Source organism: Coffea arabica, chromosome 6c (genome assembly GCF_036785885.1).
Source record: "Coffea arabica cultivar ET-39 chromosome 6c, Coffea Arabica ET-39 HiFi, whole genome shotgun sequence".
NCBI classification, from domain to species: domain Eukaryota; kingdom Viridiplantae; phylum Streptophyta; class Magnoliopsida; order Gentianales; family Rubiaceae; genus Coffea; species Coffea arabica.
Window position 1 is genome coordinate 2,819,871 of NC_092320.1, and position 122,204 is coordinate 2,942,074.

Consider the following 122,204-nt stretch of genomic DNA (forward strand, 5'->3'; position numbering starts at 1 on the left):
TTTTTTTGCTATTTCTCTCAAGCGTCAACATTTATGTCTTGGACGATTCCAACTTTTTCACCACAAAATTACAGCATAATCCCGATTTGAACAGCCCAAGGACATGTAATGCAATAAGACACAAAATCTGCCAAAAAAAAAAACCCAAAACACAAAAAACGAACCTACCCACTAGTAGTAATCTCTTAATGTCAACCTTCTGAACATCTTATTTCAAAGTAACGAAAAAACTCCACAGATCACAACTCATAATTAATAGTAGTATTATTTTTCGTGATCAAAATTGATGGTACTACAATATGTTACCATATTAAGAGTTTGGGGTAAAGACTACGTAAGTCACATCATGGGCACAACTCGTGATATGATCAGGTTTTCAATATTAAAAGAATATCAATATTAAAAGAATAAATAGTACCGAAACTTCTAATTTGATTGGCGCGGTGTTTGAGTCGGTGTAGTCGAGATTTTATCCATCGTAGTTGATGTGAGATTTCTCTTTCGTCGACGCAAAGTTGTTGGAACTGTTCCAATTCTTGTGTGGGACCGTGGTGGCGTCCTTTTCGTTTCATTAACAGATGTTTCCTCCTTTGCAATCTTGCGAGTTTGAAATTCAGGCGTTAATGACATGCATGTAAACGGCCATGTTCCATTGTGAAGCTAATTTGAGAGGTTCGAGAAGGAAATTGATTGGAAGGGTTTTAATTGAAGTGGAAATGTGGGTGTGGAGTGAAATTGTAAGAGTAATTTCCAAAAGTAGTAATTCCCAAAAGTAGTACCAAGTATATTCTGTGGCAGTTGGGAAGAGATCAGGTGCAATCCTCAATTCCGTTGGATCAGGGGCCAAGTACCAACTATATTGTAAGTGGGAAGAGTTTTAATGTAAATGGAAGTTATTTTTTTGTTTGAGGGAACGTGGGAGTGTTAGAGTTTTAATGTAAGTGGAAGTTACATTTTTGTTTGATAGAACGTGGGAGTTTTAGTTAGAATTAACTTCTTATTTGAGGGAAACGTAGAGATGTAATGGGCCCATGATATTTTTTACGAAATAAGATAAATGTAAAATGCTAGGAAAATAGAGTTGAGAGTGGGAAGGGTTGTGGAGGCTTGTTCCTGAAAATCCCTTCTCAAATTTATATAGATATAGATTTTATAAATTTTCTTTTTTACTCTTATAAAAATTATTTTTATTTTAACTACCCATGATTGTTTTTACTTTTAATTATTTAAGTATATATTTTCAACACACCTATCCCTAAATATTGTAACTATCAATATAAAATTATTTTATGAAAAATATCTAAAAGATTAAGGATTGCTTCAGTAACAAAATTTTTATTTAAAATATATGACCATAAATTTTATGTATTTTTTTATTGCATACACATTGGGAGTGTATTAAGCACTAGTACATCATTATTTATAAGGAATCGATGTTTCTTCAACGAGTCATAGTTTACAAGTAGTTTACAGCTTCCATGTTCGAACAAAAAAACTGTGGGCTATTCAACATACACGAATTCACCGTTTTTAACATAACTCAAATTGTGTAAGTAAATATTCATCTGTTGTAATTGGACTAGTTTGTTAGTGCATTAAGCTTAGGTATCCGTAAGTTTGAAGTTATCAAAAAAGATCCAAGCATAACACTAAGAAATTCTAAAACTTTACGTCTAGGGAGAGGAAGAGGTTCTAAATTCAAGACTTTTCATTTACACTAAAAAAAATGACATAAATTTTAATCATATAATGTGTAAGATAACCAGTTCATATCATCTTAAGGAGCGAGTATTTTGAGTTTGAAGCTTTGAAAATAATATATTGGTCTCGTTTTAGGTTGAGATTCTTTTGTTAAAAAGCATTTTTAGGAAATAAATAGATATGATTATGACCCACTTAAATTTCTATTTACTTTTCTTTTTATGTTATTTGACAAGAAATAATGACATTAAGAAATTCAAGTTTATTAGCTTAACAACCACAAAAAAATTGAATTTGAATGTGTAATTATTTTTAAATGAATATAAAGGAATAATACAAATTGACCCATTATCCACTAATTAAATATATTTAATTAAATCATCTAGGTAAACCCATTCAAAGCTTATTGCACACCTAAATCTACTTATTAGTGAGTGTGTTTGAATGAGTTGACATAATTGAATCACGGTTGACACCTATATTCATACATTTTGTCCATGAATGCTAGAGAACCTATTTTCGTCCACGAATGCCGAATGCCCTATTCCATCGGCTAATTAGATTAGATTTTAATTACAAAAAAAAAGAGATTAAAAATTACGACATGTCTATATGATAGATACAAATATGAAAGTAAAAATATGTCATCTTTACTTTGTTTTCATAGCATAAAGTAGTGTTTTGAATATAATATAAATTTTCAGTAGATTATCTTAGATTTCACAAAAAAAGGATAGGATGAAATCACCATAACATACCCATGTTTCTGATATACAAGTGAAAAAATAACGCCGTGGACAGCATAAATCGTCTTAAAGGTTTATAATTTTTTTTTTAAAAATAATACATCATACGTTATTCAAAAAGTCCAATAAAATGTGTACAAGGCAAGTTTTTTTTTTTTTTAAATGTGTGGGAAAGAAATTTAGTTATTTATAATAGCATGCTTTGTAATTGGATACAAGTTACTACATAAAAAGGGTAGAAGAACGTAAAAGAAAATTTTCACAAAATGTTTTCTCAAATATTACCTTTCCAAGCGAAGCTGTAAGTTGGAATATCTCTAAAACTGAACAATAATAATGTATCAAGGTTTCGAAAGAATATCATTTTCATATTCACTATCTGTAAATTCCCTAGTCCGGGTCTGCTCTCTCATGCCCTTCAGTGATGCCCAAGTTGAAACCAACTAGAAATTTTTTTTATTATAAAATAAAAAGAAGGGAAAAGAAAAGAAAAGGAAAAAAAAAAAAAAAAGAGTTCCCGCGGGCTACTAATTGCAGCCTGCCGATTTTCTCCTACTTGGACTGGATTAGTTATTTAGTTATTACAGGGGCCGGGTGGCAACTGGCAACTGACGGTTCGAGCAGTTCGATCTTCCACACGTGATTTAGCTGCGTCACACGAGACGCGTGGGCCAACCTTAATTCATTGGTTTTTACTTTTAAGATAGCTAACCACAACAGTCCATGCCCTCGAAAGGGTTGACTTTTGGGGAAACCTCCACAAAGATTTGGTCGCAGTCAGTCACAGGCGTCGTCCATAACTTGTGCGGCATCTCTCGGCCTCCTCCCCCACAACATCACTAGCTGACACCTTTAGCAGCTAAACCAAAGCCCACTCACTCGGTCAACCATTTGTGCTTTCCTTTGAGGTCGCAATTCCCCAGTTCACCGGACCCTCATTCTCTGGCAAAAGTCAACCCGCGTGCAAACAAACCTCCTTGAAGCCACGCTAATATACAGGAAGGTCTCTTATGCTACAACAATTAATAGTAGTATTATTCTTGTTTCATCTTATCTAGGAGCAAAACGAATTTAGTTCCTAAACTACTTTGTTAGAGTTGAAATAATAGTTTCTAAACTTTATTTTGAGCTAATTTAGTCCCCTAACTATTTTAACAAAATAAAAAAAATAGTCCTTAAATTTCATTACGAGCCAATTTAGCTCATAGACTATTTTACTTGAATAAAAATAATCCAATTTTTTACACTAACACTTAGGGGTAGAATAGAATTCAGTCATTACCCTTATCAATGTGTTTTTTTGGGTATAAAAAAGTTGGATCAGATTGAATTCGATCACTGTCACGAATATGTTTACGGGATCATAAATCACTTACACAAGTTTTTTTTATAGATCGATTATTAATACAACACTTACATCGACAGCGCTTTCTTTGTCCTAAAAGAGTACGATGATGGTCCCATGGTTTGACTTTCTGAGGCTCATTTTCTAGGGATAAAATTAGTCTACCCTTGAGCTTTCAAAACATGGGCCTAACAGGGATTCCCAATCCTTTCACTCCTCTGGATTTTTGGCTTGATACAATTGTACCTCACAAATATGGTAGAAATGGATGGGACTGCACACGTACTCAATCCTCCACTTGTTGGAGTATATGCATATTTTCTTCCTCGCCTCTCCTGTTGGCGATAAAAAGTAATTTGAATCTGTGTGTTTCTAACGAGATCCTCCACGAAATACGTGAACCCATGCCCTCTTTTTGTTCGCATTTGTTGCATTTAAAGACTAGAATCCTTGGAAAGTCCTTTTCTCCTTCTGCTTCCTCCTCGTGGTTGGTTGCTTTCCATACACACATTTGTAGTTCTCATCCACCTGATAAAATTTCTTCGTCATCTTTCCAGTTATACTACGCTAAATTACTAGCTTTTAAGTTTTCTGTTGCTGAGAAGAAGATGAGGTTCTCGATTTTCACCATTTTAAGACCTTTTAAGTTGGTGGCATCACCCATTCACCACACCAACATATTACTTGCGGTAAAGGAGAAGTTCTACATGTAATTTGCTTGCTAGTCATGATTGAACAACGTTTACACCCTCCTTAATTAGTTAGTTGCCCGAGCCCATGCCCACCTGCCTAAGGGAAAAACCGCTGAACAAGACACTCACTCTGCTTTTCTTCCTTTTGAAATCTGTCATCACTAATCAGGGATGTTTCCTTTTCTTCTCCTTTTCAGAAAGAGACAGAGAGTTCTGCGCTGATCAAAATGTGCCACAGAATGCATGAGCGTTGTTGTGTTCACGAACAAAATTTCTAAAAATTAACTTTGATTAGTGAAAGTGAATTTATGGCTTTGCTGAGCTCAATCAAACTCTCTCAGTTTGGTATCCCTGTACTTATTCAACTTCAAATGCGATCCCTGTACTTATTCTTTAGTGGTTGACCATCGCACAATTATTATACAGTAGTAATAATACAGAGGTCATGGATCAGGTAAGCAGTTCGGTCCACACCTCATGCATCTATCCCATCAAAAACATCCCAACAAAGACAAAGTATACACAATAATACTAACACGGGAGAAAAAAAAATGTGGCGGATATTGTACCATGGCCTCTCTTTGTATTTTCTCTTGGGATATTTGGATCGCATTTTTCTGAACTTTTTGTAAAAAAATTCATGAAAATGTATATGAAGTCAAAATGTAATTGAAAAATGTAGCAAATTTTCTTTGAAAATCTGCAATTCAAACACAGCCTTGGTCTGCTTTGTATGTATAACGCAGATAATTAATCCAAATCACAAGTCACCATAACGGCACACTGGACATTCCTACGCTACTAGTACCATAATTTGCTATCTACCTTAATTGCCTAAACTAAAATTCTCAAGCAATAGTTAGATGTAACGAAGAAAAAGTGTCTTCAAGTAGTGTGAGTTCTTGGTTGTGCATACTAATGGATGAAGAACCATCATAGTTCATGTGGTGCTATTACCTCTATTGAATGTGTTTAGACTTCATTTCTTGGCAACCATGGCATTTTTCCTAAAGTCAAACTTGTACAAGAGTACGTATTAGATATAGACTATCAGCTCACGAGGGGAAAAGAATAAAAAATGGAAGAAGAAAAGAACGTAAAAGTATTTGCATTATTATATCACGAAATGTATACGATAACTCTAGCCAGTGTAGCAACCACCAAACGTAGGTGTTAACCTTTGAAGTATAACCAAGAGATGCAAAAGACACGAAACATCAAAACTTCCCCCTCATCTGCTCCACTCTCCCCGACCTTTTAAACATTTCGATAAGCCTTATTCTTACCCACTTCATCTCAATTTTTAACACCTAAGAAGCAAGCTTCCTCTTATAATAATGCAGATCTAAGTTTACTAAGAGATATCCCATCCAAATGGCGGATCTTCAGCCTACTCCTTGGTCTGCAGATGAACTAGTAGGAGAGCTACTTGACAATGAATCGCCATTCTTCATAATTCCTGATCAAGTGGCCGAGGCATCAAACTTGGACGTTGCATCGAATCATTCACCTGTGTATAACAGGCTAATGTCCGCTGTTTACTCGGGGCCAACCATGCAAGATATAGAAAGTGCTTTGTCTGTGACCAAGTATAGAAATCAAACCGAGCATGTCTCACAAGCCAGGTTCGATCGCGTCATCTGCTTAAATTTATGTATTGATCGATAATAGCCAGCGTTGTACATGAAGCCTTGATTATAATTGCCTCTAAAGCTGTCCGGCCACATCAATGCAGAGTTTCCATGTTGGACAGAGACTTGAGTAGGACTCATGAGAACAATTACAGGTACACGCTGAGAATTAAGAGTTGCGACAATGCATTGGCTGATGATGGTTATAAATGGAGGAAGTATGGCCAGAAATCTATAAAGAATAGCCCAAACCCCCGGTATTAATCTCGGTTGTTGTGTACTAGTCAGTATAGTACTCGAAAGTGACTGAATTTTATTTATAGTTGCCGTATTTTTATTTTTACTTTCCGGAATAACGCGATGTCTTGTGAATTTGCAACCGGTGTTATGACACAGGAGCTATTACAGGTGCACAAACCCAAGGTGTGGTGCAAAGAAACAGGTGGAGCGGTGCAGTGGTGACCCGGAAACTCTCATCATCACCTACGAAGGCCTTCACCTCCACTTTGCTTACCCATTTTTCCCATGCAACCGACCACAACAGCAGCATGTGAATTCCCCCGCTAAGAAGAAGCAGAGGAAGCCCACGAGTAGTAGCAATTCACAAGGCAGAAATGATCAGGAGGCGCAACGCAGCGTTACTAGTAGTATAAACGATGCAGAAGAAAGCCCGGACAATGTTACCCACTGTAGCCCTGTAATACCACCACCACCGGCAACAGTCGGCGACGTCAATACAGGATGGGAGCAGAAAGGAACAGAGGGCGACTACTCGCCACAAGGCTTGCTTGAAGATGTGGTGCCATTACCAATTCGTAATCCCTTGATTAATCCGACGTCCGTGAATTCTTCGTCCTCTTCCTCTTTTCCATCTACTCCAACTTCACCTTCCTCCATTTCGTGGCCCCCGGGCTATTCAACCTTAGGCTTCGTCGGATTTTAGGTTTGTACGTAGCTCTGGTATTTACTAGTACTAGCTAGGAGACCATAACTCGTTGCGTATGATATATGAATAATCTAATTAATTTCAATACGAAATTTTCTTGGTTGAAAATTGAAATGTATATGTATACATCCCCAAATATTACAACGAAGTAATATCAACATTTATCTTGAATTCTGAGAGTTGCAAAATGCTGTAAAACGCCCGGAGCTCGACAAAGCAGAAAGTATCACTGTGCGTTGTCCTTCCTGGAAGGGAACTTTCATGATGGAGCAACTAGTATGAAAGTCGATCTTTGATGGTGGGCGCAAAATATACAAGGCTTCAATTTCTCTTGAACTCATGCATGAGCAGTGATACCAAAGAAAAATCGCTACGTTTTTTATGAATATATTTTTCAATCACCTTTTTACCTGATGTATATCAAATTGTTATAGTAATTTTTCTATTAAAAAAATTCAAAAAATGCAATCCAAACTAAAAAAATATTCCTTTTTTTTTTGGAAAAATATTCTTTTGAAATCACCAGGAGCCTGTCCTGATCCTAGCAGTTGGGGAAGAGGGAGGGTTAAAAATATATACATATATATATATATATATACCCAAAAAATATATATATATATATGTATGTTTGGTTCAAGGGGAGACCCTGAAAAAAAAAAAGTATTAAGTTGGGCGTTGGTGACAAATTCGGATATCTTACAGTGAAACCAGGGCCGTCGTACACAAGGCGGTTAGCCCAAACAGCCACGAGCCCAGCCCCATTCTCACTCGTTGTTAAAAAGGACACTTAATTGGGCCACCATACTAGTCAGTCCAATTTCTTTGGCGATGGGTCCCAGTATCTAACCAAGCTTGCAGCTTCGGACACGGACTTGTTCGATTGCAGATACTGTGGGGGAAGCTCCCCCGGCATTCCCCCACGACTAGAGCCAGGGGCCGACGGACGAGGGTAAATGCGTCATAGAACTTAACCCCGTGGCGGCATGTATATGTATATTCGGTTAATTCCCTTCGTCGTTCAAAAATCATGCAAGCTTCTACGATGTCGTGAGTGATTAATCCAGTTTCGGTTAACTCTGATTATCACCACCTTCTTTTACGCTCCCCTGAAACGCAGCGAATGAGACCACTTAAAAGCCCTAATTTAAACGCTGAAACGCAACGACGACGTAAGAAAAAAATCGTCCCACTCCTGGGCCTAATTTACTGTAGTTGGACGCGAATACATGTACAACCATCGGAAAAATGATTTTTTCACGAATCGGTCGTTCTCTTCTCAGCTCTTCTCGATCCGCATACAGTAATGTAATCTCATTAAAATGACTACTGTAATTTTCCTTCCTTTTTGTTTACAAAAATTAGGATTTCGTGATTATCATATTGTATAATTGTTTTGCCCCTCTGGATTATTTTGTTTTGCAGAAGTTAATTTCTGGTTTTGGTGTCCGTGGGATGAGGTCGCCCTCGGTTACTTCGACTGATCTGAATGCGTGCATTCCACGCGTTGATGCTCCTACCCTAGGGCCTGTGAGAAGCTATTTGACATCGATCAGAGCTGGAGCTGGAGGTGGAACTAAGATCGCTGGAACCACGTTTCTGTCGGAATTTAACTCGGTTTTTGCCAACCCCAGGCTTCGGAGGCTCTTTTGCAGTGAAGCGCCCAAAAAAAGAAGTCAGTCACGCATACCTAATCAGCCCTTTTATTGCATTGTGATTTTCTTCTTCTTCCTTTTTCTGTTGAGTTTGATGGTTTTGACTGGTAGTTTTCTATTGCTTTTGCTTATTTCTTGCAAATATGGTTTGCTTTTGCAGACTATGAGAACTATTATCCAAAGGACAAGAAAGAAATTCCAAAAGGGGATAATAAGAGATCATCAGAAGCTAAAGGTACTTAACTTTCCAATATCTCTGCAGTGCGGTCGCTGCTGAGGTGGCTGTGAGCATTACTGTGCTTGTATCCTGGTCTTTTTATTACTGTTGATATTTCATCTCCTTCAGTGGTATTTCCTGTATTCTTTGTGTGATTTCATATGTATTGTGCTGTCTTTTCTATCAATTTTCCTACTTCCTTGTTCTTAATAGTCTTATAAGTCATCCATCATTTCATGTTCTTGCTAGATGAATCAAGTGCCGGTGATCAAGCGAATGGCCAGGATAGTTCTTCAAAGCAATTTCAGAATTTAATTATGCCATTATTGTTTATTGGGTATGTGCTTTCATCCATACTGCTGAGTCCTCGTGAGCAGAATCAGGTCAGCTCCCTGTTCTTTTATTCCAGTTTCTGAGCCTATTGGTAATGTTAGTATGGATATCTCTGTAACACACCAATTGACAGTATAGAGATACCTCAATTTCTTTAGTTGCTATTCTCCGTGCCTGAAGTAATGTAGTAAAACTCTTTAAAGAGGAACCATAACTAAGATGTCCACTGAGAGCATTTGTAAATAATTTGTGAACAACGATTAGTACTGATGCCATTCATACTTGGGGTTTAGATTCTTTATTTGGTAACTAGTTGAGTGTTTTAAGTATCAAGTGCCAACTGTAAAATTTCTGGAGAAATGGGCATAACGTGAACTATTTCAATTGAAATAGTGATTAGTGGATTCTCTCAGCAGCTGCTCTTTTTCTTATTGAGAAAGATCTTTTTTTTTTATTGTTTTTTCGCTTTATTTATTTGTGGAGTGAAAGTGGTCAGGAGTGGAAAATTTTTGTCTCCTGGTCTCCAAAAAATTGACAATTGGGCACCATTTGGAGTTTGCTGCCAGCAATTTGAATTACTAGGTTTATCACTGAACCTTGTTTGTTACTAAGATATCTGTGACACCTAACAAAGACACTTAATGTGGCGCTCCAACTCTTAACTTCTCTCTCATCCTTTAACCATTTTAACCTGATTTTCAGATTAGTTTCCAAGAGTTCAAGACCAAGCTACTTGAACCAGGTCTTGTTGATCGAATTGTTGTCTCCAACAAATCAGTTGCAAAAGTTTATGTGAAGGATTCATCTCCTGGTGCTAATGATGCTGTCCAAGGTCCTGTTCATGGTCCCAGTTCCAGAAGAAATGTGAGCAAGTACAAGTATTATTTCACCATTGGAAGCGTTGACTCCTTTGAGGAGAAACTGGAGGAAGCCCAGGAGGCACTAGGGATAGATCCTCACAATTATATCCCTGTGACCTACGCAGACGAGATGAATTGGCTTCAAGAGCTTTCGAAGTTTGGACCAACATTGTTGATTTTAGCTGCACTTTTCTACATGGGACGGAAAGTGCAGGGTGGTTTGGGTGTTGGAGGTCCTGGTGGGAAGGGGGCGCGTGGGATCTTTAACATTGGAAAGGCACATGTTACAAAATTGGATAAGAACTCCAAAAATAAGGTGAGTTTGTTTACTTGGTCCCATCAAGTGGAGTAATTTACTATTCATTTTCACAATCAGTTTCATTGTCAGAAGGTGGCTTGTTGTTAATCTGGCTGTACAGGTTTACTTTAAAGATGTAGCTGGTTGTGATGAGGCAAAGCAAGAAATCATGGAGTTTGTCCATTTCCTCAAGAACCCCAAAAAGTACGAGGAGTTAGGTGCTAAAATTCCTAAAGGTGCTCTACTTGTTGGTCCTCCTGGAACTGGGAAAACACTTCTTGCTAAAGCAACTGCTGGAGAATCTGATGTGCCATTCCTATCCATTTCTGGGTCAGATTTTATGGAAATGTTTGTTGGAGTAGGGCCAGCCAGGGTCAGGAGCTTATTTCAAGAGGCTAGACAGTGTGCACCCAGTATAATCTTTATTGATGAGATTGATGCAATTGGTCGAGCAAGGGGCCGTGGGGGTTTCTCTGGGGGCCATGATGAGCGTGAAAGTACGCTTAATCAGTTGCTTGTAGAATTGGATGGATTTGGAACCACTTCTGGTGTAGTGGTACTTGCGGGCACAAACAGGCCTGATATCTTAGACAAAGCTCTGTTAAGGCCTGGTAGATTTGATCGTCAAATTTCTATAGATAAGCCCGATATTAAGGGGCGGGACCAGATATTTAGGATCTACCTGAACAAGTTGAAACTTGATCAAGATGCCTCATACTACTCTCAAAGGCTTGCTGCTCTGACTCCTGGATTTGCTGGAGCTGACATTGCGAATGTCTGCAATGAAGCTGCTCTGATTGCCGCTAGGAATGAGAGTACAGTGATCACGATGCAACATTTCGAGGCAGCAATAGATAGGGTCATTGGGGGTCTGGAGAAGAAGAACAAGGTATTTCAAATATCACTTATCTTTTATTTCTTCCATCATTTGATTCTTTTATATGTTTTCTGGTTTAAAATAACAAGCAGTTTCGGCAAGAGAGATTCTGCACCTTGAATATTCTGATTAATTTCATGAAAATTTATTCATGGAAACTTAGAGCCCAACTTAATAATCCTTTCTATATACTCTACATCTCTTTTGCTTTGGGTGCCTCTTGGTTCTCTTTAATTCTGAAGCATAGGTACTGGATTTCACTCCTGAGATTATGTACCTTCGCTTGAAGCAAATTGATTACCTTTTTTTTCCCCACAAAAAGACTGCATTAAGCTTGTGTAAAGAAATATATGAAGAATTAAAAAAAATTGCAGATGCAAGGAGTGAGAAGAGTAAAGGGATCCACAGAAGTTAAATTGTCTAAACTAGACTTTCATCTAGTATGGATACTAGGCTGGGGGAATATTTAGTGTTTACTTGTCTTCTTCAGGTTATCAGCAAGTTAGAACGACAAACTGTGGCTTACCATGAATCTGGTCATGCTGTTGCTGGTTGGTTTCTGGAACATGCAGAACCGTTGCTTAAAGTAACAATTGTTCCTCGTGGTACTGCTGCTCTTGGTTTTGCTCAGTACGTTCCAAGTGAGAACCTTTTGATGACCAAAGAGCAGCTATTTGATATGACTTGCATGACACTTGGTGGTCGAGCAGCAGAACAGGTGAATTTACCTCTGTTTTTTCAATATAAATTGGATTTTCAGAATTGTTTTGCAGTGTTATGAGGTTTATGGAAACTAGAATATGTTTGTTCCAATATTGAAGTTTTTGCAATTATATCAAGGGTTGGGGCAGTAATAAAATCTTAAAAGTACCTAGTAATGGAAACATGGTCTTGAATATACTGCCATCACTTTTCCACTTTATGAAACCTAAGTAGCATTTGGATGATTCTTTGTCATTTTTAGTCTGGAATTTGACTTTAGCTAGAAATTAAAAATTTTTCCAGTACAATGATATGTTAATTGGATATGTTTGATGGTTTCTGTCACGACCTGGGTCCAAGGGCTGGCCCAAGTAACTTTTGGGCCAAAATCCACTGTCCCAAAATGGTTAACCCAAGTTACAAAGTAGCCCATGAGCCCAAGTTGTTAAACCATTCCTTTCCTTTGCATTCTTCCGATGTGGAATACTACAGTTTGTGCTTCTGATTATCTTTTGCCTGGATTTTTTGGAGCTTTTAAAGTGATAGATGGCACCATGATTTACCATATTGCTTCCTGATGCTTGGAGAACTGTGGTACACTAATTACACTACTTAGAAATCATTTTGATGAAAATAGGTTGTAGCATTAATTCTTTTTCTTTTTAAATTATTTGGGCAAATGTCACGAAAGCAATACGATATTATAGAATTACTCAGGAAGCATTTTCTTGTGAAGCAGGAGGTTGTCCATCAGATATAAACCTAAGCTTATTCATCATGGCTCATTTAATTTGCCTTTCTCATCATTAATTTCATTTTTGTACAGTCATATCGAGCATGACTGGTTTTTCAAGCACATTCTTCTCCTTTGAATCTGACCATATTATATCAACTTCCTTCAACTGACACTCTTTTTTTTTTTTTTTTTTTTTTTGGAGTAGGTCCTGCTGGGGAAGATTTCAACTGGAGCACAAAATGATTTGGAGAAAGTTACCAAAATGACTTACGCCCAAGTGGCAGTGTATGGTTTCAGTGACAAGGTTGGTCTCCTTTCCTTTCCTCAAAGGGATGATACCTTTGAAATGAGCAAGCCCTACAGCAGCAAGACGGCAGCTATTATTGACAATGAAGTTAGAGAGTGGGTGAGCAAGGCATATGAGCGCACTATACAGCTGATAGAGGAGCACAAGGATCATGTTGCTCAGATTGCTGAATTATTACTCGAAAAGGAGGTTTTACATCATGGGGATTTGGTCCGCGTGCTGGGTGAACGTCCATTCAAGAGCAGTGAGCCCACAAACTATGATAGGTTCAAGGAAGGGTTTATAGAAGATGATAAAGAAGTAGTAAAAGATTCTCCAGAAGGTAAGTCTGTACAGGATGATAGCTCGCCACCTTTGGACCCAGATGTTGTTCCAGCGTAGTTGGGGGTGAGAGACAGTGGCTTGAAAATGAGAGCAGGTTGAACACTTTATACGCCTGATCTGTTCGCTGCCTGCGCCCTCTATTTGCAGCACGGTGAATTTGTAAATTCAATGACTTGTGCAATTAAAAGTTTAGGGGATTTTATGTCTTCAACGAATAGCGTCCTTTATGCTATCCCGTTGTCAACATTGATAGGTAGTGGATGTAGTTTTGAGACAAGGTCTCGTGGTTAAACCGGAGAAAATCTAACTTTTCCAAAATTGATACGAATGGGTGGATCATCAGGTGAATCGACTTTCAGCATGTCAAACACTGCTTTTGCAGTTTAGCTCACATCTTGTTTTTACAATTAAATGCATGTATAAATAATTGTTTAAAAAAATGGTTCCACTGACTAACGTTCTGTTTAGTCTGGGTTTTTTTTTTGTCCATTTGGTATGGTGATGTATGACAAATATTAATGGTGGACCGCATGTTTTTTTCTTCTTTGTCCTCTTGGTTCTTAACCTATCAATTTTTCATTTCCTGTTTTCTTGTGTTGTCTATGGACAACATGCTAGAAGTAGCGTTGGTGGTAAAAAGAATTTGTTTCTTCATATTTAAATCTGCTGTGCATTTGAAGTTTTTCAGCCTTTTCACAGCGCCTTATCGTTATGCAATTGGGCATGCTTTTTCTTGTTTTGTGCAGAAAAGCTGTGAATTGAAATCTGATAATGTCAAATTTCAATTTATATATATATTTTTTTACCCTGAAAATCCTCCCGTTCTTTTGTGAAAAGTCTGTTTGTATTTTCGGACAGCTAACTAAGCAGTACTTGGTGTCAATATTGCCACGTAAGAATATGAGGATTGCAGTAGAGCGGGAGCGGGTCCTTCCTGATGTGGCAATGTCTTCGCCCAGTTATCATATGTTGCATATATTTGTTGTGGCGATAAAGATTAGTATTTTATGGAGTAATTCATACTTTGGGCTTGAGACTCAGACCATTCCACAACAATGAAAAGTAGCAGTATTACTATTATGGACAGAAACTAGAGATTGTTGAGATCTCCTATACTTGCTTTTGGCTGTTATGTTGTCCGACCATTAAGTTGTGTCCATTTAACCTTGTTATGTTTGGAACCTAGATCGAGGATTCTCACACTTAATGATGGATGGATTGTTCAATCACTAACATTTCTCGCAGCTGGATGGCTGGCTGGATGCCGAGATGGCTGGCTACAATTGTTTGGATTTGATCGCAACTATTTCTAAAAATTGGCAACCTATATGACTAAATGATTATTTAGTGGCCTTGTATCTGTGTTCTGAAAGGCACAAGACAAGGGGACTACAAATGTATGGCCCTTGTATCGTCTGGTTCTAATTGATTGCGTCAATTGACGGGGACTCCATCGAATGATGACCGTTGGATCATTGGAACTGCTCCTACGGCTCTGCTGGTGGTGGTATTTGAAATAGGATTGCGGTGCTGATCAATGACCAACTCCTAACCAAATCCAGCCATTGTTGTGTTTGGATGGCGTGACAAGTTAACCGACCCTTGCATGAGCATGAAACATTAAATCACTAAACAGCACCCCCCCCCCCCCCCCCCCCCCCCCCCAAATGGCTTCCGAGTAGGAAAGCAAATTAGGTATAAAAAGTAGATCTACTTTGCGGTACTTTCCAGCTCTCCGCTAGTAATTGGATGCCAATCATTTTTTGGCGTTTGCTTTTCCATCAATTAGCGCCGAAGACCTTTCACAGTAGCTATATATTTGCTGTTCGTGTGGTGGCGAGAGGCTTATGGGTCTAGGTTGGATTCAGTGCGGGTCTAAATAAGAACATCCATACTAGAACCTTCTCCCTAGGTTTGGATAATCAACGAGCATTTATGAGTATTTTTTTAATATTGTGAAGTAAAAATATATAGAATTCAAAAGTAATATAAATACGATCTAATTTTTGTTTTCAAATAATAAAATTAATATTTTTAAAATTTAAAATTTACCCTTTAATTTAACAATCATGAAGTCTTACTCTATTCAATTCAATACTTATAGAATAATATATATATATATATATGTATATATGTTTATGTGCGTGTATGTGTGTGTGTGTGGCCGAGGAGGTGGGAGGGAAGGGATGTGGGGGAAAGGGATGGATTAAGTAATATAGAAAAAGAAGTGTAAGTAAGAAATTTTGAATTTAAAATTTGTCACTTTAAGTCTTAGGTTCCGTTTGATAAAACTGAATCTGAGTTCTGAAGTCTGAATTCTGAAATCTGAATACTGAAACAATTAATTTGCTGAATTTTAAGCACTGAAAAAAATATATGAATGTCTGAATTTTAATGTTAAACCTTTTTATGCTGTTTGATAAATATTTATAGCTGAATGCTTAATGAGTTTAATTTGATAATTTTGCCCTTATATCCTTTCATTCAAAAAAAAAATAGAATCTATGATTTAATTAATTTAAAATTGTTAGGTATGAAAATGACAATATTTATTTTTAAATCAAATTAATATAAAATGTGAAATACATTATATGAGGAGTATGAAGAAGATGTGAAAGTCATTAGAAAGGGAGAAAAGAGAAACTAAAAATCGTTAGATAGAGAATATTATATTGTTTAATCAGATAAAAATTTTGAACATAATTAACAAACAATGGTAGATTTCGTAAATAAGATAAGGTAGCTGAAGTAATTCTATTGATTCTTATTAGAATTAAGCATTAAGTTAGGATTCTTATACTGAAAAAAAATACACACATGTCCAGCACTGCTTAACAAATTCAGCAAATAGATTTTCATTTATCAAATACTCAAAACATCTAAATATTTAAAAAAAATCCAGATTCAATACTTTTTCATATTATCAAAAAGACCCTTAGTTAAATTTGGATAAGACTAGACCGGTATACTTGGCTACACTCGACTTTGTAGACCACGCTCATTTGTAAGCTGAGGCAATGGTTCGCGAGTTGAGGTATTTCTTGTCCCTATATTTATTATGCTAAAATTTGTTGGTTTTTCTCAGATTTGCATTTTTCATTATATTATTATTTTTCCAGATAAGCTCAGATTTTCATTTTCAACGGATGTCGGACCTCCAAACCTAGAACTTCCGCAAAGACAAGTGGCCTCCACATTGGGCACAGATCCATCCAATAGCATTTTGTCTTTTTCTTTGTTTTTTTGTTTTTGGCATTAAGGCAATTTCGTGCACGAATCAATTTCGACTCACAAAAAGCCGTAAGAAAGAAAAGGGGAATGTATTATGTAGGAGAGGAGTGGAGGTTTGAAGGTCGAACCCACAACCAGCCTTATTATTTAGTGCCCTCCAGTTCCAGTGGCCTACACCTCCTTGGCTGATGATTATGGAACAATAATGATACTCCTCAGTTCACGCCCAGTAAGGATTGTTGGGCAAACTCCTTATTTGTGCATGTTAAAAATGCATACCTTAATTGACTTTCTTTTGCTTCCAATTCTTGTAACTTTTCAATAGTTTCTAAACTAAATTTTGAAGTTGTTACTTCCCACTTTCCAAAGAGAAAAACCATGTCGACATAATGTGCATTCGAGAGAAAATTGTTGCTTTCCCACTAATAGCTACAGAAGAGTGGACGTAATTTATGATGACTCTGTTTACCCAACGTGAATCAAAATGACAAAATCATGTTTGAAATTGGCTCATTATTTTTTGGATATAAGAAACTTAAAAGATTCATTCAAACATCAGCTTTTAGACACCCCTAATTGTCTTAATTGGATTTTTTCGATGGAGTTTCTGCTCACATCGAGCCCTCCTCTCCCGTCCCTCTCTCCCTAGATCAGACTAGATTAGATTATAAGAATCCTATCGTTTCGAAAACAAAAAAACAAAAAAAATCCCCAGTGTAGATGAGCTTTTGCGAATCATCAAATATCATCCAATGAAGATAAGCAACAGACACTAATTAAGAAGCTAATCCCATGAATTTCTTGATTGGATTGAAGTTGATATCAATTTGGATCAAGAGTTCTGCGGTACAAACAGATTACGCTTCATCCACCATTATAGCCTATTGTCAAGGGAGAAGTTAAATTCAGCTCATTCCGTCTTAAATTAAGTGTCAAATCGTACAGGTCATGAATGCATCAAATCAAATGTGTGGATTTAGTTCCCCTCTATTTATCTCTGTGTAAGAAAAGAAAAAGGATAAACGCGAATCCATCACGGAGCCCGCATGGCACCTTTTGTTTACCCCTTGATTAGCAGTTGATAATTGTTGGGAAGAACAAGGCACTTAGCATACGTTAGGTTTTGGAAGACCAATACAATGGGGACATCATTATTTTATCAGATGTCAAGTGCATTATTGGTCAAATGCTTCCAAAACTGCAACTCTTAAGTGGAAGAACGGATTCCAAGAACCCCCAAAAAAACCTAGAGCTACGTAGCTTGACCATACATGTGAATGTGTACATTCATCTCACGTCTTAGTTGTCAAAACAAAAGAAATACAGAGTCTGTGTCAGCGTTGTTGGCCTCGTTCGTTGATACAAAAAGAAGATTGAACTCATTTTTGGTATTGCTATAAGGCATTAATTGACTTTGATTTTGTCTGAGACTCCAATAATGACGGGTGGAGTCTATGCGCTTTCGGCTTGGTTTCAAGCCTATTTACCTATTGCTTGAAACCAAGCCAGACACAGGACACTAGGACACTAGGACACTAGGACAGGGCTATTATATATATATATATATATATGTATGTGTATGTATTGATGATGGGCGTATGAGATGCGTTGGAGCTCCATTGCCGTAGCTTTCACGGTGAGCCAGCCTCACCAGCTGGAGCACACAGAAATGAAATATCTAAAAGCGCCATATGATTGACAACCGGTTGCATTTTGATACTTATATAATCATTAATAATTGGAGATTGATGACCACACCGTTCAATATACGACGTGTTGCGATCGGGGCCAGCCAGGTGGCGCGTCGGAATAGTTGGAAGAGGAAGGAGATTATCAACTGAAAGAGTTAGGAGCGGCCCTTTCGAGTCCCAAAACCATAAAACCAGCTATTGTCAAATGCGTAGCCATCTCATCTCTAGAAATTAAAAATAAGCAGCCCTCCTACTCAACGTTTTCAAGTGGGGGAAAACGAAGATCGAAGAAGGGTCTTTGGTCTATCCTTTTCAGCAAACACCTGGTGGTGGGTGGATTCAACCAGCCACCGTATCCGTATGTATATAGAACATGTCATTCCCTTTCGTGCGAGCACGATAAATTTAGAGGAGAAAGAGAAATTAAAGAGACGGTCAGGCTTCTTCCCCATTTCACTGGATTAAGTTAGCAGATTGTCAAATTTCTGCTTTTAAGCAAAATTTTCAAGTAGAATACGCATCTAGCGTAATAATTGTAGATATAGGGATATGATTGATCGGCATCATCTTACTTTTACTTTTTATTGTATCTAATCCATATATATATATATGTAGACACACATGTTAGATATAGACACACATGTGGGTTTCAACTTGTACTATGAGTTTCAAATTCAATGGGGAATGATAGGCCTCCTTCATGAGTTTTCTGATTAACCTCCTCTCACTAGGGAATCGTCTAATCTTATTCTCCTTAAATGTAAAAATACCTGTATTATTCTCCTTAAATGTAAAGATGAGAAAGCCAAATGCCACCTTTTGTGGCGGTTTCAACAAATAGAAATAAAAAAAAAAGGGGGGGTGGGTGGGGGGGGGGGAAATGCCCATTATCATTGACCACTCGATGATGATACCGGTAATGATAGTGATTGTGGAATTTGAACCAAACGGCTCCTAATTGTAACCTTATCTTGAATAGGATGGTACTGATAATAATTGGTCACATAAATCCTGACCATGAAATGGGAGTACGGACTAGTTTTTGTGAGATATTTTGGGTAAAGAGGTAGGTGCGCTTGGGAGATTGAAGGAGACGAGAGGGTACATAAAACAACTGGACGAGGCTGCAAGCAGGCTGGCAACAGGCAGCAGATGGATAAATACTAAATAGTGGGGTGGGGGATGATTTGGTGGAGTGGCTTTAGGTTTTAACTGCTTCCCCAGCATATGGAGGCCAATAATAACGCCCAGCATCATTGACAAAAGTAATTAGCAAAGGGAGAGTGATCGACTTAAGTCAATGCCAATGAATATCCCTTTGCTCTTCTCTCATCTCATTCTTTTTCATTCTTGTGAATTGTGCGAATTGTGTGTGTGGTCGTAGTCCACACACACACACACACACCTGTTTGCTAGTGCATTGTTTTCTTCCCTTACTCTGAAAATTTTGCGGATTATGGAGGACCACAACATTAATAATGATTACGCGGTTTGTATATTCACGTTTTCTGCGTGGTGGTACAACTTACAATACAAGATTATTGGTTAACCCAACCCAACAAAAAAAAAAAAAAAAAAAAAAAAAAAGAAGCCCTACAGCTATTCATGAATTTTATTAATCATGAAATGTTATCAGCGCTTCTATTTTTATTAATCACACTTTTTGGTCTATCATTTTAATAATGTATAATTTTTATTTATTAGATTTTTTATATGAAAAACAAACAAATGACACACACACACACATATATATGTATATATATATATATAAAGTTGATGGGTCAGCCATCAATTTGCCGTAGGCATTTGTGCTAATTAATTTGCCAAGAAAATGGCGATTGATATATGTCCACCCGAAAGAATATGCCAGTGTATTTAGGATTATATGGTTAGGACAAAATGGACCGCGTGAGAACGTTTGGCATGAACTTAAAGAGTGCCCCAGAGACGAAGGCATTTCTGCATGAAATCAAAGCTTGGCATCTCTACTATTGAATGTCAATTGTCATGACTAATATAAGCCATTGTAGGGTTCTTTTGACTAATAAAGCTTGGCATATTTTGGTTTTGTCATTACTCGTGCTAATTTAATTGGAAATGAAACCTAGCTTAGCTTGGTGGTTTCGTGAAGTGGACTAGACTTTTTAAGAGCATCAGGGCAAAATGACTTGGCTCCCCAAGGCCTTAGCAGTTCCAATCATTCCACCGAAAAGCTTATTAAGCATTTTATTCAAATTAAGGAGACAAAACACAGGCAAGTCACTTTGCATGTTTTTTTTTTCCTTCATCTGCAACATAATTTAAGGCTTTCGTTCTTTTCTTTTCTTTTCTTTTTTTTTTTTTGGGTATTGAAAAGGGAAGGTTTAAAACCAAAAAAAAAAAAAAAAACTTCAAGCTTCTTGTCTGATAATTCATCCTATATAGCTTTGCTGGCTGTATTTTGTCGATGGATACATAATGCAAGCCCCGAAACGATAAGTGATTTTATAAATTAACAAACGCTTTACAATGTCGAGCAAGGGTTCGGTGGAACTATACAATCAGTGTACTTCGACGCTGAGAAAACCAAAATTATGATTATGATGAACTAATCCTATTACTGATATGATTATGATGCTTGCTAACTAAACAAAAGGAGCACGTATCAAACAACAACTTTAAATGTTGAATGTCTTCCAACAGAGTGGCCAATCTCTTTTTTTTTCCAACGAGGAAATCACAAACCGAATTCCACCGTGAAATCACAGACAGAGTGGCCAATCTCATATCCTGAGTTTTCCTCCGCCTCTGTCTCTCGAGTCCTGACTTGTTTACACACCACAAAGGTTATCTGATCAGCTTGAAATGACTTTTAGGATGCACAAAACTGTATAGTACAAATGTTAAGAATATTCCATTTACATTTTGGTTTGGGGATTAGTTTGATTTGTGGTTGTTGTGGATGTATTGACCCGTGCGAGGGATATTCCCACTGGAAATCAGGAGCCACCATTATTAGTTAGTACGACCAAGGCACAATTTCAAACTGACCACATATATACTCCCTCCGTCCCGTTTTGTTAGTCTTGATTTTTTTTTTCACACAGATTAAGAAAGTGTAATTAATTTGGTTGGAAACATAAATTTAGATTAATAATTTCTTAAAATACCCTTATGCTAATCACGAAGAGTGCCAATTAATATCAGTTACAGCTAATGGGTTAGTATTGGAAAAGCTCAATGTATTCAATGTAGTGGATTAGTATTTAATAACAATGTATTAATAACAAGATATTTAATAAAGGTATTTTAGACAATTTGAAAGATTACTACATTTCTTAATGGAAAAGTGGACTACAATTTGGGACAGACGAAAAAGAAAAACAAGACTATCAAAGTAGGACGGAGGAAGTATATATATTGATATATATAGAGAGATGCGTGCGTACAATTTGTGCATGCGCTCAAACATGACATTATATATATGCTGCTAGGAAATTTTCCAAATCCTCGTAAAAGCACCTGAAATGAAAATTTTCCCATTTTATGTAAGGTTTTTCTAATAATTATAATGTTCACTTGTATTTATATATATTTTTTTATTCAATTTTACCTATTCTCTCTTATATTTATTTAATTTTTTTAATTAATTTCACATGTCAAAAAATATGATACGTGAAATATATTTTAACGAGTGTCTATTAAGCATGATTAGATACCCTTTTGCGTATCACGTATGTTGTCGATCATAAATTGCGTGTGCTTAGTTCTCATTGTCTCTCAATAAAAAAAAAATAATGTGACTCTAATAATTGACTTAGTGCAACAAAATTGACTTCTGGGAATAAAACTTGATAATTGTCTTCTATGAAAGCCATAGCCATAGGTAAGAGAAGGCACAGCTGTCATGTACGTACTAGAGTTTCTCTGTTATTAGTTCTCAAAACCACGGGAATTTGTGCATTAATTAATAAACACTAGAAAGAAAAAAAAAAAAAATTATAGATGGGAATAGACCAAAAGGGGCAAAATCACGAGGGATGGACTGGCTATATAAACCGGACGTATGCCTTCCATTGTTCCTCCCCTTCTTCTTCTTTCTCCTCTCCCCTCATTTGCGTCTTTCACTTTCTCTCTGTAAAGACGCACTTGCTCTCTCTCCCTCTCCTTCTCCCTCGCCCTGTCTCTCTCTCCCTGCTATTTGGAGTTTTCCATTACAGTTCTGGTACTTTGCTATTTTCCCTCTTATTGGACTTTCACCATTAAAATCTCCTCCCTTTTACGTCTGCTCCTGCAACATTACCGCAATTAATTTAACTTTGTCTATCAAATGGCTACTGATTATTTTGTTAATGTGCATCTGTGTTGTGTTCGTATTACAGATTGTGGGAAGGGGAAAAAGAACCAACAAAAAACTAAAATGATGGTTTTTTTCTTTTCCCTTTTTTTTTTTTTTTTTTTTTTTTGGTTTTGGTTTTGAAGCACCCTTCTTATTTGTTTTAAACCTTTACCACAAGGTTTTTCTGTGGGATTTTCCTCCTTCCATGGGGTTTTGATTTCATGATTGTCTGGAGGAAAGAAATTTCCTTTTACTTAGTGACATTTCCAAATTGTTAGTTGATCCGCACGTCTAATTGTTAAAGAGTCCAAAATATGCTGCAGGCCCTATTCTATTGTTATATGATGCAACGTATAGCAATTATAAAAGCTCTGGTTCCGTCGATTTTGCACATGACGGCTAAGCTTGGCAAGCTGTCGAGGTTTTTTTGATTGTCGACCGCCATTTCTTGTTCTTGCTGGAAATGGTTGGTCGTGAGTTGTCCTGTAAAACTTGGCAAAAGCCCAGGAGAGGGTACCTTAGCTTTTAAAGCATATTCCGATTGTTTTCTCTCTCTCTCTCTTTTTTTTTTGTCTTGTGGGCTTGGTTGAAACAAAATTGTACACGGTAGTTTGGCGTTTATTTCACTCCTATCCCTGCGTAACGTGCTCTGACCCAAGACTTGTGCTAAACTAAGAGCTTAAAAATCAAAGTTTCTATACTTATACTTTGCTTGTGTCCTTGTCCTGGGTTTTGCTTATTCCAGTTGAAAGGAGTAAAAACAATAATAACAAAGATGAATGTGAAAATTTTCATCAATCAAGTTTGGTGTGCTTACCTTTTTTTACCTGCCGCACAATGCTTACGTGTTTAAGTTGTATACTCAAATGCAGTTGTTGGAGATCGATCGAGATGGAATTCGAGGGGCGTTACGGGCAGGTTCAGAGGCAAAAGTATGACTGCCTTTTATTTGGTAAGTTTTCACTTTAAATATATATATATATATATAAACAAAAATAAAAAGTGGTTAAACTAATACCAACCACTTTTAAAAGAGTTATTGGATGGATGGATGGTGCTTAAACATTACAAGTAGTTTAACATATATGCAATTATGCATTGCTTGAGAGGACGTGTGATGAGTTTTGTTTGGTTGCATCTCAAATATTTCAGACCTGGATGATACTCTTTATCCCTTAAGTTCGGGTCTGGCAGCTGGATGCCTCAAAAACATTCAAGGTCCGTATGCCTTTTTTTTTTTTTAAATTTTTTTCCCCTTCTTTTAAAGGTGTATCTGAATGGATTATTGTGGACAACGCAACGTTAAATGTTTCTCTGGACGTGATTTTCCAGATTATATGGTTGAAAAGCTTGGGATACACAAGACCAAAATCCCTGATTTGTGTAACCTTCTCTACAAAAATTACGGGACCACCATGGCGGGCCTTAGGGTGAGACTAGCGACGTCTACTCAACTCAACGCCCCTTCTTTTTTTTTTTTTTTGTTTCCCTTCTAATTTTTAAATTTTGTTTCTTTTGGGGATGGCCTTTTGTCTTGCAGGCGATCGGTTATGATTTTGACTATGATGATTATCATAGGTAAGCAACTTGTAGATGATTCTGCTGCTTATAGCCGTACATTATTAACATTATTGTAAGTGATGAGATTACTGCAGTATGGTTGAGGCGGTTGATTCAAGTTTTCACTGCTAATTTGCAGCTTTGTCCATGGGAGATTGCCTTACGACAATTTAAAGCCCGATCCCGTTTTGAAGAGTCTTTTGTTAGGCTTGCCTTTCCGCAAACTGGTGAGTGCCCCGATAACCTTTTTCTGGAGATTTCCTAACAGAAAGGTCATCTTCTTCTTATGGTTTTGCGCTTCTTCGTGAATTCTCTGCAAAACAGATCTTCACAAATGCTGATGAGGCCCACGCCACCAAAGTTCTAAGCAGATTGGGGTTGGAAGGTTGTTTCGAAGGCATTATATGCTTTGAGACCCTCAATCCCACTCATAAGACCGCAGTTTCTGATGACGAGGATGACATTGAATTTGTGGGCTCAGCAACACCTTCCTCCCCTGGCTCCCGTAGCTCCGACATATTTGATATAATCGCCCATTTTGCTCAACCTAATCCTAGCGCAGCATTGCCGAAGACCCCAATAGTTTGTAAGCCATCAGAAGCTGCCATTGAACGGGCTCTCGAGTTGGCCAACATCAATCCACACAGAACGGTACGGGTAGTAGCACAACAGTCTGATTATCGCACTTTCCTTTCCTTTCCTTTCTGGCATTCATGCTCTGAACCCATTTTCTGATCCTTCTTGACCGTTTGCAATCGCAGCTGTTCTTTGAGGATAGCGTAAGAAATATTCAAGCCGGGAAACGTGTAGGTCTGCATACTGTACTGGTAAGAGTCTTCGCGAAGCACCCACCGTTGATCAGTATGGTACATCAATATTGGTACTAGATATATATATACTTAAAAATCCAGAAGGCGTCCTGTTCTTTGATGCGCGTCCCAAACCGATTTTACTCATTCTCACTGAAACTGCCTATGCAGGTGGGCACCTCTCAAAGAGTTAGGGGTGCAGATTGTGTCTTAGAAAGCATCCATAACATTAGGGAAGCAATACCAGAGCTCTGGGAAGCCGACAAGATGGCTGAAGTCAATTACTCTGGAGTTGCGGTAGAAACCTCTGTGACAGCATAGCTGGCTCAAACAAAAGCGTTGGCGGTTCGAAGGAGAAATCAATCGAGTTCATGGGATCTCTGCGCCATCCCAGCTGCTGTCCAATTGGTTAAATAATCTATAATGATGTTCTTAGGTAGTATAGTAATATATTATTATTATTATTTAACGTTCTTTCGACGAGCGAGTGATCATAATTAATAAACCTTGTAAATAACCAACCTCCTTGGTCTTAATCAATGCAATCGTCAGCTTCTCGTCTCCATTTTAGGCTGCCATGGTCATTATGTATTCTTAAAATAATAATAATAATAGTAATAATATATTGGGAAGCAAATTATTGTTGCTCCCGAATGATTAAATAATAAATAGAGGGTGTTATGTAGATATGGAACGGATACCCTTCTCTTAGCATGCATTAGACAGATGATGATGATATCTAGGACACGGATCACTGGTGTCAAGATAAAGATGGAGAATTATACCTCCACTCCAATCTCATAATACCAGTTTTGAACATCACATCACATCAAAATGACTTGTACCAGGAAATGATTCCATCCAGTCATGCTTCCATAATTCCGGGAGTAGGCAATGTTCGTGACAATTGCTTCAGTGAGAAGATAGGCTTGGATCTTGAATCAATCCACACTCTTGCTTGTACACGTCACATCACCATGATTGGCACGCACAGCAGACTTGCCACAATGTTGGAAGAGGACAACGGAGCAGTACTGTGAACCAAACACAGTTGACAGGGCCCTGCCCCTTACCCCTCTCTCTCTCTCTCTCTCTCTCTCTATATAGTAATAGTAGTATAGTACTAGTACGTACATTAGATTTCATTTTCTTGCACTCCAATCGAGAGCCCTGGCTCCCACCACAATCATGCTCGTATCATCATTTCAGTGGGTTCAAAGAATTTGTTCGAGGTTGTCAACGTAATATACGGTCAGTAACAACAAGGCACCAAGAGCCCACCAAGGCATAAAACGTCGAGGTCAAAGCTTTAATCTTGATTCTCATTTTACCACTTAATTGTGATTTTTTTTGATGAAAAAATTTCCGTCGACCTTTTCTCTTTTTAGATAAACATTATCGTTGTGTAACAGGAAAACAACAACAACGAGGCACTAAGACTTCATTATTGCCTGCAACAAGAAGTGGATGTAACCCATATATGTCTGCCACGCAAACACAACACCAGTAGTATTTCTATTTGCAACGAGAAGCGGAACCCAAAACAAAACACGGGTCCGCCCGCAGAAGCATTTCTCAAAGAAAAGTGGGTGAGAACGCGAAGTTTGGCAGAGAGCGTTTATGCGGAATGGAGGGTCAGTCCAGTCACGAAAAAGTTTCTAGGCCAAGCCCAACAATGTGATATGGGCCGAGCGTTGACTATCTTTCCCTGGACTCGAGACGACAATTAATTATCTCATTCAAAAGCCGTCAAATGTCGAAACAGCTGGTGGTGCGTCCTTTTCGAGCCTGGACAAAGAAAGCAGCTGCTGGTGGTGGTGAGCCATTCCGTACTGCACTGGTGGTTGAGCTATATTTTTTCAGGAATGGTCCAAAGGCCGCCGCTAAGGGAATAGGAGGAATTAGTACCAGTTGAAATGCAATCGATGAAAAGACGTGAATCGGTCAAATGGTCTCAGATATATGATTTACTATCAACAAACAACAGCAGGCGAATCGATTTGGGAATTTGGCTGCAAAATGCAATCTCATATGGACAGATCAAAAGACGAAAAGTTTCATGATTTAACACGCGCTACGGGCTACTTAATTGACAGTTTTCAACAGGTGTGAGGTTAGTTCTGCGTCCGATTAAAACCTGTATGTATGAGTTGTTCATCTTACTTGCCAGTTACCACTGGGATTGGCATCCTTTTTTTTTTTTCACTGCGGGTATTCGGATCTACACCTGGCTAATCCTACAGCGCTCCAATAGAGCAGATCCAATCGATGCTAAAGAAGATAACAACTGGATTGCTGCTCGAGATCGAACCCAGATAGAACTCACCTAAAGAGGCTACTTTCACCTGCAGACCAACCCAGCGCGGCAGGCGGGATTGGCATCCAATGGGGACGATTTAGTGGTTGTAGACTGGTACTAGTGCTACTAGTATCATTTATTGCTGAAAGGCAGGGGGGTTGCTGGGTAGGTTTTGAGTTTTGATGACATAAAATAAAGTCATGCATGCTGCTGCTGCATATATACAAAACGCGTTACCGTCTCTTTTCAAGTCTTAAGGGTTGCGTCAGGACTTGTTATATTCATCAAAATTAAATACAACCAACAATAGCAGAACCACGTAGGAATGAGATAAGGTAATTGGGCCGGGACTGACAAAAAAAGGATAAGAATCTCGCACCATTAAGATAATTTAGTATCCGCTAGATATTACCGCGGTAATAACTGTAACGGTCGAAAAAAATTCGTCTGTCATATTCGTAAAACGTGTAAGTGATTTATTGTTGCATTGCACCACCGGCGAGAGGAAAATTGGGTGGTCGTAGAATCGAACGAGAACTCTCTAGGAATTTCCGAAAAAAAAAAAACAAAAAATTTGGTCCAAATGGCAACCATGTTGACACGTGTCCCCATCACTGCCCCATTCCAGTGCCATAATAAATTGAGTCTGGTGAAGACACTCGACAAAAACAGAGTGCTTGAAGAATTCTGTGCTATCTCACCAGTTGGGACGCGGGGAAGTTTCGGGAGGCGCCTTCGGATAGCTGCAATGGCCGATTTTAACAAAAGCACTGTTCTTGTCACCGGGGCTGGTGGTAGAACCGGTAACGTGGCATCTCCTCACCCTCTCTGACTTTTCCATTCTTATCTCTTCATCTTTTTTCCCTTTTCATATTTTTTCCTGGCAATTTCTTGTCTGTAGATGTGTTCTGCTGTGTGATTTTACTACTATGATATATCGTTGATATGTGATTTGTGGCATTTTCGTGTGGAAAGGTTTTAGAGGGTTGTCGTTCTAGTTCGATTTTCTTTCACCATTTCTTTTTATAATATGCCCGATGATTCAATGTATCCGCTATTTCAGGGCATAGTCAAATTGCTGATTTTTGTTTCTTGTTTTTTTTTTTCCCCACTTTGGTCTCACTAGAACTTGGAGAGTGTCCCCTTCGGGGCTTAGGGCTTTACCTCCCAAGAGTTTTGGGAATAACGTCGATGTTGAAATTTCAGTTTTCAAGATCAGCTTGTGGGTTTATGTCTGGACAATGTTTGGCGTGCACTTTCACAAAGCATTGGTTTTCCTACGCGGAGAGATCATGACTATTGAACACAGGGATTCATTTTCGTTAGGCTGAACGAGTGGAACTCATCTGACTCTGAATTTGTATCTTAGACAGTTGTTTGACGTTGATGTATCTGATTGATTGCAGGACAAATTGTTTATAAGAAATTGAAGGAGAGGTCAGACCAGTATATCGCCAGAGGTTTAGTTAGGACTCAGGAGAGCAAGGAGAAAATTGGGGGAGCGGATGATGTTTATGTTGGGGATATTAGGAATTTTGACGCCATTGTACCTCCTATACAGGGTATCGATGCACTTATTATTTTGACGAGTGCTGTGCCCAAAATGAAACCAGGTTTTGATCCAACCAAAGGTGGAAGACCCGAATTCTATTTTGAAGATGGAGCTTATCCTGAACAGGCAATGCCTTTGTAGCCTGTGATCCATACTCTTTATGATTCGGTTACCTTTTGTTTAACATCCCTGATCTCAATTACTACACATTCAGGTTGACTGGATCGGACAAAAGAATCAAATTGATGCAGGTAGAGTTTGTTCTGCCATTTGGTAGTCCAAATCATTTCCTAAAATCTGCTTTTACCAAAACATTTGCGTTCTACTTCCACAGCTAAAGCTGCCGGAGTGAAGCACATTGTACTCGTTGGGTCAATGGGAGGAACAAATCCTAATCACCCACTGAACAGCTTAGGGAATGGGAACATACTGGTTTGTACTATCTCATGCCTCAAAATTTTCCGTCACATTTGTGTATCCTTCACTTTCAAATCTGTGGCTCATTTCATTTTACAGGTGTTTCCTCTTGTTATGTAGATAAACAACATGAAGTTCCAAAGAGATGCCTTTCACTTTTGTCTATTGTTGGTCTACACAGCTTCTTAGCAAGCACATCCATGCCTGTTTTCTAATTTTTCTCAACTTAATCTTATCATCTGGCTCAAGTTTGAGCAATTTGGAAATCCTTGCTCCCGCTTTTGTTGAAATTTGTCATGTGAAATGAGGCATTGTTGGAGTCTAAGTGAAAACATGACTTGATTGGAATGCTTCTCTATGTCAGGCTGTGCTTCCTTTCTCAACCTTCTTTGCTGCTCGTATTTTTTTTGACCAAGTAAACTAAACCACAATAATGATTTCCACTGTAATAGATATGGAAGAGAACGGCTGAACAATACCTGGCAGATTCGGGGATCCCATACACCATTATAAGGTATGCCCATGTTCATCCTATTTTTTTTTTCTTATGAAAGATTTCATACAAGCATTCATAAGACAATATACTGACACCATTTGCTCAAAAAGAGCAAATTACTCGGTTACCCACTAAACATTTAAAATGGTGTAGGCTTGGCCGCTCAATTTTTAAAAGTATAAATTTACACGCTCAACTCCCAAACGTGTATAGTTTGTGTATAGTTTGCATCATTCTGCCTGTTCTCACCGTCAAGTTTGTCACATCTAATGACTCACACAAATCACGAGACATAATCAAGAGGCAAACTTGACTGTGAAAATAGACGGAATGTGCACATTTGGGAATTGAGTGGGTGACTTCATACTCTTAAAAGTTGAATGGCCAAAACTATACCATTTCAAAAGTTTTGTGGGCAACTAGATAATTTGCTCGCTCGAGTGAGTAGCATGAATCATTTTCTAGGATGGGCGTTGTTTTGCATGATCCAAATCTGACGAAGTCCTTCTAACTTGTCTCACCTTGTGCTTATTATTAGTCTCCCCGGGTACATCTACTGATAGTCATCATAAATGGACACTCAGTGTCTGTAGAAAGAAATTCTATGTGCTGCAAGCTTGATAGCAACTTCACCATGTGCCTACTTGCATACTTACTGCATTGCCTCTAAACCCGTGTGCATGTACATGGCTGGAACAGAGCTGGTGGCTTGCAAGACAAAGAAGGTGGTGTGAGGGAGCTACTTATTGGCAAGGATGATGAGCTACTTCAGTTGGAAACAAGAACCCTTCCCAGGGCTGACGTTGCTGAAGTCAGCATTCAGGTTATCACTTGTGCTTGTAAAAAGAAGTTTTTTTTTTTTCATCATAACATGTATACGCAACAAACTTCTCAGCCTATGTGGATTGTAAGTCCTGACGATCATAAATTTCTCCACAGGCTGTACAGTTTGAGGAGGCGAAAAATAAGGCATTTGATCTGGCCTCAAAGCCCGAGGGGACTGCCGCACCTACAAAGGATTTCAAGGCTTTATTCTCCCAAGTCACTACTCGCTTTTGATGCATTAGTGTGAAAATCTATATGACTCTGGTTGTATATTTGTGACGGATTAAAGTTCAGCAGTTAAGCGTGCGAGTTGCTATTCAAACTACAACTGACGCTCCCAACTGGGCTATCAATATAAGAAATGCAAGCTGGAATATCGATTGGCTTGTCATGTTAACGTGCGTTGATTTACTTCCAATTTTATATAAATTTATATAATATATCTGAAATATTGATTTACTTCCAATTTAATGAAGCAACAATGGGCAATGTAATCCCAAACAAGGAAAAGGAGAGTGGCCATCAAACCCAATATGCCATCCAATATCTCTGCTGTTTCATTTTTGGTTGAATGATTACATTTACTACCATGGACTCTCGTAGCAATTTCTTGCAACATCTTAGTGTTTGGATACCACAAACATCTTAAATAATATTTCGCTTGCATCATAAACACATTTTTCAACTCACCTATTTATATTCTCAATTATCTTTTTATCTCACATATATCACATCATAAAAAGTACTACAGTAATTATTTCAAATAATACTCTATTCAAATAATACCCAGTATTTAAATATCGTTTTTTTTGGGGATTTTTAATTAGTCCCTGCTGCACTCCATCCATCAAAATCCAATTGAAGTGATTTAACCAGAAAAGATATCGAACTCCAAGCAACAAAAAAGAAATAAATAAAGGTGAAAATGGCGCGCAGCTGATAAAGGAAAAGGCCGAGGGTTATTTTGTGAGCGGCCGTTGGAGTCCGAGAAATGGCGACAATCTTGATTCAGAACTCCAACTTCCACCACCATGTCCACAAGCAGCACCTGTGCCCTAGTAGATGTGGAAGAAACCCTACCACCGTATCTCTCAATTTCTCGTCTAACCTGATTCATCACTCTAATCTCCGGGCAAGCGTTCCTGCAAATAAACCAGTACTGCAACTTCCTTCCTCGACAAACTCATCTCTTTCAATTTATTCCTATTCCGTCGTGTGTATCCTCTGTAAACGTTTTCTGGTCATATTTTTCCTTCCTCTTGCAGAGACAACGGCGGGGTGCTAGGATTGTTAATTCTTCGGAGAAAGAGAAGGAATCCATCCAGAGCAGCTCAGAAGGCATGGTGATTCTCTCTATTATTTCGGTCCTCCTTTCAAATTTCAGGTTATGCTAGTATTCCCTTTTCTTTTTTTTTTAAGAGTCTGGAATTTCTTCTGTTCAGATGAAGAGGCGTATGATTTGGGGGTCAAAGCTGCATTGTCCGTGCTCAGATTCTACAAAAGTGAGCCTTACTAGTTGTTGTATATATATCTTTTAAGCGCCTTTTTTTTTTTTTTTTTTGGGGGCCGGGCATTCGGGTGGGGATGGAATGGAAGAAGAAAAGAAGTTCCTAATGCCGTCATATTTATTTTTTGTCATATTTATTTGGATAGGTGAAATCTCGCCGTTGTTGCCAAAGAGTTGCCGTTTCGTTCCAACATGCAGCGAGTATTCCATGATTGCTTACAAGAAATATGGGTTTGCTAAGGGAACCGCTTTGACTGCTTGGCGTCTATGCCGCTGCAATCCTCTCGGTACGTACTACTACTGTACCACAATCCTCTCTTCGTCTCGATACTTAACAACACATGAATAAGAGCACCCAGCCAGATCTGTTTTCTTCTCTCTATCTGCCTCATTTACCATCTTTGCGACCATTTCCTGCCTACGTCTTCTTCAATATTAGATCATATGCTGCTATATTCATCTCCAGGAGGCTCTGGCTTTGATCCCCCGAGATGGTTTGATGAGACGAGACCAACACGGCATTGATGCCAAAATAATTTCTTTGCCGGTATACTTACTTCTCATGTTCCCCTGACCGACCCAAATTATTAGTCCGTATGTTCCAAGTCAAATGAAAATGATGTATAACAAGAAGAAAAAGGACTGGTTACTACTAGTTGTATGTAAATCTTTTAATACTAGTTGTTGTAATTCACTGATTCCATCCATCTCATATTCGCACTAAAATAAAGAAATAATAGTGGTGAATTACAACCACAACAACATATCTGCGCATCTCACTGAAATAAATTGGCCAAAAGCCACAGACGGAAAGAAATGATGGATGGAATCCCTACTCGGAAGCTGCGGCGAGATCCTGGTATTGCCATGGATTGAACGCCGTGGATCCGATATCCACCCCGCCGACATTGTCGGAACCATCAATAGCAGCACGATGTTGAGCATACTTGCCATTGTAGTTGTAGACTTCCAAGTCACCCCAGGGCGTTGCTGATATTTCGGTTGATAAGTCGAACCATCTTGGTTTATGTTCATCACCCTTGGCTTCACGCATTTTCTTTTCGGCTCTTTGCCTCTCTTCCAAGCTGGGGGAGCAACGAGGACCAAAAATAATAAAATCAATTTATTTCAGAAGTTCAAGCTTTTATCCAACTCTTCTCCATTACTCTACTTTACCACGCAGAACAAAATGATGTATTCCTTCTATTTCCCCAATCCCCCCGTTATTTTGCGTGTGTGTGTGAGAGAGAGAGAGAGAGAGAGACCTGCTCTTTTCTGCCGCTGCCTTGGACAGGTCACCCTTCTCAAGTGCTTGCCGATCAGGACGTAAGCGAGAATCAGACTCCAACAGCTTGCTGGGTGCAGTTTCAAAGCTGTTTACCTTGTGCCCGAAATGCGTATACTGAAATTTGTCATTTTCAGGTGCACCGGCAACCCTCCATACCTGCCGCAACAACAAAAGAAGTTCATATTATTTCCTAGTAATTGGCAACAACAAACTAATTGACAGTTAGTCCATGAATACTACTGAATCCTAGTATTTTATTTTGTTAAAATATTCAGCCATTGCCACTAAGACTATGTTCAATAGTGGCTTCAGACTATGTTGCAGTTCCTTTTCCTCAAGTCACGGATCAACAACACACACACACACAGACTATGTTGCAGTTCACTAAGACCATACTTCTAATTGGCAATTGTCTTGTAAGCGACAGAAATAGAGTTGCAATATCTTATTGCTGGCACCAAGAAAAAGTAAAATTGGACTTGCTACATTAAAAGAACATCATGTCAGGTTCAAATTTGGCAAGCAAAATATGATCGCAAAAGTCCCCAAGGAATACCACACACAACTTAGCAAATTTAAACCAGACCAAGCATATGTCCAAATTGGCAAAATCTAACAAGTACGAGGGAATTCCATATTTATGTACAGAGCAATATAAATAAAAGCACTGAAGCTGACCTCCTCCAGCTTTGTGCCAGGAAGCGGTTCTCCTTCCAAATCGCATGGTTGAAAGCTCATGAACTCATTCCATTTTCCTGTCATTAGAATTTTGGGCTCTTCTTCACCATTGTATACATATCCGTCAACTTCATAGCGACCAGCCCTAATAAACAGAAGCAGCGATGTTTCACAATCTGAAGGCACGTTAAGCAAACTAAACCAATAAAAGAAAGCAAACATGGTGAAGCTCCTCACAAAAACACAAGATTCTTAGGTTGCTGCTGGAGTAACATATCTGATATATCAATTTAAAAAGCATTTCAACAGTAATCCAACGACAACCCAAGGTGTTGATAGGATGTCTAAAAACATATTGTTGTTACTTCAAAATTTAACATAAAAAAAATTGACAGCATAATGAATTTTTGGAAAGTATTCAGTACAAATTTCATACTTGGTATATTGTTTGTACAGAAGTGATAACTCTTGTCTCTTGCAGGAAGCTCAAAATGGAAAAAAGATATCTCATTACACAGAATGGGAGGATTTGGTTTTACATAAGCATGAGATTGTTACGTGAACTAGAATCCAGGAAAATGTCAATGTGGCTGATTCAACAGAATAGAAGAATTTGATTCTACATGGAGCAGGTCATATGTAAACTCGAGGTTAGAACTTCTAAACATCTTGAAGCAAAATATCTCTGATCAGCAGATAAGCCAAATTTACCAAAAACAATCTGTCAACAGTTGTAAACTTTACAGTGTGTATAACCACATACCCGAACCAACCACAAGGTTGAAAATACAGCACAACTTTGTCCCCAGTGGTCAAGTTTGTCAAGACCATCTCCCCAGGTGAATCAATCCAGGTTCGACCAAATATAAGATTGTTAATTTTTGTCAGTGGTGGAACCAAGTCAAGGACGACACCATCTCTTTTAAGTGTCAGCCGCGTCCTGGATATTCATATGAATAAAGCAAGATGTTACCATATAGCTTGACCAAAACACAATCTCATGTGTTTGACACATCAAGGAACTTAATTGACTAGTATATCCCGAAGCCCAGTATAAGTTCCTAAATCAGAATATGCAGATTTAAAAGCATCAAAATTTTGAAAATGACAAAATCCCATTTTAAAAAATAAAAAATTGAAGAAACAAGCAGGTACATTCACATAGTTTTCACATCAGACGTAGAATTTGGTCAGAAATACGTCTTGGATTTCTCTTGTGGCCTTGAATGGAGGAAAAGCCTCATAGTTCACATTTTCCTAAGTTCCAACAGATTAAGGAACGCAAATGAACATTTGATCGCAACAAAAACTGTAAAGCAGGCAATCCAATAAGGGAAAAAACCTAATATATGTTAGATAAGATCCACGGACATGTCTACAAGTAAATGCAATGATGTCTTCCATTATTTGATCATCAAGTTCACAGAATAAGTAGCACTTTGGACAACCTTTCAAATTGAATAAACAAGACAAAATGAGTGTCTAAAGACAGATTACCAAAACACAGCTCTTACCTTCCAAGGGGATAAACTTCAACTGAGTTGCCCAAGAATTTGGTCTTCACCTTTGAAGTTATATCATAAACAAAATGGTCATTTTCGGCATGAGCTGCACTCATGGGAGGGTGATGGCTTACCTGATACCAAAGAAGTCAGTTACGGACTAAACCACAACCGTGATGTATTTTGCACATCAGAGACACAAAACACCAATAGAACTGTACAACGATTGTGAAACAGCAGCTAGCCTTACTAACTAAACTAGTTCCTTCCCATTAGTGCTCCCCAGAGTTCACTGGTTCACCACACACACACACCCCCCCCCCCCCAAAAAAAAAAAACCTTTCAGTTGAGTTATTTAGATATCAAAAGAATAATTTATAATAGCAAGGTCTCTCCCCCTTTAACTTCCAAAATTGATTTCTTTAAATGATCAAGGACTTGGTGGCTAACTAACCAACAATTTTCCTCATGAAATGGGCATATAAGGAGCAAAATAAATTCTTTATTTATTGTACTCGTGTAAATTGTTAACTAAATTGACCCATCAAGAGTGCCCATATGACTTAATAAACATTAAGTGTTCCCTTGTCAAAGAGAGCAACCAAAGGAGCACAAAGAGAAGCAAACAGTAAAACAGGAGTGCTAGACAGCAATGATGCTTCATAGCTGACCTGCTCTGCTATAAATGTAATCCCACCATGGTTGATCATTTCATAAGTTTCACCAAGAATTGGATTGAAAGGTTTCCAAGCGCGCTGGTAAGCATAATACAAGGATATAAACCAGGAAGCTGCAAAATTTGGTTTAACATCAGCTGATGAGCTGCCATTATTTCAGCACATGTGTAAAGAAGGTGAATGAGAAAAGAAGTGCTGAATTTCAAAACAGAAACATTACCAACGTAAACCAGTCTCATATGTGGGTCATTACATTGATCCGCCAAGTCTAATAGGTAGGAATATTCCATTAACTGTGATGGAAGTTTTGCATAGCAACAAACTGATCAGTGAAACAGTACTGAGAATCATCTACGGATTATGAACTGCAATTTACACAAACCTCGGCCATCCTCTGAAGCATTGTCATAGGCTCAAAGATAAGAACCGGTAGTGTCACCATTGACGTGACATCGGACCCAATATACTTTTGCATCATCTTCCAATAATTGTCGCGATCCTGCAAGAGAAATACTCACGGGTGAGGATGAGCAAACCAAGCAGTAAACATTGCAAAATTGTGAAGTTACAGAATCATCCATTCATTTCGTTTGCGTTATCTAACCATAAGCATGATATGCCGGCTAACGTATTAATGAGCTTTTCCAGCACTAATAGTACTAGAACGAGATCTCTTGGTCTATGTGATAAAGTGTAAATATCTGTTTTCACAAACAATTGCACTGAAAAAAAAAACTGTGCCAATTTTTTTATATTAAAATGAACAAAAAGAATTATCCCAAAAATATGGTAATAAGCATCAAGGGCAGGGGGTCAAGAAGGAAAAGGCAAAAGGTACCTCCTCCTTCCATCTTCCTTTCTGAGCTTCCGACTCGGCATCTCCACTGCCCCCTTCGGGATTTATAACTTCCAGCCCTTCATATCCAAGCAACCTAGAGGACAGCAATATCTTTCGAATAAAAAGGACGCATATAAATCAAGAAAGCATGAAAATTGTTTAAGGCTTTAAGCAAAGTTCAAACGTGATAGCTTCGTCAAGATGTTTGGATAATTGAGGAGTAACAAGAAAAGAAAAATTTAATCATCTCTACGCCCACATAAATTCAAGTAAACGAACAAACTCCAAAAGGGAAGTGAAAGATTAAAAAACATTTGTTGATACGAGTTTACCCGTTAACTGATTTGGACACAACACTGCCGAAATTATACAAGCCCCACGCTATGGAGGTAAAGAACCCACCGCCTCCGTCACCGCCACTAGTTTGTTTCTGCGCCATCTGTGAGAAGTCCCCTTTTGCTCAAATCTAAACCCTCAGTCTCTCAATATTAAGTTGAGGTTTCAACAAAGAAAGAAGAAAGATTAGAACAACAATTCAACGCAGATATAATGTTGGATTTGGAAAAACTTAGTGGTTGACTGGATTTAAAGGAGAATGCAATGAGAACATGAGACGATGACTGGATATACATTTCAGTAGGATGGTCCCTGGCGGGTTCTTTTGTTTGGACTAGTCAAAAATGAACCATTCCGTTCTACTTTATTTGGGTTAATTACATTTACCTCCCCTGAGGTTTGATCATATTACCAATCAATCCCTATAATTTGTCCAAATAACGGTCTCACCCTTTGAATGATCAAACATTTAACAAAAACCCCCTTAATGCCGAAAATGCCCTTATTGAGACCATGTTGCATTAAAAAAAGAACATATTTTTATTTTATTAACCCTGAATCAATCCAAAAAAATAGAAAAATTTTTGCTTATTATTTTATAAAAATCATATCTTTGCTTCCATAAATAGTTTTGAATCAATAATTATTTTAAATCTTAAAAATGAATATTAAAGATTAGATAAATTAAAAGAAAAATTAAAAAAGAAGAAATTATTTTAATTCCTGAAGTATGGTTCAAATTGAGGAAAACATGCCTTGTGCTCTCCGCAACATGTTTTGAACCACAAATTCTAACCATACTTGAGGATTTAAAATAATTGCGTCTTTTTTATTTTTCTTTCAATTTATCTAATTTTTAATATTTATTTTTAAGATTTAAAATAATTATTAATTCAAAACTATTTATGGAAGCAAAGATATGATTTTTATAAAATAATAAGCAAAAAATTTTTTCTATTTTTTTGGATTACTTGAAGGTTAATAAATAAAAATATGTTCTTTTTTTAATGCAATATGGCCTCAAAAAGGGCATTTTCGGCATTAAGGGGGTTTTTGTTAAATGTTTGATCATTCAAAGGGTGAGATCGTTATTTGGACAAATTATAGGGATTGATTGGTAATATGGTCAAACCTCAGGGGAGGTAAATGTAATTAACCCACTTTATTTTGTGCTTTTCTTTCTTATTACGATTTACGGGTCAAATGAGTGGATATTTCTTTCAACTCTCGGTCGCGGATCAGGGCATTGAATGAATTGAACGCGTTTACGAAAAGTACAGTTGTTCTACGCCAGTCGTTGACAAAAAATGATACCCCTTTTGCATTATGAGATTCCCTTGAATCTTCGACTTCTCGAACCCTAAGTCCGACGCTACAACTTTTTCCCGAAGGGTAAATCATTCAAAAGTTTCTGACCAGTTTTTGACAACCACTTTTTTTTTTTTTTTTGCCTAATAAATTTCATCGTGTTTTACTTTCAAAATATTAACATTACGTCATTTATAAATTTAAATTAATAAAATTTAGTCGCACTTAATTTTTCATTCCGAAATCACTACGTGACTCACGTGTAATCATTTTATATGTCCAAAAAGGATGGATCCCACTTTTTTAGTTGCAAAATTAGATATAAATTATATTAGATCACACTTTTTAGAGAAAAATCAATACATTTTGGGTTAAATCCTATAGCAAAAATGAAAATCTGTCTAGTCATTTTGTTTAATTATGAATAAAATCTAACCTTTTTAGTTCTCAGAAAAATAATCACGTACAAGTCACGTGATGAATCCAGGGTAAAAAATGATCGAAAATTTAGATTGAAATCAAATTTTACTTAATTATATTTTCAAGAGACATAAAGTTATCATTTTTATAGTAAATGATGAAAAATTTCATTTAGTGAAATGTGGGTGATGTCTTGAATAATTTTATTTTTTTGAAGCATAAAATATAATATTTCTTTGGATTTTTCAAAGTTTCTTACTTTATTTAGAAAAAAAGAGTAAATCTTATATATATATAAACAACGTATATACTATCATCGTTAGATTCATAATATATATGCAAAAGTTAAATTTAAAATTTACATAGTTATTATTCATCCAACACTAATATTGTAGAAAAAAATTAATTCCATGTAACTAATAGTAAATCATAAAAAACAAAAACAAAAACAAAAACAAAAGGCCTAGCTCAATCATAAGAAGGCTGGCCCGTTGCATGTTGCATTGCCCTTTTGGGGCCGGTCGAGGCCCAAGCTTGTGGCTACAAGGTTTTAAGCGCTTCAGTTTATGTCTTGATACATGGATTTGGCCCTACAGATAAACCTAAAGCAACTTGGGTACGAGGCTGTCCAACATCCTCTTGCTTGTTTGATCCAACATCCTCAAGAGCATGAAACCGTTCCATACCGGGGAAATTAATAGCTTTCTATTCTTAAGGCAAAAGTTGTTAACAGCTTCTCATTGGACTGCCTGCTGGAATCACTGCATGATATGGTGCCTACATCAAGACTTCGTGTTATGACCTATAATGACGGGTGACAATTTGGACGATGAGATTAACCCTCCCTGTAAATGTTTGAGCTTTCGCTCTCAAGCATTTCCTTTTCGACATAATTATCAAGTTCCTGTTAAAGAAATTGAAAGAAACTGATGAGTATGGTTAAAAAAAGAAAATTAGAGAATATATATGGTAAAAAGTTCACATTTTTCTTATTAATCGCACTCAAATCAGATAGTGCATAAAACACTAGGAAAAAAATTTATTTTTTTTGTTCATATCTGGCTCCTGTGTTCTCGGTTCCGTAAAGATTGACCCAGACATCTCTTCCTGTGTTGAAAAAAAAAAAAAAAACTCATGCGTCCTCTAACTGGATACTTACAATAATAATAAATGTATTTTGTCTGTGAGGGAAAATTTTCTTGTAGGCGGCACACCAAGAAGAATTTGCCATGAAATGGCGGCGGACGCAAAAGAAAAACGAAGCAATGAGAGACAAACAAATTATTGTCGAAGCAAGTTCACAGACACGCAGCAATTTCTATATTAACTGTTGGATTCATGTTTTCAGTATCACAGAACAGTAGGGTTGGATTGATGTTTTTCATTATTGACTGATTTATACAACTTTTTATGTAAGTGAAAGGTAGCATGCAAACCACAGGCCTCAAGCCAAAGATTAAATTAAAAAAAAAAAAATGCAAACTACATATTGTTAGAAAAAAGAAATTGAAGACTTTTTATGTCAACACGCTTTCGTGAAGAATTTTCTCAATTTGTTGGCGTAGAAAATTACTAGTAGTTTATAAAGTGTGTGTGTGTGTATATATATATATATATATAGAGAGAGAGAGAGAGAGAGAGAGAGAGAGAGAGAGAGAAAATTTTAATAAATTCTTTAGGGTGTAGGTGACGGATTTGACAACCCAAAAACTCCTAATTTGACAACTCCTGATTTGAAGTGAGATGGTCCTAATGGGCTCTTAATGTTCGGATTCCGTTCTGACGTGAAAAAGTGGTCATTATGAAACCCCCCACGAACCGCTACCGTCCAAACCCTAAGTTCCTAACGCAGATGGCGGCCGTCTGAAGAAAAGAACAGAAGTTTGCCTGACTTCCTCAAATCTGTCCCAGAAAATTCCTCTCGCGGCGTTTGTTGGGTTACTTACCATACATACCGGATACCTCAATTAGTCAAGTGGTTGAGGTTTGCCCGACATCCTCCTCAAACATGTGTCCCAGAAAATTACTCTCACGGCGTTGGCGTTGGCGACGGTGACAAGGTGTTGGTGACGGTGACAAGGTGTTGGTGTTGGGTTACTTACCATACATACCTGATACCTCAGTCAGTCAAGTGGTTAAACGTTGACTAAACTGATCTTAATAATAATGTGTTTAACCACCCTTAACATCTACACCTAAACCGCCTCCACGTCTTCTTAAGAATCTTCGCTCTTTTTCGACCCACCCCTCGACTCGACCTACATCTTCTCTGTCCCTAAACTAACATTAGTAGATTTCTACTACATTTTACCGTTCTTTTCTTGGTGATGGCAGGAGCAGGAGAAGAAGGGGGTCCGCCACAGCAATCAGATGTCCGAATCAGCGTAAACTCGCGGCGGGTGAGCAACACCGTCCACCCACTCGATGGGCGAACGCCACCCCTCTCCTCCTCCACCCCCACCTCCTTGCCTGCCCCACCACCCCCTGGATACAGAGAAATTAAGCATTTCAAGAAGTGGTTCTCCTGGTTGATACCTCTTTTCGTCGTCGCCAATGTTGTCATGTTTGTGATCACCATGTATGTTAACAACTGCCCCAAAAATTCTGTTTCTTGCGTTGCTGGTTTTCTAGGGAGGTTTTCCTTTCAGCCCTTCAAGGAAAATCCTCTGCTTGGGCCTTCTTCCACCACGTAAGACTTCTCTTGTGCAGTCAATTAATTTATTTATTCGTTCCCCTTTTGGTCATCCCAACCCTTGCTCATGATGCGCAAAGCCCGCAATTTATCACTAGTATTTATGGGCGGTTCAAGCTTCGTTTTTAGGCGTTGGAACGTGCCCCTTTTCTGTTTGGATGGTTTTATACGGAATCTGTCATCTGTAAGGCCTCAGAAGCTGTAGGCATATAAGCCAATTGGTGAGTTCTGAAATGATCATGTGGCCTAATTTACTTAAAGCAAACCAACCTCGTTGATGGGAGGATAAGAAAGATCCAAAAGCGAGGAAGAGTGGTTCATGTATCAGTTTAAGGTTTAAGAAATTACAGTAGTAAAGGTGTCTACAGTCTATGTAGAGATCTGAGCTACTGAGGCGTTGGGACCATACAAGTTTTGTGTAAAGGGTGAAAGAAGAATTGGAACTTGAAACTGACTTTGCAATATGAAGCAGTAGTAACTAATCTTATCAGTTGCAGAATAAATGAGACAAGTGAAAAGAAATCAACTTGTAAAAGAACTGCAATCCAAAAATATATGAGAAGCCAGCTAATTAAGATGGATGTTCAGGAAATTAATGCATGGAGAATCCTGAGAATCAGATAAGCGGTAAGTACATGCATCAGGTGAAACTGTTTTACAAACATTGTAGTGGCAGCAGAATGTACTTAATAGAATTCCACCTGTGGATTATAATCCAGAATGCAAATTTTCCAGACTTTGCCTTGGTCCTTGTCCTTGATTCTTTGAGACGGCTGCACTTCGAGATTTTATTTGTTGCATGCATTTGTGTTGTTTGACTAGTGCCACATATGAGGTTAATGCTTTGTTCATGCTTTGGATTATGTTTTTGTAAAAAATCAAAACTGGGCTTCTTTGTATAATGAGAGTATTTCCAATTCCATGTAGCATGTAGTGGTGGTTGCATACATACATATATGCTGTGCAGCTTTTTGTTTGACGTGTGCTTTTCCTTTTCGCTTAGTAATTGAAGCCATTACTTACCTTTGGAAAAGCAACTAAGAAAGTGTATCTTCCATTTCCTTGTTCTTCTAGGTTACAGAAGCTGGGTGCTTTAGATGTGAGTAAAGTGGTCCATGAACATCAGGGTTGGCGGCTTATTACTTGTATGTGGCTGCACGGCGGAGTGTTTCATTTGCTTGCCAACATGTTGAGTCTTTTAGTGATCGGCATTCGAGTTGAGCAAGAATTTGGCTTTGGTAAAGTGCTGATACTGTTAGACGATGATATGTTGTCTATTACCCTTATCAGTTATTGCACTCAACAGGACTGGTACAAAATGACGACGCTGGTGCTTACTTGTGCAGTTGAAATGCCATGCAATTGTTGTTATTTCTCATTTAGGTTTAGCAGTTATACATACATGGTTTGTTAAATATGACCTTACCACTTGATCAAGATCCAGGTGCCAAAATCACAGCATTTAAGGGATAATTGAAGTTAAATTGGCTAAATGATCATATATTTGTAAACTTATTGCTATGATTATCTTGTATAAAAATTTTTTGGTATGGTTGCGTCGGGAAGAATAGTGAAAGGGCATTTTTTCTTGGAACTTGATTATTAGTTACCAAGTCCTTAATGTTACATATTAATTGAAAAACAGTAAGTTTGGCATGTATGTATTTATTGCTTTCCTGAATATGCATGCGAACATTAAACCCTGGCTCTCATTTAACTTGCTTGAAGTCCAATATTACCATCCAATGTATACAACTTACCTATTTTTTTGAATGGACGATCGAGTGGACTTCTCTTAACATATGGGTTGACTTCTACTTTTTGCTTGCTTTCTTGGAAAGCTTGGGTGAGGATCCTTCATTGTTAGTAAAATACTTGTTTGAGCACACATTAGTTATGGTCTAATCAAACTCATATAGCTTACCCGTGTAACTGTCTTTCATATTGGTATTTTGTAGTGCGTATTGGATTGCTGTACATCATCTCTGGTCTCGGGGGGAGTTTGTTTTCGGCACTTTTCTTACAGTCAAATATATCTGTTGGTGCTTCTGGTGCTCTGTTTGGATTACTTGGTGGCATGCTTTCTGAATTGATTACCAATTGGAGTATATATGCCAATAAGGTACTCACCAAACTAATGTTTTTAAGACCTGTCTGAAGAGACAAGATTGTGGTTTGTATACTTATAAACCCTAACTTTTCTTCAGGTAGTATCTTTAGTGACCCTTGTGGTCATAGTTGCTATTAATCTAGCTGTTGGACTTCTCCCTCATGTGGACAACTTTGCTCATATTGGAGGATTTTTATCTGGTTTTCTTCTGGGGTTTGTGTTTCTGATACGTCCCCAGTTTTCATGGGTCAGCCAGAGATATGCTCTTCAAACGTATCCTTCATCATCCCCCAAACATAAATTTAAGGCATACCAATGCATCCTTTGGGTCCTTTCTCTGATTCTTCTGATTGTTGGGTGAGCTTCTCGATACTCTACCTGGGCATGCATACTGATGCTTCTTTAACATGTTCTGGCCTTTACTCTTCTATTCTCTCTTGTTTTCTAATTCTTGGGAATCTAGCTGAATTTCTGCATTTGCATTTCCTATTTTTAAGTCACTTAAATGCAAAAGCAATAGGGTCCTTGTTTAACTGAGAGTTAAATTGGACTTCGTAGGTTCACCCTCGGCCTGGTTCTGCTGCTTCGAGGGGTAGATTTAAATGACCATTGTTCCTGGTGTCACTATATGAGCTGTGTTCCTACTTCAAGGTGGAGTTGCAACACACAGCCTGTGTCATGTATGGTGAGTAATGGTTAAAGTTTTCCTCCAACTGTGGTACATTAAAATTTGGGCAAAGTTCCATATTTTATGTGGAAGTTTTATCTTTTCATTGTGCAAGTGTTTGGACGGGATGAAAAATGGAAAACTGTGTGTATCTTAGGCTGTTTGGCCAAATTAAAAAAACCAAAAGAAGATATATAATCACAATTAACAGATTAGGAACAGTTGAAAAACGTCTACCTTCAGAACCAAGAGTAACCATTCTAGAATGTCCATTCAATCCATAAGGAGTTCAAAATACCCTTAACTTGTCCTCACAAAAAGTAGGCAACATATGTTTTTTACAAGCAGCAGCTGGAGCTATATGAATGAGCTGTTTCATCCAAACTCAGTTGCCTCACAGTGTTCAAGTCTCCTGCTGATAGTGCACAGATATTTCTTTAGTCTCACCTCACAACATCACAACATACTGCATTGCTACTACGTGAAAAATTTTATAAAAGTTATATGCATGTTGATAAAGCATATGGTCCAAGTTTTCTGGGTCTCGTTACCATCATTAAATCAAGACGAAGTTTAAGATAGCAAGGGTTTTTTGACCTTCTGTTGGACTTCTGACTTCTAGTGCACTGCTAAATGTGCGTCAATGTAATTCCTGCAGTCTGATCAAGTGGGGGGCCAGCTGACCTTAACATGCTCAAACAATGGTAAAACGAAGACATATTCCTTGCAAAGTCCCAGTCCATCTCAGATCCAGGGCCTCTGTAGCCAGCTCTGCAGGTGATAGATTGAAGTTCTATGGATGAAGGTTAGAAGGTGGAGCTTTGCTGTATACATTTACGCTGGTCATAGTTTCCAAATCGGTTTGTATATGCCATTTTTCTGTGAATTAGAGCTCCATGTGAAGGTAGAATGGATACAGGTTTTATCTAATACAGGTCATAGTTTCCAAATTTGTTTGTATATGCCATTTTTCTGTGAATTAGAGCTCCATGTGGAGATAGAATGAATACAGGTATGTTTTTTCCCCTCCTATAACGACAAGATTTTCTACTATGTCGGGTAATAGTTGTGTTTTTTTCCTCCTTGCATGAATGCCAATCCATCTAAGTGCATTAAGGTCTTTCTTGCAACGATAGTCAGATACTGGCAATCTTGCACGTATCTAAGTTAAGTCTTCCGAAGCTAGTAGTTTGAGTTGCATTCTGTTACCTCTGTAGAAGAACTAATGGATCTTCATATATCATTATAAGGAGTGCAAACTTACTTTCAAGTGCAGGTAACCCATACCGGCTGACGGAGACATAATTTACAACAATTGATTTAACTTTACTTGAGCAAATTGACATTAAAAAAAATCCTTGATGAAGCAATCCTAATCGCTTGAAAGAAAAATGCCAAGTATAGGTTAAAGATTTATCAATACTAATTGTTGGGATGAAAAATGCTCCTAAAAAATTGCCAAGGTACAGGTTAAAGAAAATGCATAGATTGTTGGATGGGTTAAGAGATGGCCCCGCTTTTGGTTAATTTTGTCATTATATTTTTCTTTTCTCATTGAAGGCCTGATCATAATTTATAATGAATGTCGCCACCACGGCACACGCTTGCCAATTGAGGTTTCATACAAGTGAAACAAAATGGTTAATCTTATTTTTATATTGGTAATGTATACGTTAACAAGTTTATATGCATAATAATTAATTTTAATTTTAATTTAAAATCCAAATTTTATAACATATGCAACCAAGCTTGGAGTGCACACAATCAATGTATAAAAAAAAAATATATTACTAGAGCTAAAGAAAATAATTAAAAATACAACTAAAAGAAACTTAGTAGTCAGTAAATAACTATATATATGTATTCTATGTATTAGAGGGTTTTTATTAGAAGCCTCCACAAACCTCCAAAATTCCAATCCATTATTCTTACAATTTTACATTTATTTTAATTCAATATAATATATGGGGTAACCCTTATTGCGTCTCTGCAACTTAAATTTACGTGACTCCACTAACTTCAACAACCAAAATCCAAATAGCTCGTAACCCTTATATGAATATGCAAATTACATCTGCAGATCCACCAACTTAAATGACCAAAATCCAAATGACTCATTTAAGCAACTGACCACCATGTAAATCACATTAGCAAAATTTTTAGGAGTTCATTTGAATCACAATTCTCACGATCTATAATTACTAACTAATAACACAAAATCATTCTCAAAAACTAACAATTCCTAGCCAAATTTATCTTCATTTGTTATCCACCCCAAACCAAATAGAGCGAGAAAAAACAATACTACATATCATAGTCTGAACATTGAAGAATTCCACCTATAAGAATTTCAACGATGACTCAATTCCAAGCTTGCAAGATTGCAAAGAAGAGAACAACTAATTATAAAATGAAACCTAGACCGTAGTGATATAACAAAAGTACTCCGAAAGGTTTAAGAAATTCACTTCCAAAAAAGACAAGTCTCACATAAAATGAGATGGATAAAATCCCAATTATACTATTTAAAGTGTCAAAACCATCAAATTACAATTCCTGCTATTCTTTTATTTCCCAAATATTATTTCCATTTGTATTCAATTGTTTTGCATTCAATTTTTGCAATCTTTTAATTCAACTTATTTATTACTCATGATATGTGTGCATTTATTTATTTCTAATGAATGGTATATCATAATGTACTTTTTTTTTTTGTTGAAAACAGTTTATGCGTACATTTATTTAGTTCTCATGGTATGCCAAAATATACTTCTTTTCCTCTCGGGGATACATATTCTATACTTTTATTAACATAAAAGTAGTTTATGTTGATAATTTTAACTTGAGTTTAGCAACTAGCTTACATGGTATGTTGGTACAGAAGAAACTAAAAATCTTTCCTATTAGCCCTTTTATGGCTGTTAAACTTTGCTGATTGGTCCATATAAAAAGAGGGAAAAAAAACACTTATTTTTCACTCTTATCATATTTTGTTTAGTTAGCAAATTTGATTTTGGGCAAGATGATCTCAAACTAATAAAATGTTGATATTAGACTATTATTCACAAAGGATTGTAATATGTATTTAAAAATTTGACCCTTTTTGTTTGTTAAACTTGGATAATTAGACCATATAAACGAGAAAAAAAAAACACTTACACATTTTTTCAATCTCATCACATTTTGCTTAGTTAGCAAGTTTGGTTTTTAGCAAGATGGTCTCAAAACTTATAAAACGTGTAATTAATTTCATATACCTTTAATTTTCATAAATATTATAGATCACATTTTCTTCACAAACAAGTATAGTGTTAACATGCAAATAAGATATTTCAGTAGTAACCTGTATCTTAAATTATAAGACAGACATGCACAATGCACAATTTGTATTTCGTTATGATACTTCTTATCTTAGAGAAATTGTAAAGAAAGGTTGAATTTCTTTATGCACATTTATTTTTATGTAATATTATTTATAAAATATATAAAAAAATACACTAATTTTGAACTCTGTTCTTAATTTTCGGGAAAATGGAAGTAGGCCGTTCAACCAACAGATCAATTCATGCAAAGATCATGCCTTTGAATTTATAATACAAACTTTGCAAAATTCAACAAAGTTAATTAATTAACTAATAATGACTTTTGTACCAAAGGTTGATTGGTGTGAAGAATGTTCGTACCTACGTATAAGATTATTAAATCAAATGTATAATGTTTATAAGTATTTCATTTTCAAATCAAATTAAACATGCTATGACATTTATTTCTATCTGTGTATCATTCATTTTATAATATACATTCCTAGTCTTATTTCAAGATCCAACTTCCATAGAAAGGTAGTTCATAAATGATAGGCATATTTTATTATAATTTGAACTAGAATTAATCTTTTATATAGGGACGGTGTATAAATTTTTACTATTAAATATATGATATATAATTTAAATTTAAAAATTAAATTTTACATTGTAACGTGCATCTAATACACTGTCAGGGTAAGATTTACTCTTAGAGCGATTGCTATAAAAATTTTGGAAGGTTTTTTTTTTTTTTTTGGGTGTTTAATTCAACCACCCTCTAGCGTAGTAGTAGTCGGCAATCTAAAAGCACAATATTATCAACAGGCGACAGCGGGCATCCAATCCTTCCTTTCCTTCCTGCTCTCGATTGAAAGAAGCCCGTCCCTCTTCCTCTTCCTTCCCATAAATATTTCTACATCAACTCTTGATGCAGAAATTTTGTGCTGTCGTTTACAGAAATTAGTTAACTACGATAACTAATGGCGGTTCGAGTATTGAACACCCGCGTAACGTTTCGCTCTGCCGCGTCGCCGCCGCTCGCCGTTTTTCGGAGCTGTGTCCGCCAAGTCAGGACCGTGCGGCATCCCAACCACTCCAAATTAGGGCTTCATCTCTCAATTATTGGGTCACGGTGGTGTTTTTGTAGCTATGGTGGAAGCATTCGAAGTTACTCAGTTCAAAGTCTTGTCGACACTGTCATGGAGGAGCTGGAGGTCTTGCGCAAACGCCGCCAACTCCGCGTTTCTAACAAGTATCTACACTCCCACGGATTGTCATAATTTCGTATTTTCCCCGCTGTTACGTAGATGTGGTTCTCAATTGCAATTTATGTTTTTACGAAGTCCTTATTATGTGCCAGTGCATATAAATGTTGAGTAAGTTCGCTGGAAAGCTTAGAGTGCCCCTATGTGCGTTTATATAGGCAATAATATGGTTTAACGCCTGAATTAATATGGGATGACATATCATGCCTGAGCTTTGGAGAATTGTAAATTGGACTTGACATAAGTTTAACTTTGATTGATTTGATGGGAAAATAAAATGGAAGACGATCAATATACGATTCTGGGCCGACCTGTTTTGCTTTTTCGCCTTGATTTCTTAAAGTGCTAACAGCAGGTATCGATTTTATTCATCTGTTGATTATTTGCATTGTATCTTCTGGGACCGGGAAGACTGATTTCAATGAAACTACCGTATATATATATATATATATATATATATATATATATATATATATTCTCTGGTAGTATGTATACCTCTACTTTTTCTTGACTTGGAGCTGGCCTGACGAGTGGAAACTCGTTTAAGATAGGTGGGCTTTCCTACTAACATAGGTTACCCATGACTTACCACTTTTTGGCCCTTTGTGATATATGTGTTCTGAATTGTTATCATGCCAGTATCTAGAACGTCTAGGTCCATTAAAATAGTCAACAGTGCCTCATATTAAGACTAAGGTTGGTCTGTTTCTTTATGGTTGCGGTGTTTGACAGAAAAATTCTGCAGGTTAGCAACTAGTGGGGAGCTTCTCCAAGATAAATTGGAAAAACGAACACTGCAGAAAGGGTTGCTGCTGGAGTTCAAGAAAGACACCGGAAGGGTATTGCTGGCTGTTGCTCAGAAACCTGACGGCAAGAAGAACTGGACGGTCTTTGATCAGGTTTTATTGAAACAATACGCTGCATGTCAGATATGTTGCTAGGTGTTAGAACTCATTCTTTTATTCCTTGTTTGTAGGTTTTTCAGGTTTTCAGGTGGTCTGATTGTTCTTTTGGTTCTTAATGATTCAGAATGGTGTCACAACCTCCATAAAACCACAACAAATAACATTTATTGTTCCGGGTATTGAGGACTTTGACCATACACAGATATCAGACTTCATTCAGAGAGCTCAGAGTAACTTGGTTGGTTCTTCTTACAGTTAAAGGAACATGTTTGCAGTTTTTAGCTTGTTGTAGTTGAGTTTGGAAATTGATTATTCATTGCAGGATCCAGCACTACTCGAGTTTGCATGGATTGAGCTGCTTGAAAAGGGCAAGTCAGTAACTATTGAGCAACTAGCTGAGGTATACCTATTAAAATTGTCATGGTTTCATCTTCTCGTTCTTCTAATGACCTTGGTTTATGCTAGCAGATGATTTTTGGTAGTACAGAGCCCCTTGAGAGCTATTGTGCCCATTTACTGCTGTCAAATGATGATGTTTACTTCACAGTTCTGGAGACAAAAGGTCCTTTCTCTCTATATGGTCCTCGACCTGCTGTTCAGGTATGTCTCATTGAATAGTACTGCTTTAAGTTGTAAGAAAATGTATTTGTGGTTCTTAGCCTTTCTCCATCTTGTGAATTATGCTTGGCCTTTTTGTTTGCATGATTTCCTTAGGCTAGTTTGCTTCCTTTAAAAAAAAAACGTTATGTTTGTTGGTCAAGGTCAATGTTTTCCCCTTTTGGGGATGGGGTATTTACTTGTGCCAATGACCTTCAAGTTATTACTTGTTTATTCATAGTAAACTAAGGTCCTCTTAACTTGAACAATTAGGTGGAAGAGCTTCTTCAAAAAAAGCATGCCAAAGAATTGGCTGAAAGGGAGTTTCATGAGTTTATGCAGTTAGTGAAATCTGCCAAAGGAATGCCTCCACATGCTAAACCCTCAAAGTCTTCGTGGAGAAGTGAAGAGAAAATTTGGCACAGAATTGGGTCTCTTGAAGCTTATGCTATTGATGATTTCAAGAATGATGACCAAAGGAAAACTGCTGGGATGGTAACTTCTTTTATAAGCTAATATCACTTGATAGTATTCCTGTTCAGTTGCAGATCCTGATAAATCTTATTTATAATTGAAGGATGGTTATTTTTTAATGCCTTTCGATATTGTGTAAAAGAGAAAGAGTTATATCATCTCTCCTATTGGTTTTGGCAGATTCTAAAAGAGATGGGGCTATCAAAAACTTCAGCAGCAGCCCTAAATCTACTCATAGACATTGGCTACTTCCCTGTACATGTCAATCTTGATTTATTGAAGTACAGCATTCACACTGATTACCCAGACAGGGTTTTAGCAGCTGCTGGAAGCCTGTTATCAGAATCGTATGACGACCTTGATGTGGTATACTGCTTTGCAATTCTTATATCCTCTTAACACTTTTAAATTTTGCATGAAATTGAGTCACACTAGCTAGACTATATTGCTCAAAGTAACTGGAAGATGACAGTTTTCTTCGGAATTAAGTTTAGAAAATGCAGTTATAGCTCCACATGAGATTGTATATTTTTTCATATTCTTTTTGTGACATAATTATTTGCTCATGGTTATATCTAGAATGTCAGATTAGATTTGACCCACTTGAAGGTTTATGCCATTGATGTTGATGAGGCTGATGAGGTAATTTTTGGTCTTATTACGATCTCCTGTTTGTCTTTATTGTGTTGTATTCCATAATGGATTTCCTCACAATCCATTTCAGCTTGATGATGCACTGAGTGCTACAAGGCTTCAAGATGGTCGAATTAAGGTTTGGATACATGTTGCAGACCCAACGAGCTTAGTTCGACCTGGAAGCATAATAGACAAGTAGTTCTTGTTTTTCATAGCAAGTCTTTTTCCAAATAAGCTGTAATAGGGCATTGCTTGATTTAATCTTGTTCTTAGAGAGGCAATGAAAAGAGGAACTTCCATATTTTTACCAACTGCAACCTATCCTATGTTTCCTGAGAAATTGGCGATGGAAGGCATGAGTCTGAAGCAAGGAAAACCCTGCAATGCTGTAACAGTATCTGTTATACTGCGACCTGATGGAAGGTGAGCTCCTGTTAGCTAGTCTTTTTAGCAAATTTCAGTTTATGAGGTCCCAGCTTTGCATCTGCACTTCTGTTGTTACTTATCATGACATCAAGCTTAGAGGAAAAGACTTCAGAGTTATCAGTTTAAAGAATGGGGAGGGCTTAGATCAAGAGAGAAGGGGCATTCCACTGCAAAGCATTGATTCTAAGTCCACTATTCTATAAGTCAGAAAGAAATCCGGGAGAACCTTCGACTTCCATTCTTTTCGCCTTGGGATTACTTTTGCCTTTAGAAGGCTGCACTCAGGGTGAGGATTACTTTGGTTATCTAGATAAATGGGTTTTCTGGGCTTTGACCTGAAAGCTCTGCAATGTGTTTTCGAGCCTTTACGACAGGAGAGAGTATTTTGGCCTCTATAGAGAAACTTTATAAAATTCATTCCCTGCTTGGTTGTGTCTCTTGTAGGTGAGTGGATGTAATTTCCAGAGTGAAGGTTTTGATACTTTCATTCTTAACCCTTTTTTGTGATGTCAGTATGCATTTTGGGGTTGAGGAATTCTGAAATTTAGAGAATCATTTAATTGTGCATTTTCATAGTTGGTGCATATGTGAGAGTGTCCATGAATCCTTCAGAATTTGCTTTTCAGTTGGAGCGAGTGATCTGAACGCATAATTCGAATTACTCTTACATGTTTGCTTAAAGATACTGTAAAAATTGATACTCTTGCATGTTTACCTAAATTATATTACCTTTTGATGTACCCAGCATCACTGCACGAGTTTTGCCTCATTTGAACGAATCATTTGTTGAATGATGAGCAACTATATAGATAGTAGACATTTCAACAAGGTTTGAGAAAAACTATTTTTAGCAGGAGTTTCACTTTTATGGCTTTATAGTATTGCAGAATATTCTGTGGACAATTCCATAATCAAACCAACTTACATGCTGACATATGAGAGTGCATCAGAGCTCCTTCTTTTGAATCTGGAAGAGGAGATTGAATTGAAAATTCTGTCAGAGGCAGGTGCGCTGCGATTCAGATGGCGGCAACAACAGGTCAATTTCTTTTCCCAAGGTTTTAACATATTCATCTCCATGGTTTAATTATATTCACAAAATTCTTGGTCTAGTTACCCCTTATGTTCATGAAAGATGTCACTGTTGTGGTATGGAGTATGCTATTTGCAAATTTACCAATCGTGTGCGCATGAAATTAACCAGGCTTCCTTCAAAACTTTCGAATATGCTATTTGCAAATTTACCAATAGTGTGTGCATGAAATTAACCAGGCGTCCTTCAAAACTTTCAGTTGTTCTTCACATATTTAAATTTTAAAATGGAAGAGGTGAAAGTTGACATGATTTTCTGGCCTTTAACAATGGCTACTTAATTTCCATGTAATAAAGTTTCAGTTAGCTGCACCAATTATTGAGTTTTCACTCATTCATCTTTACTGAATGGGGTGGCATCAAGCAACTCCTACAGAAAATGCGTGAAGTTCTTGCTTTGTATAATATATTCATGGCCTCTTTTTTGCTTCCCTTCGCATAAATCAAGCACGAGCCTTTAGCTAATTGAATCCATGAGAAGGCTGTGGCCAGCATTAAAATTTTGTGGTGGCACGTTTGATTTCTAGGATTTCCAAATTTGTTTGGAGCACTTATCATTTCATCATGCTTTAATTTTGTGAAAGGTTTTCTTCATGAGCTTCTTGTATATTTGGAGTGCAAACAGATTATCATCCACATTCTTCGGTGTTACTATTGTTTAAGGTTGTGATATTGCAAACCATCCATGTTGGCCAAGTGCCACGGTTTTTGGGTTCAAGTTGTAATTGAACTGAAAAAGCTTTGTGTAGGGTGCAATAGACACGGCCACATTAGAAACACGAATCAAGGTTGCAAATCCAGATGATCCAGAGCCTTTGATTAGACTATATGTTGAAGACCAGTCAGATCCTGCTATGCGACTTGTATCTGAGATGATGATCCTGTGTGGGGAAGTTATGGCCACTTATGGTTCTTGTAACCACATCCCATTACCATATAGGGGGCAGCCTCAATCAAATATTGATACATCAGCATTTGCCCATCTTCCTGAAGGACCTGTGAGGAGTTCAGCAATTGTTAGAATAATGCGGGCAGCTGAGATGGATTTCAGTAAGCCTATCCGTCATGGGGTTCTAGGACTTCCTGGCTATGTTCAGTTTACATCTCCCATCCGAAGATATATGGACCTCCTTGCTCATTACCAGGTAAGGTTTTTCGTTTAGTACATGGGGTGAGTATCATGCATATCATCTGTCTACTGGTGCATAGCTGCTTCAACGGTGGTTTTGACATTCGTAGCCTGTTTTCCTCCTGGAAAAGTAGGCTGTAACATTTCTTGAAGTGTCTCATAAACAAATTACGAAGTTTTTCCTGTCACAAACCAAAAAGTTACAAATTGGTTAATATTTATTCCTTGACATACTATTTTTAAACATAAGCTAACAACTGCAACTGAGAAGGGGGCATTTGTTGTGTTCCATGAATTTGTTAAATTTTTTGCCAATATGCAGGTAAAAGCATTTCTTAGAGGTGATTCTCCTCCTTTCTCAGCTGGTCAACTTGAAGGAATTGCATCTTTAGTAAACATGAGCACCCGAGTAGTCAGGAAGCTTTGCAACAGCAGTCTACGGTATTGGATATTGGAGTATTTAAGACGGCAACCAAAAGAGAAAAGGTTTTCTGCTTTGGTACTCAGATTTATTAAAGATAGGATGGCCGCAATACTCTTGGTGGAGGTAATGATGTGACAGTTAATATTTGAATTGAACTCATGTTTCTTCCTCCATTTGCTGTTGAGTTTTGTGTAATTGCCTTTCTTCTTTTTTTTTTAAGGTGAAAAAGTTCTCCTAGAATACATGCTTGTCTGCTAGCTACAACAAATGTCAGACTATGTATGATACTCGTACCGTTTACTTTGATTAAAGAGAATATAAAAGATTCTCCATAAAAACATGTTCCTGTTCTAGCTACGACAAATGTCAGATTATGTATGATATTGAGACCATCAACTTGGTTGAAGAGAAGATAATCAACTTACCTTCATTAATGAAGAGAAGCACCCTTCATGAATGAGAACCCCCCACAAAAAAAAAAGAAATTGAATAAAAAGAAAATTGTAAGTTGAAGAAAAGGAGTCGCAAATGGTAAAGTAGAGAAAAGGAGTCGTCTCAGGGCTTTGTCAAGACGTGCTACCTGTTGCATTGTTCGTTTTCTCAGTCAAAAAACTAATGATGATGTACTCTTTCTAGGTTGGACTTCAAGCTTCTGCCTCAATGTCCATAGGTGTAGAGGTTGGTGACGAAGTTAAAGTTCAAGTGGAAGAAGCTCATCCACGGGATGATATTCTCTCTCTCAAAGAGGTTTCAGTGGCAGAATGACCTTTTGATGTTAAAGTTTGTGGTAAAAACACTGACGCTAAGGTGGTAGAGAATGGTGAATCTATGATTTGAGGAGAAGCAATCTCTTTTAAGATGCTGACACATCAATTTTGTTGAATGACAGCCCTTCTCTCTATGTTAGCTGGTACCTTCAGTTGGGCACCAGACGGGAGTACATGGAACTGTCGTCGAAGTCTCGAGGAGCTCCAGTTATTTGTATTTCACTACTTCAGAAGCTTAGGAGCAAAGCATGTACAGGCACAGCTAGAGGCCACATCATCCTTCATTATGAATGCAAAACAGATGAAATCCTGAACTCTTTTGAGTTTTCCTCTTGACGTGTCGAATCCTCAAGGGCTGCGACGGAGTTTGATCCAAGATCACGTTTTTGGCTGGCATTAATGGGTGGGTGAGTTCAACACGGGAGCCTGTGGGTTCCCATCTGCTCGGAAATTCTGAGGTTGGGGAAAAAAAAAAAAAAAGGTTATACTGGAACTGTTTAGTCACAAGTATTCGCGTGCTGTATATAGAGGTTCCGAGACTTGAAATAATGTCATGGTTTTTATGTTTTGGCAAGTCAGTCCATCCCTCTGTCGACAACTTCTTACTTTAACTAAAATCTTAATTAAGGTCTTACGGCGTTATCAAATTGGCACGTTTTTTTTTTTTTTTTTTTTTGTCAGCAATGATATATTTGTATAACTTACCCTATCCTAATTTAGGGGGGAGGGGAAGCCTAAGGAGGCAGTGGTAAGGAACTAGTTGGTATACAGACCCAAGTAGATCAAGGGAGTGTTATGGTTCAATCCTTAAAATTTTTTTTGTTGCAGGTGAAGTTTGAACTCTCACCTACAGCCCAAGGAGAGACTTAAATCCCTCTCTAGTGGCGATCGAGTCATTGGCTCATTGGTTAAATTGGCACGTACTTGATTAAGATTTTAACATGCAGTCCGTTGGGAATGGTGTTTTGTAAACTTAGAAAGATCGTGGGCGGTAACAATGCCTTGCCTTGACGGACGCGCATCGTCAATTACCATGATCTCCTCCCTTTTCCTTTGCACGTCGACAAAAGTTGTTGGATGGCATGATCTTTGATGAGTGTTGGTGATTAACTTGATTTGCAAGCGGATGGATCTGGATTGAAAAATGGTCCTGCGTCTACACGATTACAGCGTCTTCAAAATCTGTTCCTGGTGGGCCGATCATTTTCAAGGCCCAAACTAGCCATCGAATGAGATTCCCATATTTCACTTAGAGTTACAGGACTGGGCTTATTCTCGTCCTTGATCTTCCGCCACTTGTTTGTTTTTTTTTTTTTAATAAAGTATACAGCCACATTAAGGAATGGTGCCCTAATATTAAGCTAGACTGTTAATATCAATTGTCTTTTATATTTACAGTTTAAGAAGGCCTCTGGATTAGTAGACCGAGGTGCAAGGTGAGTGTGCAAAAAAAAAAAGATATTCAAATTTGAAAAACATGATGTGTCTTCTAGCGTTAGAAAGAAACCAAAAAAAAAAAAAAAAAAAAAGATTATACATTTAGGAAATGTTAATCCTTGATATTATTACGACAAGTAAGGTCCTTAGTAGGCACCAAAGTTACGAGACGAAGGCAGCAGCAAGTACCATTGTCCAATTTCGAGGGTGCAACCAAATCTCCGCATTCGTACGGTTGATGGTGCGGTTGCTTTGGAAAATATTTTCCAGCAACAAAAAATCTTGGAACAGCTCTCGTTGGCCCATGACTAGCAAACCCAGAGATGGTTGTCATAAATACTCCTATTGCTCTGCAGCCGCTTTCGTGTTCCTGATGAATGATGATCACTTGGGTTAGAAAATGTACGAAATCGCAATTGACGGCCGAAGTTGGGAATCTTCAAAGACTAATAAAAGCGGTATGTAGGTCAGTTTGCATCTTTGACATGCCACTTTATGAAATTAATCGAGTTATTAAATATAGCAACAACGCACACGGGAATTTGACGTGCCACGTCGGCTGTAATTAGCATGCATGCACTCATGTTTTAATCAGTTCTGTGCCACTACTACTCCGTGCTAAATGTAGTGCTAATTTCACTTATCACGTGATGGTAGAAGAAATTTAAATAAATAGCGCATGACAAATTAAATAAATAGAACACTTGACATAAATATAGAAGTGATACTGAATTGTGACTGAAAAAGTGACAATAAGGATCCCGTGTATGTTTTAATTTGCTAGATGGAGATCGATATTAATGGATGGCGATCTCTCCGTAGCAAACTAATCCAATCTGAATGTCCTTCGTCCCCAGCCCCTCAAGGTTTGTTTGCTTCACTGGCATTATTATTATTATTTGCTATTATTTTGAGGGTGGCCTTTTTTTTTTGTGCCGCGGGGGGCGTGGCTGAAGCACGAGAGACGAGGGATTATTTAATATTTTATTATTATTCTGGCCGTTGGACATGGATGGGCTCTGGTGTCCATCTTCTCCCAGATGCTCAGGATCATCTTCCCTGTCACTTCCATGCATAATGTGTCTTCAATCGAACCATGATATCTCCCCCTCCCTCCCTCCCTCAAGAAGATGATTAGATGGCCTCTTGACCATAGTTATAAAACCCAACCCGGGAAGGAACCCGGCGAAGGAGGTGGGTCAACGAGTTATTGGTTGAACCGGTGGGTGAGTGGTTGAACCGGTAGGTCACTACATATATTTAAATATTATATTTCATAATTATTTATATAAGATATATGATATAAATTGTAATAAATAATGCCATAACAAAAGCTCATTTAATTTAATTTGTTATAAAATAATTAATTCATATAAGAATCAATCAAATATAAAGTTATTTATTAATATACCAAACTTCAAGTGTAAAATTTTATCTATATTTAGTGTAATTATCTAGCTTATTTATGAATTTTAAGTGTAAAAATTTATTAAAAATAATATTTGTCTTTAAATGAATTATGTAATATGTTATTTTTGGAATCCATTTTATAACTTATAGAGTTTGGAGGGTAATAAATTTTTATTAAAAGATTCCAAATAAATTTGTTTTAGAGAAAAAAAGATAGAATTGAAAAAACATTTATATATCATACTAAAGCTACTATATCAACATATTTGGAAGCAGTTTGGTGGTAAGCAAGCGGTAGTGTGGGGGCAGAGGTCCGAAGTTCGAGTTCCAACAATAGCAATATAATTTTTTCACAAAATCCGGTTAGTGACAAAATCGGCCAAAACCGGCCGGGTTTCCGATTTAACCCGGTTCGACCGCGCGGGTCGTTGACTAAGTCAACGATCTCTTTGCACAAACGATCTGATTCCAAATCCGGCCCGGTCCACCGGTCTGACCGGTTCGACCACGCGGGCCGGGTCGATTTTAATAACTATGCTCTTGACTATGGACCTGTTTGAAACCTGAGTTTTTTGGGAGTTTGTCTAAAATTTTATTGTAGTGTACTGTAGAAGTTTTTGGAAAAATTTTTTAAGATGAAAAATTTTTTTAAGTTTTTTTAAGAAGTTTTTTGGAAGTTTTTTTCCTTTTCTTTTTTTTTCTTTTCCTTTTTTTTTCTTTTTATTTTTTCTTTTTTTTCTTTTTTTTTCTTTTTTTTCTTTTTTTTCTTTTCTTTCCTCTCTTCTTCTTCTTCCTCTTCCTTCCCACTCCCCCTTCCCTCCCCCGTTACTTCTGCGTTGCCTCCCCAGCAGCAATGGTCACCATTTTTTGTCCTTTCTTTTTCTTTTTCTTTTTCTTTTTCTTTCTTTCTTTTTCTTTTCCTTCCTCCATTCCCCCTCAAAAACTCCTGTGCCCACAGCTTCTCCGGCCAGCCCTCATGCATCCCCGGTTCCTTCTCTATCTCCAAAGATTCCTCCAACAATACCTGCGGCTTCTCCCTGGTGAATGCTCCGGCAGTGTCACCGCCTGCATCATCTCCAATCGAAAGCTCAACGAGTTCTCCAGTTCCAGCCACTGCAGAGGTTCCATCCGCCGGTGCCAGTGTTCCTTCCACTTCTGCGACATCGGCAAAGTCGTCGGCGATGTTCCCTTCGAGCAGAAACCTGCCAAGTTGCTCACCGGCTGAGACGAGTTTGGCATTGGAAACTTCGCAAGGCCCAGTTGCTGATGAATCGGTGCTACCTCCATTTATGGGGGGCCTAATTGTTCTTGCTAGGCATTTGAAGAGGTGATGACAGAGGTGGTGGTGACGAAGAAAGAAGAAGAAAAAGGGGAGGTGGGGGAGGAGGAGGTGGTGGTGGGTTGGAGTGGGTGACGGAGGTAGAAGAAAAATGGGAGGGAATTTTTTTTTGTTGTTTTGGGTATTTTGAGGCATGTAGGTAAAAAAATTTTGTGAAATTTTTTGAGATTCCTGTAGCAAAAATTGTTAAAAAACTTGTAGGAAACAAACTTGCTAAAAGCTTGCACTTCTAAACAGGGCCTATATTCTTGATGCGGCAACAATCAGTTACTACTTAGTAGCACTGCTGACTGCTATCGCTATGCTGCTCGACAGATTTAGAGGCAAAGCATAATTGAAATGCGGGGTCAGGGTTAGGACTGCTTAACGAGACGACGGACTTTAATGTTTATCAGGATTCTTGATCACACAATTACATATATATGTGTGTGTGTGGAAGGCAAGCACGTGTGATCATCAAAAACATTTAATTCCCACGTCTTGGCCCGAATGCTTTTGTATCTCTGTAATCTTTACTCGTGATCTGCTTTATCATCACATCACTACTGTGTTGTACCAAGTCTTCATCTGAATATTGCACCAAGTCTTATCCATGCATCACCGACAAATTAAGCAACACTCGTTACGATCATTCAACATCATTTCCTACTACGAATGAGACGAGTTGTAGGAAGTAAAATCTTTTTTTTGGGGCCGGGGGGGGGGGGGACGAAGCATTCCCAAGGGAGAATCTAATTAACCAAGAAAAAGCATTCAATTGTGAAGTACATACTACATACAGCTCTTTGAATTTTCCTGCCTTTCTCCTCCTCTTGTCTAAAATAATTTTTCCGTACGCCATACAATTGTTGGTCATATAATATCACATGTACCGTACCTTTTTATTATTATTATTATTATTATTTTTCCACGAGAGCATTGCATTTTCTAAAGTAGCGCGCATGTGGTTGGATTAATTTTTTTGATTTGATGTGGTCTATAACTAACTCATGATCCGTGGCTACGGATCAGGCGGCGGGGAACCGTGATAGATATAAAGCACCAGCACTGTTACGATTGGACTACCGAGAAGTCATTTAGGGAGCGTGCGTGGTGGCTCGGCAGTAGATTATTCGGGATATTTTTTTAAAAAATAATTATAATATTTTTTTGACCTGTTATATATATATATATATATATATATATATAAGATTAAAAAAATAATTAACAATGTATTGGTAATACAAATAAGTAAAAATTTGCAAATAAACTAAACTACAATCCAAACAAAGTATTATGCAATTGTTTCCGGGATTATAATAAGCCAGTTGCCATGTCGTCGTGAATGCTTTTATACTACCTTCATTTGTGGTCGACTTGATGGCGTGCGCGCGGGAACTTTGCAATGGTGGGGTGGCGTTTGGGTTTTTCGTCCCTTCTTTCCCCACCGGCAAGGCGGCAGCCAGGACCTGACAATCATGAACCTAGCTTATCGATTCACCTTAAAACTCCGGATTGCAATCTGCAACTCAATTAGAATTAACTTTTTTTTGTCGTTGGGAGAAGGGATTTGTAAATTTCAATACTACTGCATTTCATTCTGGAATTAGTAGTGGCGATTGCTCAAGTACCCCTATCCTACTAGGGAGGGTTATGGTAAATCTCAATAATTAATGTGAATTACTAGCAGTTCAACGGTGCGTTTAATTGGGAATGCAATTTCAATTTCACTCGCCTGCCTTTGATTTGCCACAGTCCTCCACCTCCAACACACATGTATGGGGTGCGTACATTTCCTTAGCGTATATACAGATTAATAATAAGAAAAGAAGGGGACAGTTGGTGTGTGAATCAATTATTTGATTCACATGCCTGTGTAGGTTTGGGTTGGGCTGCTGGGCCTTGACGGCGCCATTGATTCACATAATCTTTTCTTTTCCTTTTTTTTTTTTTTTTTTTTGGGAGTGGGAACTGGGAAGATTAATCAGTTGACATTCTCGTCTAACCAATGGGTTGTTTAATCTCCAAAGTTATGCCCTAAGATTTCACAAGAAACGATGATAGTTCAGTTGCCTCCACTTTCAGAGCAGATGCCCGGTGGATCCTCCGTGCATTTGTTCCAGCTTAGTCAATCAATTTTTGGGACTAATTTCGTCTTGGCGGAAGGTGTCAACCGGCAGTTGTTTACTGTAATAGGGAAGGAGATTAGCAGATGGACATTCGAAATATACGGAAGTTCATCCTTTTAAATCAAAGAAAAGAAAATAATGTCTCAGTTCATATTCGAGTACAAACAGTAACTTCTACCAATTAGTTTCGCAAAAATCTCATTGTAAAATTTTCTTATTAGGACCCGGCACATTGGCATGGAAGCGGCGGAGGCTCGTTCAGTAATTCTCGCAATTTCCCATAACAAAACCTGCAAATCAATTCTCAGAGTGCCATTTGCCGACCCCCGCACATGCGCACCCAGCAATCATAGCCACCTGCGCATCAGGGTACAAAGCAATTTCCCTCACCTTTTGCCTTTTCTTCTTCTTATCATTATTGTTCTGTTTATCTATAAAATTGTAAGAGAGAAAACAATATAAATTTAACCTCCTTGTGACATGTCATCACGAGCCCGCGTGGATTGCTATTTTTTTTGAAAATTTTATAAACAATGTATTATAATTATTTAATATATATGTGGTAAAAAATAATTAAAAAATATATTTATAGAAATGTAAAAATTTTTTAAGAAAAAATATGAATAATAATTAAAATTTTTAATAAAAAAAATTTTTGAGCGTGTTCAATTTCAATCACCATCAAAAGTCAGAAACTATAAATTTCTTATAAAGGTTCTTAGAAATTGCCCGCCAATAAGGCCTCACATCGTCACTAGAATTCAAATGCACGGCCTTTTATGAAAAAATAGTATTTTCTTATCAATTGAACAAACTTGTTTTGACTTCAATAATAATTACAAAACCTTGTAATGATGAGTTATTACTCGCAATAAATGAACCACGTATTTCCCTCTCCCTCATCTTTGTCTCTCTGTCTTTTCTTTGCTACTATTTTTTTTGTTCTTTTTCAAAGGATGAGAAAGCTAGTGTTCTAACCAATAGCTGTTTGAGCTGTTCACCATCATCAAAATGACTTAAAGTCTTTGCGGAGTAGGAGGCCAAAAGTTCAAACTTTACCTCCCATTGCTTTGCCAATATGTGACTAAACGGCTGTGTAATATACCTATTTGATCCGATAGTGATTCAGTTCCCGTCGATTCTCACATTGGTCTAGTTGAGCTTTCTCCCTAGAATAGGTTAGAGTAAGAAACGCACCCGTTTGATCCGATGGTGATTTAGTTCTCATCGATTTTCCTATTGACCTAATCGGACCTCCCTCTGAAATAAGTTAGAGGACAAGTAGAGCAAACAGTGATGATTAACAAAAAAAAAAAAAAAAAAAAAAGGAAAGCTGGTGTTCCAAATGGCAGTACAAAGAACATCGCCACATATATTTTTGTTACATTGTCGATATGATCCTTCTCCAATGATTATTTTCATTTTCTTTTTTGATTGAGACCCTTCTCTAAAGCTGAAGGTATTTTAAACTTGTAAAACTTGACATTTACTGTAAAGTTATTTTGACATTAACATTTGAGCTGCCTGGGAACCAACATATAGTTTGGGGAAGGATTATGGTGACGTTCCAATACGAGGAGACAGTGACATAGCCACTTAATTAGAGAAAATACTTGTGGTGTAGGTTTTGTTTATTAACCCGGATCATACAGTATCTTCTACAGCACTATGATATAATGAGGCAAGAAAAGTTACTATTTGACGAAATATGTAAATTGATGCTAGTTTTGGCTACTCCACATGCTTTGCAAGTGAAATCACCAACCATATCAACCAATACTACACGGTACCTTCCCTATTAGTGTTGTTTCCATTGTCGATTCAAACTTCAAACCACTAGGAAAATTCACTAGGAGTTGGATCTTGTCCAACCAATAAAGAGGGGAGGAAAGGAAAAAAAAAAGAAAAAAGAAAAGGCCAAGAACATTAAATAAGGAGATGGGGTGACAATCTTCCATTAATTACAGAACCCAGGGCATGTGATCGTGAGTGTTTTACGATTATACCCTCTCAGAGAATCACTGTGGTATGGGGGCCGTCCTTTTAAGTAGCCCCCTTTTCCTCCCGCTTTCTACTGGAACAGAGTACCCTTCCCCTACCTGCTAGCTAATGCCCCCTACTCCACCAACAGAACACGGTATATGTAAATCCTTCCAGTTTCAGTTTCAGTCGAGCCGGAGTGGTAATTACTCATAAAGTAATTGGTCAAGTGTGAATTTTCAAAAAATGAAAATGGCTCAAATGTGTCCACTCTGCATTGCTGCTCTTCTCTGTTTCTTGACGGTGGTTAACGCTAGACTGCCGGGTGCTTATTCCGGCGGTCCCTGGCAAAGCGCCCACGCTACTTTCTACGGCGGCAGCGATGCCTCTGGCACCATGGGTATGCATGCATCATTCGTCCCACATCCTCCCCTCTATATTTTACACATACTAACTAAAATTTTGTACGTGCTACGACTGTAGTATTTTCTTCTTAAGCCTCAGATTTTGCTTATATGACATGTCCGTCCCCAATCGGTGCATGCCTGTTTTCACATAAACTCTGTAGTAGTATGCTAGTAAAAATACTAGTACTACTAATTAGTAGTAGTAAGTATAACTTTTGATTGTTTATAAGTATTTTGATTTACGGTAACTCATCAGGTGGGGCATGTGGGTACGGCAACCTGTACAGCCAAGGCTATGGAGTGAACACGGCAGCGCTGAGCACAGCGCTTTTCAACGATGGTCTAAGCTGCGGGGCCTGCTTTGAGCTAAAATGCGCTGATGACCCCAAATGGTGCCTTCCCGGCAGCCCTTCCATTTTTATTACGGCGACAAACTTTTGCCCGCCAAACTTCGCCTTACCAAACGACAATGGTGGGTGGTGCAACCCTCCCAGACCCCACTTCGACCTCGCCATGCCCATGTTCCTCAAGATTGCCCAGTACCGCGCCGGCATCGTCCCCGTCAACTTCCGTCGGTAAGTAGTTTCACTTTCACCACTCGCGATCCATCCATTGGAATATTGGATAAAGATAAACAAACCCCCTCTTAAGCTACTAGTTGTATATATTAGCAGGTCTCCCTTCGCTCTTTTCTCTATGGTGACATTTTTTTTTTTTCTAGAGCATAGAGCCTGGACTTTGGGATTTGAGTATGTCACAATTATCTTAGCAAGCCGAGCAAAAAAAGAAAAGTTAATCTTTGTACACATTAATTGCAACTATGTTAAAAAAAAGGAGATTGGGAAAAGAAAAGTTCGTAAGGGTGAAAGGTACGCAGAATGGTGAATCAGTACTCAGCAGTCGGAGTCATTCTAGTAGTCGTTATTTTGGTTCCGGTTTGTCTCTTTTCTTTTCCCCCCTGTTCTAGTGTGTACTAATTTGACAGGCACCAAGCAGCGTCGCTTTTTTTTTTTTTTTTTTTTTTGTCGGGTAATTAATCTGTGGAGTGGATTTGTTGGGAAAAAAAAAAGGGGTTAATCTGTGGAGTGCTACTGAAATTTTTTTTTTCATCCTAAGCTGGTTGTGAGAACTGAGAAGAGAATCCGCCAATTCTACTTGCAGTTGTGGTCCACCCCAGACTCAGAGAGGCTGGACGCGTTTTTGCGTCGCTTTCACCATTTTTCAGTTAGTAACAAATTACTTGCTACCTACCAAAAATTACTATGCTGGTTCTGTGCCATGCGGCCATGGTGCACTAAAACCCGGATTCAGTCCAGAATGGACAAATGCCTGGATTTTATTCTTTTTTGAAAATGGATTCGTATGCTAAAGTGCAGCCCAAGATAACGCCGGGAGATCCCGGTCTGGGTTGCCGATCGTTGAGCAATTCCGGTTACGAGGGCAACAGCGTAGTTTTATTATGAACTATATATAATATTTTGAGTACCGATGCAAAAAGCCGCACTGTTATGGTGGGGCCTCATTACCTGAATTACCGGTCAACCTCCATGACCCCGGTCCCTCCCCTTGTCCCCTGCCCTTAAGGCAAAAACTGTAAGGTGCATGCAGCAGCAGCATCTTGTGACAACAAACCATGATAGCATTAAAGAACCTATTTACTAACGTCGTGCATCGGATTTTTTTTATTTTTATTTTTTTAGTATATATAGTACTAGTGTTTATTAGGTACGTTTTAATGATCTTAAAACAACTTTTTGGTAAAAAATAAAATAAAATTTGTTGGTTTTTTGGCAGGGTCCCTTGCAGGAAGCGTGGAGGAATCAGGTTCACCGTCGACGGCTTCCGTTACTTCAACTTGGTTCTGATCACCAATGTCGCAGGTGCAGGGAATGTGATGCGCGCCAGCGTGAAGGGTACCCGCACCCAATGGCTGCCCCTCAGCCGCAACTGGGGCCAAAATTGGCAGTCCAATGCCCAGCTCGCGGGCCAGGCCCTGTCCTTCAGAGTCACCACCAGCGATCGCCGTACCTCCACCTCATGGAACGTCGCACCACCTAACTGGCAATTTGGCCAGACCTTCGTCGGCAAGAATTTCCGAATTTACACTTAATAATTAACTTTCAACCACCGCCAATCCCCGTAATTTAGTACTAGTAGTATTATCATCAATTAAATTAAGTCGTTTCTCTCTGGATCCAAGTAACAGTATAGTAATACCCTATTTTCTCGCTCTGCCGCCTTCGCAGTTTTTCCCCCCTTCTTACCCCCGGAAACTATTTTGAAGCAAGAAAGCGCTAAAAGCAGCGCCATTTTACCCTACTAGCTGCTTATTAGGAATGGTACTGTACTACCAGGAGACTATTAATGGTGGTGAAGAAGCACTTATAAATAGCTATAGGATTGTACTTTCAAGTGGGCTTGCTTACGGTAAGCTTTGTCCATTCTTTTTTCCCGTGTTTTTGACGTGGACTCTGCAAGTTTGGCTCGAAGATATGGGCAGTGAAGATATGCCGGCAGCAGCAGCAAAGTGCAAAAGCTGTTTGTAGGGGCTGAAGTGGCTGCAGGGAAAAGCATGATCCCGGTGTAGCCCGCAGCTCCAGTTATATTCGTATTCAGTATTGATATTACGATGAACGCCATTAATATATACTACATCTATAGCTTCTTGGTATGTTTGTTCTTTTCATTGTGGTGAATGGATGTAGTAGAGAAGATGAGGCATGAATGCTTTAATTTAATGCACTGCTACTAAGAATTTGTGTTGGGGGTCGGTCGATCAAATTGATGGTGCCTTGGTCACTGCAAAATGGTTTCAGCGACCACGACCATCATCACGGCATTCGGGAATTTGCACTTCCTGCCGGGATGTACCCAAAATTTCAAGAACTTATGGCAGGCTTTGCTCCTGCCAACAACAGCCCAGTACGGTCCAGTGCTATGACAACAGAAGTTCTCAATACTAAATAATTGTTGCAGCTAATCATTTAACAGCCCAGTACGGGATGTAAATTTTCAGCATATGAAGTCAAGGTGACATATAAAACTCCTATTGTCGTGCCTCTTATGAGTCTTATCATTTGGAATCTCTCCCAAAAACATGTTTTCGACGTTCACTTTTCTTTGGATATTCACTAGCTCAGATCTACTGAACTCTGGATATGGATCACTCAAAAGGCCAAAATCTTTTTTAATCTTTTCTTATTTTATTACTGATAACCCAAATTTGGAACTCTGGCTATGGTCTTTATATCACCTTATCATCGCTTTTTTTTTTCTTTTTTTTTTTTTGTAGATTATTCACTCGTTTTGTGTTTCCTTCTTTTTCTGGGACAGAGACAGCGTTGTTCGTGTTGGGATCTGATAGTCTTTTCAATTGGATTGGACCCTTCAGCATTTTATGCAAATTGTTGGGCTCTCGAACCTTTCCTCTTCACATTCTTGGTTGGTTGAAGTCAAGAAGAAAAAGTAATCCTTGCTTAGCATAGAAACGGGATATATACCTCATCCTTGCTTGGCAGAAGATGGGACTTTCGGTAGGAAAAAAATCCACGATCCAGGAGTCAGGACCATGTGAAGTTTGTCTCATAATCGACTGGAGGAGGATAGATTCCCATTTTATGTTTCCTTTAGCCTTTTCGAGTGGTTCTTAGATAAATGAGGCATGGTTTCCAATTTTGAGCTCATGCCATGGAGGACTTCGAATTGGGTTTTCAGAATTTTTAGTGAAACACTTTTCAAGTGATCATGTGGAATCAATCATGGCATCATAAATGAGATATTCTTGCGTGCTTGTGTGCTGAAGTTGGAGCTCGCAACGCTCAGGATTTGACTGCCTTTGTGGTAAGGATCAGTTGTGCTTTCCCAAGCACAAAGCTAAGCATTGACCAGCACCAGTTCCGATCACATCCCTAGTGGCACCTGGTGTTAGCTTTGCTACTTTCTCAATACATTTTCCTACAAATAAATATTATATACATTGAGCATATATACACTGTCACAGTTGGATATATAATACGTATATAAAATTTGAGTTTCAAATTTCAATTTCGAATTATGTATCATATATCTAATGATAAAAGTGTATACACTGTAAGTGTATAGAGAATTAATCATTTTCCTATTTAAATCTCATGCCTTTAAGATTTATTCAGCAAAGAATATATTAGCTGTAGTCGACTGCCTATTTATCCCTAAACCTAGAAATATATAGTAAATCATTGACAAATGCATTCACATAGATTAGACAAAAGAATTTCATAGTGGTGTACTAGTAATTAAAAGAAGGATCATGAGAAGTTTGCTCTTGAGGAAGTTCTTCACAGACTTCTTTTATTTTTGACAATCTAAGTGGATATTTTATTTTGAACCGCCATAGGTTTACATTACTATATGGTTTTCCTTTTCCTTTCTCGAGTATAATTATAATACTCTTATGCCTAGTTTGGGAGATGGTATTTGCTACGTTTGAGAGTTTTAGTGAAATAGAAAGGAAGAGAATCCGACTGATTTGAGAGGAAGAAGAAACCTGCTACAGTTAATATTTATGTAGGAGAAATAACAATATAATAAAAAGTGGGACAGAGAGTGGCACAGGATATGGGACGAAAGATCCGTTGCGGTATAATGGTCGAGACTTCTCTTAGGCAAGCAACTTCCATAATTTTTGAATTGAATTCAGTTAAGCTGCATTTGGCTCAGAGATACTTGGCATAAGATTTGAAATTCTTTCACATTTTTCTAGTTATTTAGGAGGTATTTGGGTTTTAAATTCACAAATTCTTTAAACGTATTTTAAACATAGAAATAATTAATGAATTACAAACTCAAATTTCTCCTAAACAATTTATTAAACAACGAGAGGAATTTTGGAGAGTTGCAAATCTTTCGTCAAATCCCTGATACAAACAAAGCCTTAGCGATTGACATTTTCAGTGGTTCTGGTAATTTGAGAATTTCCTTAATAATTCCATTTCATCCTTGATTAGCGCATTCCTTCCGGCCTTCAGGATTTTCTTCTATTCCATCTTTGATCTGCACAAATAGTAGTGTGGTGCATCAATTAACCCAAAGTCATGCTCAGAATAGAACCTAGAACGGCAACAACATTTCTCCACGCTTTTAATTTAGACGCAACTTTTAATTATATTAGGTTCTTTCAAGTATATAGTTGCAAAACTGGATGCAACAATAAGAAAAAATGCCACCTCCCACTGACAATAATAATTAATATTATTCTCAATCTTTTGCTATATTATATATGGTCGTGGCAACAAAAAAAATACCTTTTACTTAAAATTTAAGAATCCAAATGTCAAGCTTGAGCTTCTAAAGTATGAAGAAGTCTAACTAACCTTGGTGAAGGTAAATGCAACAGATATTTCTCCAGAGTAGGTCTTGTCCGATTGAACGACTCTATAGAGGCGAGGTTGAACTTCAAGCTTCCCCTTCTCTGCCCCGATTGATAGTATATCTTTTACGTACACCCTACATGCACCACCAAGTTATCAATTTAATTTAAACACCGCCATAAAGAGAAAAAATTATGTCAACAGCATATATTACAATTACAAAAAAAGAAAGTGAAATATTATATATATATATATATATATATCTATATGTGTGTGTGTGTGTATATATGTAGAGATCGAGGAGGGTTACGCACGTAGATTCGCCAACAAAAACATCTTCGGTGAACTTGTGTTGGTCCATGACGCGAAATATGATCTTATACACGCGATCTTCTCCGCCATCCGGATACTTCACCTCAAACGCGAATTTCTCATTCCACTCTCGTTTCTTTCCTTTCCCTGCATTTTTTTTTTTTTTTTTATATTACCAAATCAAGTTCAAACTAAAGTTTTCGATGGTGGGCACAAAAAGATTGTTGAGCTCAACTGCAAGTGAAATCTCACAGAGAAGAGCGAGCTAGATAACAAACTAATATGGGGCGGCTTTGTTACCTTTGGCTACACAGCTGGTACGCTCCTGCTCTGCGTACAGGATGTGCACGTAAGGCTTTGTTGCTTGATTACAAGGATTTAGGCAATTTAAGCAACCTACGAATATGTTTTTTTTTTTTTGTTAAAAAGAAAAAAAAAAAACGAGGTTGTGGAAAAAATTCCTTAGAGAATAAAGAAGAGATGTATATACCAGGAATGCATTTGTCTCTGTCTCTGATACCTTGAGCTTCCACCAACAGGACCTCCAGCCTGCCGTTTGCCATCCGAGTTTAGGAAGATGATCAGAAGTGACTTAGTTCTCTGGGAGGTTCTTGCATTTTTAAAGCTGCCCGGCGGACCTAATGGATTAGGTAGGCTTGCGTAGCCGACCAAAGAGGTTCTAAATTTTTCCCGAAAAGCTGTCTACGTAAACAATAAAGAATTAGGAGCAAGTGGGATTTGCTTCGGATCCATATATTAAGCTGAAATTGTATGACAAAGCCGTAGTTGTGTTCCTTGTAATCAATATTAATTAGTGTCAATTATCAAACCAGGATTATGTTCCTGTCTGTCTTCTTCTATGAAAGCAGACACTAAACAATTTTTTTTGGGGGGGGGGGGGGGGGGGGGGGGGGGGGGGGGGGGGGGGGGATTTATGACTATTGAGTAATCGATGACTTGGAGATGAAGATCAACACATGTAATATAGCTGCTTCCTTAAGCAGGTAGCATTTGATATCGAGTCAATTGGACGTTTGCTTAACGCGGAGCTGGACCGCTTGACGCAGAAGAACAATTTTGCAGGTTACCCTTCCTTCATCCAGCTGTGTATTTTGACTGCCAAGATGGAAGACAGCAAAGCAAACTCCCGTCTTTTTCTTTTCTTCCCTTTTTTCTAAGGGTGCAAACTCCCATATTTAATTTCAGGAAAAGGTGTGGGAAAAAAAAAACACAAGAATTAAAATACTACATAGAAACCGCGTGTAATATTACACTCCTACTATTCATCAGACGTCAATCAGACCAGTTGTTTGTTTGTGTAATTCTAATTACACCACATCTCTTACCTTTTACGAATTCGTAGTATATCAACTTCTTTAGGTTGTGGTTATTACATAATTCTTTTTTTTTTTTTTTATTCACTCGTTTAATTAGAAGTTGCAAAAACAAACAAGTAACTTTTGAGTTCAACCGTCGTAAGGTGAATTCCAAAACCATCAAACAAAACAATTATAGGTAGGCCAGGACCATATATTGTTGACAATTTTTCTAGGCGGCTAATTATTTTTTTGCCAAATTTCGTCAGATTCTTTTTTTACTTTTGCTTTCCGTTGTTGGACTTCAACTCACCCAGGGCAAGGGGCCATGACAGTTTGGGCTCCCTTGGGCTTCTCTATGCAGTGCCAGGCACCAAAAACCAAGGGGGCTTGATTAGTACAGCGAGATTTGGGCTAGATGGAGATTAAATTGGGATATCTTCATTTGAATCTACGCCTTCTTATCTAAAACTCCGGGCCGGGAATCCAAAAATTCAAGCACCTGCTGCCAAGGCCATGCGACAAAATTAATAAATAAAGGGTCATGGCCAGTTTCCAGTCATGGGCTACACATTCAAACAGAGAGAGCTTATGGCACACATGCAACGAGTTCAAACGCTACAAACTACAAAATTACAAGCCAAAGAGCAACAAGTTCCTAATCTTTCCTCGCAACATCTGATGCAAACATCCATTTACCAAAAGCATGCAAAACCCTCGCATTACAAGGAAGGAAGAGCAGCAGCTTTTTAAGCCTCGCCATGACCACCGTACTACCAAAAAGCAAAAACTGTACATCACTTGGGAATATAGCAAAAAATTGATCAATGCTCTCGCAATGGAATTGTCTTTCCTCCTTCCTTCAAGCATAAAGTGGTGAAGCTGAAGGTCTAGGGTAAGCCGTCATTCCAGGAGCTTCTTCAGCACTTCTTCTGCAATGCCTAGGCCCACCACCTGAATTGCCATCCAGATTTAACTGGCTGTCCTTCTGGTCATGGTTTGATGTGCCTTTCAAGTCCTGGAGCTGCTCTAGAGTTGTTACAACCTCGTCCATGCTTGGCCTCACCTTGGGGTCCACGGACAAGCAGTGAATGGCAAGATTAGCCACCCTTAGTGCTCGACCCATGGAATACTGGCCTTCAAGACGGGCATCCAGAATGCGGAAAATTCGGCGTTTGTTGGTAAGGTAAGGTTTTGCCCACTCCACTAGATTTTGTTCCCCAGTTGGCCGATTCTTGTCTATTGCTTTTTTCCCAGACAACATCTCCAGAAGAACAACTCCAAAGCTGTAGACATCGCTCTTTGCAGTTAAATGACCTTTTCAGCAAGGATAAAAGTTAATAATGGTGCACATTATTATGTTACTAAAACCAGAGTGAGTTCCATCAATCAATTGTTTACCGTAAAAGTTAATGAGAAATAAATGTAAACCAGAAGAGTGATAAAAAAAAGTCCATCTCTTTAACAGCAAGGACAGAAGGTTATGGAAATATCATACTGCATGGCCAGTCACATCCATGCTCATCATATTACCGTCATGTTATATGTTTATTCCTTGCATCATGATCACATCACCAATTTGTCACAGGTTTCCCTGTATATATATGCATGTGTGTGTGTGTGTGTGTGTTTGCGTGCATGCGTGTACACACACATACAGACCGACACAAGTTGATCACCCATCAGATTGTATTCTGCAACAGTACTACATCATCTTCTTCTGAACAGAGAGTATCAAAGTGTAATGACTAATCATCTTTCAAAATAATTGTTTCTTTAAAAGAATTTTGGTTGCAGCAATTTACAGAAGAAGAGTTCACACACGTGATATAGAACATGAAATGCCATAAAACAGAAACGCAAATCAACCGGAACAATGGAGGAAAGCTAAATACAGAAGCTTAGCAAAAAATGTTCTATAGCATGGATTCAAGTCGGGAACATGAAACAAAGATACAATGACAATGGTATCATGACACGCTAAGTTGATTTACCTGTTGACAGGTACTCAGGGGCAGCATAACCATAGGTCCCCATAACCCTAGTAGAGACGTGGCTCTTATCACCAGTTGGCCCATCCCTGGCCAACCCAAAATCAGAAAGTTTGGCATTGTAGTTCTGCAGAATTAAACCAGAAAAAACAGCAAGGGGAATAGAAATCAGAAGACAGATACTAGTCATGTCATGCGTAATAGAAGCAAGAAAGTTCATTATCTCTTAAAATATTATGGAAAATGGTTCTCGAATCACATACGGAGTCAAGGAGGATATTAGAAGTCTTGAAGTCCCTATAAATAACTTTTGTTTCAGCACTGTGAAGAAAGGCAAGTCCCCTGGCAGCGCCAAGAGTAATTTTCATACGAAGGCTCCAAGAGAGCGGCTGGAAGTAAGATCCTTCTGATTGAATGAAAATCAACATGTGAGAGAACATTTCCATTATTAATAGATAGAATAAACCAGGAAACTCTTGTCACAACTAAAAGGTCTAGTCCTAAGAGGACATAAGAACCTACTTCTGAATAGATGATTTTCCATGCTACCCTTGGGCATGAACTCGTAGACCAAAAGTCGGTGGTCATCCTCCAAGCAGTACCCGATCAACTTCACAAGGTTAGGGTGACGCAGCTGCCCAAGATAATTAATCTCGGCCTGCAAATCCAAAAGTTCAAAAAGAAAAATTAGCTAGTTGACAGGTGAAGAGATAATTCTTCAAAACTTTAGTGCAATATGAATCACTTTAAGTGTGCCTAAGTGCTATGTTGACTTGAAAGATTCAAAGTATTTCTAAGAAGCCTACGTAACAAGCAAGGCCAAAAAAAAAAAATATTTTTTTGTGTTATAAAGTACTTGTGCTACAAATAACTTGCCTCCTATCACTTAGGAATAAGAATTGAGGATATGCCAAAAATTTTAGATTGCTCACCAGCCACTCCTTGTGCCCCTGCCAACCATCTTGGTTTAGCCTCTTCACAGCTACAACTATCCCAGTCCCAGGCTTTGATGCTGCTTGGGATTGCTCATCAATCCACCCCTTGAAAACAGAGCCAAAGCCACCTTCGCCCAAAACACTGTCAGGCCTGAAGTTTCTGGTAGCTGCTTTGAGTTCACCAAAGGTGAAGCTCTTCAAGTTGGAGGACTCCAAGATCTCACCCTCACTTCGAGGGGTCTGACACATGGAAAATGAAGAGGCCTTGCTGCTCAAATTGCTCGTCTGAGTCCCATCCTCACTCACATTTCGTGAGTTTACTTCTACACACAGTCCAACAGCTAAGCGATACGAATAGAACTGAGAAAACAAAACAAGCAGCTAGGATATATATGGTACTTTTTTTTCCCACAGGCCAAGACAACGTGTAGGTCATACAAAATGAAACTTCATGAACTGCATAGAAGCACGGTAAAAAAGACCCTACTCGTACTGAAGTCCAGCTAGCAGTTACAACCAAAAAAAAAAAGAGTACTTTGCAGCTAAGAATTCGCATCACCTAGTTTAGACTTTAAAATCAGTTGAACTAGATAAACCTCTAATTGAAAGAATCCTAGAAAGATTCACTTCCTAATCCACACAAGATAAAAGAAGAATGAAGACCGTGGAAAAATACCAGATTAAACAATTTAGCTAGCTAAGATTGATGGATTATACAATAATGGCAAAGAGAGACACCTCCTTTCTCATATTTTGTATACGTGAAGAACGGAAGCGAAGATGAAGGGCAAATTACCTGTACCAGAGGAAAATGGAAACTCAGCCTTGACTTGTTGGCTCAAGCAAATCCCCATGGAAGCAAAGCTTCAAAAAAGAGACAGCAATTCTTCGCTCCAGAAACCAAGCAAAGCGCAAGAGCCCACTTCAGGATGTCATTCATATATGCATAATAGTAGTAGATTATATCACAACCTGCTGCCGCAGTCGAGTTAAAACACATACACAAACTTGAATACCAGCACTAGCACGATTGTAATTTGTAACCACCCCAGAACTTCTGTGAATCCAGATCTAATGTGAATTATACCTCTCCTCCCTTTCCTCGAGTTAGGTATTAGCCGCCAACCACACCTGCCCTTTTCTCTCTTACTGGTGAGAAGAATCCGTGGAAAGAAGAATGATTGATAGTATACATGTAGTATTTTGCAAGCAGCTCAACACGTTAATTGGGGAGTAAAAAGGAATGGGTCTCTGATGAGAGGAAAGTTGGAAGTAGAAAGTAGAGAGTTGGAGAGGGGTTTTTATTTTAATTGCCAATGGTGAAGACGGAAAGAAGGAAGAAGGCTACTTTTAGACCCTCGTGGGGAATGAAGGTTGACTCGCCTTTTAGATACTACTTGTTCCTCTCACTGCAGCATTGTAAGATACTTATTAAACAAGCAATTGATGACAACTGAAAATCAGTCAAAAAACTTGACGATTAGGGCAGCGGACTGGTAGGGTGGACGGGTGGGTTGTGCGATTCATTTCACAAACTTGACGGATGTTACGATTGGTTCCGACTAATATTCGCTTGTGATTGGAATTTTTTGGTTGCTCATTTTAGATTCTAGCCGTTTTGTCGGGTTTAAATGGTCTAATTCAGCGTGCATTTTAGAATGGAAAATCAGCAGGTTGATTAGTAAATCGTTGTTTACTTAGTCTATCAATGGCTAGATGGAGCTAAAATGATTACCCCTACTCTTTGTCATTGACTCCAATTAATGCTCAAAATTTTATTTTATTTTATTTTTTACTGCTAAATCTTCATAGTAGCAAGTCCCAACTTTAAGTCCCTTTGCAAAAAACTCGAGAGAATTTTGCACTATGATGATGAAAATATGTCTTGAGAGATTTTTTTTCTTTCTTTTTTTTTTTTTTTTTTTTTTTGTAAAAATTCGCAAATATATCAACATTACAAGACAATGAACCCACTCCCTCTAGAGGAGTTGGTCATCACATTAATTGTGTGTTAGAAGGTTAAGTGTTCAAATTTTATCTTTTATCTATGTATCTCTATATGAGAATTATTCTAAATCCATACAGGTGCGTGGTACATTTCGCTTGGTCTGATTCTGCATTAAATAACAAGATCCTAGAACTTAAAAGTGATTGAAAAATGTGTTACGCGTTTTTTTTTTTTGGGTGAAAACACACACACCAAACCAGGTGCAAAAGACTTCATTGGGATTGTGAGTTTTTTAAAATATATTTCTCTTATAAAATATAATATTACAATGTAATATATAAAGCAAATAGATGATTGAAAATTTTGTCGGGAGAATTTCTTAAAAATTTGCAATCCAAACAAGGTACTATGACCTCACTTGGAGACAACCTGCATTACGTAACTCGCCCGGAGAAAGAGTCAAATAATTGATGACTAGTATTTTATTTTTACCATATTACATGGAGAAAGAGTCAGATAATTGCGCCCCCCTCCCCAGCCAAAACCATCCATACTTCCACCGGGCACACATGTGGAAACCTTAATAAAAAAATAAAAAAAAAAGTTGGATGTTTTGGATAATCTGATGGATGCTTCTAGTTGTTCCGTCCCTGTCTGCCCCCGCTTTTCTTCTAGAACTGCAGGTTTTTAAATCGTTTCTGAAGGAATTATTGAAAGTGTGGAACATCTGACAGGGATTTCCTTTTCTTTCTTGCTTGCCTTCTTTCCTTCTTTATTATTATTATTATTATTATTTTTTGTAATAAATAACGTCGACAGGTTGGTCAAACACTACTATATAGAGCATGGTATTATACTACATACAAGTTAGAACCACTCTCCTTGGAACACTTGACAGGTTTTCTAAATTATGCGTCATTTAGATAATTGAACAAAGAAGATTCATAATTTGGATTTTGCAAGGTGGATATACATAGGGTTTGTTTGGATTGTGTTTTATTTGGAATATTTTTACTGTGGCACCCTTTGTGATGTGTTGTGTGTGAGATAAAAAGGTAATTGAGAAGATAAAAAGGTGTATTGAAAATTGTAATGATGATGTAAGCAGATAAAATTGGGGAAATAAAACACAGTCTAAAGGAATTAGAAAGTGGCCCGCCCTAGCGGGCCAAGAAGGCCAAGAAAATTCATTTGATTTTCTGAACAAATAACCTGGAGGCGTGTTTGGATAGAGTGTATTATTTGTAATATGATTTAGAATATTTACTGTAATATTTTTTTTAGATGTGATATATATAAGATAAAAAGATAGTTGAAAATATAAAAAAAATAATTGAAAAAATGCGTTTTATAATGCAAGTGAAATATTATTTTAAAAAAATATTTGTATCCAAATCGTTTGGGGGAAAAAATGAAGTCGGACAAATATACCTAAAACCATAATAAAATGATTAATAATTTAGAAAATTTAGGATTTGTGTCAATGATTTTAGGCCCAATTGTCTTCAGAGATTTGATCTGGTCTGCGGGTAGTGCATGGTTTCATTGTTGCTTTCACTGTTGCATGAGATCATTTCTTTTAAAGCCACTTACCATCAATATCAACATCGCTTTGTGAAGTTGAATTGAAAAGAAAATATCATCTGAAATCAAAGACAATTTCCCTAATGATCATATAATTCTGCTAAGAACCTGAATGCGCATAATCAACACTGTTACTAAAAGGAACAAAAAAAAAAGTGTTATGGTATATCTGACTTCTTAGGTTGTGTTTGGATTGCATTTTTCATGGAAAAATTACTGTAGCAATTTGATGTATGTAAGGAAAAAAGGTAATAGGAAAATGTGATCACGGAAAACGATGTAATTTTCCGACGAAAAACCGCAATCCAAAAAATAATAAGAATTGTGAATGGGTTACTTACCAATATATTAGCCAATATATTCCCAGGTTTTAATTTCAAATAATAAGAATTAGGATGGGTTACTTACCCAAAAAATAAATAAATAAAAATTAGGATGGGTTAAAATTATTATGTGTTTGTAGCCCGTCGCCTTGAAATTGGAAGCCCAAGACAAGGGTCCTTTGGAAGCGGAATCCAGCCCATTCTCACGAAAAGCTTTCCTCGCATTATGGTATGGGAATGGTAGTATTACTACTAAAGGACTCTGCTTCATCGTACTGCAGGTGTCCAACATCCATCCAGCCTATGTTTCTCTCCTCTACGAGTATTCGTGACTACCAAGCACCGACGGACTATGCATGCCAGTACGTAGCATAGTATATAAGGACGCAATTTGGTTTTCAATCCGTGGTCAAGAAATTTTTTTCCCCTTGGCCTGGTCACCGCACTACAGAACCACTCAGCTTTGGTTGAGTGGCTATAAAAAAAAGGACTAAGCTCCTATTTGGACTGTAGCATTGGATTGTTGGGCATAGTTATTAAATTCAACCGGATCCACCGATTGAACCGGCTATCCCAATGATTCGCACATCAGATCGGGTCGGGTCTCTAGTTCAACTGAATAAGAAATTGATCTGATCAAATCCGGTTGATCTAGTGGTTCAATCGAAAACTCGCTCAATTTTTTAATTGACTCGATTTACCTTATATATATATATATATATATATAATTGTGGGTCTTTGTTTTTTAAACAAAATGTATATATGCCTTTGATAAGTTTTATACATTGGATCTTCATTGAAATATATATAAAACTTTACCATTTGCTTATTTTTTATTTAATAATTAAATAGTTTTAATAAACTTGTTTATTTTTTACTATCCAATTAGTCCTTTTTAACTTTAAATTGACAATATTTGATTAGTTAGAAATTACTTTATTTTTAAACAAAAATAAAATAATGAAAAAATAATGCTATATTTTTTAAAACAAGCGATATAGATTTTGTTTTATACTTGACTATATTATTTATTTATGTAAAAGTACAATAAAATGAAGTTAAATCTTCTATTAATATCTATATATTTATCATATATCTTCCTAAGTATAATAATTCATATCTAAAAAACTTTATTATACATTTTATGTACATTAAAATTACTATTTTATATTTATAAATATTAAATTAATACTCACCGGTTCATCTACTGGTTGAACTAGCGATCCATTAATCCAATCCCTCTGCCGGTTATTTACTGGGCCGGGTTTAGTAAGTATGTCCAATTGGATTGTAGGGAGAGATTATTGGTATTTTGATTGATTTTGATAACCGCGGATCCCTATGCATTATAGCATATGATGGGATCAGCTGGCAGTAGTCCACTAGTCCTAGGGAAAGTCTTACCGGTTTGTGTCGAATACTGGCGTTTTGAGGTCATTAGTAATTTGAATCAAACGGCATCATATGGCGACACACACATTAAGGACTCCGTAGTGCTTTCCAGACTCCAGGGTCGAGGCTCCTGCTGGGGGCGGTTCCTACTTTCTACCGTGGTGTATAGTTGCCTGCCGCTCCAGACCCCCACCCAATTCCACCCGCCTTTTCAGAAGTGGGATCAGGCCGGCCCTCGAGCAGGATCTCCCTCACTTTTGCAATTTTGTTGACATGTCTTTGTCATCTTCTCTTCCCCACTCTAGAGCTGCCCTTCTTCCCCCTCTTCAGGGCTTTTTGGAGTCAAATCTGTGGTACCAGTAGTATTTGTCTCGCTAGGACTGCTGCCAAATTGCTGCAGCCACCGTAGTAGTATTTATTGAACTTGTTTACTTTAAGTATGGTTTATCTTAGTTACAGGACCTTTCATAAGGTTTTAAATATTGCACATATATTTTCTGATGTAAACTTACACAAATAGGCCTCACGTACCACTTAGACCCATTTATGGAATTTTTTTTTGAAAAAAAAAATCAAGTAGGAATAGAACATCAATTACAATCATCAATCTTTCTTTTTTACTCGTTAAAAACATAACTCCTATATTAAAAGACTAAGGGCTTGTTTGGATAGCCATTTTCCACCGAAAAATGGTCTTGTTTTCCGTAAACACATTTCCCAATCACATTTTTACCTCACATACATCAAATCGCTACAGTAATTTTCCAACGAAAAATCTATGGAAATGCAATCCAAACGCAACCTAAGGCCTTGTTTGGATTGCTTGTTTCCGTCGGAAAATATTATCGTTTTCTGTGATCACATTTCCCTATCACCTTTTTCTCTCACATACATCAAATCGCTACAGTATTTTTTCCATGAAAAATGACGGAAAATGCAATCCAAACACAACCTTCATTTCATCCTAATTATACAACTTTTACCATGCAACTATATAAATCTCTTTTTCTTCTTGGATAAATTGGTATTTTTTTTTCCACCTTATTCTTGTGCCTTGACAAAACAATTTCTTTTACCATCTAATTCATATCCCTACTCTTCCTCTTCCTCTTTTCATTGAAAAAAAAAAATTATAAAGGCAAAAGTTGCGTCTTCAATTGCAGGAAAAAAAATGATGATACAAATATCAAACACTTCATCCATATCAACTTGATAACCATGAATCACATAAACAAAGTTGTTTGGCACAAAACCTATATTTGGCAACTTAAGAAGAACTTTTGAAGCAACACAAATTTTTTTTTCTTGTATTAAGAGAAGGGTATTATAATTTGGCATGCACAAGCATTTTGGGCCTATAACATTCCTAAACCGTTAAAAGAAGGAAGATTTGTGTAGTTTTTAGAATTTTGGGGAAGCTCTTTGTAATTGTCAGGAGCATTAGGGGAGGTTTTTGAAATTATCCCTAATTCTATCCTACAGTCCATTGCAGTAAGAGGGATGGTAAAAGACTGAATGAGAGAAGGGAAAAAATCAGACGCAACCGCATCAATGACAGCTGAGACGGCAGCGTCAGGGTCAGGGCTCGGGGCTGTAAGGTCCAGTCCCCATCAGAATCGTCCCTTTGTGCCGTGAAATCCGGACTGCAGTCACCCCCACTTCCCCTCCCCTGCCCGGTGGTGCCCCAGCTCCCAAAATCATCCCTCCAAAGTCTAAACAAAGAAAATACCTGGGTCTTTATTTACCAAAAAAAAAGAAAATACCTGGGTATCGATTCCTTCGCCTCTTAAAGGATCTTGAGATTTCCATTTTCCACTGGAGCCATTCTTTTTTTTTTTTGTGCAATCTGTTTGTTCTTGAAAGGTTCATAACCTGAACACTTGCTTTGGTACTAGGGGTAGTATGTTGACAACGATACGGATACTGGCCGTAACGTATCAGCTAATAATGCCAATGCGCATAAAAATTCTCTCAGGTCCTTCCTGCAACCAAAATTCTTTAGGCTGTGGAGTTAGAACTAGAACCCCCTCAGAAGTACACGATACTCTGACGCCTTATATTTGTGGGTTTTGATTTCCTTTTCTTGTGAATTCTATAAAGACCTCTTTGGGGTGTAGAATTATACTTAAAGCGTTATTTTTAAAGAATTTCTTTTTGGGAAAAAAAAAACCCCCGAGGGAAATAGGATTGAGGTGCTTCAAATTTGCATCTCGGGTTGGGGTTGGATGCTGCTGCGGTTTGCTTTAGGAATCTGAAGGACCCCTCTAGCCTTTAGCCTAGTAAAATGCAGCCAGTTTTGCAGAAAATGGTGAAAAGGGTCGTTGAAGCTAGAAAATAACTTTCAAGTAGCGGTGGTGGTAATACTCTTTTTTTTTTTTTTTTTTTGTCAACAACGATACATTTGTATAATCTATTCTATTCTAATCTAGAGGGAAGGGGAGCCTAAGAAAACTATTGTAAGGGCTAGTGAGTAGCCAGATCCAATTAAATTTTTTTCGTTGTTGATGAAATTCGAACCCTCACCAACAGCTCAAAAGGGTACTTAAATCTCTCCCCGATTGTCACTGCGCCATTGGGTCAGTGGTTAGTTGTGGCGGTAATACGCTAAAACAGGATAAGCCTTCCCATCATGACCGTCACAAGTCTCGACTCTCGAACAGCGCGGGTCTCGTGCGCCCAGCAATTTTGCCATTATTATGGCATTCATTTTTATTATAAATAGCGTGTCAACTACACTCTTTTTTTTTTTTTTCATAAAAGCTGAAAAAGAAAATTTAGCCAGGGAGGGGAATTGGTAAAAGAAAGAAAATTGAGATGGTAAAAAAGGGACCACCTCCCAAATTACCCAATCGGGGGCATCGAAAATTGCAGTAAACATGACTGTGGAATAATCTACGGTGCATATTGATTGCCTCGTAATACTACTACAATATTTTGTGCTATACAGCTCCTAGTTGTAGAAAGAAAGGATGCAGTAGAAATTTTGGCTATGTTTTGCATAATAGCTAAGAAAGAATACAAAAAGAAAAGTTGATTCGTATGTTGGAATTTTGTTGTTGACTGAGAATTGTGTTAACTGAGGATTTGTAAGAATTTTTATAAAGGATTTGTGCTTTTGAAATACGGTCTGATCCGGATGATTGAAGTCGAATTCATTCAATTTCTTTTTTTTATAAAAATTAAAAAGAGCTAAGAAAGAAAGAACGTAGTAGAAATTTTGGCCACGTGAGAGTTGTATAAAATCGCTGATGCTAGTAGTACTTCTACGTTTGGAGGCTCAGAAGCCTGCTCCAACATTTACGTCATCACATTCTTCTGGCGCGTCACTTAGATATCCGGGAAACATAAAAGAGAACCGCTCGTCTCCGGTCTCTGCTGCTACTGGCCTACTCTCTCTCTCTCTCTGGGTCTCCACCCCTCATTTCTCTTCTTCGCACGCCCAACTTCACTTCACTTCGCTCCAAAGTCCAAGTCCAGCCTTCACAGAGTTACTACTCCATCCATCGTTTCTTCATCAGAGAGAGACACCTCTTTTCTTGCCGAGTGAAAGCATGCAGTGCTGGGATTTCTTCTGTATCCTACCCTGTAAGTTCATTTTCTCTTTTGTTTCCTCATTTTCTTCTTCTTCTTTTTTTGAAAAAAAAAAAAAACACTTGGGTCTTGTTTGTGTAGATACATTGTTTGTTCTCTGATATCAAGATTGATAACGTTTGCGGGTTTTCTATGGTTACATTATGCTTACTGGCTAGAGAGATGCAACGGAGTAGTGTTTGCTATGAGGGCCATCTGTTCGGAAAACACATGCAACTCCTTTTCTTCAGTTCCAGTTATTCTTCATGGTCCCGGCCCAAAAAAAAAAAGAAAGGAATTAAATCATAGTAGTATCTGTTTTTAGGACCAGCTTTGAATTTGCCCTGACGAGTTGTCTTTTTTTGGGGGGGGGGGGGGGGGGTGGCTAGGGCATATTAGTAGTAGTTCTGGTACATCTGTTGGTTGAGTCGGAGAAATTCCTACTATCACCGTTAGATAAAGATTTGATTTCCTTATTCCCACTGTACGGAGAACAAAGTAGCCCTTCCCTTCTCTAGTAAAACTTTCAATTATGCGCATCATGTTACGCTAACTCTTAAGCAAGTCGTCTACCCTGCGATATATATGTTGCTGGAGATTTTCGTATTTATTTATTGATGTGGGCAGCACATTTTCTGTTCCCGGCTACTTTTCTCAGATCGACTGCTTTAAATATCATCCGTGCCTCTAATATAGTAGGTGATTTAGTTATTGCAGATCAGACATCAATTAGCCTTGCTCAATAAGTAAATTGTTATAAAACCGTGATGGTTAGTCTCCAATCTACAGTTTTCAGCATGTTATCGTGTAGCAACGATCTGTTTGCTTTTGGGAATTCACGATGCAACTCGAAACAAAATTCAGATCTAGGGAGAGTTAGGGATTCATATAACTAATTGTTCAGCTCACTATCAATCAAGGTTTGTCTATTATTCTTCTTTTTGATTCTTGTTCTGCATCGTAATTGACTATTTGACTTGCCCTCTAGTCAGTTTTTTTTGCTTGATGTTATACTTATGAATCTCTGGTCTTGATGTGAACTCTCAGCCTCATGTATACGTAATCACAACACTACCGCATCTGGATTCGCCTTAAATGGACACTCGTCCCCTTCATGAATCATTATGACCAGCATCTTGCACGACGATTTCATGTCTCCTGCTAAGTATAGCTCATGTCTGTTCAAAAAAACATAGTACTATTCAGTTCGTGAAGCTTTTATTTATTTATTTTTGGGCGGCGGGAGGTGAGGGGGTGGGGGTGTTGACTGAACCCACCTCTGGCCTGTGGACTTCAAAACTCCAAACATTTCTTTTCTCCGTGATAAAAAATAAAATGGCTGCCACAATCACTCCTGCATGCTACTTTCAATATGGTCGAATCGCAACAATTCTGTTTATGTTTGCATCAGCACTACAATTCTGCTCATGCTTCATTAGCTTTGTTTGACTGAGGGTAAAATAATGCCAATATTTATTCCCTCTGCATCGACCAGACACATGATTAAGAGTTTGTGGCCAGGGGCAGTGGTGTTTACACCTGGAAATTAAAGAGGGGCAAACTGAAGAAGATGTTTTGTTGCTTGCTTCTACGAGACAGTATGGCCCAAGAAAGCGGCGCCTGATATCTCAATGCAAAGCATTGTTATCCGTCTTCAGGCCAATTAGCACGTAAAGTAATTGGATGAAGAAATTCGCAGCTGAAGTCTTTGGCTGAACTGCGTGGGAAGTTTTTATGATAGAAGCAGCAAAGAGGACACTGAGATATTAGCCGGCTGAGGAGGGAAAAATACAATAGTCATATTTTGGAGACTTTTACTGAGAAACAGCTTAAAAAGCATAGTGTCGAAAAATTTCTCATGGCTACCTCGAGCGGCCAGTTTGTCTGCACTGATCCACTTGCTCCTTCTCCGCCAATATTACTTCCTCCATGGCTTTCAAATTCTACGTCTGGTGTGCCTGTTAGGCCATCATCACCTTCTGTGACCTTAAGCCTTTCACCTTCAGTGGTTCCACCACCAGGAGCAGCATGGTTGCAGCCTGATAGAGACGATAAAAATCCTGTCTCGAACAGTTTGCCATGTCTTGGGATGGTGCCTCCTCCCCCCTCCAGAGAGAAGGCCGCGGTGGTATCTGAACTCTTGGAATGCTGCAAAGAATTGGAAGAAATGCAGCGTGCTTGGGCAGTGCACAAGAAGGAAGCAGCCTGGAGGTTGAGGAGGGTAGAGTTACAGGCGGAATCGGAGAAGGCCTGTAAGAGGAGGGAGAAAATGGAGGCAATAGAGGCAAAGGTGAAAGCACTGAAGGAAGAGCAGAAGGCTACTCTGGATAGGATTGAAGCCGAATACAGGGAGCAGCTAGGTGGATTAAGGAGGGATGCAGAGGCCAAGGAGCAGAAGCTGGCTGAGCTGTGGGCGGCTAAACACTCACGTCTAACTATGTTCCTTGAACAGATGGGGTGTCAATCAAAATTTGTCGAGCCCAACTGCTGATAAAAAAGGTTGCTTTGCCTCTGCTTCTGTAGAGCTTCCTTAACCTTGCTTTGCAGTTTGCCCTCTGCCTGCAAAACCCGTGCGTTTCTGTCATATTATTGTTCTTTGCATATTGCCAACTCGGTTGACAATATTCGTTGGGTTAGTGCTTTTGCACCTCTATTCAGCTATTGTAACCGTTGGTCATTTCTTGATCTTGGTTTTCTGCATTGGTCTTCTGTATCTACTTTGTTTATCTTTTTTCAACAGCCTGAATCAGACTTTTGTTGTTTTATAAACCTAATCCCAGAATTAACCTCAAAAGCCGGCAACTCTTGAGGCAATCCCAGGGACTTATATCCCAACCCAAACCCAACCCCAACCCCGATGTGGGACAAATGTACCCCAACCCCAACCCTACTTTGTTTATCTGAAGAACCAAATTGTTGGCTGATCCTTTTACCTTTTGTCTTACATTACATGTTGCGCATATCCTGGCCTACGCCCTACATCTTTCCACACAATTCCCAACCTTTCTGCTGCTGGTACCCATACCCACACAATAGCAACAATTACTACGCGGATCCAGTAACCATCTAACCTCCGCCAGGCTAAGAAAAGGTTTTTACTTGGTAAGTATGGGATAAGATTCCCAGCAATTCTTCTGTCTTCAGTTTCCGAGTTTTATGCATCCTGAAAAAGAAAAAGCGAAGGAAGACCATTGGTCTTGGTCGGGCAATTAAATGATTAATCGCAAAATAAATCTGCATCTATTTTCTATACGTAAGATTTCCTCAAATAAGTACCAAATGGTTCGAAATAGAAAGCATTGAATCGAAGGATTTTGCAGGCGTACGCAGTATTTATCCCGTTATCATTATTAATTAAAAAAGCGATGTGTGTGATTATTGCTCTTAACCTAGCAAGGCATTGAAGGATTGAATAAAGGTTCCCAAATTTAAAATGCTTGAATTGGTAGAAAATCCCCCGCAGGTTAACTTAACTTAAGGCCTGGTTTAGGAACTCGCCAGTCATCATGGGGGCCGGGACATGATCTCTTCACGCAAATTTGCTAAACCAAACAAATAAAGAAAAGAAAATAATAATAATAATGTTGTCTACAGCCTCATCGATCAGTTTTTTGAGTTTTACTTGAGAAGACTGCTTCTTATTTCCCTGCATTAATGTCAGCAATTACTTTCAGTTCCGAATTGGGTAAGTTCTGTTGGACGACTCCCGCCTCCGCCTTATTTTTTGGCCTCCTCATCCACACAAAATACTCTTAATTGTCCTTTTGAATAAGAAAGATTTTTAGGAAGGTGAAAACAAAACTTAGATTGTCATCCTCCATAGGTTCCGCTGAAGTACTTGCTAGCATAAAACACTACACAATTTTGTCATGAAAATGTGATAAGAAAGAACAGAAAAAAAGGTAGTTCCTTTTTTATCTGAAAATGAATGTGTGTGTACATCGCTCGCTGCTGCTATTGCCATTTGCCTCTATTTATTTGTCTCAAAAAAGACCTGGAGGATCAGGCTCAAACAGAAAGTGAGAATAATCCACAAGGTCTTCTTCATCTTGTTGATTATTCACGTTGCCGTCGCCGCCCAAACCTTGGCTAAAAATTTCGACCACCTCCATTTCTTTATCCGTCCACCGATTCATCGTTGCTTCCTTATTATCTGCATTTGCATTCCCAATCCCACCTTGCTGTAATGGCGGCTCCGGGATAATGTTCCCTGCGCCTTCCTGAGTTTTTGATGATGGCTCCGCATTTTGGCGGGCATGTTGAGAAGGCTCGCCGCCGTTCATCACCTCACCATCAATCTCTCCAGGACTAGTGCCATTTTGATAGCGAATGGTTTGGGGATGAATCCTAATTTTGGTTTCTTCCTTCTGGAAACCCTTGAGAAGGTTTTCGTGGGCATCAAGAAGGAAAGCCTCAACCCTAAGCTTCTTGTCCTCTTCTATGATTGCCGCCCCGTGGGTTGATGGGGGCAAGTTCATGAGGTTTGCATATGCGTCATCGAAAAATTCTTTCACTCCTGATTGATCTTTAGTCTTCATCCCTGTACGCCAAGAAACTGGGAAGATTCTTCTTTTCTTGGATTCGGAACCAACATTACTAGTATTGTATTTCCGTTTCCTATGGTTTCGGTCTTCAGATAATTTAAGCAGTTGAGGACCCTGCAATACATTTTACAAAGTGATTGAAACTCCTCGAGGCAAGGCAAGACTATGTAAATCTAAATTACCTAGTTTATACACAAGTAAAGCTGTGATATTTACAAGTAGCAACCTGATCAACTCACCTGAAGCTCTTGAGCATTGGTCTCCCTCTCGTTAGATGTTATAGTGTTGTTGCTTCTGATGAAGTTGATGACCTCAACTAAAGATCGAAACATTCTTTTGCACGTTGGATGGAAATAAAACTGCAACAGAAATATGTTTCGTCATTTCTGTATATCCATAAAAAAATATATATAAGAAGAAAAACAGAAAGAGGGAGAGATCGACATGGAAAGCCTAGCAAATAATCGGATTGGCAGCGCTAGCTGGTACCTTATCTTGTGCACCACTGGGACGTTGTCTTGTCTCCCTTTTCCAATTTCTGAGAAGAGCTGGGAATGGTAAGATGCGGTCATAAAAAGCCATGCCTGGCATTGTTTCTTCCATCTCAGGAGCAGATCCAACCTACATATATATATATATATATATATATACATCGCAGCCACATACTCTATATGAGTTGAGTTTGAATCACGCATTTTCAATATTTGACGTGCTACTCAGACGGCTAGAAGCAAAAGGTACTAATTAAACTGCATGACATTAATCACCTCGTACATCCCGAAATCATAACCAACTGGATCTTCACGACTTTTAAAACAGTTGAAGGAAACATATGAAACTGAAACAACCTTTGTCTTGGTTAGACATCTTCCCCTTCTTGTCTTCTGTTCTTGAACAATTACAGGCTGCAGCTGTTCATATTTCTCAATTGATGTTAGAGACGCAGCATTCATGCACGGATTTTTTTTTTAAAAAACTCATAAACCTCTTAATACGAACTGTTAAAAGACGCAAAGAGTGAATAGATGTCATGCAACAGCGCTACATACAGACCACGTTCGTAGGTTGTAAACCACTACAAATACTAAGGCTTTTGAGAACATAATTAAAATCCTTCTCTATACAACTACATATAGTATATAACCTGAGGCTGAGGTCTCGCGGCATTTTCAGGCAAATTAACAGATTGAGGATTTGGCGCTAGCACAATTGCCTTCTCCAAACCACCACAGGCCTGCGTCCCTTCTTGCACCGGTGAATCGAAGTTCTGCAGTTGTGAAACAGTAGAATCCAGTTAAAGAACTATCAGCGTGACACAAATTTTCATGTCAAAATCGAATCATAAATGCTTGAGAATTTATCAAGCTAGACGAAACAAAACTGAAAAGGCATGGTTTTTTTTTTTTTTTTTTTTTTTTTAAATTTCGACTTATAAACCTTTTAATATATATATATCTGCACTACAAACTGTTAAAAGATGCAAAGAGTGCATAGATGTCACACACCACCCAGATTGAAAACCACTACAAATACTAAGACTTTTGAGAACGTAATTAAAGTCCATCTCTATACAACTACATGTAGTATATAACCTGAGGCTGAGGTCTCGCGACCTTTTCCGGCAAATAAACAGATAGAGGATTTGGCGCTAGCACAATTCCCTTTTCCAAACCACCACCGGACTGCGTCTCTTCTTGCACTGGTGAATCGAAGTTCTGCAGTTGTGAAACAGTATAATCCAGTTAAAGAACTGCTAGCATGACACAAAATTTTCATCATAAATGCTTGAGAATTTATCAAGCTAGACGAAACAAAACTGAAAATGCATGGTTTTGTTCAAGAGAAGGAAGAGGAAACAATTACTTTAGCACCACAAAGGCCGCCGAGATATGGAGTAATCTCCCAACCAGCTGTTGCTGTGATTTCGGAGGAGTTGTTATCAGAGCTTGATGCCATATCTTAACTGAGGCTGAGGGCGAACTAATGATGCTCCCAAGAGATGATTAGAGATTTTGTTGGCCAAATGGAGATGTAAAGAAGATGATTAGGACTGTTTGTACTGAGCACTGATTCGTGCATATCAAAGCTGGTTTATGGGGCTAGGTTTATATAGTGCTAATGGGAAAGAGTACAGCCCCCGGAGGTTAAGATGTGCATGCACTGACACATACACAATAAGCATTTTTTGGTATGTGAATTTTAGGTCTTTCCTATTCCTATTCTGTCCTGTCATAAAAATCATCCTGCAAATGTCTGGATGAGCCATTAAAGCTCTACTTTCAAAGAGATTCTCGCTATTATTACATCAAAATATCATGTTGGAGTCGTAGATTTTAGAGCTCTCTTACCATATTATAGGCCCTGGAGAAAATCTCTCACCGAAATTGCTTTAATTGTTGGTTTTATTCATGCTGCCCCCTCAAGGCTCAAGAATTGAGAATTTTTTACTCAATTGTTGTGAAAAATGGTCTATTATAGGCCATGGCCATAATATTAGTTTACCCGAAAACAAAAAAAAAAACCCTCCCTCTTTAAATTGAGAACAGGAAGAAAACTCTTTATCTGTTGCCATGATGATATACGTTATAAATGGTTGTGTTCGTATTCTCTACGCTCAATTTCTCAAACTTAAAAAGCGCACGCAAGCACTCCGAACGAATTGTTTGGCCTTGATCAAATGCAACACCTGAAGTTGGTGCCTCTTCCAAAAAATCGTTTCCGGATAATAACAATAATGCTTCTGCCCCGTACAGAAGAGTCATAGACTACCATACAGCTTAACTTGAGCGCGCGAGCGTTTTTTTTTGCACCCCCATTTGCCTTTGCTAGTTTTGGTTGTCTCAAAATGTGTGTACAAAATTTATAGGCCTAATTTGGATGAATACAGTGGATGTTGGCATAATTCGTATCACAAATTTGATCAGGAAACGAAGGCGATAGCATGAGGTTTGACAGGAGGGCATCTTATTTTATCTCAAAAATTAGTGGCGGCTAAGATATTGACGCCTCCTAACCACCTCCAAAAACATATAAAATAAAATGGAAAGAAGCAAAAACTAAATCAATGGAGATATTAGAGAGTGCATACACATTGGACGGCAAGAGAGTACAATAAAAATGAGATCAAACGATCAGTCCAGCTAGTTAGTAATATTAACCACTGCAGCCGCCTTGAGCGAAATTTATCGGCGGACAAAATCCGAAATGGAATATTAGCAGACTCTAACATGGAAGTTTTTGCATACGTTCTGGAACAATGAAATTATGAATTTCAAATTAACCAATTTGTACATCTCAACGGTACAAACTTCCAGTGAGAGGCATCAACTCTTCTACAATTGAGTCTTGAAAAAGATAGTCATCAAAGGGCAGGTACGCTACAAAGAGCCTCAATCCATGAAAACCGCTCCAGAGACCAAACTTGCACGAGTAGCAGTCGAGAATTTAATGCAGTTCGTGCCAATATTTCTCTCCAACTTTTCCCATGGAATGTTCCGCTATCGAAAGCCAGAACCAGGTTTATCAAACCACAGAACATTACAAGCACAACCAATCTGCATGCAGCTATCATTCCTGGCCAAGCTAACGAAAGAGAGGAGACCGATGGAAGCTTAAACATCCAACTCACAAGATCTCCTTTTCAGTCCTCTTACTGCACTAAACACGTACACCATCCCGTTCCTTCTGCTCCTCTCGGACGTGAAATGAAAAATTGCTCTCCTCGCAGAGTTATGCACCTTTAGTACCATCAATGTTCTCAGTAATAAAACCTCTGCAGACATCTATATACTTGCCATGCAACCACAATTTTAGCCCAAGCCAATGAAAACTTGCACAATCCAAGTATCTCTCTCTCTCTCTCTCTTTGAGATCAGCCGGCCAATAAATATCAGTAGCCACAAGAGCAGCCCAAAGGCTGGTTAAACTATTAAGTACAGAAAAAGCACAATAAACATAGAAAAGATAATTTATACACGAGGGTCTATCTGTACAATTGGGTATAGAATCCAAGCATATAGCTGACTGCTATCACCACCATTACGTGACAGTATCAACTCGCAGCAACTGGTCCAAGTTACCTGTTAAGAGACCAGTATGTGAGAGAGATGCAATGTCTTGGCCATGAAAAAGCTTTAGATAAGCTGTCATGAGAAATAACATGCGTAATTAAAACTTCTGAGGCAGACCAGTGTGATTGTATTCTTCCTAGATTGCCTTCTTTCCATGAGTCCAAATAAACGATGAAATAAATCAACCAAGATATACACGCATTTAAGCCATATCTCCATTTAGGACAAGATACCACATAGAGAAAATCCATTTGTAAAACATTTAAACTTTCTGACATAAATCCAGCATTATTCTCCACCTCCTTCCTCCTCCTCTCTTTTTTTCTTTTTTTTTTAAACAAATTACAGGAAAAAAAGCATTCTTTGTTCCAATAAATTCACTATTTCACACGAAAGCAAATTCATTATTTTACAGGAAAGCAAAACACACTAGATGAACTCTTCTAAATAGTTTGTGGCGGACTTGTATAGTTTAGAGTTGCTCAAGAACATACACAACTCCAACAGGACCATTATTTTGGTTATACCTGCTCTCAGTTAAATTACGTGTCACAACAACAGAAAGAAATCAGACAATTTTCAAATATAATAATCAGACTCATCGTTTCTCCAACATGGAGATCCATACACGGGCACACAAACACATGCACACCAAAAAAAAATAAAAGAAAATGAGAGAAACAGCAACACCCCACCCAAAAAACATAAATACACCATGCTGCTAGAAGTGATATGAAAGGCTACGTCTATCCCCAAACGAAAAGTTGTAATGCTTCTAAATTGTCAGTGAAACACAACTAACCTCTGCAATTTCATTGATCAAACCATACCACCAGAAATCAGTAGTTCCTCTGCATTTTATCCTAAATTTGAAATTTGGGAACTCAAATAACTTAGGCATCTGGCAGCAAGATTAAGAACTTAATCTTCCTGTAAATTGAAATTAGAAGCTGATTAAACAATTAATTATGATTGACCCGTATCTAAAAGAGTATTATAAAGAAGCAGAGCATCAAGGCAACGATTTAAGTTCCATGTCAGACCTTACTTGTTACTATTAAGAACTTCAATCTAAAGCATGAAAAAAGAACCAATAGTTGTTTGACGAAGCACCTTTGAACTACGATCAAGGCCATGAGAAGCAACCTAGACCACAAGAAAAACATAAAATCAGCGTATGAAAACAAACATTAGGTAATTCTCTTTTCCTTTTCCCTTCTTATTCTCAAGAAAGATATATGAATTTCAACCAAGACAAGCATTAGACCGTAAGTGAGCATGATCTAAATAAGAAAGATATATGAACTTCAACCAAGACAAGCATTAGACCGTAAGTGAGCATGATCTAAATACGCAAACTTCCACCATCGTATTTGATGTTTGTATACTGCAGGCATGTCATATTAAATGTTAAAAAACCTACGAGGCAAGGACAATAGCTAAGTCCATGAGAGTAAAGATACTGTTAAGCGGATGCCTGCATCCTATAGATGAAAGGAGGGAGACATCAAATCAAGCGAATAAACCAGCAAATTATTGTGAGTAGGAATATATGTTAAACTGCACATAGTTGCTTCCTTTTCCACTCCTCTCTTATCCTACTTAAAGACCAAATAGCATTAGATGAAAAATTCACTTCCCTCTCCTTTCTTATCCCATCACATTACAAACAGGACGCAAAGCTCATATAAAAGGCATATCCATGTGGTTCCCCCCTTTTATGCTCAATCTTATAGCATGTTACCTCAAAGCTGAAAAGTTGAAGTCTAAGGTCCCAAAGGAGATGGTTCATGGACTGCCTAATGAGCGCTTAAGTTCAAAATTGGGGCACAACTAAACAAAAATCATGATCAAAAGCATAATGTAAAACTTATTTTACCATATGGGTCAGAGCTGCATATCGTTCCTCACTCAAATACAATGGCTTGCCGCGATGCATCTCATTATCCTGCAACATATGAAGGGGAAAAACATGACAGATGGATATTGGTGTTCTAAGGAAAATTAAAGCAAAAAGAGTCTCCATTTCCCCCAGCAAGACATATCTCCCAAAATGACATTATTGAGAAGTGAAACGCATTTATATCCTAACAGCAAAAAGGGGCGTAGCATCTATCTAGAAATGAAAGATTAATCTCATCCTTGTGCCAGGTATCAAGAATTTACTCAGTCTTGGATGCTAATGAACTTGGAAATTCCTCAAGGACAACTGTAATACTCTTTCAACACAGATATATAATCACACAGTTTAACATCCACTTATTGATTGATTCATCCTGATATGGCTAAGAAACAAATTTTCAAATGCTTCATAGAAAAGACTACTCAATTTGGGCTTAATAGAGGCAGCAGAATGACACACACAATACAACCCCTCCACATTTTCTTGGGTTATCCAAAAAAAAGGAACTGCAAATTTTAAGGGACGTACAAAGAAAAGTTGGAGCAGGTTACTAACCGCATAATTTTATGATTATATGGGACAAACCACTAATTTCATGAATAACAATTACTTTAAGAATAGATTATACCTCTTGGGCAGTTTTGCAATACCTCAACATTTGCTTTTATGCATGTATGAGCACTAACGCACACATGCATGCGTGTTTGTAAGGGAATAGATTCATACACACATATGATACATAGAACTTAGCATTATTTATCAACATACTTAGTAACTGGCCTCTGCACCACTTGCAAATCCTTAGCCAATACTATCACCATAAATAGAACCAATTAGTACCATAGGGCACTTGTTTAAATTAAAATCCATTGTTACAAGCAAAATTTTCCAAGATTCATTCCCTTACATTAGATAATCTCCATTAGACATGTTTAAAAGTTCGAGTACATCAAATTCACAAACTTTCTTGGGTCAAATTAAAAAAGCTAATGTTGAATGAGAAATCAACCATCAAACTGCAACAAGTCAAGTAGAAGGTACCAATCTACAAAAGCAATAAGTGATAGTTCAAGTCTGCACAGAAAACGCTTCCTGTTATGTGGCAACATACAAAATAAAGCATGCTGCTAAATTAGTGACCAATTTCTGTTTTATATGGCATAGAAGATTCTATAGACTATCTTATAACAGTGTTCACTTGAAGATCTTACAATTCTTATGCAACGAGTCTTCAAGATTATAGTTTACCTCTTCGCCAAAAGCATCTAAGTAGGGGGATGGCCAAGGAGCCTGACGAGCAGATCTTTGAAGTAGAATTGAGGTTTTCTAGATCAACAACATAAGCTTGTCAGTCATAATCAGATACGGCAAGAACAAATCCTAATAGTCTTCATGACCCATGGAAAGTATGCAACATACTCTAATCAACAGGAATACTCCAGTGCCAGCACCACAGCCCATTGCATGAGTTTGGCATCCACTTTCCCTACATAAGACAAGATAGAAAAGGCAGCATTAACATGCAAGTTACTCAGCATCAGAAAAATGAATCAGCAATCCACACAAGCTGGTGTCAGACCTGCAGCATGGTCTCCAGTTTGGTGAGCACAATTTACCACACAATAAGCAAAGTGCAGGCTCTTCTAAAGCAGTTCCGCAATCAGGGCAATGCTGCTTAATATACCTGATGTATCAAAAATAGAAGTGACTACCAGATTCTTAAGGAGCATAACCAAACACTTTCCACATGCATGTTCAATATAAAGTAACCTTTCCAACAGATCCTGGTATAAATAAGGCAACACCATCAGGCTAAATGGGACAGCTGGTGTAGAGTATAGTACACACTGTCCTTTAATTTTGAACTCCTTTGAGAAATGATGCAGCCATCTCAAAGCCATGGATCGTGATATTTCATCATTAATGACAACATCAATTGGAGGAATCTTAAACATCTTCTCCAGCTTTTCTACCCCAACAAACTCAATTATGTTGTTTTGATGATCCAACAGATCACCAGCCACATATGATGATCCATAAGGGGCATCATTACCATGACTAAATGGCAGTGACGCTGAAGAATTTATTAGCCTCCACAGAAGTGCACATCTCCGGAAATAAGGAAAGCTCAGGCTGCGAATGGCATCCTTGATATCATAAGAAGCATCAATATAGTTGGAATCAAAATATTGCAGAGCAATCTCATGTTCACCCATGAATTTACAGATGTCAGTAATCAGGCAATCCTTGTATCCTAACTCAGTGATACTGAAGTGTTGCTTTCTGCAGCACACAATTATTGCCTGGCAAAAGATAAACTATTAACAACTTTGATGAGTAATGTGAAAATAAAATACTAGCCGTTCAAACATAAGAAGCTATTTACTACCTGAGCAATGGTCACAACATAAAAGAGATGCACAAGACACACAAAAGATTTCTCGCATGACAAGAATGGGCTTGGAAGACAGAACAGTGTCCACATTAACAAGGAAAAAGCATCTCGTGCAAGGACAGGATCAGAAGCCCTCTTCCATAATTGGGTATCTGGATATTGTGCATCTGTTTCTGAATTTTCTAATATGTACCGCATATTACCTGCACAGTCAACACCAATACCATAATTATGAGATTAATTTTCAAGTATGTACTGCATAGTACCAGCACAGCCAACACCAATACCACGATCACTCCCATAACTACTAAAACAGACAAGAATAAGAAAGATGTTTGCCAAAATGTTTCAAAGTAAAACATCCTACAATCATACCAATCTTTTGACACTCAACTAAAAAAATAGCAATAACTCGAAGGGACTATTATTACAAGTCAAAAACCTTATACTTCCCAGATTCATGGGGCACTAAAGACATCCATTCCACACAGATAAAGAAGATTTTGTATCAATTTCATTTCACTGGATAAGTGTTGATAGAAATCTCTTAGATGGAATTCTAATATAAAATCTATAAGCCAAAGAACATTATAGATGCACATTCTAATATAAAATAAATGAAAATTATCATCCATTAAGCAAACATGAAAAGGAAATGGATACAGAAAGTAAAAAGGGGAGGTTTTTCTTCCAACTTCAAGACAGCCAAACTATAGATGGAATCTACCATAATTCTAAACGTCCAACTCTTGCCAGGAATAGTTTTTGACGATGGTGTAGAACCCAGGATAGAGATGAGAAGCCTTCTCGAGGGAACACCGAGAAGGAAGATAGATGCCAGATTGGAGTCAGGAAGCATTCCACAAATACCACTCTAATCAGAAATAACTCCCATAAAATAACAAGTTTGCTAAGTTGCTTCTAGTCTCAATTGACAAAAATTGTGCATATGGACAGGTTCAAGTTGATATAACTGTGCGACAACCACCATAGAAGCACCAAACCTTACTCAGGGAAGACCACAAAGAAACATAAAGGACCACAAACTTCACATGACATTATTAAACAACTATTCTGATGCTAATTCTAAAAAGATATTTGAATTTCATTTTTTTTACTGCAAAAACCATCAGAGATACTATATTACGTTAAAATTCATCTGTTAAATACTTCAAGTACATAAATGAAAATCAGCTACCATATATAAGAACAAAAATCACCAGCTGAAATAACAGTAAGTCAGAGACACATCTGAAAAGGAGTTTACCTTCTCCATGGCAATTATGTGCAGGAAATTTGTCTAGGGATAATCCAGATGATATAGACTTTGCAAAGAGCTGGATGCCTCTCAATCTTAGCAAGATGCTAGGTGAATTCTTTACTCGAGATCCTAGAGCAATATTTAGCAACAAGGATAAAATAAATCCATTGGAGGATTTGAGTTCACCGAATAACACATTAAGGCCATAGGTTGGACTTAAGGAAGTTTTTCCCGACCGAGCAGCAATCTCTGTTGAGACAATAGAGTATTTCAGTGTATCCCACAAAACCAATGACTGGCTGATCCTGCCAGAGTCTGAAATCTTGTCCTTGCCAGGGAAATACAGTTTACATAGGACACGAAACACAGATTCAAGATTGGACCTTTGCCTTCCAAATTGCTGCAAAGGAATAGATTTGAGAATCTCACTGTTTCCAGAAACATCAGCTGCACTTTGCAAAAGAGACCATGCTTCTTGAACTTGAAGCACATCCACTTCTCTGCATGATGAGGCTGGAAGACCCACAGCATATGATGCATTGGCCGTTGAGAAAACAGGCGACACAGGAACCTTTTTGGAACCTTTAGCTAAGGCTGGCAGGACAGAATTTGCAAGTCCACGACATACGGGACAAAGGAACTCCCCCTAGTGACACAGAGCACCAACACTGTAACTACACAATCATTCTCTTTGAAATAAGAACAGACAGGAAGACAGAGAATACCTGATCGGGGTCTACAATGTGCCCTCCTTCAAAAACAATTCTTCTGGTATATCTGTCCAAACAAAATGTAGATTGATTATTTTGGGCCCTAGTGGAACCCCACAAATTACCTTGTCCACAATCTCAGTCAGATTCTGATTTGCAGTATCCACATTAAAATATGCTAAAAATTCAATTGGGTAAACCTATGTTGCCAACGCTTAATGTAGTTTACTCCATCCTGAGCTCATGTCCCTCTTCAAATTTACTACTCCTCTGTCCCTAAATTAGAGACGCTTTTTGAAGTTACAAGTTTTTATCCAGAAAGCATCATTTGGTATTTATCTGTGTTCTTCTGTCAACATTGCCATCATTGAAAATAGCACCAAGTCATATTGAATCCAAGAAATTATACTTGTGGGTCGCGTCTCAAGTGTAGATGAAATGAAAATATGGTACTCACCAAGGGACGTGAAACACGCACAAAAAGTAGACACCAGATTTGGGTCTTGCGTAGTACGCACCTAACTAATTTGCACATGGGAACTTCTCTGATGGGTCCCACGTGAATGACTTTAGCCCATTTTCAAAATCTCATATAAGGGAAAATGTGGGTGTTTGGAAGGAAAAAATTATTTGGTGACTCTAATTTTGGGACAATGAAAAAGGTGAAGTATAACATTAACAATGAAACTGATGGAGTACTCAAAATTTCTTCCCTCGGAGCAGCCATTTATACTTACTGATGCTAGTAATTAAAACTATCTGCTAGTGTTTTACATGGACATTTTGTATTTCCCAACTTCTAATAAATTAGATATAATTCTTAGGACACAATTTCAATAAAAATGTGCAAGAAGGGCAGGCCAGAAAAATTTGGGCACAATCATGTATACACGAAAATGTTTTTTTAGTGCATAAAGGCAAGAGAATGTTCAGAAAAAGGGAATGTGACAGGTACAAAGGATAAGTTCAGCAGTCTGCTGCTACACAATCTCCATGACGCAAAGTCATGTAAAACTTGATTCTCAAAACTAATTTCTAATGCACGAGGAGCAAAGGTTCCACAAAATCCCTTTTTCTTTTTCAATTTTTCCTCTCATGCAGGGAAAAAAACAAGCATCAACATTGCAGCTCAATATCAGGAAAAGTAGCAACAGGCAACAAAAACGAAACCATTCTGCCACAGCTCCCTTCATAAACAATAAGCAAATTAGCCAGACAAAATGAAAAAGGCAAATAGAGAATGGCCATAATCCAGAATCCAACAAATTAGGTACTGTAGTGTCGAAATTCATTTATAAAACTTATTTATCAATACCAGCGCCTGCCCAGCCAAAACTCCTGTTTAATCATTTGCACTGCTCTCAAGAATTCCTATAAGTTTAGTTCAAAGGCTTTACCAAAAAATTAAGATATGCTATTTCAATGAAGTATTTGAGGACTTTTTTTTCTCACTCCACCACTCATGTGGTTAGAATAACAACCTCAAAATAAAAAATTAGGACCCATATGCATGAGACGTACCTCCAGAAGCATATTTTACACGAGCTTGCTAGCACAAATTAAGTATGCTAGGTGCATTTTGTGCCTCACTATGTACCTAATCTATATCATTTAGTTGCTGAAATCCTAGGACCCACAGCAAATTAACAGAGGAAAATGCACCATATAACCAAAAAGAAAAAAGTGCAGTTTGTTTCCTGTTTTTCATTTATTTATCTTGTCAAGATGGCTTGACAACCCCCATTAACCTGTGGTGGTAACTCAATTGTTCCCAAAAGAAGAGGAAAGAAACCGGATTTCATCTTGGGAATTGGAAATACCTTTCCCTCAGAGAAGATAAATAGCGGTCAAGACATCCCTGATGCACAGCATGTCCACAAGAAGAAAGGTAAATCCCATCACAACCTGAGGGGCCAAATCCATCATAGGCTGGAAGAACCATTCTGGTATCTGTCTGTCTGCTAGAATGAGTACTTTCTGATACTGATGGGTAATCTTCAGTTTCTTTGTAAACAGAAGCTATATATTTCCCAAGCAAGAGACATTGGGTGCTTCTTTCTTGGTTGCCTCCAGCTGCAGGATAGTTGTTAATATGCAACGACTTACCATGCATTGCATCTTGTATCAATGAATACATATGGTCTTCCACCATCTCGATGGAAGAAGCTGTTCTTTCCTTGTGGTCATTAGAATTGGAAGGTGATTCAATATTCCTAACTGAAGGAAAGTGGGCTTCAATGAATTTGAGGAAAGCATTTATTTCAGAAGATCGCCCATCCAATGCAAAATCATCAACTGCACTCTGAATCAAATGCAATAGTTCAGAATTTGAGCCAAGTGGTGAAGTGCTTGAGGCACTGCTCGGAGATGAAAGATTGTCTGCACTTTCGCCTGTAGATACTTCTTCTCTTTTTGAAGGGACACTTTGTGCCCATGAAAGGGGGCCTCTATCTAGGAAACTAAGAAGCCTGGATTTCTAAGAATTTAAGCTGAAAGTCAGAACTGAGTATAAATTAAAGTAAGATGACAGCGAAGTAATGTGGCAATCAAAAGCATTACAAACCAGCACTTGGCAAACTCAAAAAAAAAAAAAAAAATTAAAAAATTGTCACTTAAATGCACCTACCTGAAGAAGAACAAGGAAAGACAGTGGACTTTTGGAGTTAAGGTCATGGCAGAGAGAACAAACGACTTCTTCAGTGTCTTTAGACCCAAATTCAACATCAGAATTGCACAATTCTTTTTGACATTCTGAATCCTCTGCCCCATTGTCAATAGTGGTATCAATGCTTTCCAAGAACTTTGACTGTTGGGCTCTCATTTTCTCCTGTGCAAGCAATTAGAATGTATCAAAAGAGGAAACTCAAACAAGACTAACAGCAGTAACAACAATAGACAGGAATGTTAATAGCACTACTTTGTACTAATTCACCATACAAAAGGCATAATAGATTGCTCTAGTAAAGCAAACATTAGTATACTTCCTGAAATGAACAACAAAGCAATAGCTGTAGCTGACACACACAAGCAGTAACTTGATTCGATTTTCTATAATACAAGACATGCATGTATTTGTCGTTGATCCGTATTAAAGCATTTTCTGGATATGTTTAAACCCATGCTGTGCTGAACTCAAAAATCTCGAGGATAACAACAGAGAGATGCACATACATCTCTCCCAAAGAAGCTTCAAACTAGTAGAAATGAAGGATGCAATCTATTCATGCATCAGAGACATGATCCTTGGTAGATATTCAACTCAGAGCATTACGCATGTACAAGGTAAACCTGAAAACCCTCACATGCTTGCAAGCAACAAGCAAAAACATTCGGTCCCTAACACTCCATATTTATGGGTTTCTTGAAGCAAGAATAGACTGGCAACTTTATTGACAATGACAGTTCAACGCAAATAAAAAAGCTTAAATACATATCACCAGTTAAAATGAATGTTGATTAATTTGACAAACTATCCCATAAGTATTACAACAGAGATCCTCACCAGGATTGCAGCCTGCATCTCACGTGCTTTTGCCTTGCGTTTATCATTATCTGAAGCAAACCCAGAGACATTAGCATCAGCATTTGAGATGGACTGTGATAGCTGATTGACTACTTCAGGTGCAAGCTTTTGCAGTTTCATGAAGCATCCCGGTTCAAGCTCAGCAAATTTTCTGATTAGATTTCCACACAAAGATGAGAGGCTAGAAGTGGCAGCTTCAATGAAGTTATCAACCTTCTCTTTTTCATGGATCCTCATCAGCATAATAAGAAGGGATAACAAGCTCTGATTGCGATGCTTGGTTGTGGATATTTCTTCACGTGCAAATTCCAAAATGGGAATAACATCACCTGCATAACATGAATGCTCACCAGATTCTCTTTGCACGGAACAGACATCCAATGCTAGTGACAGCAAATGCAACGCAGCCAAAAGCACACCATAAGGAGCACGCAATGCAGTTGATTTATCAGAGAAAACAGCATAAAATAGTACAGCACGAATAATTTGTAGTACAGTTTTACAGGTAGCTATTCGAGCTATCCCACTGAGAGGGTCATAAATCTTTGACCATTTCGGAAGCTGGGTGGTTACTGCAGAGACATTACAAAAGCGCAAATATCTTTCTTCTGCCACCTGTAAGTCCCGTGAATTCCAACGTGGATGATACAGATCCAGTTCCTTCCATTTTGGCAATCGCAGTTTGTACATACCCTGAAAAAACAGAAATAACTGATCACATCTCATCAATGAAAACAAACAGATTTTCTATCCAGAAGCTGGAAAGGATGGAGGACCAGAAGCACCATAAGAAACGCAAACCTGATTCATGCCAGATGGATTGGAATATACAGCTACTGTATCCAATATTTCCTGAAGTTTGTCAATTTTTGATACTTCTAGGGGAAGTGATTTCACCAACTGACTATGAGTGGCATCTCCAATGGATAGCTTATATACCAATTCTCTTTGCAAACATTCAGTATTTGTCAGTCCACAAAACCGCCTTTCTTGTATTATTTGTATGATAAGTGTGAGCATTTCCTGCACCAGAATTGGTTCATGCCTGGAAATTAACAGAAAAGTGGCTGCAAGATTATTTGCTGAGAAGTAACAATTTCTTACCAAATAAAGAAATATTCACCATAAAAAGAGAAGATTCTTGAGATACAGCATAGAATGGTCAATTAATATGTGATCTAAGAAAAAAATCCTACACAAACTACCACATTCCATCAATCAAAAGATAACTCCTAATGTAGTTGAATTCATCATAATCAATTTCATTTCTCAATCTGCGAAAGAAGCACCAAGCCCTCCACTCGACCCTTTATCTACCAGTATAAGTTACCTTATAAAGCAAATGAGCACCAGTAAATGGAATTACCTAACTCACTCTGTATCCAAACTACATCCATCACAGCAACAGAAATTATGCCAAGAAGGATGTGAAGGCTTATTAATGATGAAAGGACTAAAAATTTCGCGAAGATAAGAAAGTTCCTCAAGAGTGTGAGGTTAGGGTAATCTATTACATACTCACTAGACCGTTCAAGATTCAGCCAAAGGTAGTTTGATAGCCCAAAACGTTCCAGTATTCTCTTAACATAATGATCAGCTGGAGCTAGTGCAGCACAGCATTGCAGGAGAAAAAGATCAAGCTCTAAACCCTGTTCAGAACTGAATAAAAAAAACTACCGAGAATAAGAATATGCACCAGTGCAGGTTCCTCGAGATCTGATCATAGAGACGGTAAAGTACATGATAAAAACTTTTCACCTACCAACGAACCGAGCGATACCACTCACAAGACAATATGGCAGCATCTCCATTTCTGCGCCACATCCCAGCTCGAACCTGCGCGCAGAACACCCTGATTCGCAGAGGATGCTCCATAACAAAGGCAGAAAACCCATGAGGGTGGCAACCTCCTAAAATATGACCAAAGAAGTCCTGATGGATGGTTGATGAAGGATCTCCAAAAGTAGCTCTTGACACATTTTGCAGTGTAGATTCACAATAACACTTCCTCAGGGATCTCTGTAAAACCATGGATAGTAATCGATGTAATGGAATGTGAGCAGATATATCCTCAGAACTAACATCATATGCTAAATCAGGCCAATCAGACAAACTTAGAACTCGAAGCGCTTCCAACTCAGTAGCACATTCTCCATCCATAGGACTATCATCAGAACTACCAGCGCCTGCTTCTTGTCCCAAACTTTTGCAGGACTCCCTGCCAACTCCCATGTTAATACCACTTCGAGACGGTAAAGAATATTGTCTGCCAAGTACTTCACCTGAGCTATTGAGTTTACTACTTGAAGATGGCACTATGCTTGATTTAAAAATATATCTGTTTTTCCTGAACTTAGACAGAGTCCTCTTCAATGCAAAGAAATTATTGCCAGACATATTACCTAGTTTTGGAGATAAGTAACTTAAGAGAGGCCCTGATGTGTTATCCACTTCCAACCAATTCTCAATAGCCCTCAAGCACTCATAAGTTAACCATAACACTGATGAAGGAAGAGAAAAATCATCAGATTTTGCATCACCAACCTTTGATGAATGATCAAACAAGTTCCTTCCAGTCATACTACTAACAGAGCATTCCTGTGATATCCTCCCAACTTTGGCATGTCTTATGCTATCTTGGTCTTCAAACTCTTGTTTATATGTATTTAAGAAAGTTTCTTCCTCGCTCCCATCATGACCACTGGCAGAAAATGCACCACCAACTAAAAGTGAATGAATATTTGCAATAGAACGACCCAAAAGAAAAGGCAAATGCATATTGTCATTTTCTTCTTCTATATGCATGCCTGTTTCTCTCTTTTGAGGATTCATCCCCTGCACAAAACCCAAGAGTCTCATCCACATTCTTGATATATCTCGCCGTTCACGAGTCACAAATATGGGCACAACAGAGTGGCTCATAACAAAGCGAATGTCCTCAACAACTCGGATAGTAGTTTCATAGAGTTTTACCCACTTAGTAATCTGAAATAGAACAACGATCATCATTCTTCAACGAGACTAGCAATTTGTATTACAAGTAACAACCAGAATACACAATGCAGTGGAATCTTGTTTTATGCAAAATATCATTGGGCTTAAGGTAAAAAAACTGGCGCTCAACACCGTGGTTGAAGCAAGGCCAGCAGAAAGAGCTGCCAAAAAAGATAACAGAATCTGAGGTACTAGATTCCCTAACTCTTACCAGACTCTGATCAACAAAGGATTTAGCTTATATAGGCTCCAGAATAGGTCCACAAGTAGAAACTATATAAAACCAAATCACCAAAATACCCCCAAAAGATAGAGTAATTATTTTAAATTTTTTTAAAGTTTGAATTTTGCACTAATATTCTGTTTAATTCATCTCCACTTTCAAAAAGCAAAATTTTTTCATGCCATTCCCAGGGAGGACATACATGAAAGGACAAGGTATTTATTGATTAATTTCTATTGAAGCACCAACCAAAAAATTTTAAAAATCTGACAAAGTCAAGGTTGTTAAGAAAATAACAAAGGACTAAAAAAAATCTCTGCTTTGATATGCTGTTTTTTGGGGAAAAAAATTCGAATATTCCCTAAACCATATTCCAACCTCCATTTTAATTTCCCAACCAGCTTTTCACCTCACAAACATCATATTCAAAATGTAAAACAATATCAGTTTCCAAAAAAGCAATCAAAATAGATATTACTCGGCTTTCAGTGTCTATGGTGGCAACAAAAGGAGGTTTAGTAAGATATTTGGCAACTGCGGGGAGGGGGGGGGTCCATCCTATCAAGAAGGTTGTACAGCCACAAGCCTCATGTTCAAATGCAATCACGAGATATACACTCACAAGCATTTCCAAGAGAAATAGAAGAGTCTGTGCTCGAAAAAGCAGCTAGTCCCTCAACCAAAAAAGTTAGACAAAAAACTCAACCTCCTATTTTCTGAAAGACCAGAATATTATTATTAATTGGTCACTAATACATAGATTTTTTGGAACCAATCAAGTGCTGGTACTGACTGCTGAAAACTAGAGATAGCTCTAGCAACTTCCCCAGACTATGCTACAGAACCACACAAAATTTTATATATCTGGAAAATGCACAAACAGTTAATATACAAAACTTAAAGAGCTATAGATAAGCAGATGTCAGAACAAAAACGTAATCGAAACATACCTGCAGCTGACCATCTTCACCAGCACAAGAAATGAATATATCTCCTAAACATTCCAGAAGCATGGGCAAGAGATTCATTTCCTTCACAAGTCGTGGAGTTAGTGTAGGAACGGTGAAAATTTGCACAGAGAATGTTGGTAGTAGAGGATACTCCTTGAATATGTTATCATTATACTCTTTTATGGCTTCCGCCACAACCGTTGGATAATAACTTAAAAATACTTTTGCAAACTCATATTTAAAGTGAGGTTCACCCAGCAATTTCAGTAGTAACTCGTACAGTTTCCTAACATCACCACCAACCAAGAACCTCTCTACCCTGACAAGAACATCTAGCAAACCAGCTGAAGAGAATACTCTCCCGGAAATGAAACAAAGAAGGCTTTCACTGCATTTACAGAATTGCAATAGTAGCTCCACGACAGCAGATGTCAACTCTTCCGCGAACTTTTTGAGTTCAGGAACATGATCAGATTTAGCTTCAGATGCACTTTCAGCACATATAAGCCTCCTTTTCCAGTAACCAAGTAATGAATCCAAAACAGGCCACATAGAGTCAGCAAACTCCTTAGGAAGGGGTTGTATCTGTTCAGCACCTTTATGCTTGGAACAGAAACCCTCACGTTTCCATGCAGTAATATCCCCACAGTCACAGCAGCCACCACCTGTGTATATGATAGAGTAGTCATGATCCTTGTGATTCCCATTTTGGAAACACGGAACACAGATTGCACATGTTGGATCATGCTCACATGTACGGCATTGGTAAGCAATATCATTATTCCCCCAAACAGCTCCACAAACACCACGTTGGTCAACATTCATCTGAGACAGGTTCTCCAGTGCTGTTCCTGGATCACCCTTGAACATCAGCCACTGCAACCAAACCATACTTTCATGGAGTATCTGTTTAAGAGTAGGGCCTACCCTATTTTCAGTTTCCTCAGACTCAGCTTCTGAAAGAGCCTCTAGTGCATCTTTGTCAGTAGGAAGGATTGTAGAGACTAATTCTGCCATATCAAAATGGCTATTCTTCACATAAGAAACTAAACCAGGCTGCTGACCCTCCAAGTACTCCGGAGGAATTCCCAGTTCAGCCAGCCTCTGAAACAGATGTTTGAGAATAAAATTAAGTGCAAAGTTTAAAGTACCAAGGTCATATGTCCTTTAATTAAACTGAAGCATCCAACAATACATAGTATAGCAGCTACTAATATTTCAAACATATATACTTCCCACTTTCGATGTTTATAAAAAGGACCACTAGAAAGATATTGAAAAATGAATGTTTACATACAAATCTACTTCTTGCATATGATTGCCACAAGGGCCAATTAGAGCAAGCTAAAGGCATGAAGAATTAAACACATTAGGCTAGAGGAACAAAGTCCCCACAGGATGACATAGGCAAACATCCGACAGATCAGACTTTGACGATATTGAACATGCAAAGAAAGGGGAAGGACCACACAGAACCAGAACCTAGCCAAAATGTAAAATAGACCTCAATTGCATCACATGCGGTGTGAAATAATTCATATTTTTTGGTGTGAAATAATTGCCATGTTTCTTGTACCATTCTGGATAGGGTGTATTGAACAAGCACAAAGAAAGAAGACTAATTCATTCTGAGCAGCACAAAGAAAATGTGAATGTATTTCGTTTTTCTCTTTTTTGGCGCAGATCGAGTCAATGCATATAAACTTCGAAGTCTCTGAAAATCTTCACCCTGATGGCAATTCTCATGCAGCTCAACAATAGAGACAATACGCATCCATCAAATTAGCAAGGATACGAATGTAGATAAAACTTTTTAACTTCTCAAGAGAAACACAACTTCATCTGCTTGTTCGAACACTTCAAGTGCTTTAGAACACGACAAGATTCAGAAATCTTGAAAGTGCCTTGCATTTCATTTTCCTTCCCAACTTGTTTGCTACAAAAGTCATACTATCAAATGACCATAAATTACACGATATTTTGTATAAACCTCTATAACCTTATGTCCAACAATTAATCCAGCTACCCCTAATTCAATCCTATGAATTCATACGCTTCTTTCGGCCTTTATTCAGCAACCACCACCTTGACAAGTTCCGTTCAAAGTAGTGCTGTAGAATACTAATTCAAAAAACTGACCCCAAGCTGATCTATTTTGTCGAAGACCAAGGGGAGCTAGTTCAAGGCTCCAAGCATCCCAGACTGTTTGTGCAGCAACTGATCTATATAAGTGGTTGGTCAGGTTTCAGTTTACTCTCCAATCTTTTACTTCATTAAATCCAAGCAGTAAGACGAGCCTCACTCATATCTGAAAATCAATATCTACATTCTTTTTTTATAGTTATTTTTATTTTTTCTGTATTTGATGAGTTGCAACAGAAACGACTATTCTAGATAAACTAACAGAAGTTATATAACTCCATTTACCTGAACTTTCACAGTAAAGTTGACAGCATATTTAAATATCAATCGTTGATTTTTTTTTCCCCACCCCCTCTTCCCATTCCAAACCTTTCCTCGTCAACCAACCACCAGTAACCAAACCAAAATTCATCATGGAATACGGAGCCAACAATCATGCAAAGAATGTATAAATATTCAATGGAAATAGCAATCTTTTCATAAATAAACGCTGTAATCAGCAAAAAAAAAAAAAAAAAAATCTTATTTGGGTGGCGGAGGCGTAGCGAAAAACGCTGTAATCAGTAACTTCAGGTATCTAGTTTTGCACAATGAACCCTTTCCTAACTTGTTAAGCAACAAAAGAAGCAGAAATTGGAGCAGTACCTGCAGAATGCGAGCTCCAGGAGAGACATCCATGGCCTCCATCGGCGAGTCAATCTCCATCTGGAACGTCGCTCCAAAGCAATCAACGCAGTTATACCACTGCTTGCATCCACAACTTTCACTCCCCAGGGCTGCCCAAACCCCCAACTCCCACCAGCCTCAACACCCACAGCAACTGTAAATATAGAAATATTTGACCTATGATTGGAAACCCTGGATAGACAGATATAATAATTCTACCAGGGGTTTTTTTTCCCTTTTTTGGGACTTAAAATTTCAGAGCTCAGCTCCTCGTTTTTGTCTTTAATAAAATCTGCGTCTGTCTGTCGAAGATTAATAGTATAATTTTGGATTTCAATAAATATGTGATGAGGATTAAGACGGTTTAGCAATTTTGCTCTCTAAACTTTTTTGCATAATTAGGGGAGTCTACAAATATATTAAAATCCTCCTCCTTTCCCTGTTCTTCTCACTTACGGTCTTGACGTACGCCTAGCTGGTATGACACTATTGCCACCCCAATTTTATTTTCCTCCTCCGGAGTTTTCCGAATTTTATTTCCTCCTCCTTAGCGCCATCGGCCCTGGGTCAGGGGAAGGGTGGAATGGTCATTTGACGGCCCTTGGGGGTCCGGTGTAAGTCGGTGAAAGGGTGTCGTATTTGTGTACCGACCCCGTATTCGTTGATTCATGGGCTCATGGGCTAGCGAGAGGGGGACGGTCGACCCTTTCGAAACCATACGGGCCGGCTTAATGGAGTTAAATGGAAATTCAAATTGGCACCTGGCCCAGCAGGAGCACAGTTGGAGAGGGCACGTGTTCTACCACCTTCAATACAGTAGCAATTTAATTTACCACTCTCTTTTTTTTTTTTTTTTGGGAAAATCATTAATTTACCCCTGCAACAACACACGAGTCATTCGTTACGGTCTTGCATTACAAACTCCCTCGAATTAACTTCGCTCCAAAAAAACATCTAGGTATCGTTCTTTTTCTTTAAAAAAAAAAAAAAAAAGATTATCAATTCTTAACTTGTAAACAGTGGGCATCAACCGTTACTTTTCTTGAAAGGAAAATAAAAGATACCAAATTGAACAACAGGTTGCATTGGATCACTTCCTAGTTATACAATACCATCTCAACTTTTGAAGTTCCGAGCAGTTAACTTATGTTAGCACAATCGAATCAAGTTGTCCATGACTCAAAATCTATACACTATATATAAGGAGAGGGAGGGGCTCGTATAAATATTTTTGTGTCACTTTATGTTCTTTTTAAACTACTCTTGATAACCATTTATTTCCAACTTCTAATATACTCTTCTTCCAACGAACATGTATTTCTTATTATTATTTAGTAAATCTTAATTTTTATTAACAACTATCAATTATGATTATGAATGATTACTAAATAATTATTTGTTTGTATATTTTATTTTAATAAACTTTCTACATATTTACTACTATAACATAAAACTAATTCTTTTGAAAATGATTTCAAATATACTCAAAAAATTTGTCACAAATTTCTTTTATTAGTTGCATACATATTTGTGTGCATGACGTCTCAATGGAAGATGACGGTTCGATTGTTTGTTGCCATTTTGATTCCAGTCCTTCAACTTACGGAAGAAAACGGCATAATTTTAAAAACCTCTCTCGAGATTTATGATTATTTTATTGGCCTTCCTCCAGGTTTCTAGAATTGTACTAATCTCTCTTGAAGTTTATAATCTTATATCATGTAGGTCCAATCAGCAATTAAAGAGATATATTAGTAAAGAGAAAATAACATATTTTCATCATTACCCCCTCATCTACTATATTGTTTAGTTACTCTAATATCAGCCCAAACATTAAATAATGTTTGACAATGAGTGTATAGCTAGAAAGAGTAATTTGGATATTGCATTAAGTGAAAAATATAGAATGATATACTTTTTTTATGCTATATATTGCTATTTATCATAAAGGATCAAATCACATATGGCATAAAAAAAAAGGTATATTATTATATATATCTCATTTAATATAGGATCCAATTTTTTCCTTCGTTCACAAACCTATTGTAAAACATGATCAATGACAAATATTCAAAAAATTTTGTAATTAAAACATTACAAAAGAGTGAACTTTAATACGATGAAAATCTCAACAACAAACCTTAATAGTTAATACGTTAAAAGAATATTTATGATGTTAAAATTTCCTCTCTATATTATTTCAATTGCAAATATTTTTTTATTATTTATTGTTAATCATGTTTGACAATGAGTGTATAGCTAGAAAGAGTAATTTGGATATTGCATTAAGTGAAAAATATAGAATGATATACTTTTTTTATGCTATATATGATTTGATCGCTAATAATAAATAGCAAATTTTAATATTTGTCTTTAATTTATGGATTAGTATTAAATTAACTAAATAATGTAGTAGATTGGTATTATATTAACTAAATAATGTAGTACATAAGGGACAATGATGAATCATGCTATTTTTTTCTCCTCTGATTGGATTTAAATGTTACAAAATAATCAACCTTAAGGGAGGTTAATGTAATTTCCAAAACTTAGAGGGAGGCTAGTGAAATAGTTAAAAACCTTAGGGGAGGTTTCTGAAATTATTCCGAAGAAGAATTGACCTTTATTGAAAAAGGGCACAACACAAATAAAATATAGAAGCTTTTTTTTTTCCCTTTGTAATACCACCTTGTTAAGTGGGGCTCTGTACAAATCCATTGTACCTCGATTCATCTTTCACTAGTAACCAATAGGTAATCTACACAAAGGCCAAAACTTACGCCCTCTCGCATCGCTGCCACCAATTTTCTCCATGATCGCGAGACCTCAAAAAAATCTGCACTCTGGATGGACATCTTACATTGTTCGATGAAGCCACCACCCTCGACAATCTATAAGCTACTCCTGAAAAGCTGCAGCCAAACAGCCAAATCTAACTTCGATTCTGACTTTTGCTTCCTAATGAACAAGGGAACCAAAGAATCAAACCTTAAAAGTAGAACGATGGCCAGTAAAATAGAAAGTGAAAACAGATAACAATAGCAATAGAAGCGGAAAAGGTAAGAAAAAGGTTAAGCAAGAAAAACATAAATAAGTAAAATCATAATCCACAATGCAGGCGGTGGAAGAGAGATTATTCAAGAAGGTTAGCTTCAAGAGAAGTACAATAACACTTGTAATTATATTAACAGCCGACATAATTGATAGGAAATGTCAAGAGGAATGACAATAGCCATATACAACATTAATTTTAGCTTCCTTCTTTTAAGTTCCAACCTGCTTACGCGGTCAACACTTCTTGACGGTGGACAGGAATTCAATCGCATGATACTACTCCAATTACTGTTAGTATTTTTTTAGTGTTATCCACCTGAGCACTTAATAAACCACCTCAGCAACTCTTTTCTTGTGTTCACTTTAAGGTTCACAAATTTTAAGTCTTCCCTCCCTTCCTCCATGTGTGTCTGTGAGCAAGCTAGTCGGCATGCAACAAGAGGAAATTCAAAAGAGAATCCTATAAGAAGGCGAATGACTTTCAATTAATACACATGCACATTAAAGGGAAGAATAATAGACAGTAAGTCCCATGTTGAATAACAACTTTCCTTCTTTTTCCCATTTTTTCCCCCCAGATGTGTTCTTTCTTTCATACTGTATGGTTCATAGGTAAAAAGAGCTCATGACAAAGAACACTCCCTATAATATATAACTCCTCATAGTGTATGGCATGGCAAAAGATAGAGCAAATTTCCATTGAAGATATGTTAATATTTGACTCGGATAAGTTTTAAAAATATATGTACACATGGCTCAAATACAGAGGCTAAAAGAATAGGATAAGAAGGCAGTTGGATGAAGTGCTCAGATCAACAACATTCTCCATTTCCCATGGTTTCTTGGAAGTGTTTTATAAGCGACTCATGAAGCAGAAAAATTAAGACTAGCAAGACTTGGTCAAGTCTTTGAAGCACTCCCGGACAATAGGGTAGTAGGTTTAGTAATTCATGAACAATATCCTTTCGTGTGGCCTCGGTATACAAATTAAAGAGAAATTCACTTTATTCAAGTTAAAGTTGTACTACAGGAAACAAGATCAAAGAGTGGTAAAGTAGGCCCTGCCTTTCGTGCAATTCTTCTCCAGGGAAACAAGATCCTGATCTAGTGCCAACAACTTACACACTGAAGAGGTAGCAGATAAGAAATACTAGGAGGCAATCTAGTGTGCTCCAATATAAGCAGTGAACACAAAAGGCAAAGAATAGCACACACACATACCAACAACATGTACCCAATACTAGTTGAATTCTGGTCAAACAAACAAAAGTAGTGTATCAAGGTTTAACTGCTTCTTGTTGGAACCTCTGCATGCAAGATGACCATTTCCCACATATTAAATACAAGAGCACCCTTTTTCTATATATTGTCCCTTGTTAACTATATCCAGGTTATATGATTTTTACAGATTTGATTCAAGTTCTATGCCTGGCTTATAAAGAAAAACAAGCGCTCCAGTATCATTTAGATCCCAAATTCATCCTATTTCAATCAATTAGCAATCTGCTTGTTGAACTGCTTAAATCTATCAAAAAGAACATTTAACCACGGATTGTCAATATATTGATAGGTTCAATAGTTCTCATTCTTGCTTCAGAACATGATAACAGGTATTATCTGCAGGATAAGACATGAATTATAGGCTGTAAAAGAACAGAATAATAGGAGACATACAAGCACTTTGACGAGAGAAAGAAAAGAAAATTTATATGCATGTGTTCAAGTATAAACAAATAACCAGCTCATGAAGGCACTTACAGTCATGTTCTATGTCACCCCCGTCTTTGCTGTCTCTAAATTATTTTTGGCTGGAGAAACCTCTTTAATGGTTGGACTATGATGATTTGTGTTGTTGTCACATTGCTCCTCGTTGAATACAAACTTAAGCTGCTTCTCGACGGACTTTAATACAGTAGTTCGTTTGGATCTTAACCGATATGGTGGAGATGCATTAAATGATTTAGCATTGCAATGTCCATTGGTGTCATTGTGAGAACTTTCATGGAAACTTCTATCTTGCAACTCAGATCTCTGGAAAGTACTATTTTGCTTACTCTCATCAGATACAAGAAGTCTATCCTTGATACTTTCTTCGTCCTTCCCAACTTTATGTGATGGTGTTGATAAATGATGTTCAGTCTTTCTCTTTCTTAAAATAGAAGGAGTGTTTGGGAAACTTTGAGCAGCAATTTTCAGTATAGATTCTGGCGTTTGCAGGTACAGGCCACCACTGCTCACACTAGGTGGAGTGAAAATACCAATAGGTGACAGTTTTGGACTACTCTCAGAGTACTGGTGACCATTTTGAAGATCCGAATCCAGTGGAACATAGTTTTCTAGTAGTGGTGGCTCATAGTACAAGGTACCGTATTCTGGAATTTGAGAGCTCATTGGTGTCTCTATCACTCTATATTGATAGATTTCATCACTAGTTCTGCTTTTGTCAAACATGGCATCTATGTTTGGATCAATCTGGCCAGGGTTTATCTGAAAAGACTCTTCCTCATATCTAACCACTTCAGAATCAGTAGAATTGTTGTGAAAAACACTAGTTGAAGCACCAATGTCTGGGACTGAGGAGGCAATATCTTCTTGATCCTTACCAACTACTTCCACTTTATGGCCATCTGTGATTTCTGATGAAGCTAAAGCTATTGCGTCTGATCCATTGTGTGACCTACCAATGACATTAACGGATGACAACCCACTAATGTCTGTAGAACCATTTTGAAGACCATTCTTAGCAACTGGGGGAAGATTCCCTGTGGCCAAATAGAAATCTAGCTTTTTCTTCAGAGAACTATTCCAGTGATTCTTGATTGCATTATCGGTCCTGCCAAATCATAAAAGGCACAGCATATATAAAACACTAAGCATGATATCATCGTAATTCCAGCATTCGCACCTAATTTGCTTAAAGCTGGGTGAAATCAGAACATTTACCCCTACTGAGATATTTTCTTCTGTTGCTTCTAAAGTGTCCCTGCTACTACCCGAAAGCAGGAAACAGAACATAGATAGTGTCTGTAGCATATCATCTCTATTGTCATAGAAACAAACCAGAACTAAATATCTCTTTCTCTTTACTTTGATTTTTTCTTTTTTTTTGGAGGGGGGGGGGGGGCATTGTTGCCAGAGGGGTTGTCAGGTTCATCAACCTATTAAGCTTCTAAGTCAACAAAATGGAACTTGTATCTAATTTGATCTGAACAGACATTCACCCAGATTTTAGAAAAGCACGAGGCAGAATTGGTAGAGTAACAGCTCACTTTACTGTCAAGAGTGTCCACATCTTTATGTGGCTATAAAAACTGATAATTAAGTTTAGAACATCCGACTGTAAAAGAAGCAGCTAGAAGTAATTTAATATAAAAATAACATCCTAGTCTTGGTCGATGAAGAGACAGGTATTACAACAAGAATAGATTTGGTCTAGACAGTGGACTACATCCTGCATCAATCAAACATCTGGTTATTATTGCTATAACCATTATCTATAATATTATTATAGTCATAAACCATATCATAAGAACAGCTTGAGAAGACCTACTGACTCAAGTGAATGCAGCACCAAATTCAGACACTGTCTACTGAATGTTTGCAATCAAGGAATATACCTGCCAGGTAGAACCTTAGCAATTTCAGCCCATTTGTTCCCGTGAACCCGATGGGCATTCATGAGAGCTAGTTCCTCTTCCAATGCCCAGGCATCCTTCTTTATGCCAGGATTCAGATGATTGTGCCACCTAAACATTTTGAAAGCAATAAATTACATCCACAGAAATAAACAAAGTAATAGAACGTTAAGCTAATTAAAAATTTTAGAAGACTAAAATGACTTGATGAGATATGAAGAGGGAAAATAGTTGGTGCTCAGAAAATTAAAAACGGTATACAAATTAAATATGTAACCATAAATGTCTATTGTACTTCAAATAGGCAGACAAAATCTCATACATGTACATGAAAATACCTACTTTCAATGATTTTACATGTGCATTCGGAGCACAGATTTTAGAGTAATGTATTAAGTCCCAAAATCCTGAAAACACGACACATGAAAACTGCTGTAGTATGAATAACATACAGACTAGATCAATCAATGCCAACACTCACAACTACCTAAAACCATTCTAGAACTGCAAAATTTTTGAAGTTCTCAAATATGCACTTCACCAATAGTTGAACAAGAATTTAACTTCTACCAATTTGCAGATTAAACCCAAAAACGAATACATACTGTATTTATAGTGTTACCTTTCGCGGCACTGCTTCCCGATTCGACCAGGCAAAGACTTTGCTATGACCGACCATTTTGTAGGCCCATATTTTGCTACTAGTTCAACAATTTTTTCGTCTTCCTGTTAGCCAAATAACAGGAGGAGCTCAATCAATAGGGGTAATTATCAACATAAAAACAATTCTGACTCAAGCCTAGAGACGCATGAGAAAAATGGAGGACATAAGAAACCAGAAGCCAACCTACCTCCTGAGTCCATGGTCCCTTAACAAGTTCAGGATTTAGAACTTTTTGCCATCTGTGCAAGCACTGCACTTCTGATCTATCCGGAAAGAATTCAGCTGCACAAATGGCAATATGAAAATTAAAAGAAATCTTTTGTACATTGTTGTTTTAGAACCTATGCAACTGCAACCCATATAGATATCTGAACAACTTCCTATCCAAAATCTTATGTTAATCTATAGAAACACCTGTTAAAATCTTTAGTTTGACAATCACTACAGGTGTATTATTTTCTTCTAAATGTATTGGTTGACAATTCCTATTACAACCTATATTCATGCGATGCTCTAGTCCCAGAACGTAAAATAACAGATTCTCAGAATGGTGCCCATCAAATTACTGCCACTGGGGATCAAACAACAATAAGATGCACCGTGATGCAAAAATGAATACCTATTTTCTTCCAACACTTCCCCTTGAAAGCTGCAACAGCTCTTTTCAGTGTATCATCCTAGTAACACATTTCCAAAACTTTTATTAACCCAAAATGAAAAACCGAAAATGAAGAATCAAGCTGCATATTCCAACTGAGCTACGACAAAAATTTGTATCTGGCAACAGATAGAAGATCATGTGATTTGAACAATAAAAAAATAGATAAATTGCAAGAAGATAACTATAATAATAAAAAGACAATTACTTGATTGTTCACCCAATTGACTTCAGTCCCCAGAATATAACAATTGGTAATTTTTTAAAATTCTAGATCCAGCTTAAACTGGCTGCTAATATTGTATGACTAAAGACTGCCTCTCACTTTTGTGGTCCGTCTCAGAAATTAATTGTAGAAATTGCTCACCTCCTCTGGTGTCCAGCCTCCTTTCGCTCTCCTAATTGGCCCCGTTGTCCTCCTACAAGTCAACATGCACATCATTATGTTAACATGGTTTAGTGCACTTTGATGCATTAAAGATGCAAAAGATAAAGATTAAGCCAAGCAAGTGTAAAATCTTACAGTAACTACCAATCTCTTGATATCACACCAAATCCAGAAGGTTCCAAATAGAGAACAGACAAAATGGATATCATTTGACTGACCACTGAAGACAGCAGTCATTTTAGCAGCCTTCCCTATCCCTACATCAGCTTCCAATTTCCTAAACCTGTATCCTAAGACACTCTCACTTCGCATTTTCAGCACAACACCACAAACTATCCTTTTTTTCATCAATGGCCTAGATTAACTTCCATTGTTGCTCTAATGAGAGCATCAAGTGTCTACATTATTTTCCAACACAATATGCTTTGGCACATTACTACCAGTTCCAGTTAGGAATGAATCTTCAGAAATTTCAGAGTTTATGAGTAAATCATTGTGGTCAATCTGAAATTCCACTTTCTTCCCCTCCTCCTCTCAAATTATGGAACCACTTGCTGCTCCTGAGGACCAAACTCATAAGGTCACATATGCCGATTAATCATGTATAATGTCCAACTTACGAAGTATTTTCTTCTAAGAGACAATAGACCTATATGTATGATAGTTCGTCCCTACAAAACACCAAAATCCACCCAAATAACATGTATCCTGAAGTAAATTACATATCTTAATGTGGTGATTACAGTGAAGCTTGACATTTTGATTAGGATACATTCAGTCAAAATCTTGAAAGGAAAAGGTACTAATAGAATGAATACCGATGAGATGGAGATGTAGCTGTCGGGCTTCCAATCCCGGGTGATTTCAGTGTGACACTGCCACTGGTTTCAGAAACAGACGAACTCGAAGCAGCTGCTGACTGCTTATTCTCCAGACAATAACCCTCTGTTTTCACCTCTGTCATCTCCTTCAGATCATCACCTCCAGAGCTCAACATCCTAAAGCACGTTTAAAATATCCAAGAAAAGAAAAGAGGATAAAAGTCCTAATCCACAAACAAAAGCTAGTTAAACTCGCACAAAAAGCAAAGCCCTTTAAACTAATCTCAGGAATTCGCCAGAAAGGGACAAACCCACGTCAGCATAAACCCTAAAAACCCCAATTAAAATAGATAGTCGTAATCCATTCAATTACCAATGAAATTAAACTAAAACCAGATCTCGTGAATCAATATCAGATCAAAATATGATTAAGAAACCTCCATCAGACACTGCAACACTGAATTACTAAAACACTTACAGCTTTGGCATATCAAACAGATAACAACAATCGATAAAAATTAAAATACATCGCAGTAGTCTAATCAAGGGAAAGCATAGTTAAACCTATCGCAAAGCAGTTGAATTTTCCAGAAAAAATTTCAAGAATCACCTCTATACTAGAGAAATGGCGGGAATTCAACTCCAGCTCATCGGACCCTTAAAACTCAGAAAGAGAAGAATTCAGTTTAGAGAGAGAGAAGAAGAAGAAGATTGAAGCTTTCGTTTCGCAAGAAAACCTTGCCCGTTGAACAATAAAGAAAGAGAAAGATAGAGAACGTATATATCCCTATTATTTATAATTTTGTACATAACGAATATCACCGACGGTGCCGTTTACTGGCCGTTAAATTTTGTTGGTCTAGGGGCTGCGGAGTTGGGGAACTTCGCATCAGGTTATGACGGCGGTTAACGGTTTCACGTGAACGTTGGGGAACGAAGTTTGAACCTCAAACGGCACACTGCCCTTATGTAGGTTATTGGGTTAAATGTGGGACGTGCTTAGAGGAGTTAATGGTTCCCGGGTAATTCTGGACCGTCTGATTACGATATTGATTGTTTAGGGGTTCTGCACTTCTGGGCTTTTCTTTACATGCCAAAATATATTCCTTATACTATATAAGATTGAATTTTGGTCAAAGAGGAAATTAAATTTCAACCGCATAGGTAGGGACTTTTTGAAAATTCTTTATATTATGAAGTGTTTTGCAAGCTGAAGGTACAAGTCAGGAAAGTCTGTGATTGGGTATATTAACTGAAATGGCCTCCTTTATAGACATTTAAAACTTTAAATGTGGTTGTGTGTTTGGGTATTTATGATATGTGCAATTAATTTGGAACCATTTGTTGCTTTTGATACAACTCATATAAGCATGTGGGTTTGTGTAATTACTGAAATGGCCTTTACACAGCACACGTTCAGCTCTTGAGCCGCAGACAGCCGTTTGGGACTCGCTCTTTGGCTGAAATTGCCTAAAATAAGTTTTGGCCGCTCTCACAGACAAATGTTTGTGTCTGTAATTTGAACAGCCTTTTTCTCTGCTGTTCTTGGCCACTGTTGCCTAATGTTTCATGAGCTTTCCAGATAGTTTCATGTTTGCATCTGAATATTAGTTTTTGTATTCTTTGAATGTTGTCTCATGATATTGTTAGCTTTACCGTCCTAATTCCCAGCTTGTCTTTTCATTGTCTCTTAGGTGTGAACTCCACTATTTTGCTGTCATTTATGCCTGAATTTAATGGCCATAAACATAGGTTTATTAATGACTCCATGTCTGGCCTTTGGGATTGGGTCTGTTCCCCCTCTCAATTTCGGAAATTGAAATTTTCCATGCCTCTTCCTTTCCCCTCTCATCCGAGCTCATGTCCGAAAGACCCCATTTCTTTGACATTATAGCCTCAATTAAATAGTCAAGTATTTGTATGTTACTGCTTAAACGGCTGCGCATTGATTATGCTTATTTCAATGCCTCCTCTTTCGTTTTTTTCGGTTTCACCCTTTTAATATTTTGGGATTTGGGCTGTTTTTTATGCCTTTCTACCGAGCATCTTAGAATGTTTTTTAGCCGCAACTACTTCTGGTGGTTCAGTTTGAGATAAGATTTTTTTCGCAATTTTGTCGTTCATGTGGGTGGTTTGGGCCATGTGTGGTGTCGATGTATGCTTAATTCCTAAAATTTGACACTGGGCCCTTGTAATTTAGCTGCAACATACAGATTTTTTCATAAATTTAGAAAGCCTCTGTAATTTGACTGATTTGCTTATAATGTTATAGGTTTGAGATAATAGCAAGAAAAAGCTCTCAGTGGGGTTTTTGGAATAAGGTTAGCTTTCTGGTATCAAGTCATTTGTGTGATTTTCTAATATTTGTCACTACGAAACAACATCTACATCCTAGAATACTGGAAGTGCAATAAGTGCAACTGAAGTAACTGACAACCCAGACCTCAATTCTAAAGGAACACAAATGGATGTTGCAATACAAGCAGTGGAGACACAAAAAAGAGACAGTTCAATCACTTTGACACCCTCACCATTTACAAAGTCCAGTGAAGGAACTAGTGGTACAATCCCTGCAAAACAAAATGAAGAAACCACCAAGAAGCAACGTATCTGAATGCTGCCTATTACAGCATCTAAAAGATTTTACTACTATTACTATCACTAAATAAGTAGACATACATAATATCCTTTTGAACTACTATATTATCTATCTGGATCATGGGAAACCTATTTGTCCGTACATTTTTTAAAATTTGCTGCATCTACTTATTTGTCTTTGGGAACTTGCTAATTCTAATATTAGGTGGCTCTTATGTTGTTTGCCTCGTAATCGTACATGCCTCTAATTATGTCGCACAGTGCACTATTTTTAGTTCAACGAAAACACTTTTTTAACCACTGCACCAAACACCCGCGCATCGCCCTAGTATATATGTATAGAAATGGGTACGTACATAGTACAGATTGAGTTTGAGAGAGATTTGGATGGGGTCGCAATGAAGTATGTTTTGTCATCAATGTCTAAAAACATTCTTCGTGGCCACTTAGGCATCATTGAAGTGGATCATGACTTTGCCAGGGGTTGAGATTTATTGATTGGTTTTCTATCGGATGGCGAGAAATTTAGTTAAAAGTATGATACACGGGGGATATGATGAGTGTAGGATACACTTGAATCTCGTCTATAATTGATTATGATAAGTATAGACAAAAATTAAAGGGCTTTGAACCAAGGAAAGAAGGGAATAAGATTTAATTCTTTATTTTGTATTTTGATAGATTTTTTGAGGGAATCAACAGCTTTTTATACCACACAGTCTTGGTGACAGCCGGAAATTGCCATTTGAGCATATTTCATGCATTAAAACGCAAAAAAAAAAAAAAAAAAAAAAACCTGCAGAATATGAAGCGGTTTGGAGTCGAGACCTCGAGTTCGATTATGCTTAGTATCAATAAATAAGCCACCTAAATTCTAGTGACAATCAGTTTTTTTTTTATGTATTTTTTAGAGAAAATATCAATGATTTCATTCATTTAAATTAGCAGATGTATCATTGATTAAAAAAAGGAGAGAAAATTATCCCACCATACAAATCCCTGCTCTAAGCTAGCTGCCAGGTCTGTTCCTTGCTCTAAGCAGTCACGAACAGTTTTATTTTATGTTATAACACTAGAAATGCTAGTTGCTCCTCCAATTGCAATATGTTATATGTTATACTAGGGATGATGCTGAATCAAGTAACTCAACTCGAGCTCGGGAGTTAGTTGATCAATAACTCGATTCGAAATCATTTTGATCGATCTCGAACTTAAGTTTGAGCCACTCGTTTGAGCTCAAACTCCAATATTTTGTACTAATAAACTCGATGAATTTAATGGAGTTTTTTATAATATATATTTTGATTTTTTATATATAATATTATGAAATGTCAATAATATTCTTTATTTAAAATTATATATAAATATATTAATTTTTATTACGTGAGCTTGATTATACTCGAATAGGCTCAATTAAACTTGATTACACTCGAATAAACTCAATTGATCTTGATTTGACTCGATTAGATTTAATTAAACTTAATCTCGAGTTCGAGTAAGGTAAATTGAAGAACTTGACTTCTAAAAACTCAACAAACTCGTACTTGAGTTCGAAATCAATTATTTTACCTCAAATAATGCACTATTCAAGTTTAATTCGACTCGAATGCATCCCTATATTATACTTCTGAGTACATGTACATATATTTAAATGAAATTTTGCCAGATTGGGGGTGAATATATTTAATGTTTTTTTCTTAATACAGGCTAAGTTCACGCCGATTTGATAATATACATATATGTACACAGTATACATGAGATGTATGCATACAGATTTGAGCTCAAAAGAACCCGTTATAATCCCAAAGCTAACAACTTTTTTCAAAGAGAGAGAAGGAAAAAAAAAGAAGAAGAAATGGTCCGACTACTCAAAACAAACACTTACAAATACCTAGAATCAGACACAAGCAACAGGGGAATTAGTGATCATGCACTCAGCCAAAAAAAGGCCACGAATTTTTCTAGTATTTTAACTTACAGCTAGGAATGGCAGTGGATTC

General features: G+C 37.8%; 14 protein-coding genes and 2 long non-coding RNA genes across 33 annotated transcripts; 10 read left to right on the forward strand and 6 right to left on the reverse strand.

Annotated features, from left to right (window-relative positions):
• The first annotated feature begins 5,858 nt into the window (after positions 1-5,858).
• On the forward strand, positions 5,859-7,058 carry LOC113692183 (uncharacterized). Its single transcript, XM_072051722.1, has 3 exons — positions 5,859-6,109; positions 6,220-6,372; positions 6,512-7,058. The coding sequence occupies exons 1-3, from the start codon at positions 5,859-5,861 to the stop codon at positions 7,056-7,058; spliced, it is 951 nt and encodes a 316-aa protein (XP_071907823.1).
• Positions 7,059-7,936: 878 nt separating this feature from the next.
• Positions 7,937-13,758, forward strand: LOC113693816 (ATP-dependent zinc metalloprotease FTSH 8, mitochondrial-like). 2 transcript variants are annotated; one of them, XM_072051987.1, is made up of 8 exons: positions 7,937-8,366; positions 8,484-8,733; positions 8,874-8,948; positions 9,180-9,313; positions 9,966-10,439; positions 10,543-11,310; positions 11,789-12,016; positions 12,942-13,758. In XM_072051987.1, exons 1-8 carry the CDS (start codon positions 8,307-8,309, stop codon positions 13,422-13,424), a joined length of 2,472 nt encoding a protein of 823 aa, XP_071908088.1. In that variant the 5' UTR covers positions 7,937-8,306; the 3' UTR covers positions 13,425-13,758. The 2 variants fall into 2 exon arrangements, with proteins under 2 accessions (XP_071908088.1, XP_071908089.1); XM_072051988.1 differs by having other exon boundaries at positions 8,262-8,389; positions 12,942-13,578.
• Positions 13,759-22,335: 8,577 nt separating this feature from the next.
• On the forward strand, positions 22,336-25,541 carry LOC113691811 (suppressor of disruption of TFIIS-like). Its single transcript, XM_027210109.2, has 9 exons — positions 22,336-22,493; positions 23,480-23,559; positions 23,760-23,825; positions 23,940-24,037; positions 24,148-24,185; positions 24,307-24,394; positions 24,492-24,818; positions 24,929-24,994; positions 25,148-25,541. Exons 2-9 carry the CDS (start codon positions 23,499-23,501, stop codon positions 25,295-25,297), a joined length of 894 nt encoding a protein of 297 aa, XP_027065910.2. The 5' UTR covers positions 22,336-22,493; positions 23,480-23,498; the 3' UTR covers positions 25,298-25,541.
• Positions 25,542-26,138: 597 nt separating this feature from the next.
• On the forward strand, positions 26,139-26,531 carry LOC140008240 (uncharacterized). Its single transcript, XR_011815641.1, has 2 exons — positions 26,139-26,276; positions 26,389-26,531. It is a non-coding gene; the product is annotated as an uncharacterized lncRNA (long non-coding RNA).
• A 1,076-nt stretch (positions 26,532-27,607) lies between these two features.
• On the forward strand, positions 27,608-30,962 carry LOC113691812 (uncharacterized protein At5g02240). Its single transcript, XM_027210110.2, has 7 exons — positions 27,608-28,078; positions 28,682-28,953; positions 29,042-29,078; positions 29,162-29,259; positions 29,697-29,758; positions 30,440-30,563; positions 30,680-30,962. Exons 1-7 carry the CDS (start codon positions 27,859-27,861, stop codon positions 30,797-30,799), a joined length of 933 nt encoding a protein of 310 aa, XP_027065911.1. The 5' UTR covers positions 27,608-27,858; the 3' UTR covers positions 30,800-30,962.
• A 458-nt stretch (positions 30,963-31,420) lies between these two features.
• Positions 31,421-32,779, forward strand: LOC113691813 (uncharacterized). Of its 2 annotated transcripts, none has more exons than XM_072051991.1 (5): positions 31,421-31,721; positions 31,831-31,903; positions 32,008-32,067; positions 32,219-32,359; positions 32,542-32,779. In XM_072051991.1, exons 1-5 carry the CDS (start codon positions 31,557-31,559, stop codon positions 32,595-32,597), a joined length of 495 nt encoding a protein of 164 aa, XP_071908092.1. In that variant the 5' UTR covers positions 31,421-31,556; the 3' UTR covers positions 32,598-32,779. The 2 variants fall into 2 exon arrangements, with proteins under 2 accessions (XP_071908092.1, XP_071908091.1); XM_072051990.1 differs by having other exon boundaries at positions 31,425-31,721; positions 32,539-32,779.
• On the reverse strand, positions 32,697-37,705 carry LOC113691809 (oxysterol-binding protein-related protein 3A-like). Its single transcript, XM_072051989.1, has 10 exons — positions 37,388-37,705; positions 37,056-37,149; positions 36,600-36,716; positions 36,438-36,510; positions 36,212-36,330; positions 35,553-35,674; positions 34,802-34,978; positions 34,039-34,183; positions 33,338-33,516; positions 32,697-33,157 (listed from the first exon to the last, which is right to left on the reverse strand). The coding sequence occupies exons 1-10, from the start codon at positions 37,492-37,494 to the stop codon at positions 32,905-32,907; spliced, it is 1,386 nt and encodes a 461-aa protein (XP_071908090.1). The 5' UTR covers positions 37,495-37,705; the 3' UTR covers positions 32,697-32,904.
• Positions 37,706-40,725: 3,020 nt separating this feature from the next.
• Positions 40,726-45,641, forward strand: LOC113691810 (RHOMBOID-like protein 1). Its single transcript, XM_072051992.1, has 6 exons — positions 40,726-41,808; positions 42,886-43,049; positions 43,770-43,933; positions 44,019-44,278; positions 44,480-44,606; positions 45,247-45,641. Exons 1-6 carry the CDS (start codon positions 41,447-41,449, stop codon positions 45,367-45,369), a joined length of 1,200 nt encoding a protein of 399 aa, XP_071908093.1. The 5' UTR covers positions 40,726-41,446; the 3' UTR covers positions 45,370-45,641.
• A 3,007-nt stretch (positions 45,642-48,648) lies between these two features.
• On the forward strand, positions 48,649-56,252 carry LOC113693996 (ribonuclease II, chloroplastic/mitochondrial-like). 5 transcript variants are annotated; one of them, XM_072051995.1, is made up of 15 exons: positions 48,668-49,142; positions 49,901-50,054; positions 50,185-50,298; positions 50,383-50,460; positions 50,529-50,660; positions 50,931-51,152; positions 51,312-51,497; positions 51,711-51,773; positions 51,856-51,962; positions 52,041-52,190; positions 53,073-53,232; positions 54,035-54,430; positions 54,737-54,961; positions 55,475-55,645; positions 55,728-56,252. In XM_072051995.1, the coding sequence occupies exons 1-14, from the start codon at positions 48,871-48,873 to the stop codon at positions 55,601-55,603; spliced, it is 2,388 nt and encodes a 795-aa protein (XP_071908096.1). In that variant the 5' UTR covers positions 48,668-48,870; the 3' UTR covers positions 55,604-55,645; positions 55,728-56,252. The 5 variants fall into 5 exon arrangements, with proteins under 5 accessions (XP_071908094.1, XP_071908096.1, XP_071908097.1 ...); XM_072051996.1 differs by having other exon boundaries at positions 55,475-55,625; XM_072051993.1 differs by having other exon boundaries at positions 48,649-49,142; positions 55,475-56,252.
• Positions 54,429-55,522, reverse strand: LOC140008241 (uncharacterized). The gene is made up of 3 exons (XR_011815642.1): positions 55,419-55,522; positions 55,264-55,286; positions 54,429-54,596 (listed from the first exon to the last, which is right to left on the reverse strand). It is a non-coding gene; the product is annotated as an uncharacterized lncRNA (long non-coding RNA).
• A 7,689-nt stretch (positions 56,253-63,941) lies between the features above and the next one.
• Positions 63,942-66,957, forward strand: LOC113691829 (expansin-A6-like). The gene is made up of 3 exons (XM_072051999.1): positions 63,942-64,279; positions 64,543-64,861; positions 66,081-66,957. Exons 1-3 carry the CDS (start codon positions 64,126-64,128, stop codon positions 66,394-66,396), a joined length of 789 nt encoding a protein of 262 aa, XP_071908100.1. The 5' UTR covers positions 63,942-64,125; the 3' UTR covers positions 66,397-66,957.
• Positions 66,958-69,041: 2,084 nt separating this feature from the next.
• On the reverse strand, positions 69,042-70,659 carry LOC113691533 (16 kDa phloem protein 1). 2 transcript variants are annotated; one of them, XM_027209703.2, is made up of 5 exons: positions 70,437-70,659; positions 70,247-70,276; positions 69,949-70,093; positions 69,638-69,770; positions 69,042-69,317 (listed from the first exon to the last, which is right to left on the reverse strand). In XM_027209703.2, exons 1-5 carry the CDS (start codon positions 70,507-70,509, stop codon positions 69,258-69,260), a joined length of 441 nt encoding a protein of 146 aa, XP_027065504.1. In that variant the 5' UTR covers positions 70,510-70,659; the 3' UTR covers positions 69,042-69,257. The 2 variants fall into 2 exon arrangements, with proteins under 2 accessions (XP_027065504.1, XP_027065503.1); XM_027209702.2 differs by having other exon boundaries at positions 70,247-70,342.
• A 1,106-nt stretch (positions 70,660-71,765) lies between these two features.
• LOC113692186 (probable serine/threonine-protein kinase PBL10) lies at positions 71,766-75,587 on the reverse strand. 2 transcript variants are annotated; one of them, XM_072052000.1, is made up of 6 exons: positions 74,985-75,587; positions 74,186-74,511; positions 73,776-73,911; positions 73,517-73,659; positions 73,257-73,380; positions 71,766-72,579 (listed from the first exon to the last, which is right to left on the reverse strand). In XM_072052000.1, exons 1-6 carry the CDS (start codon positions 75,040-75,042, stop codon positions 72,125-72,127), a joined length of 1,242 nt encoding a protein of 413 aa, XP_071908101.1. In that variant the 5' UTR covers positions 75,043-75,587; the 3' UTR covers positions 71,766-72,124. The 2 variants fall into 2 exon arrangements, with proteins under 2 accessions (XP_071908101.1, XP_071908102.1); XM_072052001.1 differs by having other exon boundaries at positions 74,186-74,548.
• A 7,112-nt stretch (positions 75,588-82,699) lies between these two features.
• On the forward strand, positions 82,700-85,701 carry LOC113691553 (transcription factor AS1-like). Of its 5 annotated transcripts, none has more exons than XM_072052004.1 (3): positions 82,700-83,020; positions 83,795-83,925; positions 84,501-85,701. In XM_072052004.1, exon 3 carries the CDS (start codon positions 84,864-84,866, stop codon positions 85,494-85,496), a length of 633 nt encoding a protein of 210 aa, XP_071908105.1. In that variant the 5' UTR covers positions 82,700-83,020; positions 83,795-83,925; positions 84,501-84,863; the 3' UTR covers positions 85,497-85,701. The 5 variants fall into 5 exon arrangements, with proteins under 5 accessions (XP_071908105.1, XP_071908106.1, XP_027065530.2 ...); XM_072052005.1 differs by having other exon boundaries at positions 84,527-85,701; XM_027209729.2 differs by lacking the exon at positions 83,795-83,925.
• Positions 85,702-90,640: 4,939 nt separating this feature from the next.
• LOC113692191 (E3 ubiquitin-protein ligase PRT6-like) lies at positions 90,641-109,023 on the reverse strand. 5 transcript variants are annotated; one of them, XM_072052008.1, is made up of 19 exons: positions 108,366-109,023; positions 105,579-106,682; positions 103,174-104,396; positions 102,930-103,070; positions 102,213-102,456; positions 101,391-102,104; positions 100,515-100,715; positions 99,709-100,364; positions 97,904-97,955; positions 97,185-97,824; positions 95,912-96,120; positions 95,293-95,825; positions 95,102-95,206; positions 94,942-95,008; positions 94,771-94,848; positions 93,499-93,567; positions 92,663-92,765; positions 92,422-92,549; positions 90,641-91,628 (listed from the first exon to the last, which is right to left on the reverse strand). In XM_072052008.1, the coding sequence occupies exons 1-17, from the start codon at positions 108,423-108,425 to the stop codon at positions 92,691-92,693; spliced, it is 6,171 nt and encodes a 2,056-aa protein (XP_071908109.1). In that variant the 5' UTR covers positions 108,426-109,023; the 3' UTR covers positions 90,641-91,628; positions 92,422-92,549; positions 92,663-92,690. The 5 variants fall into 5 exon arrangements, with proteins under 5 accessions (XP_071908109.1, XP_071908108.1, XP_071908112.1 ...); XM_072052007.1 differs by having other exon boundaries at positions 92,668-92,765; positions 108,366-108,997; XM_072052011.1 differs by having other exon boundaries at positions 92,733-92,765; positions 108,366-108,943.
• A 1,963-nt stretch (positions 109,024-110,986) lies between these two features.
• LOC113697381 (transcription factor MYB3R-5) lies at positions 110,987-118,356 on the reverse strand. Of its 2 annotated transcripts, none has more exons than XM_027216975.2 (9): positions 118,217-118,356; positions 117,604-117,783; positions 116,765-116,816; positions 116,359-116,416; positions 115,927-116,021; positions 115,698-115,801; positions 115,058-115,186; positions 113,199-114,273; positions 110,987-111,344 (listed from the first exon to the last, which is right to left on the reverse strand). In XM_027216975.2, exons 2-8 carry the CDS (start codon positions 117,780-117,782, stop codon positions 113,208-113,210), a joined length of 1,683 nt encoding a protein of 560 aa, XP_027072776.1. In that variant the 5' UTR covers position 117,783; positions 118,217-118,356; the 3' UTR covers positions 110,987-111,344; positions 113,199-113,207. The 2 variants fall into 2 exon arrangements, with proteins under 2 accessions (XP_027072776.1, XP_027072777.1); XM_027216976.2 differs by lacking the exon at positions 110,987-111,344 and adding an exon at positions 111,776-111,900.
• Positions 118,357-122,204: the final 3,848 nt, after the last annotated feature.

Excerpts from the sequence above, each read along its gene's own strand:
- LOC113692183 (XM_072051722.1), top strand. The coding sequence starts at position 5,859 with ATGGCGGATCTTCAGCCTACTCCTTGGTCTGCAGATGAACTAGTAGGA. Across the intron at positions 6,110-6,219 it reads GAGCATGTCTCACAAGCCAG|AGTTTCCATGTTGGACAGAG; the intron begins GTTCGATCGCGT and ends ACATCAATGCAG. Across the intron at positions 6,373-6,511 it reads AAGAATAGCCCAAACCCCCG|GAGCTATTACAGGTGCACAA; the intron begins GTATTAATCTCG and ends GTTATGACACAG.
- LOC113693816 (XM_072051987.1), top strand. The coding sequence starts at position 8,307 with ATGATTTTTTCACGAATCGGTCGTTCTCTTCTCAGCTCTTCTCGATCC. Across the intron at positions 11,311-11,788 it reads GTCTGGAGAAGAAGAACAAG|GTTATCAGCAAGTTAGAACG; the intron begins GTATTTCAAATA and ends TGTCTTCTTCAG. Across the intron at positions 12,017-12,941 it reads GTGGTCGAGCAGCAGAACAG|GTCCTGCTGGGGAAGATTTC; the intron begins GTGAATTTACCT and ends TTTTTGGAGTAG.
- LOC113691811 (XM_027210109.2), top strand. The coding sequence starts at position 23,499 with ATGGAATTCGAGGGGCGTTACGGGCAGGTTCAGAGGCAAAAGTATGAC. Across the intron at positions 24,186-24,306 it reads GACTATGATGATTATCATAG|CTTTGTCCATGGGAGATTGC; the intron begins GTAAGCAACTTG and ends GCTAATTTGCAG. Across the intron at positions 24,819-24,928 it reads ACATCAATCCACACAGAACG|CTGTTCTTTGAGGATAGCGT; the intron begins GTACGGGTAGTA and ends TTGCAATCGCAG.
- LOC113691812 (XM_027210110.2), top strand. The coding sequence starts at position 27,859 with ATGGCAACCATGTTGACACGTGTCCCCATCACTGCCCCATTCCAGTGC. Across the intron at positions 29,079-29,161 it reads AAAGAATCAAATTGATGCAG|CTAAAGCTGCCGGAGTGAAG; the intron begins GTAGAGTTTGTT and ends CTACTTCCACAG. Across the intron at positions 29,260-29,696 it reads TAGGGAATGGGAACATACTG|ATATGGAAGAGAACGGCTGA; the intron begins GTTTGTACTATC and ends CCACTGTAATAG.
- LOC113691813 (XM_072051990.1), top strand. The coding sequence starts at position 31,557 with ATGGCGACAATCTTGATTCAGAACTCCAACTTCCACCACCATGTCCAC. Across the intron at positions 31,722-31,830 it reads GCGTTCCTGCAAATAAACCA|AGACAACGGCGGGGTGCTAG; the intron begins GTACTGCAACTT and ends TTCCTCTTGCAG. Across the intron at positions 31,904-32,007 it reads CATCCAGAGCAGCTCAGAAG|ATGAAGAGGCGTATGATTTG; the intron begins GCATGGTGATTC and ends TCTTCTGTTCAG.
- LOC113691809 (XM_072051989.1), bottom strand. The coding sequence starts at position 37,494 with ATGGCGCAGAAACAAACTAGTGGCGGTGACGGAGGCGGTGGGTTCTTT. Across the intron at positions 36,511-36,599 it reads TGCTTCAGAGGATGGCCGAG|TTAATGGAATATTCCTACCT; the intron begins GTTTGTGTAAAT and ends CTTCCATCACAG. Across the intron at positions 34,184-34,801 it reads CAACCTTGTGGTTGGTTCGG|GGCTGGTCGCTATGAAGTTG; the intron begins GTATGTGGTTAT and ends TCTGTTTATTAG.
- LOC113691810 (XM_072051992.1), top strand. The coding sequence starts at position 41,447 with ATGGCAGGAGCAGGAGAAGAAGGGGGTCCGCCACAGCAATCAGATGTC. Across the intron at positions 41,809-42,885 it reads CTTGGGCCTTCTTCCACCAC|GTTACAGAAGCTGGGTGCTT; the intron begins GTAAGACTTCTC and ends TTGTTCTTCTAG. Across the intron at positions 44,279-44,479 it reads CTGATTCTTCTGATTGTTGG|GTTCACCCTCGGCCTGGTTC; the intron begins GTGAGCTTCTCG and ends TGGACTTCGTAG.
- LOC113693996 (XM_072051993.1), top strand. The coding sequence starts at position 48,871 with ATGGCGGTTCGAGTATTGAACACCCGCGTAACGTTTCGCTCTGCCGCG. Across the intron at positions 49,143-49,900 it reads CAACTCCGCGTTTCTAACAA|GTTAGCAACTAGTGGGGAGC; the intron begins GTATCTACACTC and ends AAAATTCTGCAG. Across the intron at positions 51,498-51,710 it reads CGTATGACGACCTTGATGTG|AATGTCAGATTAGATTTGAC; the intron begins GTATACTGCTTT and ends GGTTATATCTAG.
- LOC113691829 (XM_072051999.1), top strand. The coding sequence starts at position 64,126 with ATGAAAATGGCTCAAATGTGTCCACTCTGCATTGCTGCTCTTCTCTGT. Across the intron at positions 64,280-64,542 it reads CGATGCCTCTGGCACCATGG|GTGGGGCATGTGGGTACGGC; the intron begins GTATGCATGCAT and ends GTAACTCATCAG. Across the intron at positions 64,862-66,080 it reads GTCCCCGTCAACTTCCGTCG|GGTCCCTTGCAGGAAGCGTG; the intron begins GTAAGTAGTTTC and ends GTTTTTTGGCAG.
- LOC113691533 (XM_027209702.2), bottom strand. The coding sequence starts at position 70,509 with ATGGCAAACGGCAGGCTGGAGGTCCTGTTGGTGGAAGCTCAAGGTATC. Across the intron at positions 70,094-70,246 it reads TACCAGCTGTGTAGCCAAAG|GGAAAGGAAAGAAACGAGAG; the intron begins GTAACAAAGCCG and ends AAAAAAATGCAG. Across the intron at positions 69,771-69,948 it reads GTTTTTGTTGGCGAATCTAC|GGTGTACGTAAAAGATATAC; the intron begins GTGCGTAACCCT and ends TGGTGCATGTAG.
- LOC113692186 (XM_072052000.1), bottom strand. The coding sequence starts at position 75,042 with ATGGGGATTTGCTTGAGCCAACAAGTCAAGGCTGAGTTTCCATTTTCC. Across the intron at positions 73,912-74,185 it reads AGGGGCACAAGGAGTGGCTG|GCCGAGATTAATTATCTTGG; the intron begins GTGAGCAATCTA and ends TTGGATTTGCAG. Across the intron at positions 73,660-73,775 it reads GGAAAATCATCTATTCAGAA|AAGGATCTTACTTCCAGCCG; the intron begins GTAGGTTCTTAT and ends TCATTCAATCAG.
- LOC113691553 (XM_072052004.1), top strand. The coding sequence starts at position 84,864 with ATGGCTACCTCGAGCGGCCAGTTTGTCTGCACTGATCCACTTGCTCCT.
- LOC113692191 (XM_072052008.1), bottom strand. The coding sequence starts at position 108,425 with ATGGAGATTGACTCGCCGATGGAGGCCATGGATGTCTCTCCTGGAGCT. Across the intron at positions 103,071-103,173 it reads TGGTATCGCTCGGTTCGTTG|TTCTGAACAGGGTTTAGAGC; the intron begins GTAGGTGAAAAG and ends TTTTTTATTCAG. Across the intron at positions 100,365-100,514 it reads CTTTCCTTGTTCTTCTTCAG|AAATCCAGGCTTCTTAGTTT; the intron begins GTAGGTGCATTT and ends TTAAATTCTTAG.
- LOC113697381 (XM_027216975.2), bottom strand. The coding sequence starts at position 117,782 with ATGTTGAGCTCTGGAGGTGATGATCTGAAGGAGATGACAGAGGTGAAA. Across the intron at positions 116,022-116,358 it reads GAAGTGTTGGAAGAAAATAG|CTGAATTCTTTCCGGATAGA; the intron begins GTATTCATTTTT and ends CCATTTGTGCAG. Across the intron at positions 115,187-115,697 it reads GGGAAGCAGTGCCGCGAAAG|GTGGCACAATCATCTGAATC; the intron begins GTAACACTATAA and ends CAAAATGTTTAG.